This window comes from Ornithorhynchus anatinus, chromosome 5 (genome assembly GCF_004115215.2).
Source record: "Ornithorhynchus anatinus isolate Pmale09 chromosome 5, mOrnAna1.pri.v4, whole genome shotgun sequence".
NCBI classification, from domain to species: domain Eukaryota; kingdom Metazoa; phylum Chordata; class Mammalia; order Monotremata; family Ornithorhynchidae; genus Ornithorhynchus; species Ornithorhynchus anatinus.
The window spans coordinates 21252572-21394631 of record NC_041732.1 but is presented as its reverse complement, the minus strand read 5'-3'; the positions used below and the strand labels follow the sequence as shown (position 1 = coordinate 21394631).

Sequence of the window (142060 nt, the reverse complement as noted above, 5' to 3'; positions counted from 1 at the left end):
AAAATGGGCACCACCTCCTGGAGGACACCCGAGACGACTGTCTCTCTCTCTCACTCGCTCCAATCTGAAGGCGGCCCCTGTAGGTTCCCAGGGGGCCCTAGGAGGTCTTATTTTAAGAACATGGAAAAAATGGTGCTGACAGTCTTTGGTCTGTTTAGAGGCCAAGAGTTAGTGGAGTCTAAGTAAGGGAAAGAGAAAATTTCAGGGTTCCGAAGAATATCCAAATAATTGCTACTATTTCTGCCCTCGGATGGTTGGTCTGTTTGAGTAATAACTTGGCTCCCAGTTCTGTTTTCTCTCGAGATTGGGTCTGGTGAAGCCAACGGGAAAGGGGTGTGTCGTGGATGGATGATATTTTGGTTTGGACAATACTGGATTGTCACTCCCCTGGAGGGAGCTTTAGGAAAACCAGGGTCATGGGCTAATGAAGTGAAGAGCCATTGTGAACTGCAGTGACTGGTCTCTCCTTATGCACTCTGTTTACCCTCACGCCCCTCTCGGAAATACCCTGATGTTTTTCTAAGCCTTGCCCAAGGCCGAAGCTGGAGCTCCATTAACACCACACGGTCTGTGCAGCCCCTGTTGTCCCAGTGACTTATTTGTTACCCAGCATGACTCGCTGCTCATGCTTCCCTAATCCCTTTTTACAGGTGTGGAAACCGAGGCTCAGCCGGGCCAGGCAACTTGGCAACTTTGAATCCCCATTTTGTTCTGCCTTCCTTAATCTCATCATATCGATCGATCCATCGGTGGTATTTAGGTAGTGCTTAGCTCATCCTCTAGACTGCAAGTTAACTGTGGGCAGGGAAAGTGTCTGTTTACTGTTATATTGTATTCTCCCAGGAACTTAATGTAATGTGCTGCACACAGTAAGCACTCAATAAAAGCGATTGAATGAATGAATTGAATACTCACTACGTTCAGAGTCCTTCTAAATGCTTGCGAGAGTACAATACAACAGAATTAGCAGACACGGTCTCTGCCCATAATGATCATTTGCCTGTGCTTTTTCTCCCTGTTCCTGGGCCTTATGGAACAATAGCACCCACTTTCATAGTAAAATCAGTCAACCTGGTATTTATTGAGTGTTTACTGTGTGAAGAACACTGTACTGAGCACTTGGAGGAGGTACAACAGAATTGGTATATTATTTGCCCCCAAGGACCTTATGGTCTAGAGGAGACATACATTAACATAAATTACAGATATGTACATAAGGACTGTGGGGTTGAGGGGTGGGTGATTAAAGGATACAAATCCATGCACATGAGTGACCCAGAATGGGGAGAGAGAGAGGGAGTATATAGCTATAATTTTATTTATTGATTTTGATGCTATTGATGCCTGTCTGCTTGTTTTGTTTTGTTGGCTGTCTCCCCCGCTTCTAGACTGCAAGCCCGTTGATGGGTAGGGATTGTCTCTGTTGCCAAATTGTACTTCCCAAGCACTTGGTACAGTGTTCTGCACACAGTAAACGCTCCATAAATACAATCGAATAAATGAATGAATGAATGAATGAATGAATGAGTAGGGCTTAGTCAGGAAGACCTCTTGGAGGAGAGGTAATTTTAATAAGACTTTGAAGATGGGGAGAGTAGTGGTCTGTCATCTATGAAGGAGAAGGAGTTCTAAGCCCGAGATGGGATGTGGATGAGGGAGGTTGGCGTTGAGAGGGATGAGATGAAGCTACTGTGATTAGTTTGGCATTAGAGGAGCAAAGTGATGGAGCTGGGCTGTAATAGGGGAACAGTGAGATAAAACAGGAGAGGTCAAGGTGATGGAGTGCTTTAAAGCCAGTGTTAAGGAGTTGCTGTTAGATGTGGATGTGGATGAGAGGTTCTTGATTGTTCTAGATTGCTTTTTTTTAGAAAAATGATCCAGGTAGACAAGTGAATTATGGACCAGAGTGGGGAGAGACAGAAGAGAGGGAGATATGTGAAAAGGCTGACGCGGGAATCGAGGTAGGATAGGGTGAGTTCTCGGATCAATGTAATATTTAAAAAAGGATTTACTATAACATGTTTAGTAAAAGTAGTTTTTGAGTGCTCACTCAGTGTACTTCACAGTATTAGGTTGAATGCAGAAGGGATATGTTCCCTGTCCCCAAAGATCTTATACTTTAACTGAGAAGGGAGGCGGGGAAGAGAGGCAAACATAAAAATAGAGTGAAGTCCATCCTGGGAATTGAAAATGGATGGGGGAATTCATTGGTGATGGCCCTCATTAGGTTAAATGGTTAGAGAAGCAGTGTGGGCCAGTGGGTAGAACCTGGGCTTGGGAGTCCGAAGGACCTGAATTTTATTCCCGGCTCCGCTACTTGCCTTCTGGGTGACCCTGGGCAAGTCACTTAACTTCCTTATGCTTCAATTGCCTTATCTCTAAAATGGGGATTACAAGTGTGAGTCCCATGTGGGACCTAAACTGTGTCCAACCTAAACTGTGTCCAACCTGACTACCTTGTATCTACCCCAGCGCTAAGAACAACTCCTGGCACATAGTAAGCACTTAACAGGTACTATAAAAAAGCTTCCTTTGCTTTCCCAGTCTTGCAACTTCTGAACACTCTTTTCCTCATCCCTTTTCCCCTCCCTGCAAGATTTTCCCCATTTCCCCTCAAGCAATACTAACTCCGCCCTGCTCACCAGAATGCTGGGGTCCCGCAGGTGGAAGCTGAAGACTTGGGGTTATCTCACTGCTCCCGCCAGATGCCATAGGAACTAATCCTCATTCCCCATAGGAGCAGAGGCACTCAGCTCCCCAAAGACTACCGTCTTCATCATCATCACCATTACCATCATCATAATGATCATGATAATAATGTACGGTATTCGTTAAGCATTTACTATGGCTTGGGAGTCAGAGGTCGTGGGTTCAAATTCCCACTCAGCCGCTTGTCAGCGGTATGACCTTGGGCAAGTCACTTAACTTCTCTGTGCCTCAGTTACCTCATCTGTAAAGCCCCACGTGGGACAGCCTGATCACCATGTATCCTCTCCAGCAATTAGAACAGTGCTTTGCACATAGTAAGTGCTTAACAAATGCTATCATCATTATTATTATGTGCCAAGCACTGAATTAAGTGCTGGGGTGGATACAAGCAAATCAGGTTGGATACAGTTCCTGTCCCACGTGGGGCTTGCAGTCTCAATGCCCATTTTACAGATGAGGTAACTGAGGCACAGAGAAGTGAAGTGATTTGCCCAAGATCGCACAAAAATCACGTGGCTGAGCCGAGATCGGAACCCATAGCGCTCTAATTCCCAGGCCCGGGCTCTATCCACTAGGCCATGCTGCATGATCACCATCACCTGGATGATCACCATCACTATCACAAGGATCACCATCACCATCATTACCATCGTGGTCACCATCACCAGCATCACTATCATCGTCATCACCACATCACCATCATCACCATCAAGGTCACCATCACCATCATGATTACCATCCCCATCACCGTCATCATTCATTTATTCATTCAATCGTATTTATTGAGCGCTTACTGTGTGCAGAGCACTCTACTAATAGCTTAGGAGAGTACAATTCAGCAATAAAGAGAGACAATCCCTGGCCACACTGGGCTTACTGTCTAGAAGGGAGGAGAAGGACATCAAAACAAGTAAACAGGCATCAATATAAATAGAATTATAGATCTATACACATCAAAACAAGTAAACTGGCATTAATATAAACAGATAGAATTATAGATATGTACTTACATACAGAAATGCTGTGGAGAGTGTGGGTAGAGCAAAGGGAGCGAGTCGGGGCAGCGCGGAGGGGAGGGGGAGCTCAGGAAAAGGAAGGTTTAGTCATCGTCATCACCATCTCCATCAGGATCTACTGAACGCCTGCAATCACTGCCACAGCCCACTGCAAGTCCCTCGATGACTGCCACAGTCCCTCAATTACTTCCACTATCCACAGGAAGTGGAGGAAGTGAGTGGAGACAACTCACTCAAGAAGTTTAGAGAGGAATGGTTGGAGGAAGTTGAAGCAATAACTGGAGGTAGCCATGTGGTCAAGGGAGAGTTGTTGTCCTTTTTTTTTAGAATGGGGGATACAAAGACATGATCAACTTGTCACCACATACTGCCAGTTCTTCTTCCATGACCTCTCCCTGACTTCCACTTTCCTCTCCACCCAAACTGCAATCGCCCTAGTCCCAGCTCAGCCGTTGGTGAGCCCTTTAGAGCCCTTTAGTAGCTCTAAAACATCTGGGAAAAGGCCCAGATGGAATCAACCTCTGGTTGCCACCCATTCCCTCTGGGAAAATTCTTCCGAGGAGCCCGGGACACATGGGAGGACCCGCTGGCTGCCAATGGGGGCATCTCCCACCAGAACTTCCAGAAAAGAGGTCCAGCTCCTGTTCTGGCCTTCTGCCCCGGGACCTGGGATCAGGGCCATCTCAGGGGTGCTGGCTCCTCAAGGCTCCACCCACTTCCTCCACTTCCTCTCCTCTCTCTCCTTTACCCCCTCCAACCTGGCTTCCTCCCCCTTGACTCTGTGGAAACTGCCCTCTTAAAGGTCACCAAAGATCTCCCTTTTGCCATGTCCAACAGCCTCTAGTCTATCCTCTTCTTCCTCTACATCGGTGACCTACTGGCCTCTTGTATAAATTATTTCTATTAATAATCTGTTTCTCCCTCGAGATGAGTCTACCAACTCTGTTGTACTCTCCAAAGCACTTAATATAGTTCTCTGCACTCAGAAAATGCTCATTAAATATCAAAGGTGATGATGATGAGCTTCCTCTCTAGGTGCTTGGGAGCGACAGAAATGAAAAATACTGTCTCTGGTCTTGTGGAGCTTATACTTTTATGAGGGAGAGGAGGCAGGCAGATGCAAATTTCAAATAGACAAGAGGAACAAGATTAAGAACCCAGATGCTAATGGCAAAGAGAAAGTTGATAATTGAATCCATAAACGGGGATTTCACTTTTAACTCCCGGAGGACAGGGATTGGGTCTTCTATTTTTAATGGATGTTTCCAAGCACTTAATGAGTGCTCTGCAGACAAGAGCAGCTCAGTAAGTATTGATGATGATGATGATGATATTTGTTAAGCACTTATTATGTGTTCTGCACTATTAGCAGCACTAGGGAAGATACAAGTTCATCATGTTGGGACACAGTCCTTGTCCCACATGGAACTCACAAGAGGACGATGATGATGATGACGAAGAGTGCACTGCAGTGCTCTAGAGGGACTGATGTGGTGTGGTGGAAAAAGCTGGAAGGTGGGGGCAATCAGGGAACATCTCCTGGAGGTGGTGGCTTTTTAGGCAGTATTGACAGGATGGGAAGGACTTGGATTGATGGATTTGAAAGGAGTGGGGGGAAAGCGTGCATAATAAAATCATGTATAATAACTTGGGGATCAGCGGGTCAAAAGTGGAGAGCAGGATAGCCAACTACTACCTGATCATTGTCATTTTTAATTAATTCATTTTAGCTTTTTCTCTGCATCTGTCTGTCTGTCTGTCTGTCTCTCTCTCTATTTATCACTTTCTGTTCCCTGTCGCTCTCCACTCCCCACTGTCTGACATCCTTTGTGAAGGCTGGGAGTCCCTACGTGGGCCAGGATCAGTGTCTGATTCTCCCAAATCTCCATTGATGGTTAAATGATTACCTCCCCAGTGGGTAGGGCCTCGGTGCCGCCATCGGGAGCTAGCACCTCTAGAAGGTCCTGACCCCGGGTTCCGGGGCCAAAGGCCAGAACAGGGACTGGACCTCCCTTCTGGAAGTTCTGGTGGGAGATGCCCCCACTGGCAGGCAGCAGGTCCTCCTACATGGCCTGGGCTCCTCGGAAGAATTTTCCCAGAGGGAATGGGTGGCAACCAGAAGTTGATTCCAGTTGGGCTTTTTCCCAGACATTTTAGAGGCTGCCTGGGCGGAGTTCAGAAAGAGTTGACCGGTTTCTCACGCCAAGCGTTGCTGGGTGGTGGATATGGACAGACGATTTTGTTGGTGGGGCTGGATCCGAGATGGCGAGGGTAAAGCTTTAAATATTTCCTGAAGGAAATGTGGTCGTTTGCAGGTTGCCCACTCCCTCTTTCTAGCCCCAGCCAGCTGGCCAGCCCTCTTGGGCCATTTGTCCCAGAGAATGGCACCTTTGGGGTTGGGGGGGCTATTAGAGGCAGTTGGGGTGCTTTTTCCTCATTTTTAGTGGCATCTGTTAAGGGCTTACTATGCTCCAGGAACTATACTAAGCTCTAGGATAGATACAAGGCAATCAGGTTGGACACAATCTTATTCTCCATTTTACAGATGAGGTAACCTGAGGCACAGAGAAGTTAAATGACTTGCCCAAGGTCACACAGCAGCTAGTGGAAAAGCTGGAATTAGAACCCAGGTCCTCTAACTTCCAGGCCCATGTTCTTTCCACTAGGCCATGCTGCTTCTCTCTCCCTTTCTTTTGATATTTGTTAAGTGTTTACTGTGTGTAAAACACTATACTAAGTGCTAGGATAAAGACAAGATAATCAGGTTGGACACAGTCCCTGTCCCAAATAGGCCTCATGGTCTTAATCCCCACTTAACAGATGGGGTAACTGAGGCACAGAGAAGTGAATGATTTACCCAAGGTCATACAGCAGGCAATTGGTGGAGTTGGGATTAGAGAACCTCATCAGAGAAACAGAACCAGAGAGCCTGCCACACAGGGCTAGGACAGGTCCAGGATGACTTATAGCCCCCCGTCCTCCCTGCCAGCCCCCCCAGGAGAACAGAAAAAAAGGAACAACATTCTGGTGTGGGCAATGTCCCCAAATGAGGACCTCACTGTGTCCCCCATTTTGCTCAGGAGGGCGTACGAGAGAGCAGAGAAGGAGCAGAGGTTCTGAAACAGCCATCCCAAATGAAAACATCTGAGAATCGTCCTAAATCAATCATTTAATCAATCAATAATACGTATTGAATGTTTACTGTGAGCAGGGGTCTAGTCTACCCCATTCCCCAATTTCCCCCCGAATCGGCAATTTTAAGAACATTTGGGATGGCTCAATCATTTTCAAAGCCTCTTATCAAAGAGAAGCAGTGTGGCCTCGTGGGAAGAGCCCAGGCCTGGGAGTCAGAGGACCTAGGTTCTAACCCCAGCTTGTTGTATGACCTTGGGCAAGTCACTTGACTTCTCTGTGCTGCAGTTCTCTAATCTGCAAAATGGGGATTCAATACCTGTTCTCCCTCCTACTTAGACTGTGGGACAGGGACTGTGTCTGATCTGATGATCTCGTAACTACCCTAGTGCTTAGAACAGTGCTTGACACACAGTAAGTGCTTAACAAATACCATTTAAAAAAACAAACCTCTAGCAACTAACTAAACTTCTTCCAAGATGCCTCTATCTCTGAGGGCTCTCTAGGGAACCTGTAGACCATAAGCCCGTTGTGGACAGGGAAAGGAACCACCAACTCTGTTATACTGTTATATTGTACTTTCCCTAGTGCTTAGTATAGTATTCTGCACACAGTTAAGTGCTCAATAAAATCGATCGATTGATTGATCTCCTTGTTGAATTCAGTCTCTGGGCCTTTGTAGATTCTGTATCTCTGACCGCAGTGGGTCTTTCTCTTCAGATATCTTCTCACGTGTTCTCAGCTCTTCTACTCTGATGCCTGAATCTTTCCTTTCTGGAAGCCTGGTCCCAGCCAGTGAACTAGAAACACCGTTGTTTAGATACTACTGTTGATCTGGGTCCCCACCGGGCCTATAATACGGAGGGGCTCACAAAGACCCCTTCCTTGGCCTGTATGTAGAAGTCTCCTCTCTTCCCCTTCTCTGTGTCCAACTGCTCCAAGAAAATTACCCAGAGGCATGGCAGCTGGAGAAATTTCCCCTGTTCCTGCACAGAGCTAGATCTGAGGGTGAGTAGGCGGGGCCTGGGGTGCAAGATGGCAGGGGAACATAGCCACAGAATCGCAGCAGTAACGTACTAGCTGGCTCTGCACCCTGTGAGTGTTCAACAAATAGAAGTGACCGACTGACTGACTAACTCCGCCCTATCCTTGCCCATTCCATGCCTCGTTCCCTACTGGGCAAGTACAGAGAGCAATTCTCCAGCCCCGCTCTCTCTCCTCCCCGCATCGCAGCGGACCAAACGGGGGGCGGGGGAGAGGGGTCAGGTTCCTTACAAACAGCCACTGTCCCAGAGGACTGGCCGACGGCCAGTGGAACGCCCAGGTAGAGAAGGGGTTCCAGAGCTGATCCTGGAAATTATAGACCCGCGAGTCTATACTTGGCAAATCAGTCGAATTGATAATTAAGTTTAGGATCATTGAGCACTTAGACAAACACAACCTGTTGGGGGAGAGACAACGGAGTTTCTGTAAGAGGAGGGGAATCGTGCCTTATGAATCTGCTGGAGTTCTTTAAAAGGGTCAGATAGATGGGAGCCAGTAGACACAAGACATTTTGATTTTCAAAAGGCCTTTAGCAAGGTTGCACCCCAGAGGCTTTTAATAAAACCTAGCTAATCATGGGATTGCAGGGAACATTCTGTCAAAGATAGAAACTGAGCTACAAGCTAGGAGACAAAGGGTGGCCACGTTTTGGGGATGGAGGAGTGCAAATTGTCGGGTGGCCCAAGGGAATCCGAGCTAGGCCCGGTTTTGTCGGATGCGTGCAGGAAAATCTCTCAGTTTTCACACGCCCCTACCCTCTCCCAGATGGTGAGGCGCCACCATGCAACTAGGGGAAAGCTGCAAGAAAAAGTTCAGGAAACAGAGTGAGTGGCAGGTAAAGTTTCAGAGAGAGCAAAGGCCAAGAAATGAAGTAGAAAAGGCACTGGCCAAAAAAATAAAAGTCTCCAAATGACAACGACCCAGGAATGGTCTCGGGGCCGTCAGATCCGACTCAGGAAAGTGGACGGGTCACTGGGACTACCCTTTTCAATCACCAGTCCAAAATGTGGGAGCAGCCAGAGAGACCACCGAATGCTGGTCATTCCCATGAAGGGAATCAACCATGGCCCAGTTCTGGCGGTCTGCTGCACCCCGGATTGCCTTCACCTGAGATCCTGTGGGCAGCTCTGCATCCCCGGACAGAGTGGGGCCGGAAAAGGGACAGAGAAGGGCAACTGATGTGGTCGGGGGGTGGAACAGCTTCTGTCTGAGGAGGAAGTGAAAGGATTTAGATTCTTCAGCCCGGAAAGAGTCAGGCTGACCGGAGGGGACACGGTTGAAATCTATAAAACCAGGAAGCGGGTGGATGGGGTGAACACACAACTGTTGTTCCCAGCGCAGAGGAGCAGTGTGGCCTAGTGGAAAGAGCAGGGGCCTGGGAGTCAGAGGACCTGGGTTCTAATCCTGGCTTTGCCAAATGCTTGCTGTATGATCTTGGACAAGTCATTAACTCCTCTGTGCCTCAGTTCTCCTCTTCTCCCTTCTACTTAGACTGTGAGCCCCACGCAGGACAGAGACTGTTGTCCAACCTAATTAATTTTTATCTACCCCAGCATTTAGAATAGTGAAGGACACATAGTAAGTGCTTAATTAATACCATAAAACTACAAAAAAACCCCTCACAATCCAAGACAAGAGGGAAGCCACTGAAGACTGATACAAGCTTATTCAAGACTACAGGAATCACTTCTTCATTTGGCAGTAAATAAGCAGATAGGATAGAGAAGCAGCGTGGCTCAGTGGAAAGAGCACGAGCTTGGGAGTCAGCGGTCATGGGTTCGAATCCCGCCTCTGCCACTTGTCAGCTGTGTGACTGTGGGCAAGTCACTTAACTTCTCTGTGCCTCAGTGACCTCATCTGTAAAATGGGGATGAACTGTGAGCCTCACGTGGGACAACCTGATGACCCTGTATCTACCCCAGCGCTTAGAACAATGCTCTGCACATAGTAAGCGCTTAACAAATACCAACATTATTTATTTATTGCTTTGCCCAGGAAATTGAGAAAATAGTATCCTTTGTGGATAAAGTACAGGCTTGGGTGCTAATCTCAGCTCTGGCACTTTCCTGCTGGGTGACCTTGGACAAGTCACTTCATTTCTCTGGGCCTCAGTTACCTTATCAGTAAAATGGGGATAAAATAGTTGCTCTCCCTCCCTCTTAGACTCTGAGCCCCATAAGGGACACAGTCTATCTCCAATCTACTCTTACTGTATTCTTTCATTCATTCATTCGATCGTATTTATTGAGAGCTTACCGTGTGTAGAGCACTGTACTACGTGCTTGGGAAGTACAATTCAGCAACAAATAGAGACAATCGCTGCCCATAATGGGCTCACAGTTTAGAAGGGTGGGGAGACAGACATCAAAACAAGTGAACAGGCATCAGTAGCATCATTATCAATAAATAGACTTACAGATCAATAAATAGACTTACATACCCATCATTATATATCCCAGAGCTTAGTATCATGTGTTGCACAGAGTAAGCACTTAACCAATATTATTATTATCATTATCAGGTTCTAGAGAGCTGTGAATTGATTCATGGATAAACGATACGCAAGGGAAGGCGGAGGATTCTGGGATAGCAGCGCAGGGTAGTGGAAAGAGCATGGGCCTGGGAATCAGAGGACCTGGGTTTTAATCCCTGCACTGCCACTTGTCTGTCATGTGACCTCGGATAAGTCGTTTAATAATAATAATAATAATGATAATGTTGGTATTTGTTAAGCGCTTACTATGTGCCGAGCACTGTTCTAAGCGCTGCGGCAGACATAGGGGAATCAGGTTGTCCCACGTGGGGCTCACAGTTTTAATCCCCATTTTACAGATGAGGGAACTGAGGCACAGAGAAGTTAAGTGACTTGCCCACAGTCCCACAGCCGACAAGTGGCAGAGCTGGGATTCGAACTCATGAGCCCTGACTCCAAAGCCCGTGCTCTTTCCACTGAGCCACGCTGCTTCTCTGTGCCTCAGTTCCCTCATCTGTACAATGGGGATTCAATACCTGTTCTCCCTCCCACTTAGACTGTGAGCTCCAGATGGGACCTGTTCATCTTCTATCTGCCAAACTTAACAAACACCCCAATTGTTATTATTATCATTTTATTGTGATTATTACTACTGTTATTAAAGTCCAAAGGGTCGATATGAATCGGCACCAGCCCGCAAGGCTACAGAGGACCCAGATTGGCTTTTCCCCCAAGGAAAGGCAGAGAGGAATTGGACTGAGAACAGCACTGACCATCACTGAGCCAAAGAGGCCCCAGGGTCAAACAGGACCCCTCCCCACGAGCAGTAGGGGCAGAGCTCGCCCCTCTAAAGGGGGTCCCATTCCAGGGAGGAAGGACAGAGTGGGGACAGGCGAGGACTGACCAACGGACAGTAAAGGGGTAAGATGTGATGAGGGTGAAGAATTGTAAAGAAATGGCCCATGCCCGGGGACTCGGTGAGTAGCTGCCCTCCAGAGGCAGCTCGGAGCCACTGCTCTCCGCAGAGCGCCAAACCCAGGTGCCCGGCAGCTGTGACATTCTGGGGTACCCTGCCAGTGTGGGTCGGGGGAGATTCCGGGTGCCGAGCAGGCCAGGCCGTCTCCCACAGTGCCCTCTGGACGCCTTGCGGCCTAAGTCACGCTGTGCCAATCGAGCGTGTGCGGCGGTGACAGTACTCGCTGTGGGCGACTTGGTGAGAGGACCCGGGACTTCGGAAGGGGAGACAGACCCGCCGACGGGTCCTTCTTCAGAGCCAGGAGCAGGGGGAGACTGGTCATCCCCGGGGCCAGCCACTGACGATAGGATTTTGGGTTTGGCCACGGGCGTAGAGGAGGTTGGGCCGGCCCTAATCGGGACGATCGAGGGGACCCACCTCCTTCCCGTCAGCTCTTACCCAGTCTCTAGTGAGTTACCAGAGGGAAAGTTAGTCATGGAGAGGGGAAAGTTAGGGAGAGCGGAGAAGCAACATGGCTTAGTGGAAAGAGCACGGGCCTGGGAGTCAGAAGGACCTGGATTCTAATCGCAGCTCTGCCACAAGTCTGCTGTGTGACCCCGGGCGAGTCACTCCCTGGGCCTCAGTTCTCTCATCTGGAAAATGGAGATTAGGAATGTGAGCCCCATGCAGGACAGGGACTGTGTCCAAACTGATTAAGTTGTGTCTACCTTAGTGCTTGGAACATAGTAAGCACTTAACAAGTACCGTTATTCTTCGTATCATTATTACCCGTAAGGATGAATGTCTAGGAGGACAGTAAGCCCACAATATAGAAGCGTTTCCAAGTGCTGCGGAATTATGGGACAGGTGAATCAAACCGGGCTGGAACTTCCAATCAATCTATCGTATTTATTGAGCACTTACTGTGAACTGAGGGCAATATACTCATTCATTTCATTCCATTGTATTTATTGAGTGCTAGCTGTGTACTAAGAGCTTGGCTGAGTACAATACAATAACAAACAGACATATTCCTGCCTACAGTGAGCTCACAGTCTAGAGGGGGAGCAGATATTAATATAAATAGATAAAGAAATAGGTAGATAAATTACGGATTTATACAGGTATATACATCTGTCCTGTGGGGATGGGAGGGGGGGTGAATGAAGGATGAAATAATGAAGGGGGGATGTAAGAGCGGCACAAAAGGGAGTGGGAGAAGAGGAGAGGAGGGCTTGGGTTGGTAGGCACGTTCCCTGTCCACAAGGAGCTTACAGTCCAGGGGGAACTTCCACACTGAGAAGCTCCCAAGGGTCAAGCCCAACAGTTCGGTTGCCCCCTCTGTTCGGACCACCAGGGCCGAGACTGGAGTTCTGATAATGGTGGTGGGTGGGACTGACAACCGGGATCGCACCCCGGACCACCAGATCGTGGGTCCGGACGAGAGTCCACAAACCTCCCTCTATCAGGCAGCAAATCCGTTGGCCCAGAGAGAGCCCTGCCCAGTCCTAGAGGCCCGGCCGAGGCCTTCGAAATACCACCCGCCTCTTTTTGGCAGAGAGCTGTTCGGGCAAGAGCAGGGCAGAGATATTGTGTGTGGAATAAATTAAACCCTCCTGTCCCCTTGTGGCCATAAAGGTACTGAGAGCCAACTTTTAAAAATCAGCCATTCGGCCTCATTTCTAGGAATCGAGGGGCCCTGGTTTGGATTGACTTTGCTGTAGAATAGGGGCGGCCCTTGAGCCCCAGAGAAACGAACTGCCCAAGGTGTGACCGCAACCCTGGAGGCTTCTGTTGAATAGCGGCAGTGTCCGGGAGCCGGTGTCCTGTCCGTGGGCCTGGGCAGGGAGGCAGGGAGGGGCCGGAGAAGGGGAGTGCCAAGGGAAAGGAGCAAGAGGTACGGGAGGAAGAAAAGGGTTCAGGGTTCAGGATTCAGAGATTCAGGTCCTCTTGGCCCCTAGCCCCAGTGGAATCCCACTGAGGAGGGTCTGAGAGGGCATGGAGGGACCAAAGTTGTGTGAAAGAGCACGGGCCTGGGAGTCAGAGGACCTGGGTTCTAATCCTGTCTCCACCACTTGTCTACGGTGTGACCTTGGGCAAGTCGCTTCACTTGTCTGCCCTCAGTTACCTCATCTGTAAAAGGGGGATTAAAGCTGTGTGATCCCCTTGAGGGACTTGGATTGTGTTCAACCTGATTATCTTGTATCTACCCCAGTGCTCACTACAGTGCCACGGGGTAAGTATTTAACAAATTGCACCATTATTATTATGTGTTGGCAGCTTCCTTCAACTGGCTTCCTTGAAGAAAGTCGGGGACGGCTGGGAAGCGCCGACCAGTGAGAGAAGAGCAGGCCTCCCGGGCCGGGCTTCCTGAAAGACCCCTGGCTGGTCGGGGTCCCTGCGGCCCAGGGGAGGACTCATGTTAGTGTCGGGGGGATCCCAGCCCGGCCGTCCCAAGGTCCAGATGGTCCAGGCTACCCAATCCCGGAGCGGCTCAAATGGCCCCAGAGGCTTCGGGGACAAGAAGAGAATAATTATGGTACTTGTTAAGGGCCTACTATGAGCCAAACACTGTTCTAAGCGCTGGGATAGATACAAGATAATTAGGTGGGACACAGTCCCTGTCCCACATGAGGCTCCCAGTCTTAATCCCCATTTTACAGATGAGCTAACTGAGGCCCAGAGAAGCGACTTGCCTGAGGTCTCACAGCAGATAAGTGGTGGAGCTGGAATTAGAACCCATGACCTTCTGATTTCTAAACCTGTTCTCTATCCACCAAGCCATGCTGCTTCCTCCGTTTGGAACCCCTGAAAGGATCTTGAAGTATGGGGCAGAGTGGAGGCTTCCTTGTCACTTAGGGAGGGTTTTGAGGGCAACTAAACCTAGACATGGGGCAGAACAGACAGCCTGAAAGACTGCTCAATTCTGGAGCAGATTGAGAAGCAGTCTGGGTTAGTGGAAAGCGCATGGGCCCGGGAGTCAGAAGGACCTGGGTTCTAATCCCAGCTTGCTGTGTGACTTTGAGCAAGTCACTTCACTTCTCTATGCCTCAGTTACCTAGACTGTAAAATGGGGATTAAAATTGTGAGCCCCCTATGGAATGTGGACTGTGTCCAACCTGATTAGCTTGTACGTAGCTCTTAAGTACAGTGCCTGGCCCAGAGTAAACACTTAACAAATGCCATTAAAAAATAAATTAGATTTTCCATCTAAGGGCTTATAGCTTTAGGGGAGCAGCATGGAATAGTGGAAAAATCACAGGCCTGGGAGTCAGAGGAACCTGGGTTCTAATCCCAGTTCTGCCACTCGCTTACTGGGTGGCCTTGGGCGATTTACCTAACTACACTGTACATCAGTTTCCCCATCTGCAAAATGGGGATTGAATCTGTGGATGGGGATTCAATCCTGTTTCTCCCTCCTACTGAGATCGTGAACCCCATGGGGGATAGGGAATGTGTCCCACCGATTAATTTGTATCTATCCCAGCGCTTAGAACAGTACTCCACTCATAGCAAGCGCTTAATAAATACCATTAAAAAAGAGGAGGGGGAAACACCGGAGGCTAAGACTTACTTCAAGATCTGGTCGAGATTCTTCGAGGGCACTGCCAGGGTCAAAGTTGACATGGAAGATGACCCTGGACCCTTCATTTCTCCACCTACTCTTACTTTTCACAAGCCAATCTCTACTGCAATATGATCCCCGTCTCTTCCCTACTCTACTTCTGCCATTCCTCCCTACCTTCTTGTTCTTACATTGGAGGGGTTGCTCCTACCATTTCTTCCCAAGCCCCCCTTACTTGGGATTATCCTCAGAGCTCCGGTTCCTCCTCAAATCCAAATCCTGAAGGAGAGAGAGGACAGGGAGGTTTCTGGCTCCCGCTCTTGTAACACAGGTTGGTTTGTGAAGAACTTGGTCTCTGAGATCTGCCTGGGCTCGGGCACGGTGGGAGACTGTGAAAGAGTGCTTTGTAGATTTCTTCTGTGCTGTCATTCACCGGCAATTGGCTGGAATCTTAGAAAAGTGAATAAAAAAAATTCAATTTATGAAAAAAGTGGGGAGGGAGGACTCTGTGGATTTAGGGCTCATGGAGGAGAAAGGAGGTCTCCGGAGCTAAGCAGCAAAGCCTGGTGGAAAGATCCCGGGCCTGGGAGTCAAAGGACCCAGGTTCTAATCCCAGTTCCCCCACTTGTCTGCTGACTTTGGGCAAGTCACTTCACTTCCCTTTGCCTCAGTTCCTTCATCTGCAAAATGGGGATTCACTACCTGTTCTCCCTCATTCTTAGAATGTGATCCCCATGTGAGATAGGGACTGTGTCTGACCTGATAATCTTATATCTACCCCAGTGCTCAGTAACAGGGCTGGGCACATAGTGAACGCTTGACAGATATCACAGTTATTACCATTATTGTTGTTGTTATTATTATTAGTTTCTTATCATTAAAAAGCTGGCCTCCCTCTGAAGGTCCTTGCCCATTTAGGGTCCTGTTCATTTCCCTTCCCTTCAAACAGCAGGTATTTATCAGAGCCCTGGAGGAGGGTGAGAGGAAGAACGGGGAAGGATTCTACCTGAGGGAAGAGGAAACAGAAAGAGAAGCGGGCGGTGAAGGACATCCATGGGAAACGGGCTTGCTTTTTGGGGGTTTCCCTGGCCCTGTCTGGGGTCCTGACAGGAGTCCCCACTATAGCCCGGCAGCAGACAGCGATGGATTCTTGCTTGAGAATGCGCCGGCCCCCCAGAGAAGATTCCCTCCAAAAAGGCCCGAGTCAGTGAAGCTGCCTGGCCCAGTGGTTGAATTAGCACAGGCCTGGGAGCCAGAGGACTGGATCCTAATCGTCTAACCCTGACTCTGCCACTTTTCATTCAGTTGTATTTATTGAGCGTTTAATGTGTGTAAAGCGCTGTACTAAGCACTTGGGAGAGTACAATATAACAACGAACATACACATCCTGCCTACAGTGAGCTCACAGCTGTTGGGCAAGTCACTTCATTTCTCCGTGCCTCAGTTACTTCGTCTGTTAAATGGGGATTAAGACTGTGAGCCCCAGGTGGGACAGGCTAGTTGTATCTACCCCAGCTCTTAGAAGAGTGCCTGGCACATAGGAAGCTCTTAACAAATACCATTTAAAAAATAAATAAATGATCGATGCAAGATTTGACGTACCTGGCTACGGTTTTCCCCATCAGATTGTAAGCACCCTGAGAAAAGGGATCATGTCATTTACTTCTTCTACATGTTACTTGTAGTACAGTGCTCTCTTCCCACCTTATATGTTCAGTTCAGCATGGCACACCCTGATCCAAGCATTCCTATTCCTCCTTGATTATTGCATCAGCCTCCTTGCAAATCCCTCTGCCTCCCGTCTCTCCCCACTCCAATCCATACTTCACTCTGCTGCCAAAATCATTTTTCTGAAAACCACTCAATCCTTGTCTCCCCAGTCTTCAAGAACCTCCAGTGGTGGCCCATCCACCTCCACTTCAAACAAAAACTCCTTACGATCGGCTTTATCAACTCGCCCCCTCCTACCTTACCTTTCTAATTTCCTATTACAACCCAGCACGCGCGCTTTGCTCCTCTAATGCCAACTTACTCACTGCACCTTGATCTCATCTATCTCGCCACCCACCATTGGCCCACGTCCTCCCTCTGGCCTGGGACGCCCTCCCCCCTCATATCCGACAGACAATCACTCTCCTCGCCTTCAAAGACTTGTTGAAAGGACACCTTCTCCAAGAGGCCATCCCCAACTAAGCCTCATTTCCTCTTCTCCCATTCACTCTGCCTAGCCTCATTTCCTCTTCTCCCACTCCCTCTGCCTAACTCTTGCATTTGGATTTGCATACTTTCTTAACTACTCCCTCAGCTCCGCAGCATTGATGTACATATCTATAATTTATTTATTTTAATGTCTGTCTCCCCTTCTAGACTGTAAACTTGTTGTGGGCAGGGAATGTGTCTACCAACTCTATTGTACTTTACTTTCCCAATCGCTTAGTCCAGTGCTCTGAACATAGTAAGCACTCAGTAAATACGACTGAGTGATCGTTTATTATTTTGCCCTTGGTGAGTGCTCAGTACACTGCTCAGTACATCTGGTGCTCAATTAATTCTGTTGATGTTGAAACCGAAGCTGTTCCCCCGAGCCTTGGAACGATTTGAGTCCGACCAAGATTCTATCTCTCTTAAGAACAATGGGCATTAACATTCTTCTAGCCCGTTTAACAGTCGATCGTATTGTAAACTCCTTTGAGAATATGGGTCATGTCTTTTTCGTCTAGTCTAGTCTCCCATAAAGTAGGCACTCAGTAAATCGTATGGATTGATCGATAAAAGTCAACCCCATTGAAGAAGCACTTAATGTCTTCAGGTGAAAATCATCTTTTCCCAAGTGCTCAGTAAATGACATTGATTCATTGATTTGGAAGCTGCTTCAGTCTTTTTTTATGGGCTTTGTAAAGCACCTACCATGTGCCAGGCACTGTGCTAAGCACCAGGGTAGATACAAGACAGTTAAATTGGACACAGTCCATGTCCTACATAGGGTTCACAATCTTAATCCTCATTTTACAGATGAGGCACAGAGGAAGTGAAATGACTTGCCCTAGGTCACTCTGCAGACAAGTGGTGGGGTTGGATTTAGAACCCAGGTCAACTGATTCCCAGGTCCGTGTTCTAATCACTAGGTCACGTGGCTTCTCAAAAAGTCAACTTGTTTGCCCTGCTCCGAACCTTCTCCTGTTCTATCTTCCCTAAGAGGCAGTGAATGGAAGCACAGGCAGTGACCTGGGCCGGGGTGGATCTGGCTTCCTCTAGACTGTAAGCTCGCTGTGGGCAGAGGATGTGTCTGTTTATTGGTTATTTTGAATTCTCCCAAGCACTTAGTACAGTGTTCTGCCCGTAGTAAACACTAGAGCATGGGTCTGGGAGTAAGAAGGTCATGGGTTCTAATCCCAGCTCCTCCATTTGCCTGCTGTGTGACATCTGTAAAATGGGGGCGAAGACTGTGAGCCCCAAATGGGACCGGGACTGTGTCCAACTCGATTTGCTTGAGTCCACCCCGGCTTAGTACAGTGCCTGGCGCATAGCAACTGCATTAACAGATACCATTATTATTATTCTTATTATGATTGAATGGAGGATTGAATGGAGGGACTTAATAAGCTTTGTGTTTTGTTTGCATGTGATGAGGCCCAGATTCACATCCCTTGATGGATCCCCTATAGCTGACCCAGGTCTAGCATGGCTCCCTCCTCCTCCTCCTCCCCCTCCCAAGTCCTGCAGATCTCTGCCCTGACCCCAGCCTGTTGGGCTAAGCTCAAGCCCCAGCTGGTCTGCCGGCTGGTTAGGGCCAGGAGAGGATTTTGTGAAAGGCAAGAATTCTCCGGGCTTGGCCCGGCATCAGCAGCGGGCGAGGGCAGTGGCTCGCCATCAGAAACGACTCTTCCCTTCCCCCGGACTCCTTTCCCAAACAGCGTAAGTGCTTTCTACTCAAGTGGTCCTCGAGAATACAAGGGCTGGAGATGCCGTCATGGTTCCCATGGAAACCATTGAGGAACGAGGCCGGGCTTCTGGGAAGGAAACGGGCCCAGAGGTGCGGTAAACAAAAACCCTGCAGGGGCTTCTGGGAAGGGCTGTTTTTCCCTGCTGCTCCCTGCCTCTGGCCGGGGTGGGGACCAGAACTCCAAAATGGCTCCAAGAGAGTTCCGCCCACTCTGCCCTGCACCCGGCTCGGTTCGACAGACTCCGGTGACCCTACACGGGAGTGGTTGCCCAGATGATCCAACAGGGGTCCTTCTCGTCTCTTGTATCAGCAGAGCAGGAAGGGCTGATGGGCAGTTGGAAAGAAGGGTTATCTGGGTCTAGTGCGGGGAGGGGGGGACGCAAATTAGACAATCACTCTGGGCCCAGACTCTTCATTTTGAGCCTGAAAGCCAGTGAAGTGCCTGAAGGATTTGGAAAGGTTAGAGTGGAGGGAGAGGTGATAATACATTTATCAATCTAGAGGAAAGAGCACTGGTCTGGGAGTCAGAAGGACCTAGGTTCTAAAACCAGCTGCGCCCCTTGTCTGCTGTGTGACCTTGGGCAAGTCACTTCCCTGTACCTCACTTTCCTCATCTGTAAAATGGAGATTGGGACTGTGAGCCTTTTTGTAGGACAGGGACTGTGTCCAACCTGATTACCTTATATCTACCCCAACACTTAGTAACAATGCCTGGCACGTAGTAAGCGCTTAACAAATGCCATAAAAAATAAAACAAAAAATATACATTCTCCCCATTGGTCTTTGCCCTCTGGTCATTAGCCCTTTACTATCCAGATGTAGAACCGTCAGGATTATCTCATTAGTCCTTTACTTTTACTTCATTTTACAATCCCCTAGGTTCTAGACTCCTCGTGAACAGGAATCTTGTCTACTCACTTGTTTATACTCTCTCAAGCTCTTTGCACAGTTCTCTGGACACAGTAAGTGATCAATAAATACCATCGATGGATGATTTTTGCTCTTGTTGTCAACTACGTGGCTTCTGGCTACTTCACACTCTGCATAGATCAGGTGAGGAGAATAGCATGAAGAGGAAGAAGCCCAGTCACTTAAAAATAACAACTGCAGTATTTGTTAAGCCCTTACTATGTGCCAAGCAATATACTAAGAGCTTGGGTAGATTCAAGATAATCAGGCCCCACAGTGAAAGTAGGAGAGAGAGCAGGTATTTTGAATCCCCATTTTGCAGATGAGAGAACTGAGGCATGGAGAAGTGAAGCGACTCGCCCAAAGTCACACAGCGGGTTAGGGAAGAGCCAGCATTAGAACCCAGGTCCTCTGACTCCCAAGTCCGCGCTCTCTCCACTGGACCATGCTGCTTCTCACTTGTTAGAATAAGAACTTTGGTGGGGAAAGGTTGTGACTATTGGTCCAAATGGGGTTAAAAATAATCTGTGGATTTTGGTTACCTATACACGTTCTTACTTGTAATACAATTTTTAAAAATCAGATCCTCCATCCTTACTAATTGATGAACTGAGAGTTCAGCCGGGGAGACCGTGATCTTCTCTAGGCTAAACCCTCAGTGCAAAAACTCCTTTTGTAAAACCGGTCCATTCTTAGGTAATCCAAGGGAAAAGATGAGGAATTGGTGGGCTTCTCTGTGTGAAGGTTAATGCTTTCCTTCAGAGATGCCCTATCTCGGGCTTTTGTCAGTGCCAAGGATTTAGTACTACATATAAGACCGGTCCCCCAGGTCGCCTGAGTAAGCAACCTCATGAAAAATAGCGGCCACTGAGCCTCCTGATGGTTCCATTTGACTTGTAGAAGTCAGCAAAAATAGGTGACAGTTCCCTGGAAATCGCCCACCTGAAATTTTACTGGGCTTTCTGTAATTTGTGCCAAGAAAGCAGTCTGGTTAGGAGGACAGGTTGTTTTGCATTCCCTAGGGCCATCATAGGCGGTAGTTAGAATACCGTGCCCGGAGTTCAAGGGTATCAGGAGGTGGATCCAGGGTGACATTGTCAATATGAATGTTGAAGGGGCACACCTGAGCAAATAACAGTAATTATGGTGTTTGTTAAGCATTTACTGTGTACTAACCTCTGGTTTAGCTACAGTGCGATCAGGTCACTCACAGACAGTCACAGACCGCAAGGTGCGTGCTGTCCGAGGGAATCAGTCGATCAACTGGGGGTATTTATTGAGCACTTTCTCTGTGCAGAGCACTGTATTAAGTTCTTTGGAGAGTACAACAGAATCAGCAGTCATCTTCACATTAGGCAAATGATCTAATGGTTAGAGCAGGGCCCTGGAAGTCAGAAGGACCTAAATTCTAATCCTGGCTCCACCCCGAGTCTGCTACGTGACCTCGGGCAAGTCACTTAACTTCTCTGTGCCTCTAATGCCAACCTTCTCACTGTACCTCGATTTCTTCTATCTCACTGCTGACCTCTTGCCCACATCCCGCCTCTGGCCTAGAGTTCCTTACCTCTTCATATCTGACGGACAATGACTCTTTCCATCTTCAGAGTCTTATTGAAGGCACATCTCCTCCAAAAGGCCTTCCCTGATTAAGCCCGCCTTTCTACTTCTCCCACTCCCTTCTGCACCACCTAGACTTGATCCCTTTCTTCATCCCCCTCTTCCAGCCCCACAGCACTTATGTCCATATCTGTAATTTTACTTATGTGAATGTCTGTCTCCCTCTCTAGACTGTAAGCTTGTTGTGGGCAGGGAATTTGTCTGGTATATTGCTATACTGTCCTTTCCCAAGCACTTAGTACAGTGCTCTGCACAGAGTAAGCACTCAATAAATACGACTGACTGAATGACCTGATTGTACCTCATCTGTAAAATGGGGATTAAGACAGTGAATCCCATGCGAGACATGGCTTGTGTCCAACATGATTAGCTTGTATCTACCCCAGCACTTAGTATAGTGCCTGGCAGAAGGTAAAGACTTAACAAATACCATTAAAAAAAAAAGTGGCACAGCCGGGGTAAGTACCCAAGTGCCTTGACTTCCAGTCAGCCGGCCGGTCAATCAATCTTCTTTATTGAGCGCTTACTGTGTGCAGAGCACTGTAGCAAACGCTTGGGAGAGTACGATACAACAATATAACAGATGCATTCCCTGCTCACGACGAGCTCAGTCCTGCGCTCTTTCCACCAGGATACGCTGCTTCAGGTGTCAGAGTTGGGATTAGAAACCAGGTGCCCTGACTCTCAGTCCTGTACTATTTCCACCAGGACACACTGCTTCTCCAGAATTCCAGAAGCGCCTGGCCTCCCGCAATCCCCTCTCCCTTGCCAACCCTAGCCGTACCCGGATTTAAAGAAATAATAATAGCTATTAGAATACCAAAAATAAAAGCCAGTGAGCATTTACCTTGTGGCATAGACCGGTGATTGCACTTCTGTCCCTTCCTGGTGACGTTTATTATTATGTCTGTGTTTGGAAAGCGATAAGACGACTGCTCTTACGTCAGTCACTCGTGGAACAAGGAGCAAACATACTGCAAAGTTACGCAATTAAGAATGCCGTAAGGACATTCGCGTGAAAAAGGTCTTTGCTGGAATTCACAGAACTCATAGAGTGGTCAGGAGCTCAGAAATGTAACCACGGGACATGATTACTACTACTAGGATTATGCTTATTATCATTACTGCACTTGTTAGGCATTTGTTATGTGCCCAGCACTGTTCTGAACATCGGGGTAGATATGAGTTAATCGGGTATGGGCACAGTCCCTGTCCCGCACGGGGCTCACAGACTAAGTAGAAAGGACAAAGGACATTGAATCCCCATTGTACAGGTTAGGAAAGTGAAGCGCAGAACAGTTAAGGGACTTGCTCAAGGTCACACAGCAGGCTCCTGGCAGAGCCGGGATTAGAACCCAGGTCCTTTGAGTCCCAGGCTCATGGTCTTTCCACTAGGCCATGCTCTAAAGTGTAAAGGACATAAAGGTGACTGCGGTCATATTCATTCAATAGTATTTATTGAGGGCTTACTACGTGCAGAGCACCGCACTAAGCGGATGGACAGCGGGCGCTCCTCGGACGGCACTGTGGCTCAGTGGAACAAACCGTGGGGTTCGGAGGGGAAGGGGGTAGAGCTTCTGCGGGTGGAGAAGCAGCGTGGCCCGGTGGACAGAGCATGGGGTTGGGAATCAAAGGACCTGGGTTCTCATCCTGGCTCTGCCACTTGTCTGCTGTGTGACCTTGGGCAAGTCACTTCCCTTCTCTGTGCCTCAGTTTCCTCAACTGTAAAATGGGGATGAAGACCGTGAGCCTCATGAGGGGCAATTGGCTGCATCCAAACTGATTACCTTGTTTTTACCTCAGAGCTTAGTGCAGTCCCTGGCACACAGTCAACGCTTTAAACAAATACCATTTTTTTAAAAAAAGGCCCCTGCCTGGGCTTCTCCCAGGGATCTAAGGGCCTAGGAGGTGTCGAGTCACCATTCATTCATTCATTCATTCATTCAATCGGATCTGTTGAGTGCTTACTGTGTGCAGAGCACTGTACTAAGCACTTGGACAGTACAATCCGGTAACAGATAGAGACAATCTCCATCCACATCACCATTCAAAGTCACCGTTCAAAGCCTCATTAAAGGCACATCACCTCCAAGAGGCCTTCCCCGACTCAGCCCTCATTTTCTCTTCTCCCACTCCCTTTTGCGTCACCCTTACATTTGGATTTGAGGCCTGTATTCACCCCTTCCTCGGCCCCAGAGCACTTATGTATATAGCTGTAATTCATTTATTTATATTCATGCCTGTCTGCCCCTCTAGACTGTGAGCTCGTTGAAGGCAGGGAACATAATTACCAACTCTGTTGTAGGGTACTCTCCCAAGCGCTCAGGACAGTGCTCTCTGCACACACTAAGAGCTCAATAAGTACCACTGATTGATTCATTACTTGCTTGCTTGACTGACTGGCTTTAAGGCGGGGTGAGAAGCAGAGGACCTGGGTTCTAATCCCAGCTCTGCCACTCGGCTGCTGTGTGACCTTGGGCAAATCACCTCATCTATCTGTGCCTCAGTTTCCTCTTGTATAAAATGGGGATGAAATACTTGTTCTCCCTCCTTCTTAGGACTGTGAATCTCCTCACGGGCCAGGGATGGTATCCAACCTGATGATCTAGAATCTACCCCAGTACTCAGTACAGTACTTGGCCCATAGTAGGCACTTTACAAAGTCCGCAGTTATCTTTATTACATCTAGCTTGGCGTTCAGCCCAGAGTAAATGCTTAGTCGGTACCATTATTATTATTGAACCCACGTGAAGGGCTGTCCTAAGCATGAGCTCCCTAGTACCTGCCTGAGAATTTACAAATCCTCATCCCCTATTGCTTTGATGTCTCTGTTTTAGAGGGGGTGGGATTTTGCTATCTTTTTTAAAGGTATCTGTTAAGCGCTTACTTTGTGCCAGGCACTGTGCTAATCCCTGGGGTAGATACAAGCTAATCAAGTTGAACACAGTCCCTCTCCCACATGGGGCTTGCCATCTTAATCCCCATTTTACGGAAGAGGTAACTGAGACCCAGAGAAGTGACTTGACCAAGATCACACAGCAGACCAAGGGCAGAGCCAGGATTAGAAACCAGGTCCTTCTGACTCCCAGGCCTGGGCTCTATCCACGGGACAATGCCGCTTCTCATGCAGTCTAAAGGTGTCTATCCTGGGGAAGGACAATTATTTTCGACGGACTGCTGACATCTTTGCACAGAGCTACAGTGACAGACACCTCGTACCGCCCAGAACAGGGAAGAGAGCCCAGAACTGTAGTGAGTGCCCCCTGTTGCCCCTATTTTGGCCCAGCATCATTCCTGGACTAGCCCCTCTTTCTCATTCACCCCCCCCCCCACCCCATCATAACCCCAGTACCACGCTCCAGCTCCAGCCCTACCCCCAAACCCTCTACATCTCTCACAGGATCCTACTTCTCTCCCAGAAGTCGGGGGGACAGAGGGCCGGGAAGACCGGGGACTGTCAGGGGAATATGTATATTTAGTCAATAGTATTTATCGAGCGCTTACTATGTGCAGAGCACTGTACTAAGCACTTGGAATGTACAATTTGGCAACAGATAGAGACAATCCCTGCCCACTGACGGATTTATTTATGCATATTAACATCTGCCTCCCCCTATAGACCGTGAGCTCCTTTTGGGCAGGGGTTGTGTCTGTTTGTTGTCATATTGTACTCTCCCAAGCACTTAGTACAGTGCTCGGCACACAGTAAGCGCTCAATAGATACGATCGAATGAAGGAATGAACTGGAAGGAGAGGATGAGGAGCCCGTCCGGCCGTGCCGACAGCTGCTGCCCGGCTCCAGCCCCAGATGGAACTGCTCTTCACCGGACAAGCAAAGAGCCCCGGACCCACTTTGGGTCGACCAGTGAGCGTCCGCAAAAGCGGATGCCCGAAAATGAAAACGTTCATTGCTCCGCTTCCCGGTGATTCATCCGAAATCCCGGCCAATCCAAGCTGGAAGGGGGCCGGGGCCGGGAGGAGGCTGAGCCCGGCACAGAGGGGACTGTCTCCCCGGCTGAGGGAGGCTTTGTGAGTCAGATGGTCCCTGCTCCGGTGGGAACGCTGTCTTCTTTTTGCTGGCCCCAGTCATTTTTTCGGGGCTATTATTAGCAGGAGCGGGAATCGTGTGAACGCTACCCATGACACCTGGAGCTGCAGCAGGGAAGCCACTGAAGCGTAATTCAAACTCTGATATTTGCTAAGCACTCCCTATGTGCCAAGCACTATTCCAGACAAAGAATAATCAGATGGGACACATTCTCCAACTGACATGGGTCTCACAATCAAAGGAAGAAGCAGCTTGGCCAGTCAGAGGACGTGGGTTCAAATCCTGGATCTGCCAATTGCTTGCTATGTGACCTTGGGCAAGTCACTTCACTTCTCTGTGCCTCAGTTTTCTCAACTGTGAAATGGGAATTAACTTCTGGTCCCTCCTGAGAGTTGCAAGTGGGCCAGGGACTCTGTCCAACTTGATAACCTCGTATCTACTTCAGTGCTCAGATCAGCACTTGACTTGTAGTAAGCGCTTAACAAATACCATAAAAAAATGGGGGGGGGAGGGAGAACGGGAAACAAAAGCCTGTTTTCGGAGGGGGAAACTGCTGCCCAAAGAAGGTAAGTGATTTGCCCACAGTCACACAGCAGGCAAATGGCAGAGCCGGGATGAGGACTCAGGTCTTCTGGCTCCAGACCTGTGCATTTTCCATTCTACCACGCTGTTTCTCCTGTTACCGTCCTTAATAATAATGTTGGTATTTGTTAAGCGCTTACTATGTGCAGAGCACTGTTCTAAGCACTGGGGTAGACACAGGGGAATCAGGTTGTCCCACATGGGGCTCACAGTCTTAATCCCCATTTTACAGATGAGGGAACTGAGGCATAGAGAAGTTAAGTGACTTGCCCACAGTCACACAGCTGACAAGCGGCAGAGCTGGGATTTGAACCCATGACCTCTGACTCCAAAGCCCGTGCTCCTTCCACTGAGCCATGCTGCTTCTTACCCATCAAAGGCACGATCCACCCGGGAACAGGTTTCCGGAGCTGAAGGGGTGAACCCACTTTATCTGGGGGGATCCTGGGACTCTGGACGCCTCAGGTCAGGGGGTTCGCTTAAAAAAAGGGGTTGGCACGTTCTAGAATCTCTTCAGAATCTTGAGGTTTTCTCTCTCCACCTCCCGAACTGGAAGCCAAGGGAGTGGGACTGTAAGCTCCTTGTGGGTAGGGATCACGTCTATCAACTCTGTTGTATCGTACTCTCGTGAGGAAGCAGCTTGGCCTAGAAAGAGCACGGGCCTGGGAGTCAGAGGACCTGGGTTCTAATGCCGGCATTGCCAATTGCTCTGCCAATCGCCAGCTATGTGACCTTGGACAAGTCACTTAACTTCTCTGGGCCTCAGTTTCCTCAACTGCAAAATGGGGATCCGATAACCATCTGCAAAAGTTAATCAGTTATGTCTATTTGGGGAAAAGCTCTTGAAAACATTTAAAATAGGCTTAATCTTCCGAGGCTGCTGCCGTCATCAGTGAGTCAACCAATCAATCAGTGGTATATATTGAGCACTTACCATGTGCAGAGCGCCATACCAAGCGCTTGGGAGAGTACGATACTAAAGAATTAGCAGACATGTTTCCTGCCCTCAATGAGCTTACAGTTTAGAGGGTCCATAAATCCGTAAAGTCCATAAGCATGGCCAAAATTGGGTCAATTCCACAATCCATCCAGCCTAGAGTTCAGATACCAGGATGCTTTGGAGGATCCGGGTGCCATCTTTATGGCTAGGGACAGGCCGTCCATCACTCCCGGCTTTCCTTTCGTCCGTGAATGCATCCGAACCCCTCTTGAACCTTATGTACTTCACGGCTTCCCGTGGATGTCGTATTTGTTAAGCGCTTATTCTGTGCCAAGCACTGTCTCAAGAGCTGGGATAGATCCAAGATAGATACAAGGTAGATCCCATTTGTTTTCCACTCTCAGGCAGACTTGTTTCCTTTGGTTCGTTTTAATTTTTAGTGGGGGCCTGGTTTTGGACACTTAGTAGCTCCTGACTTTGTTTTCAATAATGATAATCGTGTCATTTGTTAATAATAATGTTAGTATTTGTTAATCGCTTACTATGTGCAGAGCACTGTTCTTAGCGCTGGGGGAGATACAGGGTCATCAGGTTGTCCCACGTGAGGCTCACAGTTAATCCCCATTTGACAGATGAGGGAACTGAGGCACAGAGAAGTTAAGTGACTTGCCCACAGTCACACAGCTGACAAGTGGCAGAGCCGACATTCGAACCCATGACCTCTGACTCCCAAGCCCGGGCTCTTTCCACTGAGTCGCGCTGCTTCTCTATAGCCACGCTACTTCTCGATAAGATCTTACTATGTGCCAGGCTCTGTCCTAAGCACTGGGGTAGATACAAGATAATCAGTTTGGACACATTCCCTGTCCCACGTCGGGCTCACAGTTTTAATCCCCATTTTCCAGATGAGGGAATTGAGGCACAGAGGAGTTAAGTGACTCGCCCGAGGCCACGCAGCAAACAGACGGTGAAGCCGGAATTGGAACGCACATCCTTCTGACTACCAGACCCATGCTCTTTCCCCTAGGCCATGCTGCTTCTCCCAGCTTATAATTTAAATGGTTTTCAAGTCTTGAAAGTCCCCAGTCTTAACCTGTAGGTGACTTTTCCTCAGCTGGATCGGATGGGGCTGCCTCAGCCTGGAGACCTCTGATCCTTAGCTTCCGCCCCCAGATTCTCCCCTCCCCCAACTCCTCCCGCCCCCAGCCTCTACCCAGCCTCCCCGAGGGGACAACCCTAGCCTTAAACCTCTGTCTACCCCAGCGCTTAACACAGTGCTTGGCACGTAGTAAGCACTCACAGGTATCATCATTATTATTATTGATAAAGATCAGTCTGGTTCAAGCTTCTCCTTTGTGTGGCCTCGGGCGAAACAGAAACCCCTGTGAGGGACTGTGCCTGGAAGATTGTGTGAGTGTGTGTGTACGTGTGATTGCGTACGTGCCTGGGGGGGGGGGGTGAAGGGGGTTGTGTGTGTGTGTAGGTTTGAGGAGCTGGGCCAGGATGAGGAGAAGTGAGAAGTGAGCCGATGCAGCTTACTGTAAAGCGTCAGAGTTGGAGGTGGAGAACCCAGTTTAGTCCCCAGGCTGCTCATCCCACAACCCTTCCCGACACAACAGTCCAGTGTCCCAGAGCCAAGAGAGCCAGCCCCAGGGACCTTCCACGGAGGCCAAGAGAAGCGACCTCCCTCTCCCTCCTGCCCACAGAACATTCTGCTGAGTGAGTCCTTGTCCTTGTCCATTCTGGCCTGCCCTTGTCCACCTCAGCTCTGGCTCTGCCCACTCTGGCCTGCCCCTGCCCACCCTGGGCTCTGTCCACTCTGGTCCGGCCGCACCAACTCTGGCTTGGCCCTGCCTACTCTGGCAGGCCAGCCCATTCTGGTCCCACCCACTTCTGTCTGTCCCCATCCACTGCATCCTTCCTCTGCTGGGGAAATGATGGGGAGGTGACCAGGGTCGGGGGGAGCAGAAGGACACAGAAGACTGAGGGGAGAAGGACCCAGGGAGAGAGGGAAAGGGAAAGAAATTAAGCAAAGGGGTTCAGGAGATGGAGGCAGAGGCAGAAGTAATTCAGCTCCCCATTTGGCATTTCAGAAATTGGGCAGAAATTCATTCGGGTCATGTTCATTCATTCATTCATTCAATCGTATTTACTGAGCGCTTACCGTGTGTAGAGCACTGTACTAAGTGTTTGGAAAGTACAATTCAGCAACAGAGACAATCCCTACCCAACAACGGGCTTACAGTCTAGAAGGGGAGAGACAGAAGTCAAAACCAGTAAACAGGCGTCAATCGCATCAACATAGATGAATAGAATTATACATATACATATATCGTTAATGAAATAAATAGAATAATCAATATGCACATATATACACAAGTGCTGCGGGCGGGGAGGGGGTAGAGCAGAGGAAAAGGGGGGCTCAGTCTGGGAAGGCCTTCTGAAGGAGGTGAGCTTTCAGGAGGGCTTTGAAGGGGGGAATGTGAGACTGGGCCTCATTATCAGTATCCATGGGGCATTTACTGTTTGCAGAGCACTGTGCTGAGTGATGACTCTGTGCAGAGCAACTACTCTATGTAGAACACTGTGCTGATGTATGGAGCACTTCCCGTGGGCAAAGCACTGAATTGAGTGGCTGTGTTTGCTGAGTACTGTCACTTGGAGTCAGGGAACAGGAAGAAGGCTACAGACACCATCTCTGTCCTGGGAGTGCTTCTAATCCACTGATTCATTCTGCTGTATTGCACTCCACCAAATGCTTAGTACAGTGCTCTGCACATAGTAAGCATTCAGTAAATACTATTTATTGATAGAGTGATTAGTGTAAGAGGGAAGAAAAACATGAGAAGGATCATGGTGTACTGGACAGATCAAACGTCTGGGAGTCAGGAGGTTGGGGGGTTCTAATTCCAGCTCCATCAATTGTCTGCTGGGAGATAATAATAATATTAAAATGGGGATTACGACTGTGAGGCCCATGTGGGACTGTGCCCAACCCGACTATCCTGAATCTTTCCCAGGGCTTAGTACAGTGTCTGGCACAAATATCATGAAAAAAGAAAGGCACACGTGAATGGATGACTGCGCTATATTAGAAAAGAGTGCCAGAGCCATTATAATCCTGACATGGGTTGTGGTAGGATCTGCTCGCCTTCCTCAACTCCACCCTGCTTTACAAGTTGTGGCTAACAAGGATTTTCCGTGCTGATCCCAATCTCTATCCTAATCACAGATCTTACATTGGCCTCCCCGTCTCCAGCTGACGGGGCCATTCATTCCTTCAGTTGTTCCTTCGTAACCCATTTCCCCTTCGGAAGATGCCCTTCCCCGGCCTCTCCCAGCAGCAGATAGCCTCAGAACGCCTCTTTCCCAGAGTTCCCATAAGGTCCTGGCTTCCCCCTCTCCCCGTCCTGCACTTTCCACTTAACCAGGATCCGTACGCAGCCTCAGTTCCCCCACCCCTCTTTCATCCGGAGAACAACCAGCGCCCGGCAAGGAGGATCTGGTACTCTCGTTCCTGACTCAGGGATCGGAAAAGGGCCAGCCAAAGCCCGGGTGGGGCCCAGAGCCCATCCATCCTGCTGTTTGGCAAGTGAGACTCGAAAAGAGTTAACAGTTCACTTCCCGAGTGAACTTGATTCACCCTCTCTGGGCCTAAGTTTCTCGATCTGTAAAAGGGGAGAATAATTCTTGCCCCCCTCCCTTCTCATAAAAGATACTCCAAGGAAAAATAGGGTCAGATAATCAATCACTCAATCAATCCTATTTATTGAGCAGTTTGCACAATTTATTTGCACAATTTGCAAATTTGCAAGTTTGCACAATTTATTATTTATTTGCAGAGTGGTGAACTAAGTGCTTGGGAGGGTACAGAACAATAGAGTCGGTAGATATGTTCCCTGCCCACAAAGAGCTAACAGTTTACAGCGGGGGAACAGATATTAAAATAAATAACAGATGAAGGAGATAGTAGAGCATAAGGATTTGGACATATGTGCAGTGGGGTTGAGGAGACTCTCTTAAGTACTTAAAGGGTATCAACTCTGTTGTATTGTCCTCTCCTGAGCACTCAGTACAGTGCTCTGCACACAGTAAGCGCTCAGTAAATACCACTGATTGGTTGACTGATTGACAGCCAAATCCCTAGGCAATGCGGAGGGAAGGGCAGATAGGGGAAATGAGGTTGGGAAAGGCCTCTTTGAAGAGATGTGATTTTAGGAGGGTTTTGAAGGTGGGGAGAGTGGTGGACTATTGTTTCAGTGAGATGTTCTTCCCCTTGATTCTATTTATTGCCATTGTTCTTGTCTGTCCGTCTTCCCCGATTAGACCGTTAGCCCGTCAAAGGGCAGGGACTGTGTCTATCTGTTCCCGATTTGTACATTCCAGGCGCTTAGTACAGTGCTCTGCACATAGTAAGCGCTCAATAAATACTACTGAATGAATGAATGAATATTACTCCGACTCCTATTTGACTCCGACTCCTATTTCTACTCCTCCTCCCACTTCTACTTTTACTACCCCTCCTCCTCCTCCTCCTATTACTCCTCCTGTATTAACTCCTTCCCCTCCCCAATCTTAGTGCACCTCTTTCAGGAAATCAGCCAGAACTCAGGTCAAAGGGGGTCAGGACTGAGGGGTGCAAATGGGGGACTCCTTCCTCCCCATCTTTCCAACCTTTTAGCCCTCTCTCTCCATCACCCACACCCAAAGTATCCAAAAAGAGGAAAAAAGGAAGCATAGGTAAACAAAATAAACAAGCCAAGTTACCCATTCCCTTCTTCCCCCACATAAAAAGAATGGCAAACATCAGCACAGTGGGATGCTTAGAGAAGCAGCATGGCCTAGTGGAAAGAATATGGGCCTGAGTCAGAGGACTTGGGATCTAATCCCAGGTCCACTACTTACCTGATGGGTGACTTGGGGCAAGTCGCTTAATTTCTCTGTGCCTCAATTCCCTCATCTGCAAAATAGGGATTCAATACCTGTTTTCCCTCCTACTTAGACTGTGATGTTCATGTGGGGCCCAGACTACCCAAATTACCCACTATCTACCCCGGAGCTTAGTACAGTGCTTGGCACGTAGTAAGCACTTAACAAATACCACAATTAATATTATTAGTAGTATTATTGTTGGTATGAGCCAATACCAGGATTATTATTATCCTCATTATAAGGATTAACAAATGCCCCAACTATTATTATTAGGAATGTAGTGATGAATCCAGGCGGCAAACCAACTCAAGACTCTATCTCAGCCCTGGACCAATTTTCCCAGTCCTCAGACTGATATCAGCGATTCCGGCCAGGAGCAACAGGAGATGGAAGCAACTCAGGAACGGGCCCAGAGTTGAATTTTTCACCTTGATTCTTTCTCGTCAGCACCCTGATTTCTCTTGGGCCTAGTCTTATTTCTTTCCATGTTGGTTCCATGGACTTGAGCCCATTTGCCCTGCTGGACTCATGGGCAGCGGTGGCCTTCCCGCCTCCAGTTGTCCGCCTCTCAGGAGCACTATAGCTGTGATCTTCCAGTCCCCTTTCCTCTACCTTGGAAGAGGAAATCCATTAGTCCCAGGTCGGGCGGAGGGGGAGAAAGCTCCAGGGTTGGTCATGGGGAGTTAAAGTCCTTTTATCCCCTCCCCTCTTTCCCAGCCCCTGCTGCCTAGATAAGGGACACGTAATTGGGTCATGGCAGCCTTAGGACATCAGCAGCTCCCAGTTCTGGAAGGGTCGGTGAGTATGTTTGCACACTGTGGGATTTGGGGGAGAAGAGGTCTCTTAGTGCAAAGAATCGTTAGCTCCTTGAGGGCAGAGATCGTAACGGTCTACTCTCCCAAGCACTTAGTACAGTGCTTTGCACACAGTCAGCTCTCGACGAATAGCACTGATTAATCGGTTGAAGGCTCTGGTCTCCAGACTTTATACCCTGCAGCTTAGTACCTATTGCTTCTATTCTTCCTTCTCCTCCTCCTCTCTCCCCTTTTCCTCCTGTTCCTTCTGTCTTATGTTCTCTTTCTCCCCTCCCCTTCCCTCTTTTTTCCTTTCTTCTTTGTTCACTCCTCCCTTATTCCACTTACCTCCTCTCCCTTGCCCAGGCCTCCTCTGCCGGTCATCACCTCCCCCGTCCCTGCCCATCCTCCCGCACCAAACCAGTCCCATTTCGGAGAGGGCATGAACACGCTTGGGTCACAATGGGGGAGATCCCATCAGCTCCCGTTTTGTTCCGGAATGGTCCCGAGTCGGGCGTCCCACTCAGGCGCCCCATCAGTCTTGGCCTTGTAGAGAGAGAAGCGAGAGAGAAAGGCCCGCCTTTTTTCTCTCCTCTCAAAGGTGGATGAAGTCTCCTGGCCCTCGATTTCTCTGAGCAGCTCAACCCGAGCCGGACAATGGGGCCATCTGTGCCTCTGGCCAGCTGCTGGACAGGGCTCAGGCCACAGGGCCATGCCGGCGTCAGACGGGGACAGGGCTCGATTGAAGGGGCCCCGCACCAGGCCGCCCACAGGGTGGGGACCCTCAGACTCCCTTCTGAGGAGGGAGCTGGCTCCCCGAATAGCTGACCCGTTCCAGCAGTGGCTCTGCTCGAAGTCTCCCCACCTCAGCCTGCGCCTGGCTGCCTTGACTTCTGGGCGCCCCATCCATCCTCACTGAAATGACCAGCCAGGGTGGGAGGGGACCGGCAGGGAGCAGCCTGGAGAACAGCTCTGCCTCTGTGCTGCAGCTGGGGCTATGGCTGCTGCTGGCGCGGTGGCTACCCTTGGAAACCATTTTCTGGAGAACCCAGCCCTTTCTCCCTATCCCAGCCAATCCCCATACCCAGAAGCTTGGTGACTTCCTCCTCCTCTTTCCCCTCTGCCTCCTCCTCCTTCCCTTCTCTCCCCTCCATCTCCTTCTTCTCCTCCTCCTTCCCCTCCTCCTCTTCCCCGTCTCCCCCCTTCCTTCTCCCCCTTGTCTCTCTTCTTCCTCCTCCTCCTCTCCCTCGTCCTCCACCTCTTCCTTCACCTCTCTCTTTCCTCCACCTCCTCCTCCTCTCTTTCCTTCGCTGGCCCCTCCTCTCTCTACCCCACCTCCTTCTTCTTCTCCTCCTTCTCTTTTCTCTCTTTCCTCTACCTTCTCCTCCACTCTCCTCCACCTCCCTCTCCTTCTCCTCCTCTATCTTCTCCTCCTGCTCCTTTCCCCCCCCTCCTTCTCCCCCTCCTCTCCTCCTCCTCCTCTTCCTCCTCCTCTTCTTCATTTTTTTCCTCCTTTTCTGTTTTTCAGAACATAGTCCATCCTCTTCTTTCTCCTTCCCTCAGAAGATGGGCAAGTAGGCAGATGCTGGACTCCCAGGGTGTTCAGCTGGAAGCTGAGGCAGAGAGCGATACTTGGCATCAGGCAGGTCAGTGCAGGAAGGCAGGGTACAAACCCTGGCAACAGTGAAGTCCAGCCCCTCTCCTCCACCAGTTTGATCATTCCGGTTGCCAAGCAGTAATGAAGAGAAGTCTCTTCAGCCCTTTTGTGTAAGACTGTTAGCTCCTTGAGGCAAGGTCCACTTCAGCCATTCCACCCGCCTCAGGGTGGCCTCTTGACTAAGTGGCCCGGACAACTTGGCTCCAAGACCCTAATTCAGGGTCTGCTAACCCATCGCCTTCATTCCAGTGCCGTCTTGGAGAGGGACTGGAGGGTGGCCCACCTTGGTACATCACAGCAGCCGCCATCTTTGAAAGATCCCAGGCAACCACGCCCCTCCCTGCTGCTTGGCTCCCTTGGGTCAGTTAATCTAGCTTTCTGTCTCTGAGGAGGGGTCCAGGCTGGCCTTCGCCATGAGCTGCTGAGTCCCTAGAAACAGCGCCGAGCCCCCGGGTGTGAGCAGTCAATCCCGACTCATTTAATAACTCTGGGGTGGATGTGGGACAGAGACACCTTAAATCTCAGGATGGGGAGAACAGGAGGAGGATTTATTATCCCCATTTCACAGATAGGGATAACTGAGCTTCAGAGACAGGTGCCTAATGTGAGGGTGGTGATGAACTGTGAACCTACAGATGGCAGAGCAACAGGAAAGAAGTAGTGGTTGGAAGCAGACAGTTATCTTCAGTCAACAGGCATTCTGGCAGGTCCATCTCGCCTGGTACTATATCCTATTCAGCCACATCAGATCGGCACCGCTCACGTACAAGATCCTCACTCTGAGGAGGAGATCGGGTGGGGGTACCTCAGCTAGGCTGGGATGGTGCCGGAACCAGAGAGGGAATGATGGGGGTTGGGGGAGTGGGGAGGGCTGAGATTTCCCGAGAATAATCGTAACAACATCTATGGTGTTCGTCAAGCGCTTACGATCTGCCAGGCACTGTGCTAAGCCCTGGGGTGGATACAAGCAAATTGGGTGGGATGCAGTCCCTGTATTATATGGGGCTCACAGTGTCAGTCTCCATTTGACATATGAGGTAACTGAGGCCCCGAGAAGTGAAGTGATTTGCCCAAGTCACACAGCAGAGAAGTGGAGGAACCTGGATTAGAACCCGTGACCTTCTGAGTCCCAGGTCCGTGCTCAAATACTGGCCCATGCTGCTTCTCTAATCCTCCCCACCATCCCATACCATGACCAGGACACAGGAGGCGGTCTTCCCAGAGGGGAACAGACTCAGGCTTGGGCCTCAGCCCCTCCTTTTTTTTTTTTTCACTATGGTATTTAAATGTTTACTGTGTACCAGACACTGTAAGAAGTGTGGGGGTAACAGGCTAAGCGGGTTGGACACAATCCCTCTCCCACATGGGGCTCGCAGTCTTAATCCCCATTTTATAGATGAAGTAACTGAGGCACCGAGAACTGAAGTGATTTGCCTAAGGTCACAGACAAATGGTAAAGTGGGAATTAGAGCGCAGGTCCTCTGACTTTCAGGCCCATGCTCTATCCACTAAGCCACTGTGCTTTCTATCCAGAGTCATAGAGGGTCGGGAAGAGGAGAACCGCTCCTTCCTGGCTCCCCAAACCTGGGTCCCTTTCCTGACTGTGGCTGGTCCTTTATATCTCTTTTATCACGCTGGGTCAGGCCCCCATTCTGTCCAGTCCAGGTCCTCGTCTCAGGAGGCGATGCCGGGACTTCTGCAGGGACCTTGGACCGGTTGTCCTCCTCGACACACACCATCATGAATAGGCCCGGTCCTTCTAACGTCCAACACGGACACTGCCTTCTCTATCCCGAACTTTCCTTAGGGTTTTGGGAGGATTTCTTATGGTATTTATTAAGCGCTTACTCTGTGTCAGACACTATTCTAGCTCTGGGGTAGGTGCAAGTTAATTAGGTCAGACACAGTCCCTGTCCTGCGTGGGGCTCACATTCTAAGTAGGAGGTAGAACAGTTATTTAATCCCCATTTTACAGTTAGGAAACTGGGGCTCAGAGAAGTTGAGCGACTTGCCCGAGGTCACACAGCTAGCAATTGGCAGAGCCAGGATTAGTGACTCGATTGATGGATTGAGGACCTCTCACGGTGTGTCTTCTCTCCTGGGGCTGGGTGAGGCCTGCTTTCCCCCCTTCCATAGGCTTCGCTTCACAGGGCCAGCGGGAGGCGGGGAGAGAGGCAGGAGGAGTCTCCATCTTTGGCTCCCAGGTCTGTCCACAGAACCCTCACTCGCGCCAGGGAAGCATACGTTCTTTCCATACGGGGGTGAGCCGCTCCACGAATAAGTAAAGTATCTGGCACCGGCGCGCCCCTAAAACCCACAGAACGCTTGACAGGAAATCGGCCAGGCTCCCCGCCCCCCGCATCCCAGGCCCAGATGTGAAATGGATTTCCGAGACAATGAGGCCACAGATGGGGAGACGTGGAGCCCCCGCTCCACGATGGATCGGGTTATCCCGGCCAGGCTCCACGCTGGGAAGTGGAGACGCCCTCAGAGTGGAATTTGAAGATCTCCACTGCCCCAAGTGCCCATAGATTTCACCTCTTCTGGCGGGGTCTGGGGGAGGAGTGGGGAGCGGGAGGTGTTCGGAAACAGCCGGAGACAGAGAGGCAGCCCAGAATCCCTTTGGCACCTCGCCTCGGGGGCTGCTGGATGGGGAAATTTCCAGCGCTCGGGCCCCTGCAGACAAGTGTGGGTCTTTTCTCCTCCTCCTTCTTCCCCTCCCCTTCCTCTCCCATCTCCTCCTTCCTCTCTTCGTCCTCCTCCTCTACCTTCTCTTTCTCTCCCTCCGCCTCCTCCTCCTCATGCTCCTCTCCCCCTCCTTCACTTCCTCCTCCTCCTCTTCCTCGTCCTCCTATTCCTTCTCCTCTTCTCACCCTCCTCCTCCACTTTCACCTCTTTCTCCCCCACTTCCTTCTCCTCCTCCACATCGAGTCCTCGTTATTACCTGTTCTTCTGCCTGGAGCGGTCTGGGGTCCGCTGGAGCTGGGCAGAGCACCGGGGGCAGAACCGGGAATAAACACACAAATGCCTGTCTCCCGGTTCCTTAAAGATCACGAGGGATCAGAGCCCCGGGGAGGCTGCAAGGGCTTCTGGGACCAGGTGCCCCCTTTGAGGGCCTAATTATCTGGGTCCTGGCTTAGATGGGATACCAGGGCCAGGACTGTATATTACAAGACTGCTTTCCAGACCCCCTCCCCGTGCCCCATGTGGCTAGTGGTCACCCCACTACTAGCTCCTGGGCCTGCCAAGCCAACTATACGGTAGTGTGGATTTAGGACACCGGAAAGAGCCAAAGCAGACCGTGATTTTCATTAACAAGGATCCGTCTGTGTCACTTCTCAGCCCGCTAGTGCCCTCTCCAGGCATGGGCCTACTCAGGGAACAGATTCTGGGTTTTTCCCCTGACTCTGATCTCCCTTTCCCCGCCATTGCCCACACTCTTCCCTCCTCCCACGCACCCTTCCCGCCGGGTAGGGTTGGTGGTGGTTGTGGGGGAGGGGAAGGGGGTCTCCTCTTGCATACCGGCGTGTCCCCGCTTCATGGAGCTGTCGGTTCCTCCTCTCCATTTTTTTTTAATGGTATTTTTTAAGCGCTTACTATTTTTTATGGGATTGGTTAAATGTCAAACTCTGTTCTAGGCACTGAGGTAGATATAAGTTAATTAGGAGGACACGGCCCCTGTCCCGCACGGGGCTCGTAGTCTTAGTAGGAGGTGGAAAAGGTATTTAAACCCCATTTAAGAGTCGAGGATACTGCGGCGTAGAGAAGTGAAGTGACCTGTCTGAGGTCCCGCAGCGGGCAGGTGGCAGAGCCGGAATCAGCTCCCAGGGTGCTCTGACTCCCAGGCCCGCGCTCTGTCCGTTAAACAACACTGTTTCTGCATCACATTTCCCCTAGAGCCCGGGGGACCGCCGAGGAGGGCTCGGGTTCCGGGAGGGCTCGGGTTCCACGGCCAATTCTGGCCTCCGTTAGGGTGATACCCACCCACACACCCCTGGGACCATGTACTCACCAGTCCCCTGTTGTTTTTGATCCCCGGGGAATCAGGGTTAAGAGAGATGGTTGGATACTGGGAGGAGGCCTTCCTTCATTACCATTTCCAGACGGCCCCCATCACCTTGGACTCCTCAGCTCCTCCATCAAGACCCGTGCAATCCCCCTCCCCTCAACCCGTGTCTCTGGGCTAGAGGACATCCCACCCCCTTCAGTCCAGGCTCAGAATCCGCTCGACACCCCACTCCATCCTTTTTTTTTTTTTAAGTGGTATTTGTTAAGCACTTACTACATGCCAGGAAAAGCATTAAGCACTGGGGTAGGTACAAGCTAATTACGTTGGACGTGCTTCCTGTCCCCTGTTGGGTTCACCGTCTTGATCATTATTTTGCAGATGAGGGAATCAAGGCACAGAGAAGTGAAGTGACTTTCCCAAGGTCACACAGCAGACCAGTGTTGGAGTTGAGATTTGAACCCGGGTCCTCTGACTCCCAGACCCGTGCGCTTTCCACTAGGCCACGCTAATTCTCCAGTGCTGCCTCTCCTACCTCGGTTGCTGGCTGAATTCCTGACACTCCATGCCCACCATGGCGACCCCCGGACTCAGAGTTCATCTTTGGCAAGCCATGGGTCGCAGGGGCTAGTTTTGAGAAGCATCTTGAGGGGAACGCGTGTGCCCCCCAGACCCCTCCATCCCCTGCCCTCCTGCCTCTTGTGCCAGGTCCAAAACCTGGCGGCTGGAGGGCCAGGGCCAGTGGGGCACCAGACCCACTATCGTCGGGGCTTCATTGGCTTTGCTGGGGGGCACGATGAATAACTCTGAACTGAACCAGAGCCTGCAGCAGGGCGCGGTGGGCAGATGGGCAAGGGGCCCCCGGAGTGCCCCATCTCATACGGAGCCCCACGTGAGAAGCACTGTGGGCTAAGGGAAAGAACGCGGGCCTGGGAGTCAGAGGACATGGGTTCTAATCCTGACTCCTCCATTTGTCTGCTGGGTGACCTTAATCTCTCTGTACCTCAGTTTCTTTATCTGTAAAATACCCTACTTAGAATGCGAGGCCCCTGTGGGACAGGAACTGTGTCCCATCTGGTTATCTCGCATCGGCCCCAGTGCTTAGCACAGTGGTTCCCTCGGAGTAAATTATTATTATTATTACAGAGTAAACAGAGCAATTATAATAATAATAATGTTGGTATTCGTTAAGCGCTTACTATGTGCAGAGCACTTTTCTAAGCGCTTGGGTAGATACAGGGTAATCAGGTTGTCCCACGTGAGGCTCACAGTCTTAATCCCCATTTTACAGATGAGATAACTGAGGCACAGAGAAGTTAAGTGACTTGCGCACAGTCACACAGCTGACAGGTGGCGGAGACGGGATTCGAACCCATGACAATAATAATGATGGTATTTGTCAAGCGCTTACTATGTGCCACGCACTGTTCTAAGTGCTAAAGTACTGTTCTAAGCACTGCTCTGGGGACCAGGAAGAGGTGGGCACAAGATGCTGAGTAACAAAAGCAGCCTGCCTTATTCCTGTTATACTGTACTCTCCCACCGAGAGAGCGTTTAATAAATACCACTGATTGATTCCCAGGTCTCCGGTCCATCAGCAAGCATATATAGGCCCTGCTCCTGTCACCCGCCAAACAACGGCATCGAGAGTTCATGGAAATGCCACTATCTCAGACCACCAGAGCCTGGCATCCTCCTGCCGCCGAATGTTTCGTTGCGGCAAAGCTGGGAGAGAGCAGGGCAGATCTGTGTCCTTGGGAGTCCAGTACGGGTTCCTCGCTCCACCGGGCGGTGCCAACCAAACCCTCCGTGGGCGAGGATGATGACGCGGGCGGGAATAACCGCCGTCCGCAGGCACAGACGGACCAAGGGCACCCCCTAATGTACAGCTAGAAACCCAGGGATGCACACCCACGCACGCTGACAAACACCCCCACACAGAGTCACGCGTGCAGAGTTCACTCTGCTGCAATTCACACTCATGCACCCACGTGGGCACACTCATTCACACACAGCAGAGTTGCCGAAGGGCTGAGATAATGAATTTTTCCAGCTGTGCGTGATTTACAGAGATCGGCGGGGAGCAGGCCGCCTTTGGAGGAGGGGGTGGGAGGGAGGAGAGAGAAGGGGTTGGGGGGAGCAAGGGAAGGGGCGAGGGTGTCGTGGGGGGGAGAGGAGGGAGGGCAGTGTTCACGAGGAAGCAGCAGGCGGAACTCAGGGTAGACTATGGGGGTGAAAACCACACCCAGCAGCTGGTGACCCTGCCAACGGGGGTGACCAGGGACCCATTTCAGGGCTGCTGGGGGATGGAGCTCGATCCAGAAGTCGACAGGCCACAAAAACCCGCCGTCGCTTGTCTGGGCCGGGAATTTTCAGATCCAGCCCTTGCCGTCCCACCCTTTCCCATCTATAGCCTTTCCCGGAGCTCCCTCTGCTTCTGATCCTTCCAGGCCAGGGGGATCACTCAATTAATCAATCAATCAGTCAGTGGAATGAACTGAGCACTTACTGGGTGCAGAGCACTAAACTAAGTGCTTGGGAGAGCACAGTATAATAGAGTTGGCAAACACGATCACTGCCCTCAAAGAGATTTGAGTCTTCAGGGATGCTCTCTTCTCGCTGCTCCCAGCCTCCTCTCTCAATCAGTCAATCAATCAATCGCATTTATCGAGCTCTTACTGTGTGCAGAGCACTGTACTAAGTGCTCAGAAGAGTATAATACAGCAGCGTAACGGAGTTGGTAGACGCAATCCCTGACAGATATAATAATAATAGCTATTATTATGGCATTTGTTAAGCACTTACCACGTGTCAGGCTCTAGGGTGGATACAAGCAAACCCGGTTGGACACAGTCCCCTGTCCCACGTGGAGCTTACAGTGTCGATCCCCGTTTTATAGATGAGGTCACTGAGGCTCAGAGAAGTGAAGTGACTTGCCCAGGGTCATAGAGAAGACAAGTTCCAGAGCTGGGATTAGAACCCATGACCTTCTGACTCCCAGCCCCACCCCCTATCCACTATGCCATAATTATTATTATTATACGAAGGCAGATGGGGACACTTCAGGTCAGAGACCGGACGCGGAAGAGGGGTCAAGGGCGAGATGGGCCCCTCCAGCCTCCAGGGGTCCGGCCCGGCCAGGTTAAAGACCAACTCAACCCGGCGACATCAGTGGCTTTGGGCTGGTTAGTGACTGTCCGCAGTCAATCCAGTAATAATAATAACTGTGGTATTAGTTAAGCGCTTACCATGTGCCAGGCTAAGCGCTGGGGTGGATACAAGCAAATCAGGTTGGACACAGTCGCTGTCCCATGTGGGGCTCACAGTCTCAATTCCCATTTGACAGATGACGTCACTGAGGCCCAGAGAAGTGAAGTGACTTCACTCATTCATTCATTGTATTTATTGAGCGCTTACCGTGTGCAGAGCACTGTACTAAGCGCTTGGAAAGTACAATTCAGCAATAAAGATGCAAATGCATTTCCCCCTATTACCTCCTGCATCCAGGCTATTCCCTCCATTCTTTAATGGTTTTTAAGTGCGCTCACTATGTGCCGGTCACTGTACTAAGTGCTGGGGTAGATACATGCTAACCAGGGTGGGCCCAGTCCCGATCTCACACAGGGCTCACAGTCTTAATCCCCATTTTACAGATGAGGCAACTGACAGATGAGAGAAGTGAAGTGACTCGCCCAAGCAGCGGACAAGTGGTGGAGCCGGGATTAGATCACCGGTCTTCCTGATTCCAAGTCCCGGGTTCTATCCACTAAGCCACAGTGCTTCTCGGGATATCCTGCTGGCATCTCGGGCTCAATCTGTCCAAAAGTAAACTTCTCACTTTCCCTCCTTGATCCACTCCACCTACCTTTCGCACCATCGTTCACCTCTAGACTGAAAGCTCACTGTGGGCAGGAAATCTGTCTATTCATTGCTGCATTGTACTCTCCCAAGCGCTCAGTACGGTGCTTTGCACACAGAAAGCACTCAGTAAATACAAGCGACTGAAGAGTTGACGATCCCACCATCTTCACTGTCTCTCAAGCTCCCAAACTCAGCATTATCCTTGAACTCCCCCTCTCTTTCAAAGCCCACGTTCAGTCCGCCACCAAATCTTGTTGGCTCTTCCTCTACAACGTTCCCAGAATCCTTCCCTTCCCCTCCATCCGAACTTTCACCACTCTGGTCCGAGGACGTGCCCTAGTCTGGCCTGATTATTGCCTCGGCCTTCTCTCAGACCACCCTGCCTCCGGTCTTTCCCTTCTCAAAGTCTATAACCGTCACACAGTACACAAGTGGTGGAGCCGGGATTAGAACTCATGACCTCCTGACTCCCAGGCCCATACGCTATCCAGTAAGCCGCATCATGCTGAAGTTAAGGGGCCGGCCGTGAGCGGCCGACCGTCTCCGCTCCGAGCCGTCTCTGAGCACAACACATGGGACCTCGCAACCGAATGCCCCGTGGGAGATGGGGGTGGGAGGGCCCGAGGGGGAGAGGGGTAGTTTCCACCTTGCAGGCTGTTCCCATTCTTCCCCTCATTTTTTAATGGCATTTGTTAACTACTTGCTAGGTGCTAGACACTGTACTGAGCGCTGGAGTAGGTGCAGGTTAATCGGGTTGGCCCCGGTCCCTGTCCCACTCGGGGCTCACAGTCTTGATCTCCAGTTTACAGGTGAAGTAACTGAGGCAGAGAGAAAGGAAGGGATTTGCCCAAGGTCACACAACAGACAAGTGTCACTAGGCTAGGCTGCTTCCCAATTGCCCTGAAGTGCTCTTCCTGTCTTTCCCACTACTCCATTCCCATCAGGCAATTGTCACCAGGTTGCCAAGGTTCCCCCTGCTGTGGCCTGGATGGGGGGAAAGGGGGAGAGAGAGAGAGAGAGGGAATTCCCCCTCCACCCATATTACAGAAATGGGGGTTTCCTTGCTTCCACCCCAGCCTAGCGCCTGAGCTTTCCTTCATTTAATCGTACTTATTAAGCACGTACTGTGCACAGAACACTGTTCTAAGTGCTTGGGAGAGTACAGTATAACAATAAAGAGACAAATTTCCTGCCCACAACGAGCTTACAGTTTAGAGGGGGAGGCAGACGTTGTTGTTGTTGTTTTATGCTGTTGAGTCATGTCTTATAGCAACATCACGGACACTTCTCTCTCAGAACGCCCCACCTTCTGCAATCATTTTGGTAGTCCACCCATAGAGTTTCCTTGGTAAAAAATATGGAAGTGGTTTACCATTGCCTCCTTCTACGTAGTAAGCTTGAGTCTCCGCCCTAGACTCTCTCCCACGCCGCTGCTGCCCAGCACAGGTGCGTTTTGACTTGTCGCAGATTGCCTTCCACTCACTAGCACTGCCCAAGGTAGGAATGGAACGGTTAGGCCTCTGCTTGACTCTCCCTCCCATAGTCGAGACTGGTAGAGAACTGGAAACTCTCCAGGTGCGACCCTGAGAGGCGAGGCAGACATTAATAGAAATAAATAAATTACAGGTATGTATGTAACTGCTGTGAGGCTGGGAGGGGAGATGAATAAGCTTCTGAACTCATCAGTTAATCAGTGACATTTACTGAGCACCTACTGTGTGCAGAGCACTGTATCTCATGCTCGGAAGAGCACAGTTGATAGAAGACACGATCCCTTCCTTCAAGGAGCTTGCACTCCAGCTTGGAAGACCAACATTAAAATAAATTTCTGACAGGTGGAGACAAAGGAGTTTGACTATATGTACATAACTGTTACTAGGGAGCTTAGGTGGTCGTTATACTGTACTCTTCCAAGCACTTAGTACAGTGCTCGATACATAGTAAGCCCTCAATGTGATTGATTAAGTGACAGGGTGTTGGAGTGGCAGTAAGAGGGTTCTGGGTCGGGGGGGAGGTGAGGGATATATCAGGGAGGGCCTCCTAGAGGACTTGTGATTTCAGAAGAGCTTTGGAGATGGGGAGAGTAGTGGTCTCCTGGATGTGACAGGGGGAGAAGCAGGAGGGAGATATGAGCAAGAGGTCAGTAATGAGAAATCCGAGAGTGAGGCACAGTGAGTAGGTGAGCTTGAGAGGAGGAAAGTGTGCAAACTGGGATGTAGCGGGAAAGGAGCGAGGGTAAGTGACTGGGAGAGTTGATGGAGGACCTTGAAACTGATGGTCAGGAGTTCCTACTTGATGTGGAGAGGAATAGGCAATCATCGGAGGCGTGGGCAAAGTGATGTTTTCGAAAAATGGTCTGGGCAGCAAAGTGAAGTACGGGCTGGAGAGGGGAATCAGGGAAATCAACGAGGAGGCTGACGCAGTAGTCAAGTCAGGAGACAAGCAGCGAAGCTTAGTGGATAGAGCACCGACCCGGGAGTCGGAACGACGTTGGTTCCAATTCCGGCTCCGCCGCTCATCTGCTCTGCGAACTTGGGCAGGTCACTTCACTGCTCTGGGCCTCAGTTTCCTCATCTGTAAAAAAGAGAATTGAGATTGGATCCAACTTGATTATCCTATCGGTGCTCAATACAGTGCCGGGCACATAGTAAGTGCTTCACAAATACCATTAAAAAAAAAAAATGACAAGTGTCCGGACCAATGTGGTGTCTGTTCGGATGGAGAGAAAGGGATTGATTCTGGAAATATTACGGAAGGGGAACTTACAGAACTTGGCAACAGTTGAATATGGGGGTTGAAAGAGAGCGAAGACTCAAGGACATTGCCAAGATTGAGGTCTTGACAGACAGGGAGGTTGTCAGTGGTGATGGGAATGTTAGGAGGAGAAGTAGATTTGACAGGAAAGACAAATTCAGTTTTGGAGAGTTAAGTCTGAGGTGCCCGTGGGATGGCTACTTAGAGATATCTTGAAGGCAGAAGGAGTTTTTGAGTCGGCAGAGGAGAGAAGTCTGAGTTGGAGAGGTGGATTTGGGAGCTGTCCCAGTAGAGTTGGTAGTTGAAGCTGTGAGAATGGATGAGCTCCCAAAGGTAGGGAGTGTGGATGGAGATCGGAAGGGGACCCGGAACAGAGCCTTGAAGGATTCTCAACACTCAGGAGGTGGGAGGCAGAGAAAGAGCCAGCAAAACTGACCAAGAAGGAATGGCCAGAGAGGTAAGAGAAGAATCGGGAGAGGGCCATGTCAGATAAACCAAAGCGTGCCCCGAAGGAGGGGACCGTCCACAGTGTTACCTAACACAGTGTTAGCTCCATTTTAATGAAGAGGTGGGGCGGGAGGATGGGCAGGGCGGTCATGAACTCCAGGGATCTCTCCTGCTGCAAGACCGGCTTGGTGATCACTTCTAGTTAGAGACGTACAAGTGTTTTCACCGACTTTACAGACACAGTTAGCTCATTTGCTCTGAGACCCATGCCCTCTCACCTCCTTAAATTGCCAGCAAACAGGCCCAAAGCTGAGAGAGCTCACAAGATTAGACCCAAGGAGTCATCCGAGCCTCCTCCCCCTACTGAAATCTGGGGTTTTTTTTTGATATTTTTGTGGGATCCTGGATCAGTCCAGCTCTCCTGAAGAAGGCAATTCAGCCTAATCCCAGGTGGAACAGCAGGGGAAGGGCTCTTGGGGAGAAGCTAAAATCTGAACTGGCTGAAGACGGCTGAGACCCAGCCCTTCTTCTGCCCCTGGCCCACACAATGCCAAGGACCCCAGGTGGGAGTCTGAGGCCTCAGGTCACCACTGGGCACTCAATTTCCCGCCCGGCAGGATGTCAACTGGGCTATGGAATTGGCATGGAGCCAGTCCTGGTGCTGGTCCTCCCTTAGGTGCCCCACACTCAATGGTAGAAGATGTCAGATGGCCAGCCCCATCCCCACTGATCCCCCCAGGGGAGGGAGGGCAAGAAGAGAGAAAAAACCCAATTTCAATAATCTTCCCCTTAAGCTCCCACCCGACAGGGCCGTATCACTGTTCGGCAGACCCTGGAGCACCTAATCCAGGCCAAAGTCATAGTGGACATCAGTAATAGTAATAATAATTGTGGTATTTGTTAATAATAATGATAATAATAATAATACTTGTGGTATTTGTTAAGTGCTTATTGTGTGCCAGGCACTGTACAAAATGTTGAGCTAGCTACAAGGTAATTAGGTTGGACACAGTCCCTGTCCCTTGTGGGGCCCACAGTTTCAATCCCCATTTTACAGATGAGGTAACTGAGGCAATGAGAGTTAAAGTGACCTGCCCAAGGTCACACAGCAGACAAGTGGTGGAGCCTGAATTAGAACCCACGACTTACTTCGTGCCAGACACTATACTAAGCGCTGGGGTGGACATAAGCAAAATCGGGTTGGGCACAATCCCTGACCCTCGTGGGGCTCACCCTCTTAATTCCCATTTTACAGATCAGGTAACTGAGGTACAGAGAAGTGAAACGATTTGCCCAAGGTCTCACAGAAGACAACAGGACACTGATTTGACTGTCTGTGGGTGAGGTGGTCTCTCTGGGTATCTCTGGGCCAGGGGAGATCCAGACACTCTAGACACCCTCCCGGGATTGTGGGCCCTAGGACCGGACCCCCGTTGGAGCAGCTTCAGCTCACACCAGAGGCTGCCTGATTTGAGCCGGAAGGCTTGTCGTGAGGCCTAGAGCAGGCAGATGTCAAACTGGGGCCGGACCGGTGTGCCACCAAGGTCGTGGGCACGGTGGACGCCATGGGGGGACAATGAGGAGCACGGGCTTGGGAGTTTTCAGAGGACCTGGTTCCTGATCCCAGCTCCACCACTTGTCTGCCGCGTAACCTCGGGCAAGTCGCTTCACTTCTCTGGGCCTCAGCTTCCCCATCCGTAAAATGGAGATTAAGACTGTGCGTCCTATCGTGTCCGACCCGATTCGCTTGAATCAACCCCAGTGCCTGACACATAGTAAGTGCTTGACAAATACCACAATTATTATTAAATGATGAAACCAGCTATTGCATCATGGCTCCTCCGGCTCTGGCGAAACACTCGTGTCAGCTGCCAAGGAAACTCAGCGCGGTTGACTCTTCCCCTCTCGGTCACTCAGATTTCATTACTCCTTTCCTCCCCGCCCCACACCTCCCGACCCTGCCCCGTCCAACCCCTACCCCAAATCACTTACCAAACGGTGTTTCCGAGAAGCTGGAGGCCAGGGAGAATCTCGTTGTAAAGAAACAAAGGTTTTGCTGTCACCCTTGGTAAAATCTCTCCTCATCCACCTTTCCAAGCCACCAGCCCAGATGAGGGAGGGTTGTAATGTTTTTATGGTCTTAAGGGATCTGGAACCCGGTCCTCTTCTACAGTGTAAATCCGGCTTCGCTTTGCATGGATTCATTTTACCCAGAATGCAAAGGATGGACAGAGAAAGGGCCTTTTTATTATCACAATTTACTCGGTTTTATAAAACAAAGAAAAAGGACAGGTCGGAGGTATTCTTTCTAAGAGAGGGAGAGCTCCGCTGAGATGACTTCTCCCACAAGAGAGACCCAGATCCACAGGGCAGCGGGCCTTGGTGGCTAATCACGGCACAGCGGCTTCAGCCCGGCGGGCTCGGATCTTCCTGGATATCTTGTAGAGTTCCATCGTGGCCTTCGCGTCTTCCACAGAGGAATGCCCGCTCCATCCAGTCTGCAGAAACAGAAAACAGTGGAACTTAGTGGGCGCTTACTGTGTGCAGGCTACCGTGCGGAGCGCTTGGGGAGAGTACGACAGAGTCGACAGACACGTTCCCTGTTCTCGGGGGGCTCTCCCAGCTGTAGGGTTCAAAGCCAACATGGCTCAGGAAAGAGCCAACGGGGGTGAACTGGTGTCTCGTAGTGGTAGAGGCGAGAAGCAGTGCTGCCCAGTGGAAAGAGCAGGGGCCTGGGAGTCAGAGGACCTGGGTTCTAATCCAGTTCTGCCACTCGTCTGCTGTGTGGCCTTGACCAAATGACTTCACTTCTCTGTGCCCCGGTTTCCTCATCTGTAAAATGGGATTAAATCCTCCTCCCTCCCACCTAGACTGTGAACCCCGTGTGGGACAGCAACTGTGTCCATCCTGATAACCTTTTATCTATCCCAGTGTTTAGAACAGTGTTTGGCACAAAGTAAGTGCTTAAAAAATATAATAGTAACCAGGCAGTCCTCCAAACCCCTATTTGGGGAGCGACCCCATCCGGGGACCTGTGCCCCAGGATCTCGATCTCGAGGTGAGGGGTGAGAGTTTCCAATGAAGATTTTACAGCTCCAACCAGTGTCAGAGAACATCTGCGCCCACAAAATGGAACTCTGATAGGGTGAGAAGGAGGATTCAGAATGAAGAGCAGCATGGTCGGGGGATACAGCCCAGGCCTGGGAGTCAGAAAGATCTGGGTTCTAATCCTGACTCTTTCACAGCATGGCATAATGGCACGGGCCTGGGGGTCAGACAGTCATGAGTTCTAATCCCAGCTGCGCCACTTGTCCGCTGGGTGATCTTGGGCAAGTCACTTCACTTCTCTGGGGCTCAGTTCCCTCATTTGTAAATTGGGGTTTGAGACTGTGAGCCCTTTGTAGGACAGGGATTGCGTCCAACTTGACTTGCTTGTATCTATTCCAGGGCCTAGTACGGAGCCTGGCACGCAATAAGGGCTTAACAAATGCCATTTAAAAAAAAAAAGATTCCCTCTCACTGTCGGAGGACTCTGCCCTCCTGAAAATGAAATTGATGTCGTGACTTCACCAACTGCAGTGACCTACTGTGCCAGAGCATCACTGAATCAGAAGTCAAAGATGCAATCCCTGTCCTTGAGGAACTTGTATTGCGATGGGGAACCCAGGCAGACATTTCACAAATTCACGGCAGTCGAACGATTCACGGGGATAGACGTAAATGATCTGAGGAGTAATCAACAGCAGCGGAAAACATCTGAGGGCCGAAGTGGCTGAGAGGAGGCAGGGATGGGACGGGACTGTTCAACCTCCCGGCTCCTGGACCCTTCTGGTAGGATGGAAGAAATGGAGAGGTCCTTGAGCTGAAAGGACCGTGGAAAGGAGGAAGAGCGATGTCAAAACGGAGGACCAGAGAGGCTGAGGATGTCAAAGGGATCCCTTTTGAGCAATCTGCCACCCATGCCCAAAGTCACACGGCAGACTAGTGCTGGAGCCGGGATTAGAATCCGTGTCCCCCGACTCCCAGGCCTGGGCTCTATCCACCAGGCCATGCTGCTTCCCAAGTGCTTTGGGAACCTCTTCCAGTTAGGGCCTGACCCCCTGAGCGCCCAGGAGTCCCTCAGAGGGTGGAGAGATGGCCCTCCTGGCTCGGCTGAAATGCCCACCGGGTGCTGCTGGTTGGAGGGGAGAAGATGGGGATTTTCTCATTCCTCGCCAACACACCACACCCCCTGCCACTGCCACCAGACTCTTTGGTGCTGCCTAAACCCTGCCCATCCCCTGTCCCGATGCTGGCTGAGGTGGGGACCCTGAGCTTCTCCCCATGTGAGTCCCAAATTGCTCCATTCCACCTTTGGGCCCCAGGATCTGAAAGTGCAACGAGGCACCAACACAACCTTAGATAAAAATAAACAAAACCGGCCTTGATTAAGTGTTCGTAAGCACCCAGAACTTCCATGGGGTGGTGTTGGCTTAATGGTTTCGGATATCCCAGGAGACCCATGGTTTGTCTCGCTCTAGAAAGAGAAATCACGCATCACTGCTGCCCTGGTTACCAGGAAGACCATACCTCACTGCTGTCCAGTTAGCGGGACAACTACGCCTCACTGCTGCCCAGTTACTACGAAGAGCACACCTCACTGCTGCTCCAGCTACCAGGAAGATCACACTTCACTGCTGCCCAGTTACCAGGAAGATCACACCTCACTGCTGCTCCAGTTTCCAGGAAGATCACACTTCACTGCTGCCCAGTTACCAGTGTGACCACACCTCACTGCTTTCCTGGTTACCAGGGAGATCACATTTCACTGCTGCCCTGATTATCAGGAAGACCACACCTCACTGCTGCCTCAGTTACAAGGGCACCATGCCTCCCTGTTGCCCCGGTTACAAGGGAGACCATCTTTCACTGCTGTTCTGGTTACCAAGGGACCACACCTCACTTTTGCCCTGGTTACCAGCAAGACCACGTCTCTCTGCTGCCTGGTTAAGAGGAAGACCACACCTCACTGCTGCCCAATTACCAGGGACAACACGCCTCACTGCTTCCATGGTTACCCGAGAGACGACATCTTACGGCTGCTCTGATTACCAGGGAGACAACACCCCACGGCTACCGAGTTATCAGGAAAACCAGGCCTCGGTGCTGACCCAGTTAACAGGGCAAACCACACCACACTGCTGCTCCAGTTACCGGAAGACCAGGCTTCACTGGTCCTCTGACTATCAGGGAGACCTCGCCTCACTGCTGCCCTGGTTACCAGGGAGACAGCGCTTAACCGCCGCCTGCTTACCAGGAAGACCACGCCTCGATGCTGACCCAGTCACCAGGGAAACGACGCCTCACTGCTGCCCCAGTTACCAGGGAGACAAGGCCTCACTGCTGGCCGGGTTACCAGGAAGACAATAAGTCCATTTGATCCAATTAACCTTGCGTCAATGGCTCAGCCACTTGAAAGAGAGGCCACCGGGGCAACTCAGAGAAATGACAGGAAGAGCAATAGACCACAGAGAACAGGTCACAGCTTTGGGCTGCCTCAGTTTCCCAGAGCGGGCAGAACAGGGGCTCCAAGGGGCTCAGATGGGTAGCATCTCCTCCCATTTGTCTTCCCTGGGGGATGATAGGAAGGTCCCCAGACTCCTGTCTCCTCTGCCGTCCGAGCTTACCTCTCAGAGCGCCGGTGGTGCAACCCCAAACTGTACCGTCGCTAAGGAGGCCGGTCTGTCTGGCTTTGAGCTGGCCTGTCTCCGGTCTGGTTCTGATACAGTACCCAGAGCTTGTGTATCCGGTTTTTTGTTTTTGACGCCGACCCCTCCCCTGGCATGGCTCCCGTGACTAAGTTCCATGGCTCAGATGCTGGGCCAGACACACACGGACCTGGGAGGGGAATGCAAAGCTCCAGGGATGTGTCGGGGGGACCGGAGGTGGGGAGGGGGCCGGGGGGGACAAGAGGGGGAAGAGATCAGAAATCCTCCTGGAACTACACCTGAAGATTGGGCAAAATTCTCAGGCTTCTGCAAAATGGTGCCCGCTGCTTCACCTGGTGCCAGGCATAATTAATGGGACTGTCACGTACCCTGTCCGGTGCTTGGGAGCACCATCACTGGCCACTCTTAGAGCTCGGGCCTGTGAGTCAGAGGACCTGGCTTGTAATTCCAGTTCCACCACTTACCTGTTGTGTAATCTTGGGCAAATCTCTTCACTTCTCTGGGCCTCAGTTCCCTTATCTGATTCAATACCTGTTCTTCCTCCTACTTAGACCGCGGGTCCCATATGGGACCTGATTGTTTTGTATCCCCCTGCCCTCCCAGCGCTTAATATAGTACTTGGCACATAGTAAGCGCTTAACAAATAACACAGTTACTATTAGATGGCTCCAGTCCCTTCCTTGGATTCCTGGGTCCTAATATCGTCAACTCCCTTCTACGTCACCCTGACCTGCTCTCTTTATTCATCCCCCCTCCTAGTCCCACATCACTTACGTACATATCCATCATTTATTTATATTCATGTCCGTCTCCCCCTCAAGGCTGTAAGCTCACTGTGGGCAGAGAATGCAACTATTGGATCGTTACGTTACGCTCTACCAAGCACTTAATACAATGCTCTGCACACAGTAAGTGCTCAATAAATATAATTGACCGACTGACTGATTAGCAGCAGCAGTCGGAGCCAGGAAGCCTCAGCTGGCCGAGAGAACTGGCACCTGCCAAATTTCTGCTTGCCTTTTAGAGCTGGAGGCTCAGATTTCTTCCATTTAAGAGATGTGGACCTGAGCCTCAGATGGCTGTAGTTTGGTTCGCCTCAGACAAGCCGGGTTGCTGGGAAAGGGGGCCAGGAGTCGGTCAGCCTTTTGGCTGCCTAGGGAGCCACGGAGGATAATCCATCCAGACTCCCCCAGGCCTGGGCCCGGTTGTATGACAATAACCATCGTGATAATAATAATAGATTGGGATCTTTGTTAAGCACTTACTATGTGTCAAGCACCGTTCTAAGTGCTGGGGTATATACCAGGTAGTCACGTCGGACACAGTCCCTGCCACACGTGGGATTTACAGTCCAAGTAGGTGGGAGAAAGGGGACCGAAGCCCTATCTTAAAGATCATCATCATCATCATTATCGTCAACAGTATTTATTGAGCGCTTACTGCATGCAGAGGACTGTTCTAAGTGCTTGGTACAAAGTCGGTACAGGTGACGAAGCTGAGGCTCAGAGAAAGTGAAGAGACGTCCCCCAGGTCGCACAGCAAATAGGTGGAGGAGCCTGGATCGGAACTCAGGTCCTCGACTTCCAGGCTGTGTTCTGTCCACTAGGCCACACTGCTTCTCTCAGATCATCAGGTGGCACCTGGGGCTCACATCTCAGCAGGAGGGAGACCAGGCATTGAATCCCCATTTTGCAGATGAGGGAACTGAGACCCAGAGAAGTCTCACAGCCACACAGCCCTCAGATGACAGAGTCGGGAGCCGAATCCGGGTCCTCTGACTCCCAGGTCCGTGCTCTATCCATGAGGCGTCCTGCCCCTCTAGGGAGGTGTAGGGAACGGGGAAGAGGAGAAGGGCCTCCCGGAGACTCACCTGGATGTTCTTCTTGAGGATCTTCAATGTGAGGACCTTGAGGGAGACCCTCCGGCAGGCCCCCAGCCCGCCCACCTCCCACAGCAGCCGGTCCTTGGAGGTGTCATAGATCTCGTAACTCGCCATGTCCGCCTTCAGCGCCTCAAAGTCGTGCTGGAGGTCGTGGCCCACCACCAGTTTGCCCTCCAGAAGCCTCAGGATCTACCCGGGAAGACACAAGCCCCACGTCAGAAAGTTCCCAGGTGCTGATCCAACGTGCCCCACGGAACCCCTCCAGGACTCCCTCAGGGTTCCTGCCATCAGTTACCTCAGGCGGAGTCCTCCCCAGAAACGCCTGGATGTGCGCCCAGGTCCACATCTTGTTTGGCCTAGTTCACTTCCCGTCCGGCCACTTGCACCACCGCCTCCTGCCCTCCATACGGTTCCAAAGGAGAAGCAGTGTGGCATAGTGGTTAGAGCGCGGGCCTGGCAGTCAGAAAGATTTAGGTTCTAATCCCAGGTCCACCACTTGACTGCTGTGTGACTTTGGGCGAGTCACTTCGCCGCTCTGTGCCTCACTTACTTCATCTGTAGAATGGGGATTAAGACTGTGGGCCCATAATGATTATTATTATGGTATTTGTTAAGTGTTTACTATGTGCCAGGCACTGTACTAAGCGCTGGGACGGACACAGGCAAATCCGGTTGGACACAGTCCCCGTCCCACTTGGGGCTCAGAGTCTCAATTCCCATTTTACAGATGAGGAAACTGAAACCCAGGGAAGTGAGGTGAATTGCCCAAGGTCACACAGCAGACAAGTGGCAGAGCTGGGATTAGAACCCATGATCTACTGACTCCCAGGCCCGTGCTCTAGCCGCTACACCGTGCTGCTTCCAGCCCCATGTGGGACAGGGACGGTGTCCAATGCGATTAGCTTATGTCTGCCCCAGCGCTTAGGACAGTGTCTGGCACATAATAAGTACTTAACAAATACCGTAAAAAAAAAAAAAAGGAGAGCAGTGGGAGGGGTGTCAGGGGGCATCCAAACCCCAAATTCTGCCAGCCTGACCTGCGCCGTGGGCTTGGGACCCACGGGACCCCGCGGAGAACGAGAACGTCACGGCAGGGACAATAGGGAAGGCTAGGCTATTTGGTGGGCTGGCTCCTTTACCTCTGCGCAGCTAAAGCCTCATTTTCCCCTTTTCCCTCTGCTCCTCCATCTCTCCCTTCCCATCCCCACAGCACTGTACTCGTCCGCTCAACTGTATATATTTTCGTTACCCTATTTATTTTGTTAATGAATTGTACATCGCCTCGATTCTATTTAGTTGCCATTGTTTTTACGAGATGTTCTTCCCCTTGACGCTGTTTAGTGCCATTGTTCTTGTCTGTCCGTCTCCCCCGATTAGACTGTAAGCCCGTCAAACGGCAGGGACTGTCTCTATCTGTTGCCGACTTGTTCATCCCAAGCGCTTAGTACAGTGCTCTGCACATAGTAAGCGCTCAATAAATACTATTGAATGAATGAATGAATAGCCAGGCCTGAGGGCTGACAGGTTTTAGCAACTAGCTGCAAGGCCAAATTGGGCTGTCAGAAGCAAACCGTGTCCCGAAGAAGGAAGCCATTCATCTCTGCATCTGGTCCTGGGAGTGAGTGGGTGGGATTTTGCCGTTTGGTTTGGATTAGCTCCTGTCAGTGCTGCCCTGCCCCATTCCACGGTGAGCCTTTCTGACAGCTCTCAGAATTCAATCAATCATATTTTTTGAGGGCTTACTATGTGTAGAGCACCGCACTAAGCACTTCTGAGAGCATGCTAACGGAGCTGGTGGACACATTCCCGGCCCACGAGCCTACAGTCTAGAGGCCCACGCCCTACCCCAGCTTAAGTCCTAGACCTTAGTTTGTTTTTTTTTCATATGATATTTGGTAAGCACTTACTATGTGTCAAGCCCCGTTCCAAGCACTGGGATAGATAAAATTAATCAGGGGAGGTGCACTCCCTGTCTCACCTGGGGCTCACAATTTAAGGAGAAGGGAGGAGGATCAAATTCCCGTTTTACAGACTTGGCCAAGTTCACACAGCAAGCATTTGGCAGAAGTGGGATTAGAACACAGATCCTCTGACTTCTAGGCCCTGGCTCTTTCCACTAGGCCACGCTGCTTCTCACTAGGCCACGCTGCTTCTTGTTGGAGAAGTGGAGGGAGGCAGAACTGCTCACGAGAAGTTCTCTCTCTAAGCTTCTACGACTTGTAGTGCCCAGCCTGAGTCCTGCACGTTGGCATTAAAGCCACGCCAGGTGACACGCCACTCTCCCTCCCCCCGCTCACACCCCAGCCCCCGCGGGCCTGAAACAAGGCTAGGTCCTCGTCTGGTTCATGGGCTCTATCCCAGACTCCTTCAGCTTTCCCCCAGGTTCAGCCGGGGGGAGACGAACCCCCCCCACCTCCCAAAAAAGTAGGCTTAAACACTTCTCAGCTACCTCCCAGCACCACCTCCATTAACCGTCCCCCACACCCGAGCAACTGTTGACATCAGCGGAAACTGCCGCATTCCTAAACGGTGAGCAGTTTGACCTACTGGATAGAGCTCGGACCTGGGAATCAGAAGGACTTGGGTTCATTCATTCATTCGTTCCATCGTATTTATCGAGCACTTACTATGTGCAGAGCACTGTCCTAAGCACTTGGAAAGTACAGGTCGACAACAGAGACGATCCCTACCCAACAGTGGGCTCACAGTCTAGAAGGGGGGAGGCAGGCAACGAAACAGAACAAGTAGACAAGCATCGATAGCATCAATATAAATGCATAGAATTATAGATATATAGACATCATTAATACGATAAATAGAATCATAAATATGTACATATATACACAAGTGCTGTGGGGCGGGAAGGGGGTAGAGCAGAGGGAGGGAGTAAGGGGGATGGGGAGGGGAGGAGGAGCAGAGTAAAAGGGAAGTCTGGGAAGGCCTCTTGGAGGAGGTGAGCTCTCAGTAGGCCTTTGAAGGGGTAAGAGAGCTAGTTTGGCGGATGTGAGGAGGGAGGACATTCCAGCCCAGAGGTAGGACGTGGGACAAGGATCGACGGCGGGATAGGCGAGAACGAGGCCCAGTGAGGAGGTGAGCGGCAGAGGACCGGAGTGTGTGGGCTGGGCTGGAGAAGGAGAGAAGGGAGGTGAGGTAGGAGGGGGAAAGGTGATGGAGAGTTTTGAAGCCAATAGTGAGGAGTTTTTGCTTCATATGAAGGTCGATAGGCAACCACTGAAGGTTTTTGAGGAGCGGGGGTGACACGCCCAGAGCGTTTCCGTAGAAAGATAATCCGGGCAGCAGAGTAAAGTATAAACTGAAGCGGGTAGAGACATGAGGTTGGGAGATCAGGAAGGATGCTGAGTGGCTATACTAACGTGATAGCGGTTTGGATGGAGAGGAAAGGGCGGATCTTGGCGATGCCGTGAAGGTGAGACTGGCAGGATTTGGTGACAGATTGGATAGGTGGGGTTGAATGATAGAGCAGAAGTCAAGGATGACAGCATGATTATGGGCTCGTGAGATGGGAAGGATGGTTGTGCCGTCTACAGTGAAGGGAAAGTTCGCGAGAGGACAGGGTTTGGGAGGGAAGATAAGGAGCTCAGTCTTGGACATGTTGAGTTTTAGGTGGCGGGAGGACACCCTGGTGGAGACGTCCTGAAGGCAGGAGGAGGTGCGAGCCTGGAGAGAGGAAGAGAGAACAGGGGAGGAGATGTAGATTTGGGTGTCTCTGCATAGAGATGACAGTTGAAGCCGTGGGAGCGAATGAGTTCACCAAGGGAGTGAGTATAGATGGAGAACAGATATAGCTATAGATATTGATCCCCTATAGCTAGGGTTTGGGAGGGAGAGGAGGAGCCCACGGAGGAGACTGGGTTCTGGTACCGGTTCCACTACTTTTGCTGTGTGATCTTTGGCAAATCACTTCACTTCTCTGTGCCTCAGTTCCCTCATCTGCAAAATGGGGATTAAGACTGAGAACCCCATATAGGTCATGAACCGTGTCCTCCCCAATTATCCTGTATAATAATAATAATAACGACGGCATTTGTTAAGCGCTTACTATGTGCCAAGCACTGTTCTAGGCGCTGGGGGGGATACAGGGTAATCAGGTTGTCCCACGTGGGGCTCACGGTCTTTAGCCCCATTTTACCGACAAGGTAACTGAGCCACAGAGAAGTTAAGCGACTGGCCCAAAATCACACAGCTGACATGTGGCGGAGGCAGGATGAGAATCCATGACCTCTGACTCCCAAGCCCGTGCTCTTTCTACTGAGCCACGCTGCTTCTCTTCTTGTATCTGCTCGGCACATAGTAAGCGCTTAACAAATACCAACATTATTATTATTATTGTATCTAGCTCAATGCTTAGTACAGCGCCTGGCACAGAGTAAGTGCTTAAGAAATACCATTTTTTAAAAAAAAGTGACTTGTCCGGTGTCAGCGAGCATGTTACTGGAAGACCTGCCATGGAGGCAGCAGACTGCACCTCCAAAGCCTGAGCCCGGGGAAGAAAATCACCCCTAAGAACCAACTTGCATTTCATGAATTCCCACGGCTGATCCGAACTAAGGGTGAACCAGGAGACACTCCCAGAAGACACTCCCAGGAGACACTCCCGGGTGCTGTTCTCTTAGCTTAATGAGTACAACTAAGAGAAAATTGTTTTTATTATTTTTTTAATGGTATTTATTAAGCGCTTCCTATGTGCCAGGCACCATGCTAAGCGCTGGGGTAGATACAAATTAATCAGGTTGGCTGCAGTCGTTGTCCCACGTAGGGCTCAGTCAATCCACATTTTATAGTTAGAGAAGTTAAGTGACTTGTCCAAGGTCAAGCAGAAGACAAGTGACAGAGCTGGGATTAGAACCCAGGTGCTCTAACTCCCGGACCTGGGCTCTTTCCATTAGACCTCGTTGCTGTTTATATTAAAATTTGATGAGAATTTCACAAATCATACAGAAAATGTACTATGAGTCTGGGTTCAAATTTGCACAGGCGATGATAGATAATTGGCTTTAAAAAACATACATTTTGAGGAGGGATGCGGGTTGAACAGGGCTGATTTAGAAAATTTTACCCGGGGAGCCAAAATACCTCAGGTCAACCCTGAAAGCTCTCCTTGCTTCACTCTCATCTGTTCTCTGTCCTCAAAATCAAAGGTATTTATTGAGCGTTTACTTTGTGATCTCTGATGATGATAATAATAATAATAAATTTGTTAAGTGCTTACTGTCTGCTAGGCATTGTACTAAGCGCTGGGATAGAGCAAGGTAATCAGGTTGGACATGGTCCCTGTCCCGAGCGTACATTCTACAACCCACAGTACCAGGTCCCTGAGCCTCTATTTCCCTATCTGAATAATGGGACCTTAGAGAAGCTATGTGGCCTGGTGAAAAGAGCAAAGGCCTGGGAGTCAGAGGATCTGGGTTCTAATCCCAGCTCTGCCACTGGTCTGCTGTGCTACTTAACTTCTCTGGGCCTGAGTTACCTCACCTGTAAAATCGGGGTTAAGATCGTGAGCCCCATCTGGGACACGGACTGTGTCCAACTTGATTAGTTTGTATCCACACGCAGCCCTTAGTACAGTGCCTGGCACATAGTAAGCACTTAAGAAATACAATTTTAAAAAATTAGGCCTTAGGATGCCGGGAAGCACAAAGAGATGCAGAAATCCGGGACTAACGGAAACTTTCAGGAGACCTGTCACAATTTCCCCACTGTTGTGGGTGGAGAGGGAGCCTCTGGTGGTGGTGCTAACCTTCTCACTGGGCCTTGCCTGTCCTGCCATCGACCCCTGGCCCGCGTCCTACCTCTGGCCTGGAATGCCCTCCCTCCTCACATGTGCCAAACTAGCACACTTCCCCCCCTTCAAAGCCCTACTGAGAGCTCACCGCCTCCAGGAGGCCTTCCCAGACTGAGCCCCCCTTTTCCTCAGCTCCCCCTCCCCTCCCCATCTCCCCGACTCGCTCCATTTGTTGTACCCCGCTCCCTGCCCCACAACACTTGTGTGTATATGTACATATCTATAATTCTATTTATTTATATTAATGCCTGTTTACTTGTTTTGGTGTGTACTTACCTATAATTCTACTTACTTATATTGATGCTATTGATGCCTCTCTCCCTGTTTTCATGTCCGTCTCCCCCCTTTTAGACCATAAGCCCACTGTGGGCAGGGATTGTTCTCTGTTGTTGAATTGTACTTTCCCAAGCGCTTAGTTCAGTGCTCTGCACACAGTACACGCTCAATAAATACGATTGAATGAATTAATGAATTAATGAGTTGATGGGGAAGCAGCATGGTCTAGTGGATAGAGCACAGGCCCGGGAGTCAGAAGGCCATAGATTCTAATCCCGGCTCTGCCACTTGTCTGCTGTGTGACCTTGGGCAAGTCACTTCACTTTTCTGAGCTGCTTCTTCTGGGTGCAGCACTCCCTCCCCCTACTGGGGTCTCAGGACTGTCCCTCCCCAGTCAATCTATGAAATTTACTGAGCACATACTCTGTGCAGAGCATTGTACTACGTCTTCGGGAGAGTAATAATAATAATTATGGTACCTGTTAAGCGCTTACTATGTGCCAAGCACTGTGGTGCTGAAGCGTGTGCTAAACGCTTGGAGTAGAGAGTACAATCTAACAGAGTTGGTAGACACATTCCCTGTGCAAAAACGAGCTCACAGTTTAAAGGGGGAGACGGACATGAATAAAAATAAATAAATTACGGATATGTACGTAAGTGCTGTGGGGTGGAGGGTGGGGTGAATTCTCCGCCCCCTGGACTAGAAAGGACACTGTGGACAGGGAACGTTTCTACCCAGCTCTGTTATTCTGTACTCTCTCAAGTGCTCGGTATAGTGCTCAACACACCTTTAGTGCTCAATAAATACAATTGACTGGTTGGTTGATAGGTGACTCGGAAAAGAGAAGGAGAAGAGGAGATGAGGGCTTAGTTAGGGAAGGCCTCATTTTCAAGCCCTTGCGAAAACTATTTCCTCCAGCAGACTCTCCCCAACCATTCCCTCACGCGTAGTCATCCCGAGTCATCGTCTTTAGTTGCTCTCAGCCCTTCCGTACATGTCGATTCATGCCCTCCACTTCTTTATTAAAAGAATACCTGTATCGTTTGTTTAATGATGCATTATTTATTGATCAAATTTGTTAAATCAATTAGTTTCATTCATTTAATAAAACGTAATTTCATTATTCCTTTGTTACTCTAGTCTCACCCCATTAAAGTTTAATAATTATCAATTATTAAACTTATCACTTATTCATTTTTCCACAGTCTTGCAGTTGCTAGTTGTATCCTTACAACTGTCCTTGTTCCCCATGAATGCATTCGATGTTTGCTGTCTGTCTCCCACATTAAATAGGCAGCTCCTCCAGGGCGGGACCATGGTTCTACTTCTCCACACAGTAGGTACTCAGTAACGTTACTATTAAGAATAACTGTGGTATTTCTTAAGTGCTTAATATGTGCCGAGCACTGTACTAACTGCTGGGGCAGAAAGAAAATAATCAGGTCCCACATGGGGCTCACAGTCTAAGAAGGAAGGAGAACAGGTATTGAATCCCCATTTTGAAAATGAGGGAACTGAGGCACAGAGACGTTTAGTGACTTGGCCAAGTGACTTGATAGGGGGAGAAGAAGAGATCTGGGCACCCCTGGTCAGTCTACCTGACCCCAGCCGCATTTAAACCCACGGGTCACCTCCACGGGGCCCCTCTCAGGCCAGAAGACGCAGCTTCGACCACCTCCTCGGTCCCCGAGGGTCTGGACTAGCCCGCCTCTCCCAATCCAGATCGGATGCTGTGTATTTAAGAAGCTGCCTGACCATTTTCATCACACGGGCACACGGCGTCCGTGGGTCTCTCCACGGGCACCCTCGCGTGTACCAGAAAAGTTGGAGCAGGTCTCCCGTAAGCCGGTCCTTGCCCCTTAACACTGCCCTCCTGGTTTTACCCATGAAGCAATGTAAACCTAGGAAGGGGAAGTGGTTTTCTCGGGAACTTTGGCCAGACTGGATGAGAAAGGAAGGAGATGGGCTCCCAGAACCCGCTCGTGCCTCCGGGGGAGGGAGGGAAGGCTGCCAAGCCCCAGGCCCCTCCTGCTGGTGGGTAAACCCAGCACCCTTCACCCCACCTCTACCCACCATCTCGTGCCTCCGGAGGCCCCCTGGGGCCAACCTGGAGGGATGAGGTGAGCCAGGGCAGCGATGCGGACAGCTGTCCAGTCCCGGGGTTGGATAATCTCTAGACAGCTGGGAATGCCCCAGAGTAGGGAGTTTTCTGGGATTCGGGCGGTACTCTCTTCTGTTCCTTCCCCTCCTCCAGGGTTCCCCCAAACTTTAGAAGGGCCTGGAAACCTCTCCTCCCCTTCCCCAGGCCCCGATCCAGCTGTCCCCCTGACCACACCTTTTCCTCTCCAGAGAAAACCAGTAGGGCAGACAGGGAACTCCCCATATTACTAACTTATTCAGCCGTGTCTCATTCCCCGGGGTCTGAAGGCCATAGCACCGACCCGAATGTAGCTGTTTATCATCGTACTGTACTCTCCCAAGCGCTTAGTACACTGCTCTGCACACAGTAAGCACTCAGTAAATACAAGTGAATGAGTGATGGAATGAATGACCTGTCCACTCCTAATCTCTGGAGTGATGGTTTGGATGTCACCAGTGTCCCCATATCTAGCCCGCGGGGGTAAGGGCGAAGCCTTCCTATGATGCCCCGCTCCTGGAGGACTACCCGTACTCTGCCCCCCAGGTAACCTCCCGTTACCGCAGCCCGGGACTCCCTAACACCACCCTCTACCGAGGATTTTTAAGAGACTCAGCAGAGTCTAGAGTGACCCAGGGAAAACTTTCTGAATTTTCAGTCATTCTCAGCCAGTTCCAGGGCCCCCTCGGAGCCACGGACAGTCGATCAATCAATCAATCGAGGGCTTATAGTGCGCAGAGGTCTGCACTGAGCACTCGGGAGAGTATTGTAGAATTAGTGGATGAGATTTCTGCCCTCAAGGAGCTTACGGTCAAGCGGGGGAAGACGGACACTAAAATAAATTACAGATAGGGGAAGAGACGGAATACAGTCGTATATATGCATGAGAAGTGGCAAGGCCTAGTGGAAAGAGCCTGGGCCTGGGAGTCAGAGGATCTGACTTCACCACTTGCCGGCTTTGTGGCTTCAGGTAGGTCACCTCATTTCTCTGTGCCTCAGTTCCCTCATCTGTAAAATGGACATTCAATACCTGGTCTCCCTTCTACTTAGACTGTGAGCCCCTTGTGGGACCTGATTAGCTTGTATCTGCCACGGGGCTCAGTACAGCAGCGTGGCTCAGTGGAAAAGAGCCTGGGCTTCGGAGTCAGAGGTCGTGAGTTCGACTCCCGGCTCTGCCACTTGTCAGCTGTGTGACTGTGGGCAAGTCAGTTCACTTCTCTGTGCCTCATTGACCTCATCTGGAAAATGGGGATTAACTGTGAGCCTCACATGGGACAACCTGATTACCCTGTTCCTACCCCAGCGCTTAGAACAGTGCTCTGCACATAATAAGCGCTTAACAAATATCAGCATTATTATTACAGTGCTTGGCACATCAAAAGTGCTTAACAAATATCATTTTATATATATGCATATATATATAATGATTTATTATATGTATATAAAATAATGAATATATGAGTTGTACATCCATCCAGATATCCAACCCAGCCTGCTAATCCCCACTCCACCACCCTCCACACTCACCTCCTCCCGGGCCTCCGCGAAGGGCGTGGCATTCTTCATGTCCTCCTTGCACACCCCGCTCACGCGTGTCCGGTAATCCGTGATGGTCCCCTCGGGCCGGACGAAGCGGTCATACAGCACGTTGCCATGGTAACCCACCAGGCTGCAGCGGGCCAGGCCGCTCTCGTGGCCCCCGGGGCCCAAGCCCACCATCTCGCAGTCCAAAGAGACCACCTGGCTGATGTCCCCCATGGGATGCTGAAGGGCTGGAGGAGATGGGCGACTGTCGGGACACGGGAACGGGCTCTGGCGGAAAAGCAGAGGAAAGATAGGGATCCGGCAGGTTGACCTTCCCCTCCCTCCTCGGGCAGGAAGTTAAAATAGTGTTGAGATTCGGGCCCCTCGGGTCCAGAAACGGCTCTCAGTAGAGTGGGAGGCTTTCTTTTCTTTTCCTCTACCAGCCTGGGAAACGGAAACTGAACGTCCCTCTGAGAAGCAGCATGGCCTAGAGGAAAGAACCTGGGCATCAGAGGAGCTAGGTGCTAATCCCGTCCCCGCCACTTGTCCGTAGTGTGACCTTGGCCAAGTCACTTCACTTCTCTGTGCCTCAGTTACCTCATATATAAAATGGGGATTAAGACTGTGAGCCCATGGACTGTCCAACCTGATTAGCTCGTAACTAGCCCAGCACTTAGTACAATGCCTGGCACATAATAAGCACTAAACAAACAACATAAAAACAAAAGAAACCCCAGTTCCAGCCGATCTACTGGTCACCTGAGCTGGCAACACTTTCCCATTCATTTGTTCCTGATCTGAGACTTGTTCATTTCATTTACTTTCTCCTAACAAGCGGCGCTTTCATCAACCACCGCGTCACCCTCTGGACTGTAAAATTCCTCGAGGCAGAGGTCGCCTCTTTCGCTTTTTCTAGGTGTTCCCCAAAGCCCTGCTGTGGGTCCAGTGGAAGGAGAGCTGGTCTGGGAGTCAGGAGACCTGGGTTCCGCCTGGGGACCGTCCTGGCACCTCGAAACGCACGGCAACCCCTGCCCGCCTACTCCCCCGTTGCACCCGAGCACATTCCGGGGGGAACAGTACTGGCGAGAAAGAGCGGGAGCTGGTTGGAGCGGGGTCCACTGGGTCCTCTGCCCCAAATCTTGTGAGACTAGTCTGTTGTCCCTGATGGGAGACTCCAATCAATCAATCAATGGCATTTACTGAGCGCTTACTGGGTGCGGAACACTGTACTAAGTACTGAGGAGCAGCGTGGCTCAGTGGAAAGAGCCCGGGCTTTGGAGTCAGAGGTCATGAGTTCGAATTCCAGCTCTGCCACTTGTCAGCTGTGTGACTGTGGGCAAGTCACTTAACTTCTCTGTGCCTCAGTTACCTCATCTGTAAAATGGGGATTAAGAGTGTGAGCCCCACGTGGGACATCCTGATTCCCCTGTGTCTACCCCAGCGCTTAGAACAGTGCTCGGCACATAGTAAGCGCTTAACAAATACCAACATTATTATTATTATTACTTGGGAAAGTAAAACAGAGCCGATAGACATGGTCCCTGCCCACAAGGAGCTTACAGTCTAGAGCCTAATAATAGTAATAATAATTGTGGTATTCGTTAAGCGCTTACTATGTGCCAGGCATTGTACTAAGCGCCGGGGTGAATAGAAGCAAATCAGATCGGACATAGTCCCTGTCCCACAGAGGGCTCACTGTCTCAGTCCCCATTTTACAGATGAGGTAACTGAGGCCCAGAGAAGTGAAGTGGCTTGCCCAGGGCCACACAGCAGACAAGGGGCAGAGCCGGGATTAGAACCCCTGAATTTCTGACTCCCAGGCCCGTGCTCTCTCTTCTGTGCCCTACTGTTTAACCTTGTCATGTTTCCCCAAGTGCTCTGCACTCAGTAGATGCTCTGAACACAACTCTACACACCACAGACCCTCAGTGGCTACTGTGGATCCCCCCTCTCCCCACCTAGACTGTAAGATCCCCATTAAACTCTAAGCTAGTTGTGGGGAGAAGAGGATGATTCTACCAACCCGTTTCTATTGTCCTCTCCCAAGGGCTTAGTACTGGGCTCTGCACACAGTAAGTGCTCAATAAATACCACTGATTACAACGATCACCTCCGACCCCTCGCCCGTGGCCCGCCTCTGGCCTAGAACGCCCTCCCTCCTCAAATCCAGCGGGCAATTACTCTCCCCACCTTCAGTGACTTCCCCCTTTCCTCGCTTCTCCCACTCCCTTCTACGTCATCCTGACTTGCTCCCTTGGCCCATCCCCTCGTCCCAGTCCCTCGGCACTTATGTACTGATGTCATTTATTTATTTGCTTTCATGTCTGTCTCCCCCTGCCCTAGACTGTAGGCTCATTGTGAGCAGGGATCGTGTCTGTTTAATAATAATAATAATAATGTTGGTATTTGTTAAGCGCTTACTATGTGCCGAGCACTGTTCTAAGCGCTGGGGTAGACATAGGGGAATCAGGTTGTCCCACGTGGGGCTCACAGTCTTAATCCCCATTTTACAGATGAGGGAACTGAGGCCCAGAGAAGTGAAGTGACTTGCCCACAGTCACACAGCCAACAAGGGGCAGAGCTGGGATTCGAACTCATGAGCCCTGACTCCAAAGCCCGTGCTCTTTCCACTGAGCCACGCAAGCACTTAATACAGTGCTCTGCACCTAGTAAGCGCTCCATAAGTACGATTGAATGAATGAACGAATGATGATGATGGATCCAGGACCACAGGTTCACCCAACGCTGACCGGCTACTAGCCCGACTCAGGCAACACAAGCCGGACATGCTGTGTGCGGAGCATAGGGAAACAGGAGGGAAAAGAAAGCAGGACCTAGTTGGGAGATGATACTCTGCCCAGATGTGCTCTGTATTTTAAATGTTTTGTTCTATCCTTTTTTCTGGTATTTGTTAAGCACTTATTATGTGCCAGGCACTGTACTAAGCACTGGGCTAATCAGGTTGGACACAGTCCATGTAGTAGTAATTATTATAATAACTATGGTACTTTTTCAGCACTTACTATGTGTCAAGACCTGTTTTAAGTGCTCAAACAGATAAAAGTTAATCAGGTTGGACACAGTCCCTGTCCCACATGGGGCTCGTCATCTTAATCCCCATTTTACAGGCGAGGAAATTGAGGCACAGAGAAGTGAAGTGACTTGCCCAAGGTCGCAGAGCAAACAAGCAGCAGACCTGGGATTAGAACCAAAGTCCTTCCGACATCCAGGCCCGGGCTCTATCCATCAGGTCACACCGCTTATCCTTCCGGTTATTTTTCATGCCATTTACGCCCGGTGGCCGGGCAGCCTTTAGAGCTTCAAGTTCGTGTGCTCAAAGTTTAGCAGGGTGACAGCAGAAAATCACTGCTGGCCCTCGGGGCCAAATGGCACAGTCCTGGCCAGGGTTTTGGCTGGTTAAGTCATGGTTCCTGAGCCCAGACTGGATGCTTCCCGGAAGAGGATAGCGCCGAAGCATTCAAGGCTGAGTTTGGAGGGGTTTTAGGGGTTCTAAGTTCTAAACTCTAAATTCCTCTCGACTGTAAGCTCACTGTGGGCAGGGAACGTGTCTACCAACTTGGTGATGTTGTACTCTCCCAAGTGCTTACACACAGCAAGCACACAATCAATCAATGAATGGAACTTATTGAGTGCTGACTGTATGCAGAGCACTGTACTAAGCGCTTGGGTGAGAACAATACAACAGGAGTAGCAGACAGGTTCCCAGCCCGCAATGATTACCTTGTATCTACCCCAGCGCTTAGAACTGTTCTTGGCACATAGTAAGCGCTTAACGAATACCATCATTATCACTGTTATGAGTTTATAGAGACTGTTCGACTAAAAAACTGTCCAACCCGATTTGCTTGTCTTCAACCCAGTGCTTCGTACAGGGCCTGGCACCTAGTTAGTGTTTAACAAATGCCATATTTATAGGAGAAGTAGCCCGGGGTAGTAGATAGAGCACGGGCCTGGGAGTCAGAAGGTCATGGGTTCTAATCCCTGCTCTGCCACTTGTCTGCTGGGTGGCCTTGGGCAGGTCACGTCCCTTCTCTGGGCCTCAGTTCCCTCATCTGTAAAATGGGGATCATGACTGGGAGCCCCAGGTGGGACAGGGACAGTGTCTAACCCGATTCCCTCGTATCCACCCCAGCACTTCGTACGGTGCCTGGCACGTAGTCACGGCTTAACGAATACCGTCATTATTGTTATTATTATTCTTGTTATCATCATGAACATTATCCTTATTATCATCCTTATTAAGCTCCTTGTAGGCAGGGAACATGTCTAGCAGCTTTGGGACACTGTACTCTCCCAAGTGCTCGGTACGGTGCTCTGCGTGAAGCGCTCAATAGGTGCGACTGATTGATTGAATCCCGCTGTTGGGGTCTAAGGGAGCCAGGGTGCCCCCGTTCAGGGCCAAGCCCTGGCACCCAGCCCCCAGGCCCAGCTGGCACCGGTGCCCTCCGACCGTGCCCAGCTCCCCCAATCCCCGGACCCCCACAGCCATTCATTCACTCATTCAGTCTTAGTTATTCATGCATTCATTAAATCATATTTACTGAGCGCTTCCTGTGTGCGGAGCACTGTACTAAACGTTTGGAGAGTGCAGTTTAGCAATTAAGAGAGAAGATCCCTGGCCACCCCGGGCTCACAGTCTAAAAGGGAGAAGACAGACCACTTACTGTGTGCAGAGCACTGTACTAAGCGCTTGGAAAGTACAACTGGGCAATAAAGTGCGATGATCTCTGCCCACAATGGCCTCAGAGTCTAGATGGGGGCGAGGCAGACATCACTTACTGTGTGCAGAGCACTGTACGGAGCACTTGAAAAGTAGAGTAAAGTACAGAAAGTACAGTAAAGAGAAGCAGCGTGGCTCAGTGGAAAGACCCAGGGCTTGGGAGTCAGAGGTCATGGGTTCGAATGCCGCCTCTGCCACTTGTCAGCTGTGTGACTGTGGGCAAGTCACTTCACTTCTCGGTGCCTCAGCGACCTCATCTGTAAAATGGGGGTTAACTGTGAGCCTCACGTGGGACAACCCGTTTACCCTGTATCTACCCCAGCGCTTAGAACAGTGCTCTGCACATACTGAGTGCTTAACAAATACCGACGTTATTGTTATTACAGTACAGCAATAAAGAGAGACGATCCCTGCCCGTACCGGGCTTACAGTCTAGACGCGGGGGGAGACAGACATCACTTTGGAAAGTACAATTAAGCAATAACTAGAGACGATTCCTTCCCACACTGGGCTTACAGTCCAGAGAGGGGGACACAGACATCACTCACCGTGTGCAGAGCACTGTACTAAGCGCTTGGAAAGTCCAGTGCAACAATAAAAGCCGTCAGCCCTTGTTCTTTAATAATAATGATGGTATTTGTCAAGCGCTTACTATGTGCCAAGCACTGTTCTGAGCGCTGCGGGGGGGGGGGGGGGGATACAAGGCGATCAGATGGTCCCACACGGGGCTCACCGTCTTAATCCCCATTTTCCAGATGAGGTAACTGAGGCCCGGAGAAGGGAAGTGATTTGCCCGAAGGCAGCAGAGCCGGGATTAGCCTGTAAGCCCGTCGAAGGGCAGGGACCGTCTCTATCTGTTACCGATTTGTCCACTGCAAGCGCTTCGTACAGTGCTGTGCGCATAGTAGGCGCTCAATAAATACTATTGAATGGATGGATCAGCCGTTCTTTCCAGCGGCCCCCGTCCCCCGTCCCCTTTGTCCCCCGACCCCCTCCAGGGACCCGAGGCAGGTGACCCAGGTGGTCACCCCCACCCCTCCCACCGCTGATTGTCACTCTGTGTCTGCGTCTCTGCTGTCTCTCACCTTGCGTCCGGTCCTGCCCCGCTTCCTCCGCGGGCTTCGAGCGGGTCCGGCTCAGGTCCGTCCGTGTCGGCCTCCGGGCAAGTGCCCCTGTGGCCCGGTGGCCCGGTGGCCCCCGCCCCGCCTTCCCGGGGCCGGGCCCGCTGTCACCCATGACTCGTCTTTGACGTCGCACCCGGGAACCCTCAAAAGGCGGTTTCGCTTTCGCTGCAGGGTCATCGGAAACCCCGGGCCGGTCCCCTCCGGTCCCCTCCGGCCCACGGCCGTCGTCCCAGGGGGAGGAAAAGTCCCCCGGGGCCCGCACACACGGGGATCATGTAAAATCGTCCTCTCCCAAGCGCTCGGCAATAACCACGATGGCATCTGTTAAGCGCTTACTATGTGCCGAGCACCGTTCTGAGCGCCGGGGTAGATCGAGGTCATCGGGTGGTCCCACGTGGGGCTCACGGTCTTTCATCCCCCCTTTTCCAGATGCGGTAACTGAGGCCCAGGGACGTGGAGCCACTTCATTCATTCGGCAGTATTTATTGAGCGCTTGCTATGTGCAGAGCACTGCACCAAGCGCTCGGGATGGACAGATCGGTAGCAGACAGTCCCCGTCCTTTGACGGGCTCACGGTCTAATCGGGGCAGACGGACAGACGCAAACGATAGCAATCAGTAGAATCGAGGGGATGGACATCTCACTAAAACAGTAACAAATAGAATCAAGGTGATGTACATCTCATTAACGAAGTAAATAGGGTGATGAAAATATATACGGTTGAGCGGACGAGTACAGGGCTGAGGGGAGGGGAAGGGAGAGGGGGAGGAGCAGAGGGAAAGGGGGGAAGAGAGGGCTTGCCCAGAGTCACCCAGCTGACAAGTGGCGGATCCGGGATTAGAACCCATGACCTCGGACTCCCCAGCCAGGCTTCTTTCCACCGAGCCACGCTGCTCTGCACACAGTAAAAATCTCAAGACTTTTACGACCGAGTGAATGAATGTACGTAAAAGAGTAAACCCCGTCGCCCCCGGGGACGGTGTGAGAGAGGGAAGTCCGGTGGCCCCCGGGCCGGTCCTCGCCCCCGGGCCTCCTGTCGGATGGGAAATCTGGTGGCCCCCGGGGAGGGCGCCGTGCGGGGCGAGAGAGGAAGCCTGGTCATGCCGGGTCCCGCCCCCGGCGACCAGATGACAGATGAAGCCTGGGGGTCCCGAGGAATCCAGGGGTGGCCGCCCCCGGGCTGCTCTGGGTCCCCCCGCCTCCCCTTTGGACCCCCAGTTTGGCCCTGCACCCTTCCCCGACCCCTCTATACACAGGCACGCAGACCCCCTCCCACACACACACTCACTCACCCACACGTGCAGGGCTTGCTCAGACCTCGAGGGTGATTCATCCGATTTGGGGAAATCCCCCCCTTACACCATCGCCCACCGCCCCCGTGTCTGGGACGGGGAGGTCCGTCCCTCCCCGGTGGAGGTCCGGTCCCAGTCCAGGGCCCGGAGCCTCCGGGGAAGCCACGGTGGGTGGAGGGAGCACAGAGGACACACAGCTAGGACCCGGAAAGTGGACGAGGATACCCTGAGGGCTGAGGTCAGGCCACCCTCCCCCAAATTCACAAAATCCTCTTTAAAAAAACGTTTGAATCCTCAAGGGCCCGGGTCCGGGAAGGCCGACGATGGGTCCGACTGCATCTCCCCGCCGGCCGGCGGCCCGCTTGAGCCGCTGGCCACGGGGGACGAGGAGGGAGGCCCGGAGGCGAGTCTGTTCTTTTGAGGGCAGTTGGGGGGATCGCCCAAGAGGCCCCCAGAACCCGACTCCAGCCCCGTCGACCCGCGCCGGGTTTGCTCCGGGGACTGGGGAGTCCGAGTGGGGGTCACCAGCCGGTTCCGTGGCCCTGCGGGAACTGGTTCTGGACCCTTCTGGCTGGTTAATGTGAGACGGGAAGTCTTCGCGCGCCCCCCCCCCCAAAAAAAAAGCACTTCACGGAATTGGGTTCAGCTCTCTGTTCCCAGCCTCCACGACATGCAGCGTGGACCCGACAGAAACACCAGCCTGGGAATCAAGAGGGCCTGCGAGCCCAATGTGGGCAGGGACCGTCTCTTATGTGTTGCTGAATTGCGCTTCCCAAGTGCTCAATACAGCACCCTGCACACAGTAAACACTCAATAAATACGACCGAATGAACGCCACTTTTTTTCACGGCTTTTGTTAAGCCCTTAAGTCGATCGTATATATCGAGACCTTACCGTGAGCAGAACACTGTTCAATATAACAGACACATTCCCCGCTCCCAATCAGCTTACGGTCTCGAGGGGGGAGACAGACATCACCATAAATGACAGATATGTTCCCAACTGCTGTGGGACTGGGAAGGGGGATGAATAAAGGGAGTGAGTCAGGGCGACTCTGGAGAAGGGAGTTGGGGAAAACAGGGCTTAGTCGTGGCAGGCCTCTTTGAGATGTGCCTTCAGGAAAATTTTGAAGTGGGGAAGAGGGATCGCCTGCTGGCTAGGAGGAGGGGAGGGTGTTCCAGGCCAGAGGCTGGACACAGGGGGATGCAGTGAGGCTAGCACTCCAGGGGCGAAGGCCCGGCACCGCTCTAAGCCCTGGGATAAGAAAACCAGCTTGGACGCAGTCCGTGTTCCACGTGGGGCTCACAGTCTTACTCCCCATTTTACAGATAACTGGGCCAGCGGAGAAGCGACGGTGCCGGGACTAGAACCCAAGTCCTTTTGACTCCCGGGCCCGTGCTCTGTCCACAGGTCACGCTGCTTCTCACTTGCCCGCTATATGATCTTGGGAGTCACCGGCTCCGTAACTGCTTACTCTTCTGTAGAATGAAAATGAAATTCACGTTCTCCTTCCCCCTTAGACCGTGAGCGCCGTGTCGGACAAGGACTGGTGACCTGATTATCTTGAATCTACTCCAGTACTTAGTAGCGGGTGGCACACAGTAAATGCCAAAATCTAGCAATGCTATTTAGAGAACCGTTCACTACGTGCAGAGCATTATACCCAGCCCTTGAGAGTACAATTGTACTTGTAGACTTGTTACTTATTAGACCACAATGAGCTAAAAATCAATCAGTGGTATTTACGGGGGGCTCTGCAGAGCGCTGTACTAAGTGTTTGGGAGCGTATAAAAGAGTTGGTAAGACATGCTCTCTGCCCACGAGCAGTTCACAGTCTAGTGGGGGAGACATATTAATATATTAAATAACAATATTAATATATTAATATAACATATAATTTGCCAATACAATTGCTAACTCCTCCACACAGCAGGCTCAACATTCCAGCTGAGGCTTGCAGATCCTGAAGGAGCAGAGGCCTTTGCAATTTCTCCAGAAGAGCACCGAAGAGAGAGGAAAAGAGGGGGGACCCAAGTTGGTCCACAGGGCAGAGAAGCATCCACGTGAGGACGGACGCAGCGGGACACGATCTGCCGATGCGACCGCAAAGGGCCAACACGGAATTGTGCATTCTTCAAATGGAGCCAGGACCAAGGGGACCCGCAAAGGTGAACGTATAAGTTACCTGTTACTCGTGCAGGCTGAAAATATCAACGGAATTTGCTGAGCGCTTACTATGTGCAGAGCACTGGAGACACGCTCCCTGCCCACAATGAGCTTACAGTCTAGGCTCAAGAGAGGGTTGGATAAATTCACTGATGCTTCTCCAAGAGGAAGCAACGTGACCTAGTGGATTGAGCATGGGCCTGAAAGTGAGAATGAGCCATGAGAAGGTCCTGGGTTCTAATCCCAGCTCCGCCACCCATCTGCTTTGTGACCTGGGCAGGTCACTTCACTTTTCTGCACCTCAGTTACCTCCTCTGTAAAGTGGGGATTAGGACAGTGAACTCCATGGGGGTCAGGGACTGTTTCCAACCCGATTACCTTGTATCTACCTCAGCGCTGAGTACAGCATCTGGCACGAAGCATCCCCGCCTCTAGGCTGTGAGCTCGATTTGGGCAGGGATTGTCACTTCTTTATTGTTGCATTGTACTTTCCCAAGCGCTCAGTACAGCGCTCTGCACACTGTAAGCTTTTAGTATGATTGAACAGATTGCATTTAAAAAAAGGGGGTGCCCAGGTGGCAACCATCTTTCTGGTTCTCCTGTTGGAGATGGAAACCCCGCCCTCAAAAACCAAATGGAACCAGACCTGTTACCAGCTCAGGGCATGAGCACGTGTCCTGGGGTCTCTGGCCGTTCTTCGAGAAGCCTCACCCCGCCTTACCCTCACTACCCGCTGCCACCATGGGGGCAAGGGCAGCATCAGTCAATCACATTTACTGAGCACTTGCCGGGGGCAGAGCACTGTACTAAGCGCTTGGGAGAATACAATAATATAAGACAGGTTCCCTGCCCACGACGAGCTTACGGCCTAGAGGAGTGGAGAGGGAATTAAGGAATGAGCAAACTTGCTTTCTGAACTGCTTCACGCAGGTAGCCACGTTGTTCCTGACCTTAAGATTCTGGGGCCCCTTCTCCCCCGAGGACCTTCGCCTTCTCTTGTACCTTGTAGCCACTTAATCAGTGTGACTCACCATAATACTGACTGCCACTGATAATCCTCCCCTGGATTCTCCAAGCGACTCCCATGGGCACCCTTTCACCTTCCCACTCGGGCCATCGCTTCCTGGAGCAAATTCCCCCTGGAATCAGCATTCACAGGAAGAGCCCAATCAAGCACACTGATACACCCGGCCGAGGATCACAGCCATGGTTTCCCAAAATATGAAGATGGAAATTCAAACCCCTTCAGCATCGCCAATGGTATTTATTGAGCGCTTACTACTTGCAGAGCACTGTACTAAGTACTTGGGAGGGGACCAAAAAAACAAAACCAAAGCAGAGTTTCCGTTACTTCCCTCCTCCTCCCAGCTACCCAAGTCTCCACGTGAGTTTTGTCTGCTTGGGAGGCTCCCCGGCACCATTTCAGATCCCTGGCCCCCCGTTTTCTCCCCAGCAGCCAAGAGGCCAGGTGAGAAAATCAGTCCCAGGCTGCCATTGCCAGTGATGAAGTGGGTTCCTGGTGCCAAGACTGAGAAGTAGTATGACAGGGTAGAGAGAGCAGGGGCCTGGGAGTCAAAAGGCTATGGGTTCTAATCTCGGCTCTGCCACCTTTCTGCTGGGTGACCTTGGGCAAGTCACTTCACTTCTCTGTGCCTCGGCTACCTCATCTGTAAAATAGGGATTAAGACTGGGAGCCCCAGGGACTGTGTCCAACTCGATTTGCTTGTATCCACCCCAGCGCTTAGTACAGTGCCTAGCACCTAGTAAGCGCTTAACAAATACCATAATTATTACTACCTCCTGTAGGTTTACAGGTAGCCAGCAGGCACCGCTCTAAATTAAGGAATCTTTGGAGAAAAGCCAATTACAACCTCATAATCGACACCCACCCGGGGGGGAAAGGAACCAACCTCTTTCCCCTGAGAACCTCAAATCCCTTTCCCCGGACGCCCCTCTCGACACCGACCTATACGGCCTCCCGACCTCCCTGCCCCCACGGGACAGCTGGAAGAAATGACAGGAAACAGCCAGATTAAAGGAGAAATGTGTCTGGTCTCAGCCTCCAGGGAAGGCACCTGAACCCTCGGGAGTTCCCTCCCAGCATCTTGCTGGTGAGACAACTGGGTGGGATCTGTGTCATTCGCTGGCCAGATCAGGTCCTCGCGTTTAATTCCACCTGAGTGCTAAACTCTGTGAGTCCGGCTCTGTTCCTCGGGAGCATCCAAGCACTCTGCAAGTGCAGGACTCTTCACTTCACTTCTCCGGGCCTCGATTCCCTCACGTGTAAAATGGGGATTAAGACTGTGAGTCCCTTGTGGGACGTGATCTGGGACCAACCTGGTGAGGTTGTATCTACCCCAGTACTTAATACAGTACCTGGTACATGCTAAATCCTTAACAAAAAACACTTAAGAAAAAAAGGGTGGGGGTAGATGAGATCCAGAAAGGACACCCTGGGTGAAAGTAAGCTTCCTCATGATCTAAATGTCTAGCAGTTTGACCCGGAAATCAAAGGGGCAAGGTCTGCGCCCGGGCACTTCCTTGAAGCAATCCTGGAGAAGTGCCAAAATTAGTGCCCTGCCCTCGCTCGCCTTCTCGACTGCACCTCCTCGGTCCCCAGCCCGGCCGGGCACACTGCGCCACCCCCCAGACTCCCACGGACCCGGCAGGCTCCCAGGGAAAAGCCAAGGCAGGGACCTCCCTGCCCCTCCTGCCCCCCCCGGGAAGAGATGCTGAGCTCGGGGCTCAATCCTGCCTGACCCCTGCCCAGCGTCTCCTACCCGGGCAGAGGAGGAAGGTGTGTCCCGGGCACCCCTTTGCCTGGAGGAAATCCTTAAAGACTCCCACCCTTCTAGAGCCTGTTTGTCCGGAACTCAAGCCCGGAGGCTTGTTCTCTTCCCGGGGAGGGATGGGGGGGCAGAAGGGGAGAAGCTAGATTTGGGATGCCGACGCTGCTGGGTGGAAACGGTCTTGCTGGAGGCTTGGCGGGGGCGACCGGCACCGCTCGGCCCCGCCCTGGGCCCGGAAGGGCAGTGAAGCTCAGGGTGAATGGCAGGGACGCCTCAAGACTATGGTCAGGGGAATACTCTGATGCTGAGGGCCAGCTGGGCCCGGTTAAGATTTAGAACAAGGAGGCAACCGGATCCCTCCGTCTCCACCTTCCCCCCTTGGGACAATTCCGCTTGTGCAGCCCGCAGGACCTCAGCTCGCCTTTCCCTGACAGCAGGTGCTCAGAAGCTACGGCTATCTCTCAGGTCTGTGCTGTGCTAGGGAGAGACGTGCTACTGAACACCATCCCCGTCTGGCCCGGGAGGATGCCCCTTCCCCCCCACCCCCCGCCCTCCCCCCCCCGTCATTTGTAGCTCTCGTTGAGGTCCACCGGCCAGTACTGGTCCTCCAGGTAGTGCTTGGGGTCCAGGTCGGCGTCTTCCAGGGCCACCGGGGAGCTGGCGGCCAGGTCCCGCTCCCACTCGGCCTGCACCAGCTGGTACAGCTCCATGGCTGTCGTGGCGTCCTCCACCGACGAATGACCGTGATTGCCCATCTAGAGGCAAGCAGAGATGCTGGTCTCAGGGTCCCGGGGAGGGGAGGGGATCGGGACAGTGACTTTGGCCCCAGGGAGGGTGTGAGAGGGGAGTGTGGACCACCTCCAGAGGAGAATCAGTTGGGTCAGGGAGGACCCCCTGGGATTACATGGTACCGTTCTAAGTGCTTACTACAGTGCTCTGCAATTAGTAAGAGCTCAATAAATGCCACTGATTGGTTGTTTGATTTAAAGTTTGCCGGGAGGAGGCTCGGGGGAATCTGAGTTGGGGGAGGGAGGAGTCGTCACGGGGAACGGGGCCATCGAAAGCTCAGACACCAGCCCAGCACACCGCCCCGGCCAGCCAACAGAACGGGTGCAAGCTGGGGCCTTGGGTTCACCAAACCTGAGAATCAGCGTGGCCTAGTGGATAGAGCAAAGGCCTGGGAGTCAGAAGGACATGGGTTCTAATCCCGGCTCCATCGGTTTGCTGTGTGACCTTGGGCAAGTCACTTTGCTTCTCTGGGCCTCAGCTACCTCATCTGTAAAACGGGGATTAAGATTAAGAGCACCATGTAGGATAGAGATTAGTACGGTGCTTGGCACAGGGTTTAGCGAATATCATTAAAAAACAACTCCCCGCAATGCCCCCCAGGCTGAATGCGGCTACCCTGGCCCTCCCCCGCTGGGTCCTCCCTCCCCACCCCACCCACCTGGATCTTTTTGTTCAGCAGCTGGAGGGACAGGCTCTTCAGGGAGGGCCGGACCTGGGCGGGGAAGCCAGCCCGGCGGACCAGGAGAGGGCTGCTACTGGTGTCTCGCGTGTGATGGTGGGGGTGGAAGTACTTGAGGACCCGGAAATCATTGTGCAGGGCGTGGCCCACCACCACCTTACCCCTCAGCAGCTTCAGAATCTGTGGGATACATGAGATGGGAAGGGCGGAAACGAGGTGGGCATCCCACTTCAGCCTCCTCGCCCTCAGGCTACTCTCCTCCCTTCCCGAGAGCGAGGGACTCCGTTGAACGGCAGGGCCGCCCAGGGCCGAGGGCCCCCCACCAGACCGCGACCCCCGGCGCCCTGGACCGTCGGGGCTGTGGTGGCCCATACACTGCCTGACGTGGGGGGCCGGGAGGCAGGGGGAGGGGAGGGGCCGGGGTGTCGCCCGCCGGGGCCCCGGCTCTCACCTCTTTCTGGGCCTCCTGGAAGGGGGTGGCACCCCGCATGTGCTTCGGGGTGATGCCGCTCCAACGGGTGCGATAGTGCACGATGGGACTCTCGGGCCGGATGTATTTGTCGTACAGGACGTCTCCGTGGTAGCTCACCACGGAACAGCGGGCCAGCTCGCTCACCCGCCCGCCGGGGCCCGTGCCCACCATCTCGCAGTCAATGGCCACGTACTTGCAGGGTGGGGGGGGGGCCGGGGTGGCGCCTCCCGAGGGCCCCGGCCGAGGCTCCGCCGTTTCCGGCGGGAGGGTGCCCCCTCCCTCGGGGGGCTTCAGTACCCTCTGCTGCTCCAGCAGGGCCTTGCGGGTCATGAACCACTGATGCTTCTTGCTCCTCCTCCTGTGCGTCTTCTGTGGGGTCTCCCCGGCGTCGGGGCTGGGGCCGGTGGGGAGAGGGCACGTGAAAGTCTGCGACGGGTCGGGATCTCCCCGCGGCCCCATCCTGCCCCAAGCATCCAGGGCCCGGGTAGGGGGGTCGCTGTGGCTGCTCCCACTTGGCTCCTGCGAGAAAGTACCGCGTATGAGGGTTGGGGCGGGGCAGAGAGGAAGGCACCCCCAGGGTCCGACCGACGCTCGCGGAGTCACCGGGGACTCCGAGCTCCCCGGCGGCCCGGCCTACCCCCGGCTCGATCCCCAATCCCCTCCGTCAGCGCATCCCCCTCCCTGCCTCCGACTGCCACAACCGATCGAAAAATCTCCGCCACTCCCACGTCTCTATCCTCCCTGCCCGGCCAGAGGACAAATTCTCAATTTTACAGCTATGGCTTTCTTGGGGACAAACACCTCTCTACCCAGATGGGGAGTGGGGGCAGGGGTGACCCAGGGGCCTCGACAGCTCAGGAAAGGGAAGCAGCGTGGTCTAGTGGAAAGAGCCCGGGCCTGGGAATCAGAAGACCTGGGTTCTAATCCCGGCTCCACCACTTATCTGCTGGGCGACCTTGGGCAAGTCACCAACTCCTCCGTCCCTCAGCGACCTCATCTGTAAAATGGGGATTAAAACAGTGAGCTCCACGTGGAAGAGGGACTGTGTCCAGTTTATAATTATCTCGCGTCTACCCCAGCACTCAGTAAGGTGCCGGGCACACAGTAAGCGCTTGAATACCACCGAACAACAACAAAAAATGTTGGAGCCAGCAGGTTTCAGAGGGGATTGGGGGGATTCATGGACAAGTGGTCTACGCTGGGTCACTGGAGGGAAAGTTACAGATGTGGCACCATCCGTCCCAAACTGAGGGAGGCAGGAGAAATGATTCGAGCCAAACCAGGAATCTATCTCTGCTAGGAACCACAGGTGGTAACCTTCCAAAAGCTGGTTTAATAATCAATCAGATTGTAAATTCCTCAGGGTCGGGGGGGGGGGGGGGGGGGGGGGTCATGTCTTTTTTGTCTAGTCTACTCTCCCCAGGGCTGCACAAAGTAGGCATTCAGTAAATCCAACTGACTGATAACAGGCGACCCAACTGATTTAGCACTTAAACTCCTCATTTGGAAGGAGTTCTCCCAAACACTCTGTAAAAGACACTGATTGATAGATTGATTGACTTGGAAGCTGTTCTGGTCCTTTTTTTTATGGCACTTGTAAAGTGCTTACTATATGCCAGGCACTGCGCTAATTGCTAGGGAAGATATAAAAGTTAGGTCGGACAAAGTCCACGACCCACATGGGGTTCACGATCTTAATTCCCATTTTACAAACGAGGCCCGGAGACGTGAAGTGACTTGCCCAAGGTCATACTGCCGATAAGTGGCAGAGCCGGGTTGAGAACGCAGGTCCTCTGACTCCCGGGCCCATGTTTCCCGTTTGGAAATCGTACTGTCCCAAGTGTCCTGCACGCAAAAAGAGCTCAGTAAATGACACCGACTGATCGATCTGATGATTCCGAGCCAGGAAGTCAGTGGCCTAGTGCCTCCCTCCCCCAGCCCCCCGAAAATCACCTCTGTAAACGGGCTTCTGAGCCGGCCGAGCTTTCTCATTTCAGGTTAATGGGCGTGGAAACAATTATCTCTAAACAGCCTCCGGATCCAAGTTCTTTCAGGACACACATCAAAACCAACATCGTTATCAAAGTGCCAACATATTAAACAAACAGGGGACCCAGCAGAATCCCAGAGGGAATGGACAAGTGGATAATCCTTGGGGAGGGGCGAGCCGGACGCCCGCCCACTTCTGCCCAGGGAAGGTTGGGGATGGAGGTAGGGGACACACAGTTCTAGCGTGGCTTCGTGGAAAGAGCAAAGGACTGGGAGTCCGAAGACCCGGGTTCTAATCCTGCCTCCCCCATTTGCCTGCCGTGTAAGCTTGGACCATTCATTCATTCATTCATTCAATAGTATTTATTGAGCGCTTACTATGTGCAGAGCACTGTACTAAGCGCTTGGGATGAACAAGTCGGCAACAGATAGAGACGGTCCCTGCCGTTTGACGGGCTTACGGTCTAATCGGGGGAGACGGACAGACGAGAACAATGGCACTAAACAGCATCGAGGGGAAGAACATCTCGTAAAAACAATGGCAACTAAATAGAATCAAGGCGATGTACAATTCATTAACAAAATAAATAGGGTAACGAAAATATATACAGTTGAGCGGACGAGTACGGTGCTGTGGGGATGGGAAGGGAGAGGTGGAGGAGCAGAGGGAAAAGGGGAAAATGAGGCTTTAGCTGCGGAGAGGTAAAGGGGGGATGGCAGAGGGAGTAGAGGGGGAAGAGGAGCTCAGTCTGGGAACGCCTCTTGGAGGAGGTGATTTTTAAGTAAGGTTTTGAAGAGGGAAAGAGAATCGGTTTGGCGGAGGTGAGGAGGGAGGGCGTTCCGGGACCGCGGGAGGACGTGACCCGGGGGTCGACGGCGGGACGGGCGAGACCGAGGGACGGTGAGGAGGTGGGCGGCAGAGGAGCGGAGCGTGCGGGGTGGGTGGTAGAAAGAGAGAAGGGAGGAGAGGTAGGAAGGGGCAAGGTGATGGAGAGCCTTGAAGCCTAGAGTGAGGAGTTTTTGTTTGGAGCGGAGGTCGATAGGCAACCACTGGAGTTGTTTAAGAAGGGGAGTGACATGCCCAGATCGTTTCTGCAGGAAGATGAGCCGGGCAGCGGAGTGAAGAATAGACCGGAGCGGGGCGAGAGAGGAGGAAGGGAGGTCAGAGAGAAGGCTGACACGGTAGTCTAGCCGGGATATAACGAGAGCCCGTAACAGTAAGGTAGCCGTTTGGGTGGAGAGGAAAGGGCGGATCTTGGCGATATTGTAGAGGTGAAACCGGCAGGTCTCGGTAACGGATAGGATGTGTGGGGTGAACGAGAGGGACGAGTCAAGGATGACACCGAGATTGCGGGCCTGCGGGACGGGAAGGATGGTCGTGCCATCCACGGTGATAGAGAAGTCTGGGAGCGGACCGGGTTTGGGAGGGAAGATGAGGAGCTCAGTCTATACCAGTTTCCTCATCTGTAAAACGGGAATTAGTTACCTGATCTCTCTCCCCTCATGAAAGACAAGAGGACTGTGTCTGATCTAATCTACTTGGGGCTTGGCATATAGAAAGCACTTAAATACCACAGTTATTATTATTAGTTTAACAGCCCAGACACAGAGAAGCCGCATGGACTAGTGAAAAGAGCCCAGGCCTAGGAGTCAGCTGGGTGATTTTGGACAAGTCACTTCTCTGTGCCTGTTACCTCATCTGTAAAATGGGGATTAAGACTATAAACTCCTCGTGGGACAACCTGATAAACTTGCATCTCCCCCAGCGCTTAGAAGAGTCCTTGGCACATAGAAGGGGCTTACAAAATATCAGCATCATTATTATAATTTAATTTCTCTGTGCCTGTTACCTCAACTGTAAAATGGGGATTAAGACCATGAGGCCTAAGTGGGACAAGGATTGTGTCCAACCTGATTATCTTGTTTATACTCCAGCACTTAGTACAGTGCCTGGCATATAGTAAGTGCTTAAATTCCATTTTTAAAAAAAAAGTGTCAAGAATGGTGTCCCTAGTTCAACTCCCACAGCCTGGTCCAGTGGTATTTCCTGAGCACTTATTGTGCACAGAACACTGTACTAAGCGCTTGGGAAAGCACAATAACTAGATTTGATCCCAACCCTCTAGGAGCTTACTACCTAGCACAATGGCCACCGCCGCAACTTGGGAGTGCGGAAACCTGGGTTCAGGCACTTGAGCTACACAACCCTTACGAGAAGCAGCGTGGCTCAGTGGAAAGAGCACGGGCTTTGGAGTCAGGGGTCAGGGGTTCGAATCCCGGCTCCGCCACGTGTCAGCTGTGTGACTTTGGGCAAGTCACTTAACTTCTCGGTGCCTCAGTTGCCTCTTCTGTAAAATGGGGATTAAGACTATGAGCCCCATGTGGGACAACCTGATTCCCGTGTCTACCCCGGCGCTTAGAACAGTGCTCGGCACACAGTCAGCGCTTAACAAATACCATCATTATTATTATTATTACAACCCCCGAAACTTAGCGTCACATTGGGAGATAGTGAGAGTGAATGGACAGAATAATAATAATGATGATGGATGAGGCCCTAGCCTGTTCCACTAATTAGTATTAGCGTGGGGCCTAGAAATTTTAGGTCTACCTTCTAAACCAGTACATCGGCTTTCCCAAAATGTGTTTTGAGCGGGGCCCTTTAGGCTGCCCGCAAAAAATAGTTATCATGACAATACTTTGGCTGAAAACGTTGAAACAGGAAGAATGCTGCTTCCTGCTCATTGCTCTCCTCAGTTCAGCCTGCCTACCAGGCTGCCTGCCCGACGCAAACCCTGAGAACCCAACCTTGGCCGCTGGACGTGGCCTGGCGGATAGGGCCCGGGTCCGGGAGTCAGAGGACCCGGGTTCTAAGTCCAGCTCCACCTCTCGTCTGCTGAGTGTCACAAGGTCATGGGTTCTAATCCCGGCGCCGCCGCGTGTCTGCTGTGTGACCTCGGGCAAGTCACTTCACTTCTCTGGGCCTCACTTCCCTCATCTGTAAAATGGGGATTGAGACCGTGAGCCCCGTTGTGGGACGGGGACTGGGTCCAACCCGATTACCCTGGATCTACTCCGGGTCTTTTAACAGTGCTTGGCACGTGGCAAGTGCTTAACAAGTACTATAATTATAATTATTCTTCGCTATGTCCCCGTTACCTCATCTGAACTGATTATCTTGTATCTTCCCCAGCGCTGAGTACAGTGCCTGGCAAATAGTAAGCGCTTAACGGATTCCAGACGGTCTCTGTTGCCGATCTGTACATTCCAAGCGCGTAGCACGGTGCTCTGCACATAGTAAGCGCTCAATAAATACTACTGAATGAATGAATGATTGCATTCCATTAAAAAAAAGGGAGAGGCCTTTTGGGCCAGTGCCACCTTCCCAGGGCCGCTTCCCTCCCGGGCCCGGCAGCGCACGCCCACCCTGTGGGACCCCCGAGGTTGGGCCCCTGGAGCCCCTGCCCCATCCCCCCTAAACCCCCCGGCGGGGCCGCCCCTCCTGGCTCAGCCCCGGACATTGCGGACAGGTGCCCCCACCCCACCGCTCTCAGGACATTCTCGCCCCCGCCTCGCAGCCCCCGGCCCAGACCCCCACAGACCCCGAGCCAACCCCCCCGCCCTGCAACCCCCAGTTCTTTCAGGCGCCCCGGCCTAGTCCCCAAGATCCCTAGTCAGGCCCCCCCCAGTTCCTTCAAGAGCCCCGGCCTAGCCCCCCAGACTCCTAGTCCAGCCCGTTTCCCGCAGCCCCCCCGGCTCAGCCCCCCAGTCCCTTCAAGGCCCCGGGCCCAGCCCGCCAGTTCACTCAAGACCCCCGGCCTAGTCCCCAAGGCCCCCAGGCCAGCCCCCCAATTCCCCTAGTCCAGCCCCCAGTTCCTTCAAGACCCCCGGCCTACACCCCAGCCCTCTAGTCCAGCCCCCCAATTCTCCCAAGGCCCCCAGGCCAACCCCCCGGTTCCCCCCAGACCCCTAGTCCAGCCCCCCAGTTCCCCCCAGGCCCCTAGTCCAGGCCCTCAGTTCCTTCAAGACCCCCGGCCTAGCCCCCAAGGCCCCCAGTCCAGCCCCCCAGTTCCCCCAAAGCCCCCAGGCCAGCCTCCCAATTCCCAAGACCCCAGTTCCTTCAAGACTCTCGACCTAGGCCCCCACTTCCCCCCAGGCCCCTAGTCCAGGCCCCCAGTTCCTTCAAGAGCCCCGGCCTAGCCCCCCAGTCCAGCCCCCCAGTCCAGCCCCCCAGTTCCCCCCAGGCCCCTAGTCCAGCCCCCAGTTCCTTCAAGACTCTCGACCTAGGCCCCCACTTCCCCCCAGGCCCCTAGTCCAGGCCCCCAGTTCCTTCAAGAGCCCCGGCCTAGCCCCCCAGTCCAGCCCCCCAGTTCCCCCCAGGCCCCTAGTCCAGCCCCCAGTTCCTTCAAGACTCTCGACCTAGGCCCCCACTTCCCCCCAGGCCCCTAGTCCAGGCCCCCAGTTCCTTCAAGAGCCCCGGCCTAGCCCCCCAGTCCAGCCCCCCAGTCCAGCCCCCCAGTTCCCCCCAGGCCCCTAGTCCAGCCCCCAGTTCCTTCAAGACTCTCGACCTAGGCCCCCACTTCCCCCCAGGCCCCTAGTCCAGGCCCCCAGTTCCTTCAAGAGCCCCGGCCTAGCCCCCCAGTCCAGCCCCCCAGTTCCCCCCAGGCCCCTAGTCCAGCCCCAAGTTCCTTCAAGACTCTCGACCTAGGCCCCCACTTCCCCCCAGGCCCCTAGTCCAGGCCCCCAGTTCCTTCAAGAGCCCCGGCCTAGCCCCCCAGTCCAGCCCCCCAGTCCAGCCCCCCAGTTCCCCCAAGGCCCCCAGGCCAGCCTCCCAATTCCCAAGACCCCTAGTCCAGCCCCCAGTTCCTTCAAGACTCTTGACCTAGGCCCCCACTTCCCCCCAGGCCCCTAGTCCAGCCCCCCAGTTCCTTCAAGACCCCCGGCCTGGCCCCAAGACCCTAGTCCAGCCCCCCCTAGGCCAGCCCCCTAGGCCCCAGGCCCAGCCCCCCAATTCCTTCAAGAGCCCCGGCCCGGGCCTCCAGGCCCCCCAGTTCCCCCAGTTCCCCCCCAGTTTCCCCCAGTCCAGCCCCCCCAGCCCAGGGCCCCGACCACCTCCGCCGGCGCTTTCCTCTTCCGGCCTCCACGTGGTGGCGGCGCCGCCAGGACCGGACACATGCCCGGGCAAGTCCCGCTCCCGCCCCCGGCTCCGGCCCCGGCCCCGGTCCCGGCCCGGGACCCGGCCATTGGCTCCCGCCTCCGCCCCCGGACCCGCTCATTGGCTGCCGACCCGCCCCCGGACCCTCCCATTGGCTCCCGCCCCGCCCCCGAACCCTCCCATTGGCTCCCGACCCGGGGCGAGGCCCGTGGAGGGGCGTGGCTTCGAGGCCCTGGGGGCGGTGCCGCCCTCCTCCCTCCGCCGCCTCGCATTCATTCATTCACTCATTCGTTCACTCATTCATTCGTTCATTCACTCATTCGTTCGTTCATTCATTCATTCGTTCGTATTTATTGAGCGCTTACTATGTGCAGAGCACTGTACCAAGCGCTTGGAATGGACAAATCGGTAACAGATAGAGACAGTCCCTCCCCTTTGACAGGCTTACAGTCTAATTGGGGGAGACGGACAGACAAGAACGATAGCATGCATTCATTCATTCATTCATTCATTCATTCATTCATTCATTCATTCATTCATTCATTCATTCCGCCATTCGTTCATTCAGTCATTCCGCCATTCGTTCAGTCAGTCAGTCAGTCAGTCCATCATTCATTCATTCATTCAGTCATTCAATCATTCCATCGGATTTACTGAGCGCTTACTGCGCGCGGACCACTAGACTAAGCACTTGGAAGAGGACAGTTCGGCAACAGATAGAGACAACCCCTACCCAAGATCTACCTCTAATAAGAACAGTAATAACAACAATAATAATAATAATGTTGGTATTTGTTTAGCGCTTACTATGTGCAGAGCACTATTCTAAGCGCTGGGGTAGATACAGGGTAATTAGATTGTCCCAAGTGAAGCTCACAGTCTTCATCCAGCGTGGCTCAGTGGAAAGAGCAGGAGCTTGGGAGTCAGAGTTCATGGGTTCGAATCCCCACTCTGCCACTTGTCAGCTGTGTGACTGGGGGCAAGTCACTTCACTTCTCTATACCTCAGTTACCTCATCTGTAAAATGGGAATTATTCATTCAATAGTATTTACTGAGCGCTCACTATGTGCAGAGCACTGTACTAAGCGCTTGGAATGTACAAATCGGCAACAGATAGAGACAGTCCCTGCCCTTCGACGGGCTTACAGTCTAATCGGGGGTGTGAGCCTCATGTGGGACAACCTGATTACCCTGTATACCCCAGCGCTTAGAACAGTGCTTTGCGCAAAGTAAGCGCTTAACAAATACCAACATTATTATTCATCCCCATTTTATAGACGAGGTAACTGAGGCACAGAGAAATTAACTGACCTGCCCACAGTCACACAGCTGACAAATGGCAGAGCCGGGATTCGCACCCAGGACCTCTGACTCCCAAGCCCGTGCTCTTTCCACTGAGCCACGCTGTTAAGCACTTATTAGTCGCCAAGCACTGTTCTAAGCATGGGGGTAGATAGAAGATAATCCGGTTGTCCCCCTTGAGGCTCACAGTCTTCGTCTCCATTTTACAGATTTTACAATTTACAACTGAGGCACAAAGAAGTGAAGCGGCAGGCCCAAGGTCGCCCAGCAGACAAGTGGTGGAGAGGGGATTAGAACCCAGGTCCTCTGACTCCCAAGCTCGGGCCCTTTCCACTAAGCCACGCGGCAGAAGCAGCGTGGCTCAATGGAATGAGCATGGGCTTGGGAGTCCGAGGTCATGGGTTCGAATCCCGGCTCTGCCGCTTGTCAGCTGTGTGACTATTGGGCAAGTCACTTCACTTCTCTGGGCCTCAGTTACCTCATCTGTAAAATGGGGATTAACTGTGAGCCTCACGTGGGACAATCTGATTCCCCCCTGTCTATCCCAGTGCCTAGAATAGTGCTCTGCACATAGTAAGTGCTTAACAAATACCAAAATTATTATTATTATTCATTCATTCCTTCAATCGTATCTTTTATTGATGAACTGTACTTTCCCGAGCGCTTGGTACAGTGCTCTGCACATAATAAACCCTCAGTAAACACCACTGAATGAATCAATGACTGAATGAACACGTACTGCACGCATAGCACTGTACTAAGCGCTTGGAGTGTACGGTACAATAATGAGAAGTAGCAGACCGAGCACGGGCCTGGGAGGCAGAGGTCATGAGTTCTAATCCTAGCTCTTCCCCTTGTCTGCTGGGTGACCTTGGGTAAGTCACTTCACTTCTCCGTGCCTCAGCTACCTCATCTGTAAAATGGGGATTGGAGACAGTGAGCCCCACAGGGGGACGGGGACTGTGTCCGGCCGGATCTGCTTGCATCCATTCCAGCGCTTAGTACAGTGCCTGGCACGTAGTTAAGTACTTAACAAATGCCATAATTATTATAATTATAATCATAATATATAATTATAATTAATAATATGGTGGTAACATAAACAATACTTATTAATAATTACTGATAATAACAAAGGCAAAATATAAAATCAGGATTAAAATCGATAACAATATCAATAACAATAATGAACAGTACTTATTAATAACTACTGATAACAACAATGATAAAATAATATAATAACAATAGCGGAATAAAAACGGACACATTCCCTGCCCACAGCCTACGGGGGGGTGGGGGCAGAGGAAATAAATAAATTGCAAATAAATGACAGATACGTACACAAGTACTGTGGGGCCGGGAGGGGGGATGAATAAAGGGAGCGAGTCAGGGTGACACAGAAGAGAGTGGGAGAAGAACAGCGTGGCTCAGTGGAAAGAGCCCGGGCTTGGGAGTCAGAGGTCATGGGTTCGAATCCCAACTCTGCCCCTTGTCAGCTGTGTGACTGTGGGCAAGTCATTTCACTTCTCTGTGCCTCAGTTCCCTCATCTGTAAAATGGGGTTGAAGACTGTGAGCCTCGCGTGGGACAGCCTCATTCCCCTGTATCTATCCCAGAGCTTAGAACAGTGCTCTCTCTGCACGCAGGAAGCGCTTAACAAATACCAACATTATTATTCCGGGCCACAAGCAGGATGTGGGCCAGGGGTCGGTGGGGAGACGGGCGAGATGGAGGCACAGTGAGCAGGCTAGCGGTAAGAGGAGCGAAGTGTGCAGGCTGGGTTGTGGTAGGAGAGTAGCAAGTAGTAACTTATTGTGGGCACGGATTATGCCTACCAACTCGATTGTATTTTATTCATTCATTCAGTCGCATTTATTGAGCGTTCAGTGTAGTGCAAAGCCTGAACTGAGCACTTGGGAGAGTACAGTACAACAGCAAACAGACACATTCCCTGTCCACAACAAGCTTAGAGGGGGAGACGGACATTAATATACATAAATGAATAAATAAATAAAATAAATGAATGAATAAATAAATAAATGACGGCTATGTACCTAAATGCTGTGGGACTGGGAGGGAGGATGAATGAAGGGAGCGAGTCAGGACGTCGCAGAAGGGAGTGGGAGACGCGAGGAAGAGTTAATCAGGGAAGACTTTGAAGTGGGGGAGAGAAATTATCTGTCTGATACGAAGAGGGAGGGCGTTCCAGGCCAGAGGTAGAATGTGGGCAAGAGGTCGGTGGCGAGATAGACGAGATCAAGGAACAGAGAGAGAGTGGGCATTAGAGGAACGGAGTGTGCAGGCTGGATTGTAGTAGGAGAGGAGCAAGGTGAGGTGGGGGCGGGGCAAGGGGATTGAGGGCTTTAAAGCCAGTGGTGAGGCGTTTCTGTTTGATGCGGAGGTGAGTGGCAACCACCGGAGTTTCTTGAGGAGTGAGGAAACACGGTCTGAACGTTATTGAGGGAAAATGATTCGGGCAACAGAGTGGAGTTTGGACTGGAGTGGGGAGAGACAGGAGGCAGGGAGGTCAGCAAGGAGGCTGATACAATAATCAAGGCGGGATAGGATACGTGCTTGCATTAATGTGGTAGAAGCTTGGTTGGAGAGGAAGAGGCGGATTTGAGTGATGTCGTGAAGGTAGAACTGGCAGGATTTAGTGATGGCTTGATTATGTGGGTTGAAGGAGAGACCGGAGTCAAAGATAATGCCAAGCTTAGGGGCTCGGGACACAGAAAGGATAGCGGTGCCATCGACGGTGACGGGAAATTGAGCTGGAGGACAGGGTTTGGGTGGGAGGTTAAGAAATTCACTTCTGGCCACATTAAGTTTGAGGTGACGGGACGATCTCCGGAGTAGAGCTGTCTCGAAGGCAGGAGCAAATGTGAGACTGCAGAGAGGGAGAGAGATCAGGGCTGGAGATGTAGATTTGGGCGTCATCAACATAGAGGTGGTATCTGAAGCCGTGTCAGTGAATGAGATCTCCAAGGGAGTGGGTGTAGATGGAGAATAGAAAGGGACCTAGAGCTGAGCCGAGGACCCCTAACTCCTAGGACCATATTTTTTCCCCTAGGCCAAGATTTCACCCTCAGGTTGAGCCATTTAGCTTCTGTGGCAATCAGACAGTCTCTTAGGCAATACAGTTACTCATATTAGCTTAAAATGATACTGGGTACACACCCTTGCCGTCCTGAAAAGTCTCCAATACTCCATATTTCTTTTTGCACAAAACACAAGCTACACCCCCTCGTCTTCCTTCACCCCAGCTTGTACTCTTCCCTCTCAAGTTAACCTTCTCATGTAAGTCTCCATCTTGGCCCCTTTCCTCTTACCCATCGTACTTCAGCCAAGAGTTTCCTCCCCTCCTGGGTCACCAACCCGGGACGCTCCAAGCCTTCGAGGCCTTTCTAAAAAGGCCCCTCTTCCGAGAAGCCTTTCCCGATTAATCTCCCATCTTTCTAGCCATGCCACCCCTCGAGCCGTCTTAGACAACACTTCTTGTAACAAGAAGTTACGGGATCATTTTCTTGTAACATCTCTCGGCATGCATTTCTCCCTTCCTTAAAAACCTCCAAGGGTAATCCACGTCCCTCCAAGTCAAGCAGAAACTCCTTATCATTAGCCACAAGGCTCTCCACTGAATATTTCCACCTTACCTATCTGCTCTCTGCTAATCCCCAGTTTGCACTTTCCTCTCCTCCTTTCCTCGCCTTCCTCTCCTCTGCACACCGTCCTTCCCTCCTCCTGCCTCTAAATGCTCACTCATTTTCTTTCCTCAGGTTGGAACGCTCATCCCTTGCCAAATCCACCAGATGATGTCTTCACAGCTCTCCTAAAACCCCACCTCCTCCATGAAGGCCTCCCTGATGAATTCACAACACGCAGTTGTGTCAAGCCAACAGCTATCTTTAACAGGGCACAGAAGAAGTGCTCAGTACAGTGTCGTGCCTATAGGAGATGTTCATTAGAGTGTTGTGCTGTGCTCTCAGTACTTGTTCAGTACAGTGCTATGCACACAATAGGTGCTCAGTAGAGTGTCGTGCCCAAAGGAGGTGTTCGGTACGCAACTGTTGTGACCCTAGTAGGCATTCGATACAGTGCTGGGCACCTAGTAGGTGCTCGGTACAATGCTGTGCTCATAGGAGGTGTTCAATACAGTGTCGTGCACTCAATAGGCATTTGGTACAGTGCTGGGCACATTTTGGTGGCTCAGTAAAATGCTGTTCACGATGCAAATGCTGACAATGGCCAGCGCCCTATTGATGCCAGGACAAAGAGATGGCATAGGAGCTCCAGTCCTTGTCTCTCCCAGTGTCCTGGCTCCGCTGGTGGCATGTAGTCTAGTGAGGAAGGGCATGGGGTGGTGAGGGAGTGAGAACAAGGGGTAGTAACACAGATCCAGGCTTTGAGGTGAATGATATGAAAGCAGCAAAAGAGCACTGGGCAGGGAGGTGGACTTGGCAAATAGTAAGCGCTTCACAAATACCGTTGAGAAAATCCCCCAAACCCTTGTGAATCCTCGAAATTATGACAAAAACAAACTTTTTCCCCGTTTTACCCCATTTCTGAAATTTCAAAGCAAGTTGGAAGACAAAGGCCAAAAATAACCCTGGCCAATAATAATGTTGTGGTTGATGATGATGCTGATAATTATTATTATTGGGACAGGATGGATGAAGTAACGGAGGCACAGAGAAGTTAAGTGACTTGCCCAAGGTCACACAGCAGACAAGCGGCAGAGCCCGATTCCACCTATGCACTTCAGACTATCTTTAAAATAGATGGAATTTTTCCTAACAATTTCAGGCTAGGCAGGTAAAAGAACCTTTTGCCATTTGCAAAGCAAGAAGATCCAAGCAGCTGTAGGAGTTTATCCTCAACTCATCTTTCTCACGCAATCTGCATATTCAATCGATCAACCAGTGGCATTTATTGAACGCTTACTATGTGCAGAGCACTAAGTACTTGGGAGAGTATAATACAACCGAATTAGTAGACACGTTTCCTGCCCATAACTGGCTAACAGTCTAGAAGGGAAGACAGGCATTAATATGAATAGATAAATAAATATTCAGTCAGTTCTTTCTTCACATCATCTTTAGAGTCTGCCTTTTCCTCTCCAGCTACCATGACCATACAAACACTTCTCGGATCCTGCCTTGACTACGGCATCAGCCTCCTTGCTGACCTCCCTGCCTCCGGTCTCTCCCTACTCCAATCCGTACTTCACTCTGCTGCCCAGATCAATATTCTCAAGAAACATTCAGTTCACATTTCTCCTCTCCTCAAGAACCTCCAGTGGTTGCCCATCCATCTCCCCCTCAAACGCAAATTCCTTCCCATCAAGACCTAGCGAAAAGAGCATTGCCCTGGGACCTTGGTTCTAGTCCTGGACCAGCCTCTTGTCTGCGGTGTGACCTTGGGCAAGTCCTTTCAATTCTCTGTGCCTCAGTTACCTCATCTGTAAAATGAGGGTTAAGGCGGTGAGCCCCACATGGGACATACGCTGTATCCAACCTGATATTTTTAATAATGTAATCTAATATCTGTGGGCAGAGAAGGTGTCTGTTGTTGTATTGTACTCTCCCAAGCACTCAGTATAATGCTTAGCACACAGTATGTGCTCAATAAATGTGATTGGATGAATAAATGAATCATCTAATCTGATATCTAATAATCTACCACAGTGCTTAGTCCAGTGCCTGGCATGTAGTAAGCACTTAATAAATCTTGTCTTGTCTTATGCTGTCAAGTCATTCATTCATGCAATCAATCATATTTATTGAGCACTTACTATGTGCAGAGCACTCTACTAAGTGCTTGGAAAGTACAATTTGGCAACAGATAGAGGCAATCCGTACCTAGCAACGGTTCACAGTCTAGAAAGGGAAGACAGATAACAAGAAAAAACAAGTAGACAGGTATCAGGAGCATCAAAATAGACAAATAGAATTATAGATATGTGCACATCATTAATAAAATGAATAGCATAATAAATATGTGCAAATATACACAAGTGCTGTAGGGCGGGGAGGGAAGTAGAGCAGAGGGAGGGAACAGGGGCGATGGGGAGGGGAGGAGAAGCAGAGGAAGAAGGGGGCTCAGTCTGGGAAGGCCTCCTAGAAGAGATGAGTTTTCAGTAGGGCTTTGAAGCGGGGAAAAGAACTCGTTTGGCAGATGTGAGAAGGGACGCCAGAGGTAGGATGTGGATCGGGGTCAACTGCGGGATGGGCGAGAACTAGGCTCTGACCCATAGCGACTCCATGTACACATCTCTCCCAGAACTCCCCTCTATCAATCTGTAACTGTTCATGGTAGTGTAGCCATAGAGTTTTCTTAGTAAAAATAGGAAAGTGATTTACCACTATCTTCTTCCGCACAGTAAACTTGTGTTTCGGCCCTCGACTCTCTCCCAAGCCGATGCTGCCCGACCTGGGTGAGTTTTGATTTGTGGAAGATTGCCTTCCACTCGCTAGCCACTGGCCAAGCTAGGAATGGAATGGCTAGGCCTCCGCTTGACTCTCCCTCACTTATCCAAGACTGGTAGAGGACTGGAAACTCTCCCGGTGCAGTCCTGACAGGGGACTTAATAAGTACCATTTGAAAAAAAAAAGTTCTAGGAAGACCTAAATCAGCTAGAGACAAGAATTCAATTCACATGATTGTGCAAGGAGCCAGGCCGTTGGGGACGGTAAACACATCTGAGAAGGAAAAATCTGGTTGGTGGATTCGGAGGAGAGGCGGAAGATGAACGTGGGATCCAAGTGGTTGGATTACCCAAGTGATTAATAAATCCAACCACATCCGTCCATCCCCAGGCTGTGGTGGAGTCACTTCTGAAACAACAGGAAAACCATTAAAAGGCAGGAGGCACTAAGCCGCCACAAAGCAATCAATCAAGCAATCAGATTGATTCTGATCAATCCATCAATCAGATTGACCTTGGCTGTAGCTATCGGTCAGTCAGTCAATCTTATTTATTGAGCATTTACTGTGTGGGGAGCACGGTCTTCAGTGGTTGGGGGAGTGCGATGTAACTGTAACTGACACATTCCTTCCCCACAGCGAGCTTACGGTCTAGAGGGGGAGACAGACATTAAGTGAAATAAACAAACGACAGATTTGTTCGTAAGTGCTGTGAGGTTGGGAGTGGGGATGAAGAAAGGGAGCAAGTCAGGGCGACGCAGAAGGGAGCGGGAGAAAATAAAAAGAGGGCTTCAGCAGGGAAGGCCTCTTGGAGGAGATGGGCCTTCAATAAGGTTTTGAAGGTGGGGAAAGTCATCATCTGTCAGAGAGGAAGAGGAATTGCTCTGGCATGAATGGTCTGCGTCATACAGGCGCAAGAAGAATAATCAATCAATTGTATTTATTGAGAACTTACTGAGGGTAGAGCAAGTGCTTGGGAGAGTAAAATATAACAGAGTTAGTAGACATGTTCCCTGCCCACAATGAGCTTACAGTCTAAGGGGGAGATAGACATTAATATAAATAAATTACAGACGTACACATAAGTGCTGTGGGGCTGAGGGAGGGGGTGAATAAAGTGGGTGAAACAACGTACAATGAAGTCAGAGAAGTGAGTGTGAAAAGAGGAAATAAAGGCTTAATCGGGGAGGACCTCTTGGTGGAGATGTGCTTTTAATAAGGCACTGAGGGGGAAGAGTGATTGTCTCTCGGATATGAAAAAGGAGGACATTTCAGGCCAGAGGCAAGATGTAGGTGAGGGTTCAGCAGTGAGATAGACAAGAATGAGGTACAGTGAGTAAGTTAGCATTAGAGGAGTGAAGTGTGTGGGCTGGATCGAGGTAGGAAATCAGGGAGATAAGATAGGAGGGAGCAAGGTGATTAATCGATCACTGATGCGAAAATTGCTCATCCGAGCTGATTGTGGGACAGGAACATGTCTACCAACTCTGTTAAATTGTACTCTCCCAAGTGCTTACTACAGTGCTCTGAACACGTAAGCACTCAATAAATAGCATCGACGGGTTGAGTGCATATGTCAGATGGTCAAATGCTGGGCATAAAGCCATTATATTTGTACTTCCCAAGAAAACTGCATCCAAAGAATACAACCGCCACCACTGTCAGGATACTGCCTCCATGGAAACATGGGCCTGCAGACAAAGCGAGCAGAAAAGATCCAACACGGTGGCACAAGTGGGTAATAGGACAGACCAAGGCATGTCATCATCATTAAACACAGGCTGTTAGAGAGCCAGGCGGAAGAAAAATGCAACAGAAGGATCGATTCGGCCTAGGAGCCCTTCAGCTCAATCTTCTGAGAAGCACTTCAGATTACGGCAAGAAGAGGAGCAAAAATGGGTAATGGTTACTGGATTCTCTGCAGAGAAACAGGAAGAAAGTGGGAAAGACCGGTAGCGTCATGAAAGAAACAAGCTGAGAGAAGCAGCTTTGTTCAGGGGAAGTCTAGAGGAGCTGGAATGAGACCTTCACTTGAAACAATGCAAAGCAGAAGCCCTAGGTGAGAAGAACAGAGAATGAACAATTCATCTCCCACAAATGAACAATAACTGTTCTAAATTCTTCAGTTATCTATATGCTTCTCCAGAGATGACCAAGAAAGTATAAAACTGAAGGAAGAAGCCCCACGGAGAAAGGGTCGGATTTTGATTGTGGCAACAGACGACAAACTCAACCGAATGGAAGATTTTCAGATCTAGAATGGAGTCCAATCAATCAATGGTATTTATTGAGCGCTTATGGTGTACGGTGCACTGTACTAAATGCTTGGGGGAGTTCAACAGAATTGGTCGGCACGTTCCCTGCCCACGACGAGCTGACAGTCCAATTTTCAAAATGGTTGTGAGGCCATAGCAGTGGACGGTAGCAGTGGAACAGGTATTTGCTGAGTACCTACTGAGAGCAGAGCACTGACTGTTCTTTGAGTCGGTCAATCGAGTTTATTGAGTGCTTACTTTGATCAGAGCGCTATGTACTAAGCACCTGGGAGGGTACAAGACAACAGTATAACAGAGCTATTCCCTGCTCACAGCACTTGCTCTGCACACAGTAAACACTCAATAAACCTCACTGATGGACTGATTGATTGGGAGATATAACCAAAGTACCGGTCCCGTTCTTTGTCCACAGGGAGCTTACATTCTAGTGGGAGTGACAGACCTAAAGATATGGAATATGCCTATCTGGCCAACCTGAGAGTAAGATGGGGCTGAAGCGTTGTTGATAATCGAGATGTCGATCATTTGTTTTGAAAAGAAGTGCCTGCCAACTCTGTCGTGCGTGCTCTCCCAAACAGTGGTCTACAATCACTGCTTAGAATTCCTTAACTCCCATTCTCTCCTGGACCCCCGCCGATCTGGCTTCCGTCCCCTCCGCTCTACCGAGACTGCTCTCTCTAAGGTCACCCGTGACCTCCTTCTTGCCAAATCCAATGGCTCCTACTCCATTCTGATCCTCCTTGACCTCTCTGCTGCCTTTGACACTGTCGACCATCCCCTCCTCCTCCATACCTTATCTCACCTTGGCTTCACGGACTCCGTCCTCTCCTGGTTCTCCTCTTATCTCTCTGGCCGGTCATCTCGGCCTCCTTCACTGGCGCCTCCTCCCCCTCCCATCCTTTAACTGTTGGAGTTCCTCAGAGGTCAGTTCTTGGCCCTCTTCTGTTCTCCATTTACACTCACTCCCTTGGTGAACTCATCCGCTCTCACGGCTTTGACTACCATCTCTACGCAGATGACACGCAGATCTACATCTCCGCCCCGTCCTCTCCCCCTCCCTTCGGGCTCGCATCTCTTCCTGCCTCCGGGACGTCTCCACCTGGATGTCGGCCCGCCACCTAAAACTCAACATGAGCAAGACTGAGCTCCTCATCTTCCCTCCCAAACCCGGTCCTCTCCCAGACTTCCCTATCACCGTGGATGGCACGACCATCCTTCCCGTCTCTCAGACCTGCGATCTCGGTGTCATCCTTGACTCGTCTCTCTCGTTCACCCCACACATCCTATCTGTTACCGAGACCTGCCGGTTTCACCTTTACAATATCGCCAAGATCCGCCCTTTCCTCTCCACCCAAATGGCTACCTTACTGCTACGGGGTTTCACCTTTACAATATCGCCAAGATCCGCCCTTTCCTCTCCACCCAAACGACTACCTTACTGCTACGGGCTCTTGTTATATCCCGGCTAGACTACTGTGTCAGCCTTCTCTCTGATCTCCCTTCCTCCTCTCTCGCCCCGTTCCAGGCTATTCTTCACTCCGCTGCCCGGCTCATCTTCCTGCAGAAACGATCTGGGCCTGTCACTCCCCTTCTTAAACACCTCCAGTGGTTGCCTATCAACCTCCGCTCCAAACAAAAACTCCTCACTCTAGGCTTCGAGGCTCTACATCACCTTGCCCCTTCCTACCTCTCCTCCCTTCTCTCTTTCTACCGCCCACCCCGCACGCTCTGCTCCTCTGCCGCCCACCTCCTCACCGTCCCTCGGTCTCACCTATCCCACCGTCGACCCCCGGGCCGCGTCCTCCCGCGGTCCCGGAACGCCCTCCCTCCTCACCTCCGCCAAACTGATTCTCTTCTCCTCTTCAAAACCCTACTTAAAACTCACCTCCTCCAAGACACCTTTCCAGACTGAGCTCCCCTTCTCCCTCTACTACCTCTACCACCCCCCCTTCACCTCTCCGCAGCTTAACCCTCTTTTCCCCCCATTTCCCTCTGGTCCTCCCCCTCTCCCTTCCCATCCCCTCAGCACTGGACTCGTCTGCTCAACTGTATATATTTTCATTACCCTATTTGTTTTGTTAATGAATTGTACATCGCCTCGATTCTATTTAGTTGCCATTGTTTATACGAGATGTTCTTCCCCTTGACTCTATTTATCGCCATCGTTCTCGTCTGTCCGTCTCCCCCGATTAGACCGTAAGCCCGTCAAACGGCAGGGACTGTCTCTATCTGTTGCCGACTTGTTCATTCCAAGCGCTTAGTACAGTGCTCTGCACATAGTAAGCGCTCAATAAATACTATTGAATGAATGAATGAATGAATGAATGAATGAATGAAAACTCTGCACACAGACAGCGCTCAATAAATGCCATTGATAGATTCCAGTAGTTAGACAGGAAATAGTATCTGGAGTTACCCCTCTCCAAAGACGGCAACAAATAGCGCAAGTCCACGTGGTGGGACTGCCAGCATCCGATGTCCTCGCTCAACAATTCAGAGGCTATAGAAGGACGGAAAAATAACCTCAAAAGTAAGGAAGAGGGTAAAAATGTGGTGGTTGATGATGAAAACCTTTTGGGAGACACTCTGCGTTCAGCTGCCCGTTACTTTCTTGACTCAAATATGCAAAACATTTTCCCACATCAGTGCTCAACCATTAGAAGAACCAGCCTGCCCGATCGGAAATTGTTACAGGGCCTCACAACCAGGCAGTTGGTCAGTTGGTCTCTAGATTGTAAACTCCTTGTGGGCAGGGAACGTGCCTACTCACCCTATTCTATTGCACTCTCCTAAACGCTTAGTTCAGTGCTCTGCCCACAGGAAGCACTCCATAAATAACTGATTATTGATTGTCTGAGATTGAGATTATCTGAGATTGATTATCTGAGAAGTGGAAGGAGGGTCCAGATTCCCCTCATTAGAGATTCACGGGCTTGAATGGGAAGCTGTGTGGTCTGTTGGAAAGAGCATAGGTCTGGGATTCAGGGACCCTGAATTCTAGTCCTGGGCCTGTCACCTGCCTGTTGTGTGACCTTGGGCAAGTCACTTTGCGTCTGAACCTCAGTTTCCTCATCTGTAAAATGGGCATTCAATACCTGTTCTTCCTCCTCCTTAGACTGTGAGCTCCATCTGGAACAGGAATGGTGTCTGACCTGATTATCTTGCATCTAACCCAGCACTTGACACATCAGTAAGTCCTTAACAAGTACTGTTATTGTTGTTGTTATAATTATTATTATTGTTATTACTAGCAACTGGATTAGAAGCAGCGTGGCATAGTGGAAAGAGCAAGGGCTCGGGAGTCAGAGGATTTGGGTTCTAAACCCGGCTCCGCCACTTGACTGCTGTGTGATCTTGGGCAAGCCACTTCACTTCACTGTGCCTCAGTTACCTCATCTGTAAAAGGAGATTCTACCTTGTATCTACCCTAGCGCTCAGAACAGTGCTTGGCACATAGGAAGTACTTAACAAATGCCATAATTATTATTATTATTAGAAGTGTGGAACAGGGTTGATGCCTGATTTGATTATCTTATATCTTCCCCAGTGATTAATAATAATAATGATGGCATTTATTAAGCACTTACTATGTGCCAGGCACTGTTCTAAGCACTGGGGTAGATACAAGATAATCAGGTTGTCCCACGTGGGGCTCACAGTCTTAATCCCCATTTTACAGATAAGGGAACTGAGACACAGAGAAGTGAAGTGATTTGCCCAAGGTCACACAGCAGACAAGTGGCAGAGCCGGGATTAGAACCCTCATCCTCCAACTCACAAGCCCAAGCTCTTTCCACTAAGCCAGGCTGCTTCTCTTAAGCCATTAACAAGTATTATTATTGTTAATATTATTACTACTACTACTAATAATAACAGCATCCACTGGAAAGAAATGTTTTGCATTTGGATCAGAGATCAAAGCTGCCAAGGCAAAACAGAGGGGTAACAAAAACCAAAGTGAAAATTCCATCAAGATCATCAGCTAAGAAAGAAACCAAAGAGCTGGCAGCTATGTCAGCCTGGGGCGGCTGTTGAATAATGTTCACTCCTTTGAGGGTGAATGCTCTCAACAGAGACAGGCGCCTTAAAACAGCTTCTGGTACAGGGTGATTAGCCGTAGATGCAAAGGATAAGAGAGTTGTTCGGCTTCATCTTGCAGTCGGGCATAATGATCAGCTGCAAGGATAGTGAAAAAGCATTAGAATGGAAAACATGCCACGAGTTCTGTGGGGATCCTATTCCACACCAGGAAATCCAGCCATATTTTGGGAGTTCATATGTAGTTCGGGTAATACAGAATCAAGTGCTGGAAGTGTAGCCCAAAGTCATGACAAAAGATAGGCAGTGACTTCCCAAGATTGGCTACCACAAGACTATAGATCACAGGTGTAGGGAAGCACCGTGATCTGTCATGGAAAGAGCCCTGGCCTGGGAATCAGAGGACATGGATACTAGTCTTGGCTGTGCCAGTTGCCTGCTGTGTGAATTTGGGCAAGTCATTTCACTTCTCTGGGCCTCAGTTTCCACATCTGTGAAATGGGGATTAAATCCTACTTCCTCCCACTTCGACTGTGAGTCCCATGTGGTATAGGGACCGTATCCAACCGGGTTATCTTGCATCCACCCCAGTGGTTAGAACAGTGTTTGACACATAGTAAGTGCTTAATAAGTATCATAATTCTACTAAGGGCACCAAATATAGTGTCAAAAACACTTCAGAGTTGGGAAGCAGTTGAGAAGAGTAGATCAGAACAGAATAAATGATCTGTATTCCTGGAGAGAAGGATGAGAGCCAAGCTAATGGAAGCACAAGTATACCACCATGAATATGTGTTGGAAGGCGGGGGTCACATTAATGGAAAGAGCTCGGGTCTGGGAGTCAGGAGACCCAGGTTCCAATCCTGCCTCCGTCACCTGTCTGCTGTGTGACCTTGGGTGAGCTACTTATCTTTTCCGCGCCTCAATTTCTGCGTCGGTAAAATGGGAGTTCCATATCTGTTCTCCCTCCTCCTCATACTGTAGGACCGGGACTGGCCCGATCTAATTATCTTTCATCTACTCCACTGCTTTGCACAGTGCTTGACCCATAGGAAGTGCTTAACAAATATTACCGTTATTAACGGTAGTAGAAGCAGAATTAATATTATGAAAATTCCAACAAGTATGTCCATTTTACAGATGGAAACACTGAAGAGGACCTGTCTAAAGGAAACCATTCTTCTGCTTCTTTCAGGCCCCTTCTAGACTGTAAGCTCACTGTGGTATGGGAATGTGTCTACTGTATTGTAGTCTCCCAAGTGCTCTGCACACAATAAGCGCTCAGTAAATACCACGGATTGATTGATTGACTGACATTGGGAACGGGAACTCTTGTGTTGGGGAAGCAAAGTGTTAATGTCGAGCCGTCCCTGTTAAGGGGGACTGTTTCTAGGGAAACCTGCGTCCCAAGGTACCAAAAGGACAGTGCATTAAGAGATGGGGTTACTCCGAGACAATAGCGAGATAGGTTTGTTAGCCTCAGCTGGAAATTGACCAAAAGCCCAGCTGCGAGAGGTAAGGATCGTCCACCTATTAGATGAACTGTGCCCTTGCCATAGCAACCAGACATGCACAGTGGCAAAGATGTCCATTTTTCTGTAGCGAAAGACTCATCTGAATGGTCACGCCAACCAGTAGTAGGAGTAGCATTTATTCAATGCTTTACTGTTTGCAGAGAGAACATTGGACTCAAGTTTTCGGACAGAATACATAGGTGGGAACTCAGGATGGCTCATATTCTAAAAGTACGCCCGCGCGTACTGATCCAGGGCAGAGGGTGGTGTGGGTGGAGAAGAAAGTGCTCAGCACAGCTCCACTCTCTAGAGGGTGCTCATGAAAATCAAGGAAGATAGTAACAGTGGTATTGGTTAAACGCTTACTATGTGTCAAGCACTGTTCTAAGTGCAGGGAAATGTGAGCCAGATGGATGCTTCCTTGCCCCTGGGCTCTGGCCCAGGTCTTTATCTCACCTTCCATCTAGACTGTAAGCTCCTCTAGACTGTGAGGTTGCTGTGGGCAGGGAATGTGTCTACCAACTCTATTGTTTTAGTACAGCGCTCTGCACACAGTAAGCCCTCGATAAACATCACTGATGGGTTGATTCTCTTGCTTCTCTAGCCCCTGCAACTAGCTTTACTCTTTTCCTTCAGGAGGCTGGGCTCCCAGGTCCTGCGGTTTGCTGCTTTTTTATAGTATTTGTTAAGCACTTACTCTGTGCCAGGCACTGTACTAAGCACTGGAGTATTAAGCACCAGCTATCAGTTTGGATACAGTTCATGTCCCACATGGGACTCCCAGTCTTAATCTCCATTTTACAGATGAGGTAACTGAGGCCCAGAGAAGTGAAGTAGATGGATGACTATGCCAAGGTCATTCAGCTAATCGTATTTATTGAGCGCTTACTGTGTGAAGAGCACTGGACTACGCGCCTGGAGGAGTACAATACAACAATACAACAGACACAGTCCCTGCCCACAACGAGCTTACAGTCTAAAGGGAGAGATCGACATTAATATAAATAAATAAATAAATAAATTACAGACATGTACATAGGTGCTTTGGGATTGGGAGGTCCCACATAGGCATCAAACAGAAATGTCTCGCCATTGTGTTCAAAGCGCTCAATCACTTTTCTCCTTCCTACCTCCCCTCGCTACTCTCCTACCAGCCCACACACTTCACTCCTCTACTGCCATCCTTCTCACTGTGTCTTGATCTCGTCTATCTCACTGCCCACCCCTGGCTCTGGCCTGGGACACCCTCCTCCTCAAATCCAACAGATAGTACATTCACCCCCTTCAAAGTCTTTCGAAGACATATCTCCTCCAAGTTGCCTATTAGCCCCCTTTTCCTTTCCTTCAACTCCCTTCTGTGATGTCCTGACTTGACGCCTTTGTTCACCCCTCTTCCATCCCCACAGCACTTATGTACAGATCTGTAATTTATTTATTTAAATTCATATCTGTGGGCAGAGAATATGCTCTGCACATAGTAAGTGCTCAATAAATGCCACTGACTGACTGAATGAGGGGGGATGAATAAAGGGAGCAAATCAGGGAGATATAGAAGGGAGTTGAAGAAAAAGAAATGAGGGCATAGTCAGGAAAGGCCTCTTGGACGAGACATGACTTCAATAAGGCTTTGAAGATGGGAAGAGGAATTGTCTGTCGCTTATGAGGAGGGAGAGTGCTCCAGGACAGAGGCAGGATGTGGACAAGGGGTCAGCAGTGAGATAGAAGAGATCGAGGCACAGTGAGAAGCTTGGCATTAGAGGAGCGAAGTGTGCGGGCTGGGTTGTAGTAGGAGAGTAGCATGGTGAGGTAGGAAGGAGCAAGGCGATTGAGTGCTTTAAAGCCAATGGTGAGGAGTTTCTGTTTCACGCGGAGGTTGATGGGCAACGGCAGGTGTTTTTCGAGGAGCAGGGTAACATATCCTGAACATTTTTGTGGAAAAATGATCTGGGCAGCTGAATAAAGTATAGATTGGAGCAGACAGAGACAGGAGGCTGGGAGGTCCACAAGGAGCTGATGCAGTGATCCAAGCGGGATAAGATGAATGATCATATTAACGTAGTAGCAGTTTGGATGGAGAGGAAAGCACAGATTTAAGTGATGTTGTGAAGGTGGGACCGACAGGATTTAGCAATGGATTGAATATGTCGATCGAATGAGAGAGAGGAGTCAAAGATAACGTCAAGGTTACAGGCTTGTGAGACAGGAAGGTTGGTGGTGCCATCTACAGTGATGGGAGAGTCAAAGTCATAGTCAAAGGAGTATGAGAGCAGATATAAAATACAAGCTCTGAATAACAGCTAAGAAGAAAAACAAGGGAAGAAAAGTGGAGATGGTTGGTGGGTTGGGTCTGTGAGGGGAAAGCCGAGGGATTATTCAGGGAAGACCTGCAGGAGGAAGTGGCTTCTTAGAAAGGCTGTGGAGGAGAGGAGAGGTGTGGTTTAGCAAAGTCAAGGAGAGAGGGGGTCCTAGAAGGAGAGAAAGGTGAGATGAGTGGGACACTTGTGAGCTCTATGCAGTCAGGGATCGTGTCTACCAGTTGCACTGTACTGTATTATATTCTAGTTTCCCAAATGCTTAGTACAGAGTGCATAGTAAATGCTCAGTAAGTAGCACTGATTGATGAGCTCACCAGAGAATGACTGTAGGGAGAAAAGGGGAAGGAATGGAGCCTCATTGCAGATTCTCGATTTAAAGGCGAGAGAAGAAAAATCATCAGTAGAGACTGAGGAGAAGTCCAAACATTAAGAAGAGACGAGGTGAATACGACGTGCTTAGAACAGTGCTGTCATATAGTAAGTGCTTACAGATATCATCATTATTAAAAACAACATCAGAGAGCCATTTTTAGGCTAAGATTGTGGTTCATGGCATTGACAGCACCTGAGTGCTCAAGAAGAAACGACCGTGTAGGGGTCATTTGACATGGCTAGAAGGAGGTCATTAGAGGCTTACATATCTGTAATTTATTTATATTAATGTCTATCTCCCCCGTAATATGAAGTTCATTATGGGCAAGGAATCTGTCTCTACATTGTTGTACTCTCCCAAGTGCTTAATAAAGTGCTCTGCTCACAGTAAGCGCTCAATGAATATGACTGATTAACTGACGGAGGCTTTGGCACTCACAGTCTTGGAGTGCAAAAATGAGATTGCAGCGGGTCGGGAGCAAACCGGCGAAGAGGAAGAGAGCAGGCGGGTGTCACACAGAGGAAGAAGGAGCAAAGACCGAAAAGTCTCAGACCGTGGCAGGGTGGCAAAGTGCAGAGAACGCCATAACCCCCAGCAGAGGGGCGACGGGCTGGTCTTGGCCAATGTGAGGGAATGAGCTGAGAACCACAGAAGGCCCGGGAGCTCGGTGACGCTGGGGAGCTTATGGAGAGTCGGGTGGGGCGGAGGTGGGAGGGTTGGATGTGGCCTCTGTTCCATTTCCTTGGAATAGGCAAAGCAGTAGTTGCAGAGCCAGTTCTAGAGGCTGCTACCTCTTCACTGTTTCCCTAGAAGCCAGCCCTAAGGCCTGGACTCCATCTTGTTTGTCCAGATCGTCGTTTACTTGGGGCGAGCACAGCACGACAGGTATCTTTCTTATCTCTCAGAGCCAGCAGACCCTGTGGGCAACACGGGACCTCGGCTGCTGATAAAGAGAGAAGATGAGGAAGAGGTATTCCCCCAAGCCCTCTGGAATGAGAAGAACAAGATGGAGCACAGCCCCATCAGACCCATGAAAATCAGCGGGACGAAATCACTATCAGCTGGTCTAACACGCTCCGCTACCCAGAGGGTGGGATGCCCGTTCTGCGTTGGCATCGCTTAGAAAGATGGGGAGCCTGGCTGGTGGTCGTTTGTATGTGAGTAGACCCCGCTTTAACCTAGGTGAGCCCAGGAGCTCCAGGCCATTTTTGCGCTGGACTGGGATGAGCCCGTATAGCTATGGATTGTGTTTGGAATGAATGTCTGTGCTGAGCGCGCTTTGGCCCTGGTGTCCAAATAATAAGGACGATAATAATAATATTGATATTTGTTAAACACTTATTATGTGCAAGACACTGTACTAAGCACCGGGGCGGATATAAACTAATCGAGTTGGACACGGTCCCTGGCCCATGTGGGGCTCTTAGTATCAATCCTCAGATCAGGATCATACACTGGTCAAGTCAGGATCAGAACCCAGATCCTCTGACTCCCAGACCCATGCTCATTCCACTAGGCTAAGCTAACCGAGACATAACTGTGCTTCCTGCTGGTCACGTGCCCGGTAGCGAGAAGCGCCCAAGCCGGTACTCACCGAAGAACTTATTACAGTGCTAATCACATGGTGAGTGCTGAATTGATTGATTGACGTGTCCCAGGGTACCCTTACTGACCTCTGACCCAAGGGGCAGTTATGGGGGTGCCGGGCAATCTGCGAGAATACAACGCCACCTCCCCTGCCCCCTCCCTCCCACCCCCCCATCTGCTTCTTCTGAGTTCTTAACTTCAGGCCAGGACAAGCTCAGCCCAGTCTCTCCCACAAAACCACAGTCCTCGGGGGGCATGCTGGGGTGCAAGGGAGGATGAATGTGAGCAGAAGAGATTAAGGCCAATGATGCTTGTTCAATGCCTGTTTAAGGAGATTGGAATTCTGGAAAAATATAGATGAATCAAGGTGGCAGGAAAAGTAGATAATGCATAAAGGGGTGGGGGGGTGGAGCCTGAGAGGATGTAACCCTCTAGACTATAAGCTTGCTGTGGGCAGAGAACGTGTCTAATAATAATAATAATGATGATGGTTTTTTGTTAAGTGCTTATGATGTGCCAAGCACCATTCTAAGCCCTGGGGGAGATACTGAGGGATGACCAGGTTGTCCCACATGGGGCTCACGGTCTTAATCCCCATTTTAGAAATGAAGTACCTGAGGCCCAGAGAAGTTAAGTGACTTGCCCAAAGTCACACAGCTGATAGTGGCAGAGCTGGGATTAGAACCCACGACCTCTGACTCCCAAGCCCGTGTTATTTCCACTGAGCCCTGCTGTTGTATTCTCCCAACCACTCAGTACAGTGGTCTGCACACGGTTAACGCTCAGTAAATACCACTGTTCGATTGATTCGATTCGATTCAACCATATTTATTGAGTGCTTACTGTGTGTAAATAAGGTACTAAGTGCTTGGGAGAGTACGATATAGCCATAAATGGACAGATTCCCTGCCCACAGTGAGCTTACAGTCTACAGGGGAAGAGAGACAATATGACTGAATAAATAAATAACTTACAGCTATGTACACATGCTGTCAGGGTAGAAGAGGGGCTGAATAAAGGGAGCAAGTCAGGGTGACGCCGAGTGGAATGGGAGAAGAGGAAAGGTGGTCTTAGCCAGGGAAAGCCTCTTGGAGATGTGCCTTCAGTAAGGCTTGCATGTGGGGGAGAGTCATCGTCTGTGGGATATGAGGAGGAAGGGCGTTCCAGGCCAGAGGCAGGAAGTGAGCGAGAGGTTGGCAGTGAGAAAGAGGAGATGGAGGTACAGCGAGAAGGTTGGCATTAGAAGAGTGAAGTGTGCGGGCTGGATCTTAGTAGCAGTTTCCATCTTCTAGACTATAAGCTCGTTATGGTCAGGGAACGTGTCTGCCAATTCTGCTGTATTGTACTTACTGCACATAGTCAGTAATTAATAAATATCATTAATTGATTGATCTTCAGCTGTTGGCAGGATCACCCAATTGGCAGTAGGTCATCTCCCAACTCCCCCTCCCTTCTGCGTCACCCTGACTCTCTCCCTTTGTTTTTCCTGCCCCATAACACTTACGGGTATATCTGTCAGTTTATTTATTTATAATGATGTCTGTATACTTGTATTGATGTCTGTCTCCCCACCCCCCCCCCCCAGACTGTGAGCTCGTTGTGGGCAGGGACCGTCTCTCTTCATTGCTGTATTGTACTTTCCCGAGCACTTAATACAATGCTGTACACACAGTAAGCGCTCAGTAAATACGACTGAATGAATGAAGTTACGATGCTCAGTCCAGGCCACGTCAGTTGAGCCCGGGCTTCTGCATCTCTCAAGATGGTGGGAGGAGGTGGTAGAGGATGCAGGGCGGGCCAGTGGCAGAGGAGGGCAATCCTGGCTTGGCACCCTGGTACCAGGCTTCCCCAAGTCCCCTCCCTACTCTCTCTTCACCCCCGCTGCCGACTGAGATGGCTTTTTCAGTCTGTTAAACGACCGGCATCCCTGTCTGTCTGTCAGATCCTCGGTATTCAGGACTGTCCTGTCAAAATTGGGATTTCTGGTCGCCGCTCAATCCCTTCAAATACCTGAGGGAAAATTAGGGTTGTGGAGGTCAAAGTTGGGGTTTTGTTAGGCGGCCTATTTCCTAACCCGAGGGATGGATGCCAGGAGGGCAATCATAGCTCCTCCAAACATCTTGATGCCATTCTCAGAATCGTGGACTGGCCTAGAAGAGCAAGAGCCCAGGTTTAGGAATCAGAGGAACTGGCTCTAATCTGCCATTGGCCTGCTAGGTGACCTTGGGCAAGTCACTCAACTTCCCTGTGCCTCAGTTACCTCATCTGTAAAATGGGGATGAAGATTGTGAGCCCCACGTGGGACAACCTGATTACCTTGTATCCACCCCAGCTCTTAGAACAGCGCTTGGCACAGAGTAAGCGCTTAACAAATACCATCATCATTATTATTATTATTACTGGGGGGAGGTTAGTCTCCCCTCCCTCTTGCTAAGACTGCGAGCCCCATTTGGGACAGGGGCTGCGTCTGACCTGATTATCTCATATCTACCCCAGTGTTTAGTACAGTGCTTGGTATAAAGGTAGCCCTTAACAAGCACCACAGTTATTATAGCTACGGAGGGAGGGTCTGATCCAGTCAGAGCGTCGCTGATTGTCATGCGGTCTTCCGACTAAAAAGAACCAACCCGATTCCTCATTCATAAACCTGCAGCTCCCTCTCCCCCTCTCTCCATCGGAAATATTTGCCCCCCTCCCGCCTTCCCTCCCTCCCCCCAGACCATCCCTCCTCCTGGCCTCCGTTGCTTCGATTTCTATGGTGCCTTGGCAGCTTTTTACCGGCTTCACTGAGTCATCTGGGTCAGATCGGGTCTTCGCCAGCAGCGGGACAGGGCTGCAGGGGGGCCGGTGGCAGCCGAGCCGCTCTCGGCTGGGCACCCGAGGGGGAGGGCGATGGGGCGGCAGTGTCAGCACCCTGCTAATGTCCCTATCGTCCCCATGATGCTAATTATCGTTATTAATCGTAATAACGATAATAATGCTTGTTAAGCACTTACAATGTTTCAAGCACTGTTTTTAAGCACTGGGAGAGATACAAGTTAATCAGGTGGGACACAGTCCTTGTGATCCCCATCAGACCCTTGAGCGTTCACACCGTGCTCTCTGTGCTCACCCTAACACATACGTATATAACTTTCAGCTCCGTAGCTTCCCGCCGACCTGAAATGTATTTTAACGTCCATCTCCCCAGCTAGACTGCAAACTCCTCCGGGGCAGGGATAGGGTGCATTCACTCTGTGGTACTGTACTTTTCCAAGCACTTAGCACAGTGTTCTGCACACACTAAGTGCTCGATAAGTACTATCGATGGATCGATCCCCTCAGTAGCCTCCGCGTTCATCGATCACCCTTTTGAATTCATTTATTGATCTGAATTTTATTGATTTATCCATATGAGATATTTTCATTGTTTCACATGCTTGTTTAACTACTGTATACATATCAACCTTTAGGCCTTTATGTCTCCTCTTAGATTTAAAACCCCCAAGGGAAAGACTAGAGAGCAGCAACACGATTTCAGACTCATCTCCTGTCAACCGGGCGAGATCTAGGGGGAAAAAAAAATAGCCTCCCAAGCAACCGGGATGTGTCTAATTCCCACTTGGGTATTCTCTCCCAGTGCTCAGTACAGTGCTCTGTTCTCGGTAAGCATTTAATAAATGTTATTACTAGTACTTCTCAAAATAGCCTCTCAATGGATCAGTGGTATTTATTGAGCACTTAGAATGTGCAGAATATGCAATACTAAGTGCTTGGGAGAGTACTATACATCAGAATTAGCAGACGTTCCCTGTCCATTAGGAATTTACGGTCTACTTATTTGCTTTCTCCTCACAGGCTGAGTTTTTCTGCTTTTCTATAACCCAGCATGCTGTCAGGAGAAGCACCATGGCCTGTGGATAGAGCACAGGCCTGGGAGTCAGAAGGACCTGGGTTCTAATCCCAGATATGCCCCTTGTCTACTGTGTGACCCTGGCCAAATCACTTAACTTCTCTGTGCCCCATTGACCTCATCTGTAAAATGGGGATTAAAACTATGAGCCCCATGTGGGACAGGGACCGGGTCCAACCTGGATATCTTGTATCTACCCCAGTGCTTAGTACAATGCCTGGCACATGGTCAGTGCTAAACAAATACAGCAATTTATTATTACTATTATTATTATTAATCCAAGGCCATATTTTAGGGGTGATTTATGCCCATCCCCAGGGCTCACCCCGTCCACCATGGCTCTTATTCTGCTTCCTGCTGCCTGTTTCAAGCTGTGACCAGCCCTGGCACAGTCATGTCCAGTGGGGGTCCGAACCTGAAGTCATGTGCCCATCTGCTAGGACGCCCCATCTTTCCTTCTTCCAGGCCCAGTCCAGTGCCAGCCTCAGAACCAGCCCCAGACTCAGCCACCGTTCTAATCCCAGTCCCAGCCCAGCTCCGACCCCAACCCCACCCCCAGCCCGGCACCAGCTCCACCCCAGATAAATGGCTTTTTGGCTCACTGCCTTTTGAGAACCACAGAGTGGTAGAACATGGCGGAAACGCCTGTCTACTTGTTTTGTTTTGTTTGTCTCTCACCTTCCAGACTGTGAGCCTGTTGTTGGGTAGGGATTGTCTCTCTGTGTTGCCGAATTGTACTTTCCAAGCGCTTAGAACAGTGCTCTACATACAGTAAGCGCTCAATAAATACGATCGAATGCATGAAAGACTCTAATCACGCCGAGCAGTGACTCAAATCCTTTTAACTGGTATTTATTCATTCATTCATTCATTCAATAGTATTTATTGAGCGCTTACTATGTGCAGAGCATTGTACTAAGCGCTTGGAATGAACAAGTCGGCAACAGATAGAGACAGTCCCTGCCGTTTGACGGGCTTACGGTCTAATCGGGGGAGACGGACAGACGAGAACGATGGCAATAAATAGAGTCAAGGGGAAGAACATCTCGTATAAACAGTGGCAACTAAATAGAATCAAGGCGATGTACAATTCATTAAAATAAATAGGGTAAAGAAAATATATACAGTTGAGCAGACGAGTACAGTGCTGAGGGGATGGGAAGGGAGAGGGGGAGGAGCAGAGAGAAATGGGGGGAAAAGAGGGTTAAGCTGCGGAGAGGGGAAGGGGGGGTGGTAGAGGAAGTAGAGGGAGAAGGAGAGCTCAGTCTGGGAAGGCCTCTTGGAGGAGGTGAGTTTTAAGTAGGGTTTTGAAGAGGGGAAGAGAATCAGTTTGGCGGAGGTGAGGAGGGAGGGCGTTCCGGGACCGCGGGAGGACGTGGCCCGGGGGTCGACGGCGGGCTAGGCGAGACCGAGGGACGGCGAGGAGGTGGGCGGCGGAGGAGCGGAGCGTGCGGGGTGGGCGGTAGAAAGAGAGAAGGGAGGAGAGGTAGGAAGGGGCAAGGTGATGGAGAGCCTCGAAGCCTAGAGTGAGGAGTTTTTGTTTGGAGCGGAGGTTGATAGGCAACCACTGGAGGTGTTTAAGAAGGAGAGTGACATGCCCAGATCGTTTCTGCAGGAAGATGAGCCGGGCAGCGGAGTGAAGAATAGACTGGAGCGGGGCAAGAGAGGAGGAAGGGAGATCAGAGAGAATCTTATTTATCTTAACGTCTGTATCCCCCTGTAGACTGGGAGCTCCTGGTGGGCAGGGATCTCGTCTACCAACTCTGTTATATTCTACTCTACTAATCATGTGGAACGGTGCTCTCCATCCAGTAAGGGCTCAGTAAATACAACTGATTGATCGATGGATTGATTATGGGGCCCAGCATGGGCCTGGTCGTCCTGGGTTCCCTGAGTCCCTTGAGTAGTCTGGAGACCCTGGTGTCAAACTGTCCCAGCCCCAACCCAGTGTCTTTAGAAAGAAACAGCCCCGCCTCATCCTCACCTTGAAACAGTGTTCACCGCCCCGTGTTCGACTTATAAGCCTCTGAGGGTGGAATTGATCTTCAGGCATAGGCTACAGGCACCTGGCCCCGTCCTTAGAGCCTGGTCGCACCCCACCCCTCACTGCCCCCCAACACCCAGGGGCCCCCAGTTTATGGTGCCGATCTGCAGCAGCTGGGCCATTCACTCAGCCCAGGGGACTCCCCACAGGGTCACACCAATTTTCAGCCTTGTCTAGTGTGAATGGGATTTCTAACAGGATTGAGCACCTGCTGGATGCAGGAGGGGAGGGGACTGGGGCCAGCAAGGCCAAAGACAGCTGAAAGGAGACATCCCCGGGCCCCGTCAGACACAGCGGGAGACGTCCGGTGCCTGGTCGGGAGCCGTGATTTGCTGTCACAGGGCACTCTGGGTCGTGAAGGGCAAGTGGCTGGATGCCACAGGAACCCATAGGATGGTCGCGTAGCCCGGGCCCACAGCCGAGTGACTCGGGAAGCCAAGCATTTGGAACAGTCTGGGTGATTTCCGGGCAGCTTGAACAGACTCGGTGCAGAAGGCTGGGTCACGGCTTTGGGGATCTGAGGGCCTCTGGGCGGAACTGGGGCAGCAACTCACACCCCTCGGATGGATCTGCCGCTGAGGGCGCCTGGGGTGGCGGGGAGGGGGACTGGAGGAGACCAAGCTACAGTGGGGATGGGGTTGGCAGTGGGTAGCAGGGAGGGAGCTGGGAACTATCAGGCCCTGGAGAGCAAAGGTGGGGCTGCCCTCTCCTTGCCAATTAGGAGGAGCTTCTAATGCAGAGACTGTCCAGCGAGCTTTCTCTGAGAGGAGCAGATCGGGCAGCTCTGCCCTTGGCCGGACTTCAGGACTAGGATCCTCTTTCCACGGTGGCCACTGGGGCCAGACACCCACCCCCGGGGCAGGAGGCATATTTACCCCACCCCCACATTGGCAGGCTATTGAGTCTGCTGGTTGGGGCCTATTTCAGCATTTTTTAGTTTCTCCAGGGAGGAAGCCAGTCAAGACTCCAAGAGGTGACTTGGTTTGGATGGCAGGAGGATAGCACAGCCCTTCTTCTCCGACCCTCCTCCCCTACCCGGACCTTCGGGGCTGGACAGTTCTCCCCAGCTAGATCCAGAGCAGCACCAGAGGCAGGCCTTGACACTTGTTTTTATTGCATTTGTTAACCAGGTACTGTACTAAGCTCTGGGGTAGGAATAAGCTGATCAGGTTGGACACAGTCCATGTCCCATGTGGGGCCTTCAGTCTTCATGCCCATTTTACAGCATGGCCTTGGGAGTCAGAGGATGTGGGTTCTAATCCCAGTTCTGCTAGTTGTCTAAGTGACTTTGGGCAAGCCACTTTACGTCTCTGTGCCTCATTTCCCTCATCTATGAAATGAGGAGGAAGACTGTGAGCCCCATATGGGACAACCTGAATACCTTGTATCCACCCCAGCGCTTAGAACAGTGCTTGGCCCATAGTAAGCACTTAACAAATACCGTTATTATTATTATTATTATTTTATTAACCCATCGGTCCTTTGGTGGTTGCGGGGGAAGCGTCATTCCCTCCTCTCGTCTGGGGCTGGGACTCCACTTCCCAGTCCCCCATCCCTCCATCCCAAAAAGAAGGTTCAGGGAATCAACTGGACGGCGGAAGAGACACGGGGAAAAGAACTGCGTGTATGTGTGTGTGTTGGGAGAAGGGCGAATTCACATGTGTACTTGAGCCTGTGCGTGTTTGTGAGTTGTGGAGGCGAGGGGGAGGAGGACCGGGTGGGCGTTGTCTTTCAAATTTACTACCTCGGAGTGCCCGGTTGCCTTGGCGCTTATAACTATGGTAACGGCAGACTCTCTCCACTCTGGCTGCGCCCGAGGCCCGGGGCTTGGTGAATGGAGCTTTTGACCGGGCTTGCTCGTGGCGTCCATCTATCGGTGCTTCTTGATGGGGGGGCTAGGTGTGTGTGTGTGTGTGTGTGTGTGTGTGTGGTGGGGGGGCGGTACGGGCATCGTAGGACGTGGCACCTCCGCCCATTTGGACGCATCGACCTCTGAGCCGGACCCTGGGGCTGGCACGCGGGCTGGCTGCACGCGGCCTCGGCCTCGGCCCCCACGTGCCAGCGACAAATGCCTGGCCCGAGAGAAAGCGGACCCCCATTCTCCCCTCCTTCAGATCCTGGTCTCCACCGAGACCCCCGCCCGGCCCTCTCCTACCAGCCGTTGGGTGCAGCCCCGAGGTGCCCTTCCAACCCCCACCTGCAGCCCCGCATCCTCCCGTCTACGCCCCCCTCCAATCTCCCCATCCTCTATCTCCCCCTCCAATCCCTCAGTTGCAGCCCCCCATCCTCCGCCTGCGATCCCATGCCCCAGTTAGAGCCTCCCATCCTCCTCCTGCGCCCCCTCCCTCCAATTCCCCAGCTGCAGCCCCCATCCCGTCTGGGCCCCCTTCCGTCTCGTAACTGCAGCCCCCATCCTCCATCTCCGCCCCCCTCCAATCCCTCAACTGCAGCCCCCATCTTCCCTCTGCACCCCCCTCCGATTCCCCAACTGCAGCCCCCATCCTCCTCCTGTGACCCCCATCCTCCGCCTGGGGCCCCCTCCAAACCCCCAACTGCAGCTCCCCTTCTCCCCCATCCATCCATCCATCCATCCATCCGTCCGTCCGTCCTCCGGCTGGCGTCGTGGAGCGTCTCAGACCCCGCCTCCTGCTGCTTTCCCGGAAAAGCCGAAAGCGGCAAGCGACGAAATCAGTCCGTGGGCCTAGCAGGCGGCGGGCGGAGGCAGGGACCCCCCCCCCCCCGCACGGCCCCCGACGAGGACACCGGGCACCGTCAGGCAGACTGGGATTTGTTGTCGTGCGGTCAGCTAGAGAACAACAAAATCACTAGTCTTCCAGACGGGGCCCGGCCAGGACCAGCTCTCCGCCCCCGGGGCTCGCCCCTTTGTCCGGCCCGACCGCCTCTGTCCCCTCCCCACGGTAACGGTTGGCTCTGCCTCCTCCCTCCCGCGACCAAGCCTCAGCCCGGCAGACCAGAAGTAGCCCCCGGCCCTCAGAGACCGCCCGGATTTCTTCCCCTCCGCACCCACTTGTCCAATCCCGCCTCTCTCCTGCCCACCCCCGGCCCGGGGCCTCCTTCCCTCTGCCCACCTCGGGGACCCGCTTCTTTTTCCCTTCCTTCTCTGCCAGCCGGCCAAGCCCGGCCTCTCTTGGAATATCCTCCGTCCCCGGCACTAGCCGAGGAGGAAAAGGCGCGGTGTCCCTCCGGAGCCAGAGGCTGGTTAGCTGGGAAGGAAGGCCAGCTCGGCACACAGTAAGCGCTGAAGAGATGCCATCATCATCATTACTGTTATTATCATTATCAGGGCGGCGGAGAGCAGACGCGGGTGCTGCCCCATCCCGATCTGTCTCCTCTCTTCTTTCCCCGGCCCCTTCCCGAGCTGTCCTCGGTGCTTGAGCCCGCCCGCACCTGTCTGCCGCCTCTCCTCCTCACTCGGCCTAAATTGATCGTCTGTGCGCAGCGTCCCTGTCGTGCCCTGAGTGATGGGTGGGACTACGATTGGGGGAGCTTGTACGAATACATTCATTTGACTTACTCGGAGCTAGGGTCTTCGGAACCCCCGCTGCAAATCCATGCACATCAGACGCACGCTCGGCCGCCGATTTCGAACTGGGAGACCACTCTGGGGGGGGTGGCGGGGAGTAGGGCGGCGACTTTTCCCCCGGCCGTGGCAGGTCCGGCCTTGGAGACCCCCACGCCGGAATGGAGAAGATGGGAGAGGATGGGGGGGGGATGGGGGGAACGGAGGAGGATGGGGAGGGAGGGGGATGGAGGATGAGGAGGGAAGGGGACGGAGGATGGGGAGGGAGGGGATAGAGGATGGGCGAGTTTGGAGGATGGGAGAGGATGGGGTGGGAGGGGGATGGAGGCTGTGGGGGTGGAGGATGGGCGGGGATGGGGAGGGGGATGAAGGATGAAGGAGGGGGATGAAGGATGGAGGAGAAGGATGGAGGATGTGGGGATGGAGGATGGGCGAGGATGGGGAAGGAGGGGATGAATGGGGGAGAGGGATGAAGGATGAGGGATGGAGGATGGGTGAGGATGGGGAGGGAGGGGGATGGAGGATGGGGGGAGGGGGATGGAGGGTGGGGGAGGAGGATGGAGGATGGGCCCCTCGTCCCCCTCCTCCCCGAGCTGAGCTCCCGCACACTTTTTAGGGGGCGCTCAGAAGTTCCATGTTTCCTCCCCACCAAGTCACCCTCCTCCGCTCCAGCCCGGCCCTCCGCCCCGGCGGGCCCCTGAGTCCAGGCGGTCCCAGCCCCCCCGCCTCCCCCATCCGTCCCCCCCCATCCCCCCGTCCCAGGACTCTCCATCCGCTCCCCTCCCTCCGTGCGACCCTCCCCGGCTCCCTCGGCCCCAGTCTTCCCCTCTCCGGTCCGGTCCTCGCCCTCCAGGCCGCTCTTTGGACGGCTGTCCCGGGGAGACAAGAGTCCGGCGGCACCGGCAGAGCGGAGCTGCCCGCTGCCCTCTGCCCTCTGCCCCCTGCCCGGCTCTCCTCCTGGACCGCAGCCGTCGCGTTCTGCTGCTCGAGTTATTAAGCGGTCAAGGTGCGGGTCCGGACGGTAATAAACCCGGCATTTCTGAGCCGGGAGAGCCGGGCCTGGGCCACAGGGGACGGGTCGGGACGGGGTGAAGATGATGCTAATCGCCGGCTCCGATGAGGATGAGCGGAGCGCGGGCGAGGGCGGGACCCTCTCTCTGAAGACCGGTCCCTCCAGCCCCGAGGACAGAATCACCCGAGAGGACGGTGGAAATATAAGATTATCTTCTGTCCCTGCGGCCGGGGGCTATGTCTCCCCTTATTCCAGAGAACAGGAGGGGTGGGGGGTGCTCTCCATCTTGCTCTTCTCTTCGAAGGACTGTGCCTTCCATTATTATTATTTTAGAGATCGCTGGGGACTCTACTAGCCCCCAGACCCGCTGTATTACTGCAGCAATCCACTCGTCCTCCCCCCTCCCCCCGGCCCGTTTTTGTTTTGAATGGTTTTACCGCGAGCCAGGCACTGTACGAAGCGCTGGGGTTGGATACAGCCCATCTCCCAAATGAGGCTCTCAGTTTTCATCCCCGTTTTACAGATGAGGGAACTTAGGCCCGGAGAAGGGAAGTGACTTGCCCAGGGCCACACAGCAGACAAGTGGCAGAGCTGGGATTAGAACGCAAATCCTTCCGACTCCTAGGCCCCTGCTCTATCCATGAGGCCGCCCTGCTTCTCCGCTGTTTGATTGAGAGGCCTGGAAAACCCACCCTCTTCACCTGGCTAGCGGATCCCCGCCCTGAAGCCCCGGAGGGACAGAGACCCTTGGGAATCTCCACTTGTGTATTCTCTCCCAGCGGTTAGTACAGAGCTCGGCACCCCGTAGATGCTTAATAAATACTGTAGCTACCACAGGCCAAATTCAGTGTGGAAACGACCTGGGAATCTGCCCCGTTCCTGAAGCTCCTGCTGCCGGGGGTAGGAGAAAGTGAGAGAGTGGGAAGGGTGGAGAGAGAAGGAACGAGAGAGAGAGAGGAAGGGAGAGGGGGAGAGTGTGGCTTAGTGGCAAGAGCAGGGGCTTAGGAATCAGAGGACGTGGGTTCTAATCCCGGCTCCACCACTCGTCAGCTGTGTGACCTTGAGCAAGCCACTTAACTTCTCTGGGCCTCAGTTACCTCATCTGTAAAATGGGAGCCCCACGTGGGACAACCTGAGTACCTTGGATTTTACACCAGCGCTTAGAACAGTGTACGGCACATAGTAAGCACTTAAAACATACCATCATAATGCATGTTTTCACTCCATGCGGAAGCTTTCGAGCGAGGTACAGGCGACCTCCACCCGGCCTCGCCCTTCACTCCTCCCAAGCAGGGCTCGGCACTGCCCCTCCCCTAGATTTCTCCTCGAGTTGCCTCTCTGTTCTGGGAAACCTCAGCATCCGAGATGCTTCGTAGAGAAGCATCAGAGAGGGAGAGGTGTCAACGGGGGCCCGTCCAAGGCAGGATGCAGGAAGCGTCAGAAAAAGAATCCGGGCCTCCCTAAGCAGCCTCCAGTCCCCTCTTTCCTTCTGCTGACACCCCTCACTCTGCCCCTGTGGTTGTCAGAGAAGGACTCGGATTACCCAAGTGGCCAATTCCGGCAACAATAATCACGATGGTAGTTGTTAAACGCTTACTAGGTGCCAAGCACTGTTCTAAGCGCTACAAGATAATCAGGTTGTCCCACGTGGGGCTCACGGTCTTCATCCCCATTTTACAGATGAGGGAACGGAGGGCCCCCGGCCCGGCCAAAGCAGAGCCCTTCGCTCCCCCAAAAAAGCTCTCCCCCGGGGGAAGAAACAGAAGGGATTTCTGGGTTGAGGCAGGAAAGACTCTAGCTTGGCCAGACCCAGCTGCGAGCCTCCAGGGCCCAGAGCATTCCCGGGCCGAGGCCGACCCCCCAGAGGGAGTTTGGGAGAGGAGGAAGAGGATCCCGGATCCTCTTGTTGCCGACTTGTTCATTCCAAGCGCTTAGTACAGTGCTCTGCACATAGTAAGCGCTCAATAAATACTATCGAATGAATCCCGGATTGGTCCGGCAGGGAAACCCCCCGGGGGTGCTGGGCTTCCTCCCCAGGGCAGCAGCAGCAGCTCCTCCACCACCATCCCATCCGTCCCCTCCTTCATTTCCCCCCGCCGTGGGTCTCGGGCTGGGATGTGATTAGGCCTCCCGCAGCCTGGCCCGGCCTCTAATTGCCCTGACTGGGGGCCCACTGCATATCCGCTCCTTAATTAGCCGAAGCCACAATATCCCGGAGGCTCAGAGAGCGTGGCCCTAATTGTATTTCAGCTGCAGCTGAGGGATAATTACCCTCCGCTATCGCTACTGCTTTTAATTCCTTGTCTTTTTAATTTTGAGCTTTTCTCTTTTGTTCCGCTCACCTTCCCTCTCCCTCCCCTCCCCCAGCCCCGATGGTGAAGAAAGGTTTCAGGTGGGCAGGGAGAAGGGAATCCAGATTGTGTTGTAGACGCAATAAGTAACGGAGAGGGAGAAAGAAGAGAGAGGGGTGGAGGGGGAGAGAGAGGGGTGAAAGGAGAGAGGGAGAGAGAGAGAGAGAGGGAGAAAGAGGAGGGAGAGAGACAGAGAGATTGATTGAGCTCCCTTAACACCTTTCGGGATCTAATAGTAACGTGAGGGATCCATGGCCTGGAATGATACAATTCTAAACCCAGAGGGCTGGATGACTACGTGAATTAGTAGAGTGCTCTGCACACAGTAAGCACTCAATAAATGCCACTGATCGGTCGATTGATTAATCACTTCCCCTGACTGCAAGCAGGAACAAAGCATCCCAGAGAAAGGTACTTTTCCTGCCCTGCATTGACGATTGGCCCCAGCTAACTCTCTGTCCTGTACTCGAGACAGCACATTTCCGGAGTAGATCTCCTTGCTGCTTAATGGCCCAACTGTTTGCTATTTCTCTGTCAGAGCAGAGACCAGTGTGTTGCATCGCAACGCAGCACGGGAATAACACAACTGACATTCGACATCTACTTTGCCTTTGGCCTAGCTAGGCTCTCCGGTCTCCCCTAAGGTTATTAGGTCATCACTGGGGTAAGAGGGAGAGGAAAGCAGAGGGCACCAGTGCCCCGGGCGTCTGCTGTTCATCATGTCCAGGGAGAGGGAAAAGCTGCCTATGCAGCTGGAAGACATGGTGAGATTGGGATGGTGGGGAGGGAGTCCCAGAGGCAGGACAGTGGTGAGGAGCCCCTCACAGCTTGCTGCTTCCATAGCCTACCGACTATCAGGTCAGATTGTTGCCGGTATTGGCCACTAGGATGGTGTCCTTCTGTAGCAACAGGAGCAGTTGGGCTTCCTGGGCTTTCTAAGGGCTGGGGAAGAGCGGTGGGAGCGTGTGAGGTAGGGGTAGTGGGTTGGAAAAGCCCATCGAGCATCCTACCAATCACCAAATTTCTGCCACTTCACCCTTCCCAAATCCCAGGAAACCCCAGGGAGATGGGGCCTCATGGGAACCCCCGTCTCCTCCCCAGGACAGCTCCTAGCAAGTTGGAATCTTGCAGTGGCCAGAGGTCGGTAGAAACCGGTGATTTCTAGGGAACACTGTATTTGGGGATTTCCACCCTGGGGCAGAGATAACTGGGAAGGGATTTCTACTTTGGAGTTGACCCACACAGTCCATTTTGCATTTAATCCTGTCACGGAACTTCCTTTTAGTCTCACCTACATCCATCCCCCCGATTCCTCTTGAAGAGTTGGGGAGGATGAGGTCCTAGCCTCTTCCCGCTAACCCTTCTGACACCCGTAGGCCTTTTATTAGGCTTCCCATCAGTCTTCCCCTCCCCCCAAATCCTCTCTCTCCAAACTTGACAGGCCCATCGCTCACCCCTTTCACTGGGGTTTTATTTTCTATCTCTCTAATCCTCTGTGCTCTCTAAGGTGATAGCAGATGGCAGGTAAAATTGCACTCACTTTAGAACAGCCAAAAGTCCAGCTAATTAATTGCTTTCTCACACTAACTCCTTCCTGCTGCTGTCTGGTGTCCCACCCTAAGAGTCTGCTCTCGGTGAATGAGCTGAGACCTGGCGAGTCCGTTGAGCCCCAGGGAAATACACCCTGGTGACATGTTTACCAGCCCCGGACACCCAACCAGCAGGGGGGTTTCCTGCAAGGACTCCGCATACTCACCAGATGTTCAGGGGAGGTTGAGGTAGGTCCTAGAATCGAGCCTCCGATTGAAGATGACTGCATGGGGGAAGAAAAAAAACAAACAGCAGACACAATCAGAGGTGGATTTCTCCTTTAGAAAGTGGGGAATCTCATCTGCACCCTGTGCTCCCGAGTACCCGCTGCCGGGGAAGCATAATAAGGCTCACCCCCTCTACTATCGGTCCAGCTTGAGTTCAGTTCAACCCTTGGGGTAGTGGGTGAGATCTGTACAACATCCCTCCGCAGACCAATAGAGGACTTCAGGGTGCCCAAATCATCACCTATTTATGCTTAGGCATGGGGCCAAGGAGTCAGACCAGTTTGAGAGACCGCCCGTGGTCCTCCAGGTTGCCGAGGTCCCCTAGAATCAGGGCTGGCCAGAATCTCCGCCTAGCCTGGAATGTCTCCCTTGCATCCAACCTTCCCAGTCCACGGGACAGAGAGGCAAAGTAGGGTTTTAGGGGAAGAGATGTCCACACCCTTCAACTCAGCTCCAAAGCTGGGGCTCCCCTAGGGAGAACGCTGGAATGTTCCTGAACCTCCAGGACCAGGGTTGGGTGTGGAACAGGAATGATGCCCGCGGGTTTCATTTCTGGGGCTCCGCCACGGAGAACAGGCCCAGGGGCCCGGAGGCTGGCAGGCTGCCAGGCTGGCGGTGGAGTTTCGTAGCTCTCACCTCATCTCCAAGCCTGGACTCAGTAGCCCCATTCGAGAAGGAAGGCCGGTTTCGGGCTCATCCCTTCTCTTTGTTATGGAAACCAAAAAGACTGTCCTTCCTGATAAAAGGTCCACGTGGCAGCTATCTGGGGCTCATCAGAGATGTCGAGAGAAGGACATCCTCTCCGAGTCCGAGCAAAGAGCGTACTTCTGGCGGATCAGGACCAGAGGCGTCTAGGAAGGCTGCGTGGGCCTCGGTTTGTGCGGGCTCAGTTGATATTGAGTCCCCTTTGTACCCATGGTAGTGCAGCCCTGACTTGCCAGGGAAAGGCGGGGATGCTACAGCCTTGGTTTGAGCGGGAAGGGTTCTGGGGGGAGAATAACAGAACCACTACTGGGCCCTTTGTGTCCAAGCAGATTCCCCTCACCCCCAATCCCATCGTACCCCACCCCCCCCAACACACAAGCACAGACCCACCCTAGATTCTGGCCTCTCCACTCCCAGCTATGCCCTGAGCAATTTCAGTTGCCATGGTTTCCTCCACGACAACACTCCCCCCAACCCCTCCCCCCTTCACCTTGTGACAGCAATGGGTGACGCTGCTCTCTCGGTGCAAACTGTGCCACGTAACCATGGGAACAATTAGTTGGTGCTCTATCTCCCTTCGGGGGTAAGGGAGGAGGGGGATGTTTGGGTCAATGGAGCCGCCCACGCAGATCCTTCCCAGAGGAGTGGATGCTTCCAAGGGGGATTGGGAGGGGTCCCGGAACATCCAGGGAACTTTGGTCGCAAGGCTTCTCCAACCCTGGCCCAGCCCAGCTGTTGGGGTGCTGGTTTCATTCATTCCGGCTGCATTCTACTCAGCTCTATTATTTCAGGTTGGGTTGGGACTCGCTTGGGGATCCCCCGGAGGGGACAGAGGTTCAAGCGTTTTAGTACAGTGCTTTGCACACAGTACTCATTAAATATGATTATTAATAATGATAATAATAATGAAGGTCTGGCTCTCAGGAACCAGTCCTAACAGAACTCCAGTCTTGAGGACTACAGCGAGTTGAGGAAATCACTTTCAGCATCCATCCCTTTGTTGCCCTAGGGTGTGGGAGAGGAAGTGGGGGAGGGGGCATTCCACATCAATCCATGGCATTTATTGAGTGCTTACTGTGTGCACTGTGTGCCCCTCCCTTCTCCAATCCACCAGAGGATCTTCTGCCAAGGTTCCTGGAAGAAGAGACAATCTCCCTTTCTACTGACCTCCTATCTTCACCTCCTCTTGAGGGGCAGAGGACCCAAACATCAGCCCCAAGCCAGCTCCAAGGGGAAGTAGGGACGGAGGAGAGGTAGAGAAGAGAGAGAGATGGGGAAGAAATCATGGCCGGGTCGGCAAGTAGAGCGAATCTGAGGATTGAGGCCATTATCCAGATCATTTGGCCCTACACCTCCCCCTCTGGATGGTTCCGCTTGAATTCTGTGGATCATGGCTTGGGTGCCCTTCTGTGCCCCAGGGGTTCTCATGCGTCTGGGAAGACAGTCAGGATCCCACCCCTCGCTCCCCTCGGAGAAGCACAGATCAGGGCTTCCTCCGGCGCCTCTCTCCGGATAAACCGGCCGGATTAATTCTGAAATGGGCAGCCGCCGAGGTGCCTTTGCCGATGCCACCCTGAGGGATGAGAAGAGGGGAAACTGGGAAGGCCCCAACGGGTGGGGGACATTTCAAGCAATAACATCCGTACACATCCAGTCACAACAAAGTCACCGAAGTTGGATTTGGTACACACACAAACACCCCCCCGCCCAACACACACCATCTCTCCCCTTTTCATAGCCATTCTGTGAAGACCCCGTGAGTTTAGAAGATTGAGCCTAGATGCAGCCACACTAGACAGTTATTAGAAGGGGGAATTTTGAGGTATCAGATAGTCCCTACCCTAACTATCAAGGACAGGGTTTCACTAGGCATCTTGAAACCACCGAAGGAGCAGAATCTCCGGTTGGATGGATCCTGGGGATGAGCCCTGTCATTTTCTTAAGGTGATGACGGGACTCCGTTTCAATGGAACATCCCAGGATGCTAATCGTTCTATCTGCGCTCATTTTGACTACCATGAGCGTATGGCGAGTGCTCCAGTGGAAAATGCCCGGGTCTGAATGGCCAGACTCTAGGGTTTTCCAGACTCTTCAGGACCAAGGAACAAGCCCCTGACTCTCCCCTTGGCCTCCCAGTCCACTGTCGGGTCCTCTGGGAGCAAAGAGGGGACCCGGTGGACTCGGAGTCAGGGCCGGAGTGCCTCAGGCTTTGACTCAGAGTGGGGAGAAGAGGACCCCAAGAACCATTCATGAAGTGTGGCCGAAAGGTGAGGGCGGCGTTCCCGCACCCCACCGCGTTCGGTGGAAGTCAGTGCCCCCCACACACATACACATACATGTGTGTTGCCTAGAGGTCATCCCTGATACTTGCCCAAGCCAGCCCGGCTGCCATATGGAGAAGCTGGAGAGGGAAGCAGGAGAAGCTGGAGAATGTAGCAGTGGCTCTCCGGGTTGATGCGAATGTGTGGAAGTCAGCTAAAATATTCAAGGGCGACACATGGGCTGCTTCTCATTAACAAAAACACCCAGGCACCCCCGGAAAGATCCAGGCTGACCCTGGAATTTTCCTCCTCCTATCCCTTGTTCCCGCTCCTGATTTCTCCCTCCCAACTGTCTTAATGGAACAGCCTCTCAGGGAGGCTGCGGAGCCAGAGAGGGTTTGGAGCGGGTTAGAAGCTTTTCGGTGCCAGCTTTTCGGGCCCGGACCAGCTCGTTTCTACAGGGTGGCATCAGTGGGCTGAGGGATAATGTTTACACAGCGGGAGAGGGAGCTGTGACCACGGAACCACCCAAACCCTCTCGACAGTTAACCGGGAGGCAACCGGGTCCGGTAGAAAGAGCATGGGCTTGGGTGTCAGGAGACTTGGTTGGTAGCCTCTGTTCCCAGTTTGTCTCCTCATCTGCTGCGTGACTTTGGTAAGCCACTTAACCTCTCCTTGCCCCGGTGTCTTCATCTAAAATGGGGGTGCTCCTAATTCCTCTTCCTCTCCGCTCCACGGCGATTTCGAGAGGACAAAGGACGTGATTAACGGGAAAGCGCTTCGGAGAATAAACGTCCGAGATGGATGGGAAACGTAACTACTGACCACCACGGCCGAGTGGAAAGGGCACGGACCTGGGATTCAGAGGACCCGGGTTCTGATCCTGGCTCTGCCAATCGCTCTGCTAGTTGCTTGCTGTGTGGCCTTGGGCAAGTCACTTAACTTCTCTGTGCCCCAGTTTCCTCATCTGTAAAATGGGGATTCAATACCTGTTCTCCCTCCTACTTCAAACTGTGAGCCCCACTGGGGTCAGGGACTCTTTCCCCCTTTACTGATTCGTACCTACCCCACCGCTCAGAACAGTGTTTGAGGCATAGTAAGTGCCTAACAAGTACCAGAAAACAAAACAAAGAAACAAAACCACCGTATTAAATTCTATGAAATGCACAGCCATCTTTCAAGGTGTTACTTTCCACCCAACTTCACCTCGGTGCAGAATCGTGAGAAGAATAAAGGGCTCTGGTGTTTTCGTGGGTCCTCCCTTGCGCTGGGCAGTAGGTTTAAAACCTATCTCTGGGCGGGAGGCAGGTCTGGATCAGACGGGTAGATCAGCTTGTCACCAGACAAGCAGGAGGGCTAAAGCCTTCCCCTGAGCTCTCACTGGTTGGCCTGGATGGTCTCCGTCCACCATTACGCTGAGCTCAGCCTAGAGCCTAGAGCAGCTCCCCGTAAGGAAGGGGTTTTGTACTCACGTGCGTATCAGGGGCCGTGGGTACCTTTTAAAAAGGAAATGAAACAGCCCCAGTACAGCCTGCCATTCCTCTGCCCACTCCCTAAAGAAGGGACAGGGTGAGTCTTTGAACTTGAGGAGTGTTAAGCTGAGGCAGAAAAGAACGGCCTCCTTCTGCCTCCCGAAGGGCCAAACCCGACCAGAGCGAACAAGCTGGAGAGCCACAAGGACCTAATAGGTGGATCCTGACTCAGGATCTGGGCATCTGGGCCTCCGGATGCCAAAGTAGGAGGAGGAGGAGGAGCAAGAGGAGGAGAAGCAGTAGCCGTTTGGTTACTCCAGGGCTCTGCACACAGTGAGTGCTTAAAATAGACTACTTCTACTACTACTATGCGTCTTTCTGACCGTGTAAGGAGCACTGTACTGAGCGCTGAGAAGAAATACAGAGGCGGAATTAGACACGGTTCTTTCACAGAGCAGAAAGCATTCCTCACCTGCTGGTAGACAGGAAGCTGCACTTTGGACATTCATGACACAGAGGTCCATCTTGTCAAGGAACGATTCTTCCCCCCCAAACAGGTGGGTAAACGGAGTCATTATTTGAGGTGCCCGAAATTCCCTGAAGTTTCTGTGGCAGCGGAGGTGAGGGAGAGGTGGAGACCATGGAATGGCAGTGAGTTTTTAGGTTGTCGCTTAGATTCTTGTCGTTTGGTATTGATTGCTAATTAGTTGTATAGCCCGCTCAAGAGAACGGTAGCCGTGGCGTGGGTGGGTGGGTGGGGCGGGGTGTGCGTGTGTGTGTGTGCGTATGAATAGAAAGTATTTTTTAAAGGCAGCACTGGTAATTCCACCCAGGTGCCCCACAATCTGGGCCAGGAAAAACAATCCTCAGATTTCAAATCCCTCCATTGGTGGCTGGGGAACAGCCAGAGGAGCGTAATTCTGAGAGCCTTTTCCACTCAGCCAACCGGAGGAGGACAGGTGGCCCCCTCTGATTAGTTGGCCAGGCAATGGCTGCCAACCAGTGAGAAGACCCTCTTCCCTCTCTGACCAATGGGGCCCCAAGGTCTATCCTCGAAAGGGAAACAGCCCCGTAAACACGAGCAGGCTGGAGGCGAATAGAAATCAGCCAGTGTTGCTACCAGGCGGTAGGTAGTGATGCTATCAGGGATTGATGCCCTAGAGGATTGATGAATCCGTACCAGGGTAAGGGAGGGAGCTCGCCCAGCCTTTTCTGGCTGGAAACCAAAACAGATACTCAAAAAGATAGGGAGAGCCTGGAGGGGGAATGGGCACGCTGCCCAGCCAGCCTGTCTCTTCTTATAAGGATGGATAGCCGAACCCCCTTGGGAGCGGCGTTCCAGGAAGATGCGACCTCATTGCAAATTTTCCTTTCCCCACGCAAGTCGGCCCACAGAGAACATCATCAGCCTCAAATTCAGAGTGGAGGCAGACAGAAAATTTAGTTTGGAATGGAGACGGGGTGCAAGAGAGATGGCTGGAGGGGAGACGGGGAGGGGCGGAGCCGGGATGAAAGGCCTTTGCCTCCCGGAGGGTGACAGAGGAGCGAAAGGGGTGGGGGGGTTTGTCTACTGAGGTTTACTAAGCAACCGGCAAGGTCCCAGAGTTCAAAGGTCATTATTAATAACCCATAAATGGAGCTGAAAGCCCATCGCTCCCAACAGGTTTTCGGCAGGGAGCAGCCCTTAGAGGGCTCTGCCCGGCCTGATGACCGTCTTCCCCCAAGGTTCATATTGGACCGCCCTCCCCCGCCGCGCCCCCGCCCCAAACTGCGGTGAGCTGGGCAGACCAACGTTCGATCGGTTTCGACTAGAGATGGTCTGCTCCTACAGACGGGATGCCCAGCGGACCTGGTTCATCTCCGAGTGAACGAGGCGGTGCCGGGGATGGTGGAAGAAAAAGATGAAGGCGAGGGGATAGGGGACTGGGACATTTACTTCAGGGAAAGGAAAAAGTTGGGGGACTCGGCAGTTGTGAGAGGTGAGAGCATTAACGTTTCCTTTCAAAAGCCTGATTCTCCGCGCCTGTGGGAAAGGGTGAGGAAATATACAGTGGTGCTTTAGGAGAGGAAAATATATCTTATCATTATTATTATTATTGTTGTTGATTATATCTGAAAAGGCTAGCAAGTGCTGACTTTCTGTCCGCCGAATCCACCCCCACCCCCCCATCCGATCTCGACCGAAGGAGGTCAATTATTTCCCCCTTTCTTGGATACCCTGCAGGGTGTCTGTCTGGAGGGGGAGAGGCGGGTGTTGGTCCTGGTTTCTGAGAGACTGAAACGAAAACAAGAGCATCGTCTCTAACTTTAATTCCACGTCCCTCTTCATTAACCCGAAACCCCTGGGATTAACCCACCACCAGAGTCCCAGTTTAAACCCAACCTTCTGGCTTCACCCTGCCCTCGCCTCTCCCCCTTCGACTCTATTCCAAACCTATACCTGCCCCAGCAACCCAGAGTAGTCTAACTGTAACCCCTAACCAACCCTACCGCTCAGCCTCACCTCCTGCTCATTTCCCCCACGATCGCACTGTAACCCCACTGCCAAACTCTGCCCTCGTCACCATTAAGGCTCATACCCTAGCGCCACCCCAATTCTCATCCGGACCCCTTTGACTTAATCGTGACTGTTACGTCCTGACATTCCGTCCTCCTCCCTCCGTTCCCCTTTTAAGCGAAATGCGAATAAATGAAAACCCTTCCCTTCTGTACAGCCCATAGACAAAATTTAGAGTTCTTCCTCGGTTCGGGACGGAAAGAACGGGGACTTGTGTTCTACCTCTCCTGACTTTCATTGTTGGTGCAAGAGACTGTGGGTTTAAAAATAACTTCTTCCCTCAACTCCTCACGGCTGGCGAATCCTCCCTACAACTCCCTCCCTGCAAACCCCGCTCGCCCCCCAACGGGGTTTCCTCTCTTCCTCTCTGGCACCTCCGCCATTCCTCCCCCGGACGGAGACGGAGACGGAGGCAGGCCTGGGCACTGGCCTCGGCGGGGACTTCACGGTCTTCCCCGGAGGAAATAACGGCTTCCTCGTGCATCACCACCCCCCGGCCTCGCACCCGGGGAATCGAGATGAGGAAAAGTCAATTTATTGCCCTCGAGACCCTGAGCTCGTCGTGGGCAGGGGAACGGGTCTGCCAACTCGGTCGTACCCTAATCTCCCAAACGCCTAGTACAGTGTTTTGCGCACGGTAAGCGCTCGATCGAGGATACCGTCGATTGATCGACTGACTTTCGACGGAGTTCCAGGGATGGGAGAGGGCTGTGTGTGTGGGTCCGAGTGTCTGTGTGTGAGTCCCCCTCCCGGCCCCTCTTTGGATTCCACAGTGGGGATCCCGCGGGGAAAACAAGTAGGGTCCCCCAGGGCAGCGGAGAAGCAGCACGGCGTAGTGGACGGAGCCCGGGCCTGGGAGGTGGGCGCTCCACTTGTCTGCTGGGTGACCTTGGGGGAGTCACCTCCCTTCTCTGGGCCTCAGTTCCCTCACCCGTCAAAAGAGGATTGAGGCCGGGAACCCCACGGGGGACGGGGACTGCGTCCCACCCCATTTGCTTGGGTCCACCCAGCGCTGAGTACGGTGCCCGGCACATAGTAAGCGCTCACCAAAGAGGGTAATGAGCAGCAGCAGCAGCGTCGAAGGCGGTGACCGGGGCGCTGCCCGACCTTGGCGGTGCTGACCCCGCACTCGGAGGGGCCGGCGGGGCGGGGGGGGGGCAGTGAGGTCCCGTCTCCGTGCGCCCCCCGGCTCGGGGGAGGAGGGGTCCTGCCGGAGGGGAAGCCCCCCGCCCCACCAGGTCCCAGCCCGATGCCCCCTCCCAGAGATCCAGCGGCCAGGCCGCCCGGGGAAGAATCATCATCATCAGAATAATAATGATGATGACGATGGTATCTATCTCTTAAGCGCTTACTAGGTGCCAGACACTGTACTAGGCGCTGCGGTGGATGCACGCAAAAGATCTGGGGGGGGGGGGGCGGAACCCAGTCCCACTTGGGGCTCACCGTCTCCACCCCCATTTTACAGGCGAGGGAACGGAGGCTCAGAGAAGCGAAGCGACTTGCCCAGAGGTCACCCGGCCCCACCAGGGGCCGAGCCGGGATTAGAACCCGGGACCTTTCCGACTCCCGGGCCCGCGATCTGTCCACTCCTCCGTGCCGTTTCTCCGGGGAAGCCGGGGAGGGGGTCGAGGCGGGGGGAGGCAGAGAGAGGACGGTCCCCAGCCCCCCTTCGGGAATCCGGGCGGGAGGGCGCGGACCCCCAGGACGATAATAATAACGATGATGAATAATACTGATGGTCTTTTTTGAACGCTTACTACGTGCCAAGCGCTGCTCTAAGCGCTGATGCCCCTGTGCCCCCGCTGCCCCTCACCTGCCTCTCTGCCGGAGAAGAGCAAGGGGATTGGGGAGGGGGGCGGGAGTCGGAGCCTGCGGGAGGGAGCTGTTTGGCCGGGTTGGTCTCTGCGTGGGTTTGGGGAAGGGGGGGGGGGGGTCTGGAGGACGGAGCCTTGCGCGACAAGTGGGAGCCATGGAAAGGGGGGGTCCCGACGCCCTCCGGGCCTGGGGAGGAGGCCGGGGGTGGTCGGAGCGGGGAGGGGAAGATTGAGGCTGCGGCCGTCCCGTTCGGGTGGGTGTCCTCCTCCTCTCGGGGTCTGGGGGCCCTGGGCCTCCACCTCCAGGGAGCCCGCCGGGAGTGGAGGGGCCGGACGGGGACAGCCGGCCGGCCTCCTCCTGGGTGGGTGGGGACCCGATGGGGACTGGGGCCGGGGAGGTGCCCGGACCCCCAGTTGTGGGGAGAACCCCCGCCGCCCCCACCCCAATTCCCCCAGCCCCCTTGGGGCGGCCCGGCCCCCCGGCATCTCTTCCCTCTCTGCCCCCCAATTTCTCCTCTGAGACCGGACCCCTGGAGCGGTCGCCCCCCCCCTTCCGCCCCCCGCCCCACCCCGGGCAGACCCTCCCTCCTCTCTCTCTCTTTCCCTCGTCCAGAGGACGGCCTTTCCCCCACCCCCCGCCGTGTCCCTGTCCCCTCGCCCCCCGCCCGGCTTACCTGGATCGGGGCCGGACCCGGTGGGACTCGGTCTTCCCGTCTTCGGGGAGGGGGCGGAGGGTCTGTGTGTGTGTGTGTGTGTGTGTCCCATCCCCATCCCCACCCCCGGTCCCTTCCCCACGCCCCCCGCCCCTGCCGGGAGCTTCCCCCACCGAGGAGGGGTGCGGGGCAGGAGGACGGGGCCCGTCTCGGCGGCAGAGGGGGGGGATTGGGGTGGGTGGGTCTGGGGACCGATCGTGTAGGTCGGGGGGGTCTGCGGCGTCCCGTCCGCCGGTCCTGCGGGCGGCCCGGAGGGGAGCGGGGGGCGGCCCGGGGCCCGGGGCCCGGGGCCCGTGGCCCGCAGCCCGCGGCCGGTGGCCAGCACGGAGAGGAGAGGGCCGGCTCCGGGGCCCGCCGGAGAACTGTCTCTTTAAAGCCCCCGATCAACCCACAGGTGGCCTGTCACTGCCATGGACATCCATGACGTCATCTGCAAAGGGGGGGAGGGGGGAGGGGAGGGGAGGGGGGGTGATAACCCCACTTCAAAACAAAAGTCGTCCCCCCCACCCCCCATCACCCCCCCCACCCCCCCTCCACCCCCCTCACCACCCCCCTCTCCCTGGCGCCCATGGCAACGGATCGCAAATGTCAGCAGCGCCCACCTTCATGCCACCCTCCCTGCTTTCCCCCCCCCCGGGGGGGCTCGTCTGCCGGGGTCCCCGAGGGATGGGGGTGGGGGTGGGGGGGTCTGCAGCCTCCCCTCTCCCTCTGGTCGCCCCCCCCCCCAGCCCCCGGCTGGGGCGGGGGTCGGGGCGGAGGACTGGCCCGGGCCCGGCTGCGGCAGCGGGCGGGGGAGAGGAGGGAGGGGGCTGCAGGGCGGAGGCCGCCCCTGCCCATCCGCCCAGGGAAGAGAAATGCACCGCTTCCAACCTGCGTTTTCCAAAGGAAGACGGCGAGTCCCTCCGACACCTCTCTCTGATGGGCCGCGGCCCCTCCGGTCCGCCCGGCCGGCCCGACTCCGGACCCACAGACACGCACCCGGACCCACACTCACCCCCAAAAGAGACCCGTGAATCTACCCCGTTCTGAAAGACAAACGTACACGCGATCCACCCCCCACCCCCCAAGCCCCCACCGGCAGGGACCCAGCCAGATTCAGGGAGAAATACACCGGGAAGGCAGAGAAACTGTCTCAGAAACACGGAGATGGCAGAAAACCAAACATTCATCATACATGGAAATGCCCCCCCCCCCCCAATCATACGTGTATCGAGAGGCACAGGCACAGAGTTATTTGTAAATTCATTCTGTTGCCTTTTCTCTCCTCTCTCCCCTCCATCTCTCTCTCACTCACACAGGCGGTACACAAGCACAGACATCTGTGGGTGTACATCTCTCTACCCGTACAGCTGTCCTTTGTTTATGGTAGATGACACTAGGTACGGATGCACTCCTACAGGTTCACACACTGTCACTAATGTTTAACCTTTCTCCCTCTTCGTTTGGATTTTTTTTCCCCTTTCAGCACTTAATAGAGACTCCCCCCCCCCCCCAGCCCCTCGGCGCTTCTGTATACACCTGTCATTTACTGATTTATACTGATGTCTGTCCCCCCCCCCCCCGGACTAAAAACTCCTTATGGACAGGGAACGCGTCTACCCACTCTGTTGAAATAATAATAATAATAGTGGTATTTTTAAGCGCTTACTATGTGCCAAGCACTGTTCTAAGCGCTGGGATGATACAAGGTGATCAGGTTGTCCCACGTGGGGCTCACAGTTTTAATCCCCATTTTACAAATGAGGTAACTGAGGCACAGAGAAGTGAAGTGACTTGCCCAGCGTCACACAGCTGGCAAGCGGCAGAGCCGGGATTAGAACCCATGACCTCTGGCTCCCAAGCTCGGGCTCTTTCCACGGAGCCACGCTGCTTCTCTAACGAGAGTTTAGTACAGTGCCCTGCGCCCAGTAAGTGCTCAATAAATACCGTTGATTTTTGTCTCTGAGGAGCTGGTGACATCCCTATTCACTGATACACCCCTCCTTGCAGGGCTCTCAGGAAGCCCGGGTTGCAACTCCGAACCAGTACAGCCCTGTCCCTCTTCGCTTCGCTCCTCTCTCCTCCTCCTCCATTCTCTCTCTTTCTCCTTCCCTCCCCTCGCCTCCACCGTCCCGGCTATTTCGTCTACGTACGGGAAAGAGGTCGGAACGAAAGAGTGAAGGTGACTCCCTGTTTTGTACCCCCAGAGAAGGAGGCACGATTTTTCAAATCCCCCCGCTCCCCAGCCTACCCGTGAACCCCGTTAGACAAGGTCCATTTCTTCAGAGGCCAGAGCTCTTGGTTCGTGGGGAAACGGGTAAGTGGGTTTCTTGGGAATCTGGGTTATCTGTTTCAATGGAGACTGGAAAACCAGGCAGAGAATAATCTGTGTGTGCGTGTGTGCGGTGGCGGGGAGGTAAAGGGGGACGGTTCACTCAATCAGTCCGTCAGTCGCCGATATTTACTGAGTGCTTACTGCGTGCACTTGGGAAAGTACACTAAACGGAGTGGGTAGGTATGTTCCCTGCCCACAGAGAGCTTACAGCCGAGAGAGGGAGGCAGACATTAATACAGATAAATACATTAGAGGTATCTTCCTAAGTGCTGAGGGGCTGAGCGTTCCCAGCTCAGAGCCGGTCTAGACCGGTGGCGATGGGTTGTCGGCCAGTCAACAGGATCCCTCTGACTCTCTGGTCTAAACCACCACCCCCACTGGCTTCTTCCCAAGTCATCATGCCCTAGTGGATAGAGCACAGACTAGGAAGTCAGAAGGACCTGCTTCCTAATCCCGGGTCCTCCACTTGCCTCCTGTGTGACCTCGGGCCGGTCACTTCACTTCTCTGGGCCTCAGTTTCCTCATCTGTCAAATGGGGTTTAAGACGGCGAGCCCCATGTCGGACAGGGGCTGGGTCCAACCTGATTAGCTTGTATCTACCTCAGGGTTCAGCGCAGGTGCCTGTCACATAGTAAGGGCTTAACAGATACCATTCGAAACAAAACAAAACCAAAAAAAGTCTTCAGGGGGCAACTCAGCAGCGGTGGAAGGTTTGAGTGGGATTTAACGGGTGACTAAAAATCTCCTTGTTAACCTCAGCTCAGCCCCCTTAAATCTGAGGTGCGATTTTTCACTCAGCCCGTCCGTTTTCCACCTCCCTCTTTTCTTTGCCCCTTCCCACGTGCCAAATTGTCCCGTCTCCACTCTAACATACTTCGCAGACAGACCGTAGAGGGGCTGTGCAGTCTGACATTTAGGTCTGTTGGATATTATATTTTATGGTATTTGGTCATTTTTTTATGGTAGACGGTAAACTTGTTGTGGGCAGGGAACGTGTCTACTAACTCTGTTGAACTGAACTCCCCCAAGTGCTTAGGGCAGTGCCCTGCACACAGTAAGCGCTCTGTCAATATGTTGATTGAGTGATTGGTTTGTTAAGCGCTTACGATGTGCCAGGCCCTGTACTAAGCGCAGGGTTAGATAAAAAGTTGGACCCAGCCCTTGTCCCACATGAGGCTCAGTCTTATTTCCCATTTGACAGATTAGGTTACTGAGGCACAGAGAAGTTAACTCACCACTCCACGGTCACGCAACAGGCAAACGGCAGAGTCGGGATTAGAACCCAGGTCCTTCTGCTCTATCCATTAGGCAATATTGCCTCTCATCAGTCACAAAAGAAGAACCAGGCAAGGGCTTTTTCTTCTGGGGATGGGGGTCGGGGGAAGGGGTGGGGGAGGGCGAGGAGAGAAATGGCTCGGGAAATCTCAGGAAGCCTCGTCCCCGGGTGAAGCTTCCTGGGGTCGGAGCTTCACTGGGGAGGAGTGGGCTTCAAAATAAGTATCGTATTGTACCAAAATACAATCAGAGGTATTTATTGAGCACTTGCTGTGTGCAGAGCACTGTACTACGCTTGGGAGAGTACGATACTCTGGAGTTGGTAGGCCACAAGGTCTAAACCACCACCACCACTACCAGTTCCCTGCCCACTAGGAATTTAGAGCCTACAGGGGGAGACAGATACTAGAATGAATTACAGACGCTAGGAGAAATAGCCTAACCTAACAAGGCTGAAGTGGAAATTCAGGAAAAACTCACTCACCCATCCACGCAGACACGGCCTCTCCCCTGTCTTCTTCGACCCCCTCGCCCCCCTCACTTCCCTTTGACCTCCCTTTGTTTTCACTTACCAGTCCGTGGACTCAGGAGATCCTTCTGCCCCTTGTTCCCGTCCTCTCTTTCCTCGATTTCCCCTTCTTCCCAATACGACGCTTGTCCCTCGACCCCCCAAGTTCCCGCTGTCCTCGATCTTTCTCCTCTTTTCCACTCCTCCGACTCTGTGTCAACCCCCGGTTGATGTTTCCATTGCCATTTCAGGATCTTCTTTTTCCTTCCTTTCCTACTTCCTTTTTTCCTTATTTCTTTTATTTTTTTAAGCGTTTACTCTGTGCAGGCACCTTCCTTTTTTCCTTATTTCTTTTTTTTTTTTTTAAGCGTTTACTCTGTGCAGGCACCGTACTGAGCACTGGGGAAGGTACAAGATTATCAGGTTGGACACAGTCCCCGCCCCACATAGGGTTCACAGTCTCAAACCCCATTTTCCGGCCGAGGCAACGCGGAAAAATGAAATGACTTGCCCCGGGTCACGCAGCAGACACGTGGCGGGGCCGGAATTAGAACCCGGTCCTCTGACTCCCGGGCCCGAGCTCTTATCATCGGGCCGCGCTACTTCTCCAGATGGAGTCGGGGCTGGGCGGACATCCTCAGTTCCCCAAGAAACAAAGCCTTTTAAGTAGGTCTGGGGCTCTGGAGAGCAGCTGGAGCAGAAGTAGAGATTGGCTCTAGAGAACAAAGGCAGGGACCATCTTGGTACCTGGAGTGGCTCGATGTATGCTTCGTCGTACTCCCGTGTCCGTGGAGAAGGCGGCACGGCTGGATTCGTTATGATTTGTTAGGGCCCGAATCATTGGAGAAATCAACCCCTAATAGGGAAGGAATTGTCAGGTGCCAAGATTCTCGGTAAATAGAGACGTGCGGTCTTCCTTTGCTTTAACTCCAGAGACGGCTCAGCACAACTGACAAGGGCTCCTCCCGGGGACGCTCGGTGGAAAGGTTCTGATTTTGGGTCTCGAGAATAAATCACTCCTTTGGCAAGATTACTGTCCAATCCATCAAAGTAGCCTTTCGAGGCAAAATGGCAGAGGCACAGGGCGGCCTCTGTAAGCCACCATTTAGGGTGGAGTTGCAGCAAATCGTTTGACAGATGAGAACTCCCATGCTCGTGACATCTAACGGGCAGCAGACCCGGCAGACACGGTCCTGGGCAACTGGGCCTCTGTTCCCGTGGCTGGCTGGGGGGAGAACCCCGGGGGGTGGGGGTGGGGGCGGGCCGGAGGGTCATGAACAAGGTAATTAGCAGACTTGGGAAATGTGGAAAGAAGGCCGGGCGTGAGACCTATGCTGCTCTGTCTCTCTCTTCGGCAGGGGCGTCTGCTGCTAGACAGGGGAAATCTCAAGAAGGTCATCTTCTTCCTGGTGCTGGGTGGGGGGAAATTACACTTAATGCTCCACGGGCTTTAATTTTTATGGGCTTTTTTTTTCCCTCCTCCCGCAGCCCTGCCGCAGTCTTGCCTGAGACTTCATTCTCAAATAACATTTTCCCTCGGTGAAAAATGTCTCCCATCTCCCAGCGATGTGGCTGGGTCATCTGAGAGAGAGTTCGTGACTGCGGGGCTCTGGGGGAGAGGGGGGAGGGACTGGCATGCTGGAAATCTCCCACCTCAGCAGAGCTGCTCTCGCCACCCCCGCAACTCCTCCTCATTTCCTGGACCACAGATAAGGGGGAATCTCACAGGGGGAGCCCCTCCCTCTGTCCCCCCTGCTCCGCTCCCCAACTTCTGGGGACAGTTGGAGCCGGGTCGGCGGCCTAGATCCAGGATCCACCTTCCCAACCCACCCCATTCTTTGTCCCCAGATCGCCTCTCTGAAAGCGCTCCTCACCCACCCTTCCTCATGATGGGGCAACCTCTTTGTTCCGGGATCTCGACTTTCACCCAGACCGGGGACCCGTCTAGACTGGAAGCTCCCTGTGAGCAGGGAACTTGTCTACCAACTCTGTTGGATTGGACTCTCCCAAGCGCTCAGTACAGTAGTACTTTGTAATCTATTTTGAGTTTTTCCCGAATTTCCATTTCAGTCTTGTGAGGTTATTTCTCCTCTTGGTAACTCATTCCAGTATCTGTCTCTCCCTGTAGGGTGTACGTTTCTTGTGGGCAGGGATCAGACCTACCAGCTCTATTGTAATGAACTCTCCCAAGCTTAGTACAGTGTTCTGCACACAGTAAGTGCGTGGGTCAGTGGAAAGAGCCTGGGCTTCGGAGTCAGTGGTCATGGGTTCGACTCCCGGCTCTGCCGCTTGTCAGCTGTGTGACTGTGGGCGAGTCACTTAACTTCTCTGAGCCTCAGTTACCTCATCTGTAAAATGGGGATTAACTGTGAGCCTCACGTGGGACGACCTGATTACCCTGTATCTACCCCAGTGCTTAGAACAGTGCTCTGCACGTAGTAAGCGCTTAACAAATACCGACATTATTATTATTATTATTAATATTATTAATAAATACCACTGATTGATTGATAATGCGTGTCTCCCCCCAACTAGATTTAAGCTCCTTGTGGGCAAGGAATGTGTCTACCAACTCTGTTGTATTAAACTCTCCCAAGCGCTCGGTACAGAGCTCTCTTGCACACGGTAAGCACTCCATAAATATCACTGAATACTACCGATTGACTGACCGATAATGTCGACCTCTCCCTTCTAGACTGTAAGCTCCCTGTGGGCAGGGATTGGGGTCGACCAGCTCTGTTAGGTTTTCCTCTCCCAAGCCCTTAATACAGTGCTGTCTGCACGCGGTAGGTGCTCAATAAATCCCACCGAATGACTGAGAGATAATATCCGTCTCCCCCCCTTTGACGATAAGCTCCTGGTGGGCAGGGAATGGGTCTACCAACTCTGTTTTAGTGTACGCTCCCAAGTATTCCGTCCAGCGCTCCACACACCGTAAGCGTTCGATAAATATCATCAATCGACTGACCGGTGCCTGGCCCAAGTGGAATCTCATCTATCCTCATCTTTTCTCTGGAAGACCGTTGGGGGTGGGGGGGACGGGGGACGTCTCACTGTGGAGAGGTTGGGGTGACCTCATTCTCTTTCCCTCCGGTTAAATCAGTCAATCAGTCAGTGGTGTTTATTGAGCACTTACTGCATGTGGAGCACTAGACTAAGCACTTGGGAGTGTACGGTTCAACGGAGTTGGTAGAGTTGGTTGCCCACAAGCAGCTGACGGCCTAGAAGGGAAAGACGAACGTTAAAATAAATTACTGATATGCACATAAGCGCTGTGGGGCTGAGGTTGGGGTAAAATAAAGGGAAAAAACCCCAGAAATTTGGAGCCCGTCCTTCGGACAGCCATTTATGGAAGTCAGTGGGTTCTGGTATTATTAGCTGGACTCTCCGCTCCCGTTATTATTCATTCATTCAATCGTATTTATCGAACACTTACTGTGTGCAGAGCACTGTACCGAGCTCTCGGGAGAGTACGATATAGCAGTAAACAGACACGCTCCCTGCCCACGACGAGCTCACAGACTAGAGGGTAGCTAGTGTTGAGAACAGGGTCAGGATGCTGAAGACGCAGAGGAGATTTCAAAGTCCATTTCTTCACTGCCTGTTATTTCATAACAGCAAGATTCGATTTTTAACCTAAAAATCAGTGGATTTGTTCTAGAATTCATGTTCAGCTAATTTAGGCCCTGTAAATAACGCAGTCTACTTAGAGAGAAAGTCCTCATAAAATGTTACCGACTGACTGCTCTGCACATATACTCATTCAGTCATATTTACTGAACACTTACTGTGTGCAGAGCACTGTACTAAGCGCTTGGGAGAGTACAATATCACAATAAACAGTCACATTCCCTGCCCGCAGTGAGCTTACAGTCTAGGGGGTGGGAGACAGACCTCAGTGCAAATAAATAAAGTTACAGATACGTACTTAAGTGCTGTGGGGCTGGGAGGGGGGAAGGGAGCAAATCAGGGTGACGCAGAAGGGAGAGGGAGATGAGGAAAAATGGGGCTTAGTCTGGGAAGCCCTCTCAGGAAGGCTTTGAGGGGGAGGAAAGTAATTGTCTGGTGGATTCGTGGAAGGAGGGTGTTCCAGGCCAGAGCCAGGATGTCGGCGAGGGGTCGACGGCGAGGCAGGCGAGATGGAGGCACGGTGAGAAGGTTATTCATTCAGTAGTATTTATTGAGTGCTTACTATGTGCAGAGCACTGTACTAAGCGCTTGGTCAGCAGCACAGTGAAGTGCGTGGGCTAGACTGTAGAAGGAGGGAAGTGAGGTGAGGTAGGAGTGGGCAAGGGGGTGGGTTTTTTTAAAGCCAGTGGTGAGCAGTCTTGGATGCGCAGATGGATGGGCAACCACTGGAGTTTTTTGAAGAGGCGGGTGACATGTCCTGAAAGTTTCTGTAGAAAAGTGATCTGGGTGGCAGAGTGAAGTATGGACCGGCGTGGGGAGAGGCAGGAGGCTGAGAGGTCAGCGAGGAGGCTGAAGCGGTCATCCAGGCGGGATAGGATGAGTGATTGAATTAACATGGTAGCTGTTTGGATGGAGAGGAAAGGGTTTTTATTGCTATTGTGGCTAGCATCGGGATATTTTTATTATTCCCATCTTTCCCCCATCATAGCACTATGGACTTTGGCCAAGGCCATCCTAATCATCTATCGGATATTAAAGATCTCCTGGTTATTCATAATTGTCACTAATAGTTACTAAAAACCAAGTCTAATGTTATTAGGAATCCACCCCAATAGGAGACGAATTAAATCTCTCTTCCCAGGCTCCCGCAGTCTCCTCGTGACTTCAGAAAAGAAGTTTGCCAAACTGGTTCCCTCCGAATGTTGGCTCACCCGACATGGATGAATCAGTTACTTACTGGGGATACTGCATCGGCGTCAATCTGGCAGTCAGTCACTCACTCACATTTATTGAGCGCTTACTGGGTACAGAGCACTGTACTGAACACTTGGGAGAGCACAGTAGAACAATATTCAGTATCGACTGTGTGTAATGAGAAGCTTCAGTGCGCGGAGAGCTGTGTATCGTGTGCTGGGCTCTGTACATCGTGTCTCTTGAATGCAAGGCACTAAACTAAGGGCTTGCTGTGTGAGAGGCACTACCCTATGCAGGACACTGTGCTAGGCACCAGATCAATACCTGGCCCTCGGGAGTTTACAGTATAACGGAGGAGGCCCTAGATTTAAACTGACAAGTCTAGCATGTTCTCCCTTTGGTCTGTAAATTCACTGTGGGCAGGGATTGTGTCTACCAACTCCGTTGTATTACATTCTTCCGAGTTTTTAGTACAGTGCTCTGAACACAGTAAGCGCTCCATGAATACTCCTGATTGATGTTAGTTATAAATAGTCAGCAAAAGTAAATAAATACAAATAAGTAGCGGGAAGATCATGGGCCCGAGAGTCGAGAGACCCAGGTTCTGAGCCCTGCTCTGCATCTTGCCTGTTGTATGGCCTTTGGCAAGTCATTTAACTTCTCTGTGCCTCAGTTTCCTCATCTGGAAAAAATGGGTATAAGATACCTGTCCTCCCTCTCCCTTAGAATACGAGCCCCAGGTAGGACCAGAACTGTGTTCGATCAGTGTTAAGTACAGTGCTTGGCACAGCGTAAGTGCTTAATAAATACCACTATTATTATCATCCTCATCGTAATTATTATTATCATTATTAGATAAATCCATGAGTACTAAGGAGGCTGAAGTGAGATAGGGGATTAATCAGGAAAAGGCCTGCAGATAAGGTGATTTTACTTTTTTTACGGTATTTCTTAAGTGCTTACTCTGTATCAGGCACTGTACTATGCAGTAGGGTCAGTTGAGATACAGTTCATGTCCCACACAGGGCTCACAGTCTTAATTCCCATTTTACGGATGTGGTAACTGAGGCCCAGTTGGGTGAACTGACTTGCCCAAGGTCACAAAGCAGACAAGTGGCAGAGCTGGGATTAGAACCCAGGTACTTCTGACTCTCAGGCCTGTGCTCCATCCACTGGGCCACGCTGCCTCTTTGGGGGAGAGCTTGGGTGGATACGGGTTAGTGTCGGTCATGCGACCGTCACCCCACCCACGTTTCGCGAGCCCCAGTCGACCCAGGGCACGGCCAAGAATTCACCAGCATTACCCCAGTCCAGTGGACGAACGAGCCCAACCCGGCTGGAGGTCCTGGTCCACTGGGAGACTGGAAGGAAAAGCCTAAGGAGGGAAGTCAGGTGACACTCGAGTGAGGAGTTCAGAATCCCTAGTTTAGGACGTCTGCTTGAGACCCGGCCATTTTAATCTTCCGATTCTGAAGAAGCGTGGCCTGGTGGATAGAAGACAGGCCCGGGAATCAGCAGGACCTGGGATCCCCGCTCTGCCGCTTGTCTGCTGCGTGACCTCGGGCCAGTCGCTTCACTTCTCTGGGCCTCAGTTACCTCATCTGGTGGGGATTAAGACTATGGAACAGGGATTGGGTCCAATTTGATTAGATTGTATCTAACCCAGCACTCAGTACAGGGCCTGGCACACAGTAAGAGCTTAAACAAATAGCATTAAAAGAAATACATGGCTAGATAGAGAGATATCTGCAGCTCCCTCAAAGTCAGGCACACACAAGCGGGAAGAACAAGCACACACACAACTGAACAATGAGAGTCTAGGGCTATTCAGACGGTTCTTACACTTTGGAGGAGAGAGGAGCCTCATATTCAATAGCTGCTAACGAGGCTTTCGCACCCAGCTCTTCCTGAAGTTTGTCTTTCCTGTTCGGTCATCAAGGTTGCCTGGCAACCGACAGCAGGTCAGACTCACACTGTTTCCTTAAAGAAAATAGTAAATCACTTATCCCAGTTACAGTTCAAGCGGGTTCCAATTAATGTGAACCAGGGAATCGATCATAACGGGAGGTGGGGCAGGAAGAGAGGGAGAAGAAGAGGAGAGGAGCTAGAAAGAAAGGTTGAATGAATGTTTGGGGGGGGGGGCGGTAAAAGGGTGGCTAAATTTGGGCCCAGAACTGTGGGCCGAAACTGGAACCTGGAGGAGCCGGGCGGCCCGTTGTTATCATTATTACGATCGTCGTAATTGTTGCTGTTGTTGTTTTTGTATCTGTTGAGGCGCTTCCTACGTGTCGAGCAATGTTCTGTGCGCTCGGGTGGATGCAAGGCAGTCGGGTCGGACACAGTCCCCGTCCCGCTTGGGGTTCACAGTCCAAGTAGGAGGGGAGAACAGCTATTTCATCCCCATTTTACAGTTGAGGAGACTGCAGCACAGAGAAGCAAAGCCACTTGCCCAGGGTCACACAGCAAGCACCTGGCAAAGTCGGGATCAGAACTCTGGTCCTTTGACTCCCAGGCCCATGCTCTTTCCACTAGGCCACACCGCTTCTCTTACTCTCCTTGTTGGCTCCTTGCAGAGCAAAATATATTAGTGGATTGAGCCGGGGCCTGAGAGTCAGAAGACCCGGGGTCTAATCCCGGCACCTCCATGTACCTCCCGTGTGACCTCGGGCAAGTCACTTCATTTCTCGGTGCCTCAGTTTCATCATCTGTAAAATGGGGATTCGCTGATTGTTTTTTTCCTGCCCGTCACACTGTGAGGCCCGTGAGGGATAGGAATTGCGTCCGACCTGATTAACTCGTATCTATCCCAGCGCTGAGAACAACGCTTCTGACACGTAGTAAGCACTTGAGAAATATTACAATTATTTTATTAGTATTAGTGATATTATTAATAAGCTGAGGCCCGAAACCTGTGTTTAGAGGCCCAGTCCCTTCAACTAGAGCCCCGCCACCTGACTGGGCCGAGTAGGGAGTGGCTGCTGACCAGGGATGATTTGGCGAACGACGAGAAGCGGCGTGGCCTCGTGGGTACAGCACGGGCCTGGGGGTCCCGGCTCCGCCGCTTGTCCGCTGTGCAATTTTGGGCAAGTCGCTTCATTCTCTGAGCCTCAGCTCCCACGGCTGTAGAATAGGGACGAAGACCGTGAGCCCCGTGCGGGACAGGGAGTGCGTCCAACCCTATTAGCTCGTATCCGGGCCAGCGCTTCGTACGGTACACAGCGCATTGTAAGTGCTTGACCAAAAAAATAAAATAAAATAAAGTAAAACAAAGCTGTCAGCAGACGCCCGAGCCATCCGGAGGCAGATAGGAATCATGTGGTGGAAACAGAGGGGTTTTCTCTCTTCCAACTCTCTTTCCCTCCCACATCCCAACAGTCAGTCATTCACTCGCTCAATTGTATTTCTTCCTGCTCTGCCGTCAGGAGAAGCTTGAACCGGAGATGGGAGAGGATTGTCTGACTTTCAGCGCCCCGGGGTTTCCCCGGCACAAATTAAGCATCGGATAACAACCGTGATTTCTCCAACGTGACTCCCGAAACACCTCCTACCCACATCTCCCCTTGGCCTTTCTACCGACCCCGAGAAGTAGAGAGGGGGAGACTGAGGCCGGGGGGCAGAAAAGGGTGTGCTCCAAAGAGTCATCCTGAAATGAGGAGTCCTGGCTCCCGGCTCCACACCCTCGCCCCTCTGCAGCCCCCTCAGCTCCGTCTCGATCACCTCAGAAACAGCAGGATGGCGAGGCAAGAGCGGGAGGGAGGCTGGCAGATGGGCCGATGGATAAATTGCTCGGTCTCCGCGGAGGAAGTTCGGGTCGTTCCCCAGCGTGGTGGGCTGGCTGAAGCAGACGAGTCAGGCCTGCAGAAGGCTGCACTTGGCCCCCATTCCAGCTGAACTGAACCAGAACCATCTTCATTGGAGGGTTTTCCCTCCTTCTACTAAGTAAATCCTTGCCCGTTCCGTTCCTCTAGACTAAGCTCGTTGTGGGCAGGGTCGGTGTCTACCAACTCTGTTATAGTGTTATAGCGTACTCTCCCAAGTGCTCTGTAGAGTGCTCTGCACCCAAGAAGCGCTCAATAAATACGACCGACGGATTCATCGGTTCCCCTGGCCTCTTTTCCCGTCACCCTGCCGCCTGTAGCATTTGGAAGCCAGTCGGTCAGTCGATTGTATTTATTGAGCACTCCCTGCGTGCAGAGCACTGTGCTGAGTGCTTGGGAGAGTACGATATAATAACGGACACATTCCCTGCCCGCAACGGGATTACAGTCTAGAGGAAGCTAAGAAGCAGGAGGATGGCTCACCAAGGAGCAACCGTGGGTTCAGCTTTTGGTCCGCTGGGGAAGGAAACGCACATCGATCGGCTCCAGTGTCTGCGGGCTCCCCGCCTGCCCCGGCAGCAGCTGCGGTGACCCGGCAGAAATGACTGCCGAAGGTTTCTGGGAGAAGCGGCGCGGCCTAGCAGAAAGAGCACGGGCCTCGGAGTCAGAAGAAGTGGGTTCTAATCCCGAACTCTGCCACGTGTCTGCTCTGTGACCTCAGGCAAGCCACTTCACTTCTCCGTGCCTCAGTGACCTCACCTGTAAAATGGAGATTAAGACTGTGAACCCCAAGTGGGTCAGGGACTGTGTCCAACCTGATTACCTTGTATCTACCCCAGCTTTTAAAGCAGTGCTTGGCAAATAGTGAGAGCTTAAAAAATAACACAGTTATGCTTCTTCTTTCCCTGGTCACCTCTCCTCCATTCTCTCCTCAAATGGGAGAGGTTCTGGAACCAGATTCAGTTCCTTTCTCCAAGGAACAGCCTCGGCTATTTCCCCCTACACATCTGTTAATGGAATGTGGGAAGCACTTACTAGGTGCCAGGCACTGTACTGAATGCTGATGTAGATACAAGCTGAGTAGGTTGATTATGGTCCCTGTCCCACATGGGGTCCACAGTCTTAATCCCCATTTTACAGATGAGGGAGCTGAGGCCCAGAGAAGTCAAGTGAACTGCCCGGGTTTGCACAGCGGACAAGTAGTGGAGCCGGAATTAGAAACCAGGTCCTCTGACTCCCAGACCCCTGCGCTTTCCTCTAAGCCAGGCTACTTCTCATTGTCCCCGCCTAAAAGGGGCAAGAAGGACTACATTAGCCCTTTCTGCAGAGGAGAGAACTGAGGCCCAGGAGGGGAAGGGCCATAAGAAGCGTTCCCTAAAACATTTTCTTCTCCCCAGACCAT

The 142060-nt window shown here is 52.0% G+C and overlaps 2 protein-coding genes and 2 non-coding genes across 8 annotated transcripts; all 4 read right to left on the bottom strand.

Annotated features, from left to right (window-relative positions):
- Positions 1–43640: 43640 nt before the first annotated feature.
- Positions 43641–43777, bottom strand: LOC114812631. The gene has a single exon (XR_003760282.1). It is a non-coding gene; the product is annotated as a small nucleolar RNA SNORA7 (small nucleolar RNA).
- A 3833-nt stretch (positions 43778–47610) lies between these two features.
- Positions 47611–68667, bottom strand: ISG20 (interferon stimulated exonuclease gene 20). Its single transcript, XM_001521568.5, has 4 exons — positions 68543–68667; positions 62720–63004; positions 52964–53164; positions 47611–47883 (listed from the first exon to the last, which is right to left on the bottom strand). Exons 2-4 carry the CDS (start codon positions 62948–62950, stop codon positions 47776–47778), a joined length of 540 nt encoding a protein of 179 aa, XP_001521618.2. The 5' UTR covers positions 62951–63004; positions 68543–68667; the 3' UTR covers positions 47611–47775.
- A 6724-nt stretch (positions 68668–75391) lies between these two features.
- AEN (apoptosis enhancing nuclease) lies at positions 75392–127960 on the bottom strand. 5 transcript variants are annotated; one of them, XM_029066381.1, is made up of 5 exons: positions 127881–127960; positions 118337–118393; positions 76748–77287; positions 76276–76476; positions 75392–75583 (listed from the first exon to the last, which is right to left on the bottom strand). In XM_029066381.1, the coding sequence occupies exons 3-5, from the start codon at positions 77225–77227 to the stop codon at positions 75392–75394; spliced, it is 873 nt and encodes a 290-aa protein (XP_028922214.1). In that variant the 5' UTR covers positions 77228–77287; positions 118337–118393; positions 127881–127960. The 5 variants fall into 5 exon arrangements, with proteins under 5 accessions (XP_028922214.1, XP_028922211.1, XP_028922210.1 ...); XM_029066378.1 differs by lacking the exons at positions 118337–118393; positions 127881–127960 and adding exons at positions 78722–78815; positions 83870–83947; XM_029066377.2 differs by lacking the exons at positions 118337–118393; positions 127881–127960 and adding an exon at positions 83870–83956.
- Positions 112418–112535, bottom strand: MIR7-2 (microRNA mir-7-2). The gene has a single exon (NR_034733.1). It is a non-coding gene; the product is annotated as a microRNA mir-7-2 (primary transcript).
- Positions 127961–142060: the final 14100 nt, after the last annotated feature.

What these genes read in the sequence shown, in the direction of transcription:
- ISG20 (XM_001521568.5), bottom strand. Translation starts at nt 62,950, where the DNA reads ATGGGGGACATCAGCCAGGTGGTCTCTTTGGACTGCGAGATGGTGGGC. An exon ending in TCGCGGAGGCCCGGGAGGAG is followed by an intron (nt 53,165 to 62,719) that starts GTGAGTGTGGAG and finishes CTTCCCGGGTAG; the next exon opens with ATCCTGAGGCTTCTGGAGGG. An exon ending in TCCTCAAGAAGAACATCCAG is followed by an intron (nt 47,884 to 52,963) that starts GTGAGTCTCCGG and finishes CTGTTTCTGCAG; the next exon opens with ACTGGATGGAGCGGGCATTC.
- AEN (XM_029066377.2), bottom strand. Translation starts at nt 83,932, where the DNA reads ATGTGTCCGGTCCTGGCGGCGCCGCCACCACGTGGAGGCCGGAAGAGG. An exon ending in TCCAGGAGGCCCAGAAAGAG is followed by an intron (nt 76,477 to 76,747) that starts GTGAGAGCCGGG and finishes TGTATCCCACAG; the next exon opens with ATTCTGAAGCTGCTGAGGGG. An exon ending in TGCTGAACAAAAAGATCCAG is followed by an intron (nt 75,584 to 76,275) that starts GTGGGTGGGGTG and finishes GCTTGCCTCTAG; the next exon opens with ATGGGCAATCACGGTCATTC.